This window comes from Ambystoma mexicanum, chromosome 13 (genome assembly GCF_040938575.1).
Source record: "Ambystoma mexicanum isolate Mex_15411 chromosome 13, UKY_AmexF1_1, whole genome shotgun sequence".
Classification (NCBI taxonomy): domain Eukaryota; kingdom Metazoa; phylum Chordata; class Amphibia; order Caudata; family Ambystomatidae; genus Ambystoma; species Ambystoma mexicanum.
Genome location: NC_090938.1, coordinates 624596497 through 624740675, shown reverse-complemented (window position 1 = coordinate 624740675; position 144179 = coordinate 624596497).

Below are 144179 nucleotides of genomic sequence, written 5' to 3'. Positions count from 1 at the left end.
TTGCATACAAGAGGGTCATCAGCGAGCACAATGCCTGATCCTCCAGAAAAGGTTGAATAACACATATGGTGTGATGGGTAAACGATCCAGATGCTGCCCTGGGGTAGGGAGTCCTGGTAGAAGCCAGTTCACACAAACTTCTCAGTCTTTCTCGCAAGATAATCAGCAACCTAGTTTAGATAGCAGAAATATTTTTGACAATTCTTCAACTGCCTATCTTTCTGAAGATCTTGTCTTTGACGATATATTGTTTCAATAGGACAGCCCAAAGCAGGGTCTGGAACCATCACCTATTCCCGTTAATCAGAAAGGTCCCTACGTTAAGATGATGGTGGGGAATAGGAAGCTTCTATTTTTGATAGATACAGGAGCACAGAAGTGTTCCATTGATCATTCACGGGTTCCAGACATTCCACTGTCAGGGCAGAATAACGTTTCTGTAGGGTTTTCTGGTACGCCAGTGGTTAGTCTGGTTCCTCTGCTGGTACTGATTTCACTGGGCCCATTCACGGATCACTATACATTTCTTCTGACAATGAACTTTGGAGAGAATTTGTTGGATTTGAATCTGTTGAAGGAATTAATTTTTCTTTGTATGGAGTGCGTTTGACGATTTCACCTCAGCAATCTTCTGCCTCACAGTTTCTGAGTAGACCTTTGCCACCAGAATTGAGTGAAGTTCCAACATGTTTATGGGCTGTTGACGACAATGATGTTGGTATTTTGCAAATCGGGCCTGTTAAAATTGTTCTGAAACCAGGAGTTAAGTTGCCACAAATTCCACAATATAAGATTTCAGTTGATGGTGAGCAAGCTTTGAAGTGTATAGTCTCTGATTTTGTACATTGTGGTCTAATTGAAGAAATTGCAGGAAGTTTGTGCAATAGCCCGATTTTACCGTTGTATAAGAAAGGAGATAATGCGATTCCATTCCGTTTCATTATCGATTTGCGCGCTATCAATAAGATTGTTGCTCCACAATTTCCAATTGTGCCTTATGTAACGATGATACTAACAATGATTCCAGCTTCTGCTACTCATTTCAGTGTGGTGGATCTTAAGAATGCCTTCTTTAGTAGTCCCATACATGTGGATAGTAGGTATTTGTTTGCGTTCACCCCCAGGGGGACGCTCGTTTACATTCACCCGTGCACCACAAGGGTACACAGAGAGTCTGAGCATTTATAGTATGACTTTGAAAGAGCAGCTTGATACACTGAAGTTGCCTTCTACTTGTACATTGCTACAGTATGTCGACGACCTTGTCTTAGCAGCAGACTCAGAAAGTGCTTGAAAGGAAGGCACTGTGTTATTGCTTATTCATCTAGCAAAACATGGGCATAAAGCTTCATTGAAAAAGTTCCTGTATTGTCGACAGGAGGTTGCCTATCTAGGCTACCACCTGTCAAAGGAGGGAAGAAGATTGACAACTGAACGAATTAAGAGCATTTCTGGCATGTATGTCCCAAATACACAGAAGGTAGACAGAGCCTTGATAGGAATGGCTTCTTACTGTAGACAGTGGATCCCTAACTTCTCACTAGTGATAAAATCAATGTTGGCATTAACAAAGAAGGTCATTTCTTTGCCACTACCGTGGAACTTGGAACACCAGAAAGCTTTTGATCTGCTCAAGACTGCACTGTGTTCAGCACCAGTTTTGGCCACACCAAATTATGATAAGGCCTTTGTGTTGTATGTGCATGAACGTGATGGATGTGCTTTGGCTGTGTTAACGCAGGAACATGGGGGGAAGAATAAGCTGTGCAGTTATTTTCCTCCACACATGGTCCTGTTGCACCCCTTTACCGAGATGTTTGAGAGCTGTTGCTGCTGCTGCTGTGTCTGTAAAACAAAGTGAGGGTATGGTCCTAGGCCATACTTTAACCGTGATGGTACCTCACTCTGTAGACGTTCTATTAAATAGAACGCAAACACAACACCTTACTTCCGCACAATTAACAAGATATGAACTGATTCTATTTGCACCGCATATCCAAATTAAAAGGTGTTGCATATTGAATCCGGCTGAATTATCACCTCTTCCGCAAGATATTGCTTGCAATGATGAAATGTCACATGACTGCCTTTATACTACAGAGCAAGAAACTAAAGGCAGGATTGATTTGAAAGATACACCTCTGAATGATCCACAAGGGGAGCTGCTTTGCGATGGCTCCTGCTTCAAACTTCCGGATGGTACATCCACTGCTGCTTATGCCATCACCACATTAAGCACAATCGTGGAAACCAAGAGAATTTCGCAATACTCTCCGCAGGCCGCAGAGATTATTGCACTAACTCGAGCTTGTGAACTTTCCGAAGGGCTACGGGTGAATATATTTACTGACAGCCATTATGCCTTTGGGGTGCTTCACTACTTCGGCAGATTATGGGCAGAACGAGGTTTCTTGACCTCAAACGAAATGAAAATCCAACATGGCACCTTGATAGTTCAGGTACTCTCAGCACTTGCACTTCCTACTCAACTAGCAATCATGAAGTGTGCAGCACATCAGAAAGTAGTAGATGATGTAGGGAAAGAGAACGCTTTTGATGACAGGATAGCTAAACAGACTGCTACTGATCTATACTCAGAAATGTATGTTACAAAGGAAGTTACAAACACTTGTACAGTAGATGAAAGGATTGACTTGATAAAGAAGATTAAACACTGGGCTGAGGGTTTAGCAAGGTTGGATGAGGAAGGGAGTTGGGTAGACAGTTCAAAGGGAAGATGGATGCTACCCGATGCATATGTTACCGCCATGATCACAATGGCTCATGGACCCACTCACATATGTGCTAGGAAAATCTGCAAAATGCTAAAATCTGTCTGGGTGAATTTTAGCATCTCAAAAACTGCTGAGCGTTTTGTCCAGAATTGTATGGTTTGCTTACAACATAATGTGGTGAAGGGTACAATGACATTGAGGGGTCGTTTTGGTCCCCCCGCTGTGCCTTTTGAAGTGATTCATTTCAACTTCATCGTGAACAACTACAAATATGTCTTGGTAGTCATTTGTGCCTTTAGCAAGTGGGTTGAAGCCTTCCCTGTGAAAGATGCTACAGCAATGACAACGGCGAAAACCATGCTTAAGGAATATTTTCCTAGTTTGGTTTGCCGACGGTCATCTGGTCGGATAATGGTCCACATTTTATCCCCGCTGTTATTCTGCAAGTATGCGCAGGATTACAGATCGATGAACGGTTCCATTCGGCTAGACACGCTCAAAGTGCTGGACTTGTAGAACGCCATAATGGTATCTTGAAGAACAAAATTGCCAAGGTTTGTGCCAGCAGTAATTTGAAATGGCCAGACGCTTTACGTATAGCGCTACTGTCCATGCGGACAACCCCACAGACTAGAACTGGACTCTACCCCTACTAAATCATTATGGGGAGGCCAGCTAACATTTGGAGCCTGCCATAGCCTAAGAAATTGAATGATGTAGAGCATTTGCTTCTTTCTGAATACTGTGACCAGTTAACTCAAAACGTGCATTTGATTTATCAACAGGTGCGAGAAGCTCTCCCAGTTAAATGTGAGGGGCCAGGTTCCAGAATTGGACCCTGTGACTGGGTGCTCACAAAGTCATATGAGAGAGCATCCAGCCTCGCACCGCGTTGGAGAGGACCATTTCAGGTCCTGTTAGCCACACAGAGTGCTGTACGAGTAGCTGGTCGATGACATTGGATACACGCTACACACAACAAGAGGATACTTTTCCCTTTGCCACACGACGGAGAAGAACAGAAGGAAACTACTTGCTCTGCTTCTGGTGAACAATCGGTCTTGAACAACATCAAGGGTATTTCAAGACTCTTCCTGAGCACATGGGGCCTGGAGAGACTGCTGCTTTGTCTCTGAATTCTTCTTCCGATTTTTCTGCACCCTTGAGCGACCTTGCCTCTGTTTCACCACTTCCATCATGAAGCAACGACACACTGTTCGCAGATCACGCAGTGCCTGGAGTCTTAAGGTACGATCTGTGCCCACAGCACTAGACTTACAGCACAGCAGGGCTGTGCCCACAGGAAACGACTGTTGAGCGTGTCCCTTGCCACTTTTGCGTTGAAACATAAGTAAGTGGCTGGGACCAGTAAAAGCTATCTTCAATCAAGATCACGTGGTCAGGAGATTACCAGCAAACAAACTACAGTGTTTATCACAGAAACTTTTCGGGAAAGAGATTTGAGGAACAATGCCTGTCACTATCTCTACTCATACGGAGCAACCGATCGGTTGCTTGGCTAACAAAGACATTGGACAGAAAAATACATGGTCCTTGAGGACGTATTGTTTCCTTGTAATTATGTTAACTGGTCTGGCAGTAGTAATTGCTCTTGGGTTTTGGTACATCGAGGGGGTGCGTCCACTTGAAACATTTATGTCCACTGAAAGTGTTCACACTATGCCTTCTCCTTTTGTGCATCTGCACACTCTATTTTCTTGGGATTCCCAACACAGACAGTGTTATCACAATAATACGCTTTTGTTCATTATGAATGCAACTCATGCGAGGTTAAACAGAACTAACTGCTGGATCTGTTCACATTTGCCACAACACGGGGAAAAAGGGTTGGGCTGGTATATTCACAGCCCCAAATCTGTCTCCTTCTGCATACAAAGGAAAGGTTCTCAGTCTCAGTCCATGGATACTTTTGAGGGTTGTACCAATATTGCAAACTTGACTAGTGAGGACAGACCTCTGTATGTATGTGATCCTGTTTATTTCATTTCTGGCAATGAAGCTTATCCTTGGTTACTTAGGGATTGTCAGAGTACTTGTTATTTGGGTATCTTGCTACCAGGGGTATATGTAGCTAGCACCTCTGAGGTCTCTAGGGCACGTCCAAGGCGGGATGAGAACGGTGATACTCCTTCACAAGTCATGGGTGATGTAGCAAAATCTTTTGTGCCATTTTGGGGACAGATCATGATTTCCGAGGATATTAGGAGACTAGCAAGAGTATTGGACAGAACCATCAACTGGACCACCGATGTACTCTACAACATGACATTAGAACAGAAAGCAATTAGATTAGTGGATCTACAGAACAGGATGGTGTTAGTGGTCATCCTGGCTGAGTGTGGTGGAGTATGTAAATTGGTGGGATCTGCGTTTTCATTCCTGTCTCCTCCCCGACCATATTCAAGGCAATACAAAATCTGAATGTCCTAAGTACAGAAGTACATGTTCCCGAAGGAAACTGGGATCTTAGTACTTGGTTCTGTTTTTTTTTACGGTCCTGGGAATGGAAACTCTTTTCAGTCTTAATGGTAGTCCTTGGTATTCTGTTTTTCTGTTGTTGTTGCATACAATGTCTTCCTGCCATATGTTCGATCTTAGGAGGATGTTGTACGCAAACTGTAGGAACATTAGGACCGAAAATACACGCACCTGAGAAGATGACTAATGTTTTTGTAATGAAGGATATTACTGCCAAAGAATCGATGGCAATTGATATATCTGATTAATGTGATTCAGAATGTATGGACATTGAAACGTGGAGTTACGAGTAAAGCGAATATTTTTAGTAATGCTCTTGGCTTAGGCCAAAAGGAGGGTTTCTTAAACGCTAATTATATAGTGCCTCCTTAGTATTTATATTGGCCTAAGCCTATTCATGCTACATGGAAAACCATGTTGCAAAGTTCCGATTTTAGGTTAACTTTGCCGCCATTTTGAGATTCATCCACCATTTTGATTTCTGGTTGTGTGTTTTGCATTCTAAAATGGTGGACTATGAGTTCTGTTAATGTTTAGGCTGTCCGAGAGCCGACTGTTTAGACTAAGCAATGAGACATTGTGCTTCATATGAACTGTTGTTTAAGTGTTGTCTGCGCTCACAAAACTCATCCTGTATAAACATTGGGACAATGAAGAACAAACCTCGAGCGTATGCGTTAGCTGAACTGCATTAAAAAAGGAACTTAGTATAAGGCTTACCGTGGGATCTGAGAACATACATCACTATTGTGTCTTCATGAAAAGGCAAACCTATGTTATCCTTTGCATAATATTGTATAATCTGTATGTGATCTAGGCACGAACTCTAGATCACAAATTATTAATTTGAAGAGAGGCTGGACAATATTACACGAATTGTATAAAAGCACAAATGTTTAGATGTTCAGATCTCTCTCACCTCTCCTTGTCGGCTGGTACACATTGGGAGGTGTTGGGAGCCAGATAGCTATCTGTTTTGCTTTGTAAACTGTACAGTAAGAAAAGATCTGTGAATCTTTTTAGCCCACGATTGGTGTATTTCCTTTGTGGTACTCAGCCTCGATATTTCTTTGTTCTTTCAGCTCATGCTTACCAACTGACTGTGCTGGCATGGTGTGAATCCTGCATCACCTTCACCGGGAACTGCCTCTCCAAATTAGGGACAGGAGGGCCAGTGCCTGTTGGAGAGCATGGGGAGCACTGACATCAAAGGGTGCAGGGTGTCACCCACCGGGCAGCAGTCTCCACCACATCACGGGTTACTGAAACAACATGAGAGAAGACATAAGAAAGGCATTGTAAAGTACCATTCGCACAGCACACATATGCGAGGAAACACAGAACCAATAGTTACCTGCACATGCCATCCTGTGCACCACCATGCAAACATGCAAGTTGACCTCACTATTCATGCCTGCATGTACACCACTGCAAATGTCATGGCCTTCAGAGGTTGACTGCACAATTCAAGGAAAACAAAAATGACAATAAAAATAAAACCTGGAAAGTGCAACTCAAAAAATAAAATGCCAACATCCGGGCCGAGGGTCAACAAAATTATCAAAAAATTAACAAACAAAAAAAAGGGGCCATCATGGACTGGGGGTGAGTCCACCCAGGAGGGGGGAGGGACGGGGTGCATGTCAACGTCCAAAAAATTAAAAAGATGTAGATAGAATACCCCTCCATGGGCTCACAGACTGCATGGCTACGGTGGACCAGTAGGCATGTCTCAGCTGGCACCTCCATCCTGCATTGAATCAGAAGGTGGAAGTGGTGCTGGAGGCTCACCATGCAGTGCCCTGGCCTTGTCCTCAGTGGCAGCCGCCATGCATGACACTGATGAATGCACCGGCAGACTGAGGGCTTGGAAGTCACTATGCACAATCTCACGGGTTGCACAGAGTTCCCCCGTGATTGTCTGCCTCAATGATAACTTCTCCTGGCGGAACAGTCTTCTGCTGGCTGCCTCTTCCTCACAGATTGCAGCTCTGTGGGCCAACAGCTCATGCCTCAGGGCTTCCCCGTGTGCCTGAGCCTCTTCAAGCAGGGAAGCGTGCAGACACTGCAGATCTGCCTGTTGGTCCCTGATATTGGCCTCTATGTGCAGCTTGTGAGAGTGGCATCTGAACCACATGACTTGCAGCTATTGCTCCACCTGTGTTGCTGGGGGGTTCATGGAAGTGGTCACCCTATCCATGCCCTCAGCCAAACTCTCAAAGGCAGCACCCTGTCGGTGTTCGGAATGCAACATCTGCGGCTTCCACTCGGACTACCGAGCATGCACATGTCCCCCACATGTGCGGGGCCCATGTATGCCTGATCCAAGAGAGCATAGCCCTTGCTGTGATGGCCTTGTCCCTGGCTGCAGGACTGCAACACTCCCTTGGACATCTGTCCCATGACCAGAAACCAATACATGGAAGCACGGCCTTGCAGCCTTAACCACCTCAGACTGGCGTTTAACCACTAACTGGCCTTGTGAAGGCACCCGACCACCTGCAGACTCACTGGCACCAACTGCTCCACCCATTGGTGCACTCACTTTCACCAGCATTGGGGATTGCACATCTGGTTCAGCATCAGAGCTACTAGAGTACAAAGAGTCAGAGGTGTCTGCACCACGACTCAGGATGTAGCACCAGTAGGTTTTCATGGCCTGCCACGCCACATCCTCCACTGGTGTTCTCAAGCACCTCAGACTCTTCTTCCTCCTCCTCTGCATCTGGTGCCTCCACACATGCACATGGACCGAAAAAGACATGTGGAGTAATGTGCAACACGTCTACAGTAAACATGTATATCATATTGCTGTCATGCAACTAAATGCGGGGCATGTCACCATAGGAAATACAGCACCCACACACTATGGAAAATAAGCTATCTGAGCTTGGCATATGCAGAATGCAACACAATTTCCTGCTCAGGGCCATGCTGCCAGTGGACACATTGCCAACCAACATTGTCATTAAGAAGCACATTATGGCCCATGGTACTGCAAACTGTTGACTAATACCAGCAAATGGGCATAGCCATGTGGCTCTGTGACATGCAATTACATAACATGGCAACAGGTATACACACATATCCACATCCAAGTCGTTATACATCACATGCCAAACCAGTGTTGTACTGGTACAGGGACTGTACACAATGGGAACACAATGGGAACATGCCGTAAGTCTGGGAAAAAGGAAACAGTCCCTGTTGATGTATGCCTGTAACAGTACCACCTAGGCAGGGTTCCTGAAGTGGAGAGAGGAAGTCAATGGAGTTGTAGATAGGAACAAGGTACAGTGACTCAAGAGGGAGAGGGGCGTGCACCCATGGAGTGTGGGCTGAGTGTGGGAGGATAACAGGGATCAGGCGTTACAACGATTTGGCTCAGGAGTCATTGCCATTGGGGCAACACAGATGTGAACAGTCTAAACATAGGCACACTCACTCAGGGCACACCATAAGGCATGCTGCTTGTCATCGTGGATGTGCTATGCAGCATGGAAGCACCTACGTGCATGTGTGAAAAGAGATTCTATACCCTGCAGGGCATGCAGAGTAACTCCTATTTCGGACCCAAGCACATGTCTCGCAGAGCAGAATCACTGACATCAAGGATGCAGCTAATAAGAGTGCCCATTGTGGTATCATGTTGCAGATGTTGTGGCGGTATGCTAGTTGGGGATAAGCACTGTCACAGAGACATGTTCAACTGATGTACAACACAGTGTTTGTATCCACTTGTGTGTACACTGGACAGGAGTCAGTACACCACATGAAATGGTTCAGCCAGGGTAGTCATTCAAATGCAGCCAGATGTGCACCACAATTATACATCTTGGTGATGCTTCACCTCATGTACTCAGGAAGCACAATATTGGTCACTCACCTGACGTGTTCTCATAATTGTCCAGGCCTCCCATGCCTTGCACCTGCTCCAGTATTATGAATTGTCTCATAGCCTCTTCATGCTCGGTCAGCTACTGCTCCTCTAGTGACCCACCTCCAGTTGCCAGACCAGAGGCGAGGTTGTCACCCAGCTTGAACTAAAACCGGTGAGATCATTCAAGCACTTTACTATCTGTGCAGCAGTGCGCTTCTCAAACCCTAAGGCGTTGATCTCATTTGTGACATCCTGCCCATGCACCATACTCTGAGCAGGTGTACCTGTGCTCCCCAGTTGTTGGCACATGTCACAGTTGTAGAGGAGGAAGTACGATTCACACTCCAACCGTGCATTTTGAAGTACCAGGAACATTCACGCCGAAATATGTGACGTATGATGTGCAATTAAACAAGCAGAGAGCCGCAGCTGGGCTGTGTCCAGTACCTATCAGAATAACACCACCTATTGAAGTACCGACGCCTAAGAAAACCTGGACAGTAAGGTACCCATTGAGAAAACCATATCGACAAGTGAGACAGAATGACGATTGTCAAAATGTAATACCTGAAGAAGCTAAGAAGATGCTGAAGGAAGACGAATGGTGATGTCATAAGAACGCGGACTGACTCACATATAGAAGATATGACGACCTGTGAATGATGAAAAGAGATGAAACACCATGGATAAGTGACATCCTGAGCCTAAAGTGAAATAATTGATGTCAAGATGTCAGAAATTAAGCCATATGCGTGATGAAGATATTCAGTTAGTTTAACCATGTACATATGCACAGTAACCACAAGAAGCACAGAAATCGTGAGGCTTGCTTATGCTTAGTAGTAAGATAGATTGCGGCAAGTGCCACCTATACATATCTACCTCAAAGAAGCACTTTATATAAGTATGCTTCCACTATGCACAAGAGCAGAATCAGCCAAAGGTTACTAAAGGTCTCAAGAGGAGAGCTTTGCAGACGGAGAGAAACTCAGACGAAGATAATCATGCCAAGAAGCCAAGGTTGTATCGGCTGAAATAGAGCAACAGTGGATACAATTAATGAGAAGAAGAACAGAGTATCCTGTTCAGAAAGGTCAAGATAAGCCACAGATATCAGGTGACTGGCAGAATTAAATCAAATACACAGAATTGCATGAAGAATAAAATGATTTCACGGTGTCGAAATCACGTGACCAGACGAGCAAGAAGGGATGAAACTTTCACACCGACGCATGGACCTTTGCCATGCCCAGACGCCTTAACTTTCCCAGACCAAGAAGCAGACTCGAGGCCAACCAAAAACAAATAATTGACACATCACCTCTGAAGTGATGATTTATTGTAGCAATAATTGGAGGGAAGCTGGAGGTGCAGACAAACACCCTGCACCTGGCCGGCTATTCTGCACGCTGCTAAGCAAGTAGAAAAGTATGAGTGGGGTTAATGCCAACCCAATCATAGTGGATCATGTAATCTAGGGTCATATAGTTAGTAGAACCAATGAGATGTCGTACTTTTAGTGACGTTTACAGTAGCCATTTTGAAGGAAGGGCTCAGATGCCCCACCTGACATTGTTTATCCAATCCCCTTTCCCCGTTACCATATACAGATATAATACCTATATTAAAGTTACCTTCCTAGAACTAATCAAGTTGCATGCTAAGTTTTAAGAGTTACACGTCAGTGTTGATGAGTTTTTGATACAAATTATATGTTTTTTCCTAAATTAATTGGAGTTGAAGTGAGAAGGAAGATGGAGCAATTGCTGATATTCATGAACTCCCCATTTTTTGTACTTGTCATTAAACGGTCTCCCTTTGCCAAACTATTGACTTGTCATTATTGATTTGATGCAAGAGTATTAATCTGCATCCCCATCCATCTCAAGGGTTCTGCTACTCATCTTAAAGTGCTGTTTGGAAACCCCCAGTCCTATGGGCCAGCTGGGCTCCCTACTGCACACTTGGTAGCAGAGAACTGTTCGATTAGAATTGATTAGATAAGACACCTGTTAGCCGTCGACATAAGTAACTCTAAGTCCTCGGCAATATCACAAGTCCTTTGCCATCTCTCTGAGTAGAACAAGGCTCCCGGTAAATAGTGGTTAGTCTAAGTAAAAACCCTGCAGGTTAAGGTCTGAAGGGGCCCTTGCTTTATCCCATAAACCCCTTCCCACTTCTATGAGCAACTAATCAGACGAACGGCAACGGGAGGCGGTAATGAAGGCGGTGATCCCAAGCATCCAGAGAGGAAAAAAATGCGACCGGTGAGTGAAAAAGACTAAATGCTTTGGCAAAAAAGATGCATGCCTTACAACAAGTAAGGGAAGGTAACGGAGGGAGGTGGGAAAAGGATAACATCAGAGTAAGAGTATAATGTATATTTAAGCGGAAAAAATATTGACTTGAGGGTGGCCGAGCAATAGAGAGATACCAGGAGGATACCCGAGCATAGAAAGAGATAGCAGGTGGATACCTGATCAATAGAGAGATACCGGGAGGATACCTGAGAATAGAGTATACACCCAGATACCTAGGTTTTAATATAGCGCTAGAAGAAGCCTGCATTTAAAGTCCTGAATTAATAGGATGACGTAGACGACCAGAATCGATTAAAAAGGCGATCTGAAAGAAATGGGCTTACATTCCATGTCGGAATAACTATAGAGGCAGAAATGCATCTGAGGAAGCAGATGGCATGAGATTTAGGTAGCCGGCCGGAGTCTGTCTAGTCTGTCGTGTAAGTCTTGTTTTATTTTATTTTTTCTGGCGTCATGAGGTAAGAACATTTTTGGGGGAAATAGCATGAAAATTGTGCGATTGAATAGAAAAATCATTGTATGACATGAATTCATGGTTGTTTTTTGAAAACGAACATTTTTGTGAGAAAAAAAACACGGATTGGAGCTTGCAACGATTGGTGCTCGCTCACATTGTTGATTTTGTTTGAGAAAAGTAAAGCATGACAAAGTGTTATATGAGGAGAAGATAAACAGATTTAAGCATGGAAGATGTTACACTGATAGTACACTTGTGCAAACAGTTGCCAAAACATGCACCTAAGCCGAAGAGGTACAGTGCAGAATGGGTTAAATGAACCCGCCAACAGGGCAGATCGCTATCTAAAACAGTCCTGCAACACATGACGACATATTTGCATGCCACATATACCGGCAAAAAGTTAGATAACCGCCTAGCTAGTTTAGAGCTTTGGTAGATGTACCAAGAGGAAAAAGAGGAGGAGCTGCCCTTAGATTGGATACTTAACACAGAGGGGGGTGAAACACCTTCTGCGCCACCCGCCCCATCTGAAACAAAAAGCAAAGCCAGTAAAGGCGAAGGATTATATCCATTGAGGGAGCTTAAAGCAGCCATGGGATATAGCAACCCGGCATATGAGTCACCTATGCAAAGTAGTGACGGAAACCCAGACAAGGACAGAGACAGAGATATTACCTCCAAAGTCCCGATGGACAAGGAGAGACGCGAGAAAAAAAAGGAGACCAAGCACAAGCAAGTATGTCTCTAGAGACGAGTAGAGAGGGAAAGAGATGGATAGGAGATGAGGACAGAACGGATGTGATGGCATTCACACAGAACAAATAGATGGGAGGTCAGATTTTATTAAAACTTGATGGTAAAGGTATTGAGGACGTGAGACAAAAGGGAGAGCCAGACGATTCAAAAAGGAAAGAGAAGGAAAATTAAAACAGATTGAGAGATGAAAGAATCAGAGAAAAGATAGACAGAGACCAGAGCAGTTGTATCGGGAAAAGAAAGAAAGGAAACGCAATCATAAGCCAAGAACAGCTAATGATCAGGACAGGGACGTCATTTAGGGGTCACCAAAGGTCTCAACCTCTAAAAGAAAATCGACTTCTGGGGTGGCTGGCATTTTTTTTCAGGCCCCTTAAAAAAAAGAAGAAAAATAATAACAGGAGTTCCTAAATAAAAAAGAATTGGAATACCAATAATGTGTCTTTCTGGAATTCTATATAATAATTGCTAGGCTCATTAAATGTGAATTTCAGGAACACTTCAGGGGGTGAGTCACTGATTTAGTCTGTTCTTAAACGCCTCACTCAGCTTTTCTTCCTTCTGAGGTCGATAAATGAGTACCAACACAGGTTGGGAGATATTGGATGTATATTTTTCTATATAAAGCGCTTAAGCGTAAGTGCTATATAATAACACATCATTATCATTTGGTCATGGACGTCTGCTTGCATATTCAGTAATTTGGTAATATGAGCCTATACACACTGATCTTAATAATACATATGGCGATCCATTCTTGAATGAAATGTGCATCACATAGTGATATCGTAACTATATTTTTCGTAGTGTACATTGCAATGTGATGCCACTTCCTGTTTTCTCAACGGGTGAAATGTTGTGTTCCTGCGATATCACTTCCGGGCGGGGTCAAATTACATCACTTCCTGTGATGTCATCAGGGGGTCAAGGGTCATGTGATGTCACTTCCACTACCCCTGGCATTTTGGTGAAATGACGTCCCTGGATCAGGACAGACAGGAACAAAAGAGAATAGAATAAGAAGAAAAACAAATACGGGAAAAGAGAATAAAAAGACAGAGGGATGAGGAAATACGAAGGGCAAATGAACGTAGAGATGCAAGGAAACAGGAAGAATATAGGGTCAGAGAGGATGCGAGGAAGCGCAGAGAGTTCGATGACACATAGAACACAAGTGAAGACAGAGAGCACAGGATATTGAATATCTGGAAAGAGAGGTTAAAAAACCTGATCCAGCAGTAGACTCTGAAGACATAGAAGAATTCTTTCCTGAGCATGATGCAGTACCAGGCACATCTATGGCAAATATAGAAGATGACTTTGACACCAGAAGCATCGGAGAGACGATCAATAGAATATATGATGAAATGGGGCTAGAACAGGTAACCCAAGGGAGGGGAGAGGACGAGCGTCTGGAGAGCACTCAGTTATACGACAGAGAGGATGCCTCCCAAGGTAGCAGAAATAGAGAGCTGTCCCTAGATAGGATGACAATAAACAGGAAGGAGGAAGATGAGAGGAGTTGCACAAGTTGGACAGACAATATCAGACGCAGAAAGAGAGGAATATGAGGAAAAATAAGATGAGAGAAGGTGTGAAAAATGCTTCTCTAGAGGAAAGGGAATAGGATGGTCATATTCGAGTGGATCTGCACCTAAGGCATCCGAGTCAATCACACAGTCAGACCGAAATGAATGAGTATCTTATGGTCAGAGGGGGGTGTCTTCACTACCCTATGTGAGCAGACTAAGGACATTGACAGGTAGATGGAGATGCAGGTATATTACTCCTGCAGTGGATAGAAAAATGATGAGGGAGGAAAAAGAGTGCCATGCGTTACAATTCCCCTTACTTGAAAAGGGAGGAACGTGGCCACAGTATATACCATGGCCACAGCACCGGTATGGAAAGCATTACGATTGCTATACCCGGACACTTCAGACATGGGAGCTATAATGACACGTAAAATGAAGGAGTCAGAGGATCCTTTGCTTTACATTCAGATTTTCCAAGACGCATGGGTGCTGGAAACTCGCGAATCTTGGGGGAAGTTCATACCTGTTTTCTACCATATATTATGCCAAGGGCTGCCAGATCAGGTACAGTAGCAGCTCAAGAAATTGGTAGGAATAGAGGCCAAACCGTGGTCTGTAATACAGTTGACCATAGCACATTATTGCAGGCTGCTGCAAGAGAAATTTCACAAAACAGAGGCTGCAAGAAAAGCTGAAGAGGCAAAATGAGTGCAGAAGAAGTTGTCAAAATATGCCATTGAAGGGGCAGTGATAACTAGCACAGACGGATCAAACATGCAGCAGGTCAATAATCAAGGGCAGGGAGATCAAAGCAATAACGGGTTTTACCCGAGGCAGAGAGGTTTTCGAGGAGGAGGATGGCAGAGTAATCAGCGAGGTTTCCAGAGTAATTAGGGAGGTTTTCAAAACATGCAAAATGGCAATCAGGATATGTCAAATGGGCAAATAAGCAGACCACCGCCAATATGTTGGACGTGTGGGATGACAGGGCATCTAGCACGCACATGCAGAAGTCAAGGCATGGTGCTAAACAACCAAGGAACAAGAGTAGAGATGGTGGATCCACCTGTGTTTTTACAGCAGGGTGGAAATGGAGTTGCACAAAATCGCACGGTGCAACAGCAAGTGCCAGGAGCACAGCAAAGCTTGCAACCTCAGAATCACAAGATTTGACGTCATTCACGTTCAGACAAATGCATCTGAAAAGCACCAGGTTACCTCAGGGGTACTGTGAGTCTCCTTCGATTTTCAATAAAGTCCTTCAGATGGACTTAAGCAATATTACATGAGAGAGTCTTGCCTTGCAATATGTGGACGACATCTTAATTTGCAGCATGACAGATCAAATGTGCAGACACGATTCTATTAAGCTAGTGGCTATATTGGCTGAGAAAGGATCTAAAGTTGACAAAGAGAAGTTACAGTACTATCAGCAAGAAGTGCTGTACATAGGCCAGCTAATCTCACATGAGGGGAAAAGGGTTACCCCTGAAAGGGCTAAAGCCATATTGAGCACAGCCAAGCCACACACGATAAAAAAGATGCAGAGTTTTCTAGGATTATACAATTATTTCAGGGCATGGGTCTTTGACTACAACTCTTATATCAAGCCCTTGTTACAAGCCCTAAAGAAAGCACAGACGATGAAAGAAAAAATTGAATGGACCGAGACCATGGACGAAGAGTTTGTCGAACTAAAAAAATCTATTTGCACGGCACCAGTTTTAGGGATTCCCAATTAAGCAGAGGAATTCTACCTGTTTTCACACACGAATGGCAGTGTTATGACAGCAGTACTCACACAGAGAACCACGTTGGGGTACAAGCCCCTAGCATACTACAGTGGGAATCTAGACCCAGTGATAAGGGGTCACTTCCCGAGTTTAGCTGCCGCAGCGTTCGCCATCGAGAAGGCTATAACCATTGTGATGGGATGCTCAATGACGTTATTCATCGAGCACACACTATTTGCCATTTTAGGGAAACCGAGAGGCACATTGACATCTCAGAGAGCTTCTGCTTATGAAGTGATCATATCAAATCCATCGATTAAGATAATTCGATGTAAGATAGTGAACAAGCTATGTTTATAGCAGAGCCAGTCACTGAAGCAGAGCCAATACATGACTGCGCAAACTGAAGAATTGTATGATGAGATTCCCAGAGTGAATGAAAATGCATTGGCAGAAGGAGAAATCGTCTTCGTTGACGGCTCTTCGAGAATCGATCAAAAAGATGGGCAGAGATATACAGGCATCGATGAATTTAGAGTACTCATGAGTGCACGATTACCATCTCACTATTGAGCACAAGCTGCAGAATTATTGGCGTTGATACTCGCACTCGAGAATCACGCAGACCAGGAAGTGATGGTGTGAAAGACCAAAGAAAAATCGAGGCTTAGTACCACAAAGGAAATGCGCCAATCACGGGTTGAAAAGATACAAGTATCTTTTATTTCTGTACAGTCAAAGCAAAACAGATAGCTATCTGGCTCCCAACACCTCGCAGTGTGTACCAGCAGACACAGTGAGGGGTGAGAGTGCTCGACATCTAAACACAGACATATTTATACAATTTTTTAAACATTGTCCAGCCTCTCTCCAAGCTAATAATTCACATGCTAGAGTTTGTGTCCCGTCACATGTCAAATATTACGATATTATACAAGGAATTAAACAAGTTTGCATGTCCATGAAGTTACAATGGTGCTGTTGGTTCTCTGATCCACGGTAAGCCTTATTCCAAGAATCGCTACAATGCAGTTCAGCCTGACCACATGATCTGAGTTTACTTTCCATTGTCTCATTGTTTACATAAGGATGAGGCTTGTGAGCGTAGACAACACTTGGATTGCAGTTCATATGAGTCACAAGGTTTCTTTGTATTGGTCAAACAGTCTGCTCTCGGTCAGCCTAAACATTAACAGAAATCAAAAGTCATTTAGCTTGGCTGCAAGTTGAAAACACAGTCCACCATTTTAGAACACAGAAACAAGAGTTGAAATCAAAATGGCAGACGATTCTTAAAATGGCAGCGACATCGATTGAAAAGCGGAACATTATGAACGCAGTTTTCTGTGTAATGCGAATGAGCTTAGGTCAATATTCATAACAAGGCGGTATTAAGTGATTATGTTTTAACAAACTCTCCTTTTGGCCTAAGCCAAGAACATTACTCAAACAATTGCCTTACTCAAAACCCCACGCCTCAATGTCCGTACATCCTGAATCACATTCATCAAAACTATCGATCGCCATGAGTTCCTTGACAGGGATATCCTTCATTACAAAAACGCTGGCAGTTTCCTTGGGCGCATGTACCTTTGGTCCTAATGTACCTATAGTTTGCGCACAACATCCTCCTAACATCGAACATATGGCAGGAAGACTAGGCACACAACAACAACAAAACAATAGAACACCAAGAACTACCACTAGGACTGCAAAGAGCTTCCAACCCCATGAACATAGAAAGTCCCAGAACCAAGCACTAAGATACCAGTTTCCCTCGGGGACATGTACTTCGGTACTCAAGGTATGCAGATTTTGCATTGCCTTGAATATAGTAGGGGAGGAGTCAGGTCGAAAACACAGCAAGCAGATCCCACCAATTTACATACCCCACCATGCTCGGCTAGGATGACGTCTAACACCATCCTATTCTGAAGGGCCACTAATCTGATTGCTTTTTGTTTCAGCGTCATGTTGTATAGTGTATCGTGGTTCTGTTGATGGTTTTCTCCAATACTCTCACTAGTCTCCTAATATCCTCAAAGTTCATTATCTGTCCCCAAAATGGTACAAAGGATTTTGCTACATCGCCCATACCTGTCAAGGAGTATCACCATTCTCGGACGAGCTCTAGAGACCTCAGAAGTGCTAGCTACACATACCACTGGTAACAAGATACCCAAGTAGCAAGTTCCCTGCCAATCTCTAGGTAGCCAAGGATATGCTTCATTGCCACAGACAAAATAAATGGGATCACCTACATACAAAGTCTGTCCTCACTAGTTAGGTTTGCAATGTTGGTACAACCCACACAAATACCCATTGGCTGAGAACCATCCCTTTGTATACAGAAGGAAACAGAGTTTGGGCTATGATTGATAGTGTAGGAAGGAGGCATGGCATCCTGGTTGCCTACGGGAGCCATCTTGAAAGAAATCAATGATTGAAAAGGTCTGGAAAATCTAATGGAAGGCCTAATAGATGCAATATTGAGTTTGCTCCTGTTCACAAAAAGGGAACATCCCAACGGTGTCAGGACTCATCTTTCAAATTCATTCAGACTAGTCCCATCGAAGTTCCCAGAAATACTGTCATTCCAATGACCAAAGAATAGTGCCCTTAGTGAGGCGCAGCATGCAGTAGTCAAAGAAAGAGGATGAATATTGTTCCCTGTGTTGTGGCAAATGTGAACACACCCAGCAATTTGTTCTGTTTAGAATTGCATGGGTGGCATTCATGATTAATAGAAGAGTGTTATTGTGGTAACTCTGTCTGTGTTGGGAATCCCTAGGAGGTAGAGTGTGCAGATGAACGAAAGGTGAAGACATAGTGGGAACAATTTCAGTTGGTAACAAAGTCTCAAGTGGATGCACCCCCTCTAAATACCACAACCCAAGCGAAAATACAACTGTCAGACCAATTAACATAAAAGCACGAAAATAACGAATCTTCAAGGACGATGATCTTTGATGAACGGATTCTTTGTCAGCCACACGACCAATAGCTTGCTCCATCTGAGTAGAGTTAAGAAAGAACATTGGTTGTTCCTCAGAGTCCATTTAGAAAGTCTATCCATCAGGCTCTTTCAGTTCATTCGCCGGTGGTCTCCTGACCATGTAGCTTACCTTGCTTGAAGGTAACTTTGCCTGTCCCTGCCTCTTATTTATGTTTCAGTGAGAGAGTGGCAAGTTACTAGCTCAAGGGACTAGCTCAATGGTGGTTTCTTATGGGCATAGCCGATGCTATGCTGTAAGTCTAGTGCCACGGATGCAGATTGTACCTCAAGACTTCAGGTATGGCGTGATCTGCGAACAAAGTGTCCTTGCTTCCTGATGGAAGTGGTGAAACAGATGCAAGATTGTTCGATGATGCAGAAAGATCCAAGGAAGAACTCAGAGGCAAAGCAAATGTCTCCCCAGGCCCCACGGGCTCAGGAAGAATCCCTGGGACAACCTTGTCATGCGGAACAGAGCAAACAGTCTCCTTCTCTTCTCCTTCGTCGTGTGGCTGAGGAAAAGGTATCCTTTGAATTGTGTCACGTGTATCTTATGTTTCTTGCCTTCTACTCGTACAGCGGTCTGTGTGGCCAACAAAACTTGAAACAGTCTTCTCCAATGCGGTGCGAGACAGGATGCTCTTTCAAATGCTTTAGTGAGCACCCAGTCGCCGGGTCGAAGTCGATGACCTGGCCCCTCATATTTTACTGGGAGGGCTTCTCGCACCTGTTGATAAATCAAATACAAGTTTTCAGTTAACTGGTCACAGTATTCAGAAAGGAGCAAATGCTCCATGTCTTTCATTCGCTTGGGCTTGGGCAAACTCCAAATATTAGCTGGCCTTCCCATAACTATTTCATAGCGGGAGAGCCTAGTTTTCGTTTGTGGGGTTGTCTGCATGGACAATAGAGCTATAGGTAAGGCATCCAGCCATTTCAAATTGCTATTGGCGCAGACCTTCACCATCCTATTCTTTAAGATACCATTATGGCGTTCTACAAGTCGGGCACTCTGAGCGTGTCTGGCCAAATGGAACCGTTTATCGATCTGTAATCCTGCGCATATTTGCAGGATAATAGCAGCGATAAAATGTGGACCGTTATCCGACCAAATGACCCTCTGCAACCCAAACCTAGGAAAATATTTCTTCAGCATGGTTTTTGCCGTCGCTATTGCTGTCACATCTTTTACAGGGAATGCTTTGACCCATTTGCTAAAGGCAGAAATGACTACCAGAATGTATTTGTAGTTTTGGCAGCGCTCCATTTCGATGAAGTCGAAATGTATTACCTCAAAGGGAACAGAGGGGGGACCAAAACTACCCCTCAGTGTTGATGTACCTTTCCTCACATTATGCTGTAAGCATACCATGCAATTTTGGACCAAACGCTCAGCAGTCTTTGAGATGTTTACATTTGCCAAGACAGCTTCTAGCAGTTTACACTTTTTTCTAGCACCTATATGAGTTGGACCATGAGCCACTGTAACCATAGCAGTGACAAACGCTTCGGATAGCATCCATCTTTTCTTGGCATTATCTATCCAGCAACCTTCATCGTCTAAACTTGCTAAACCCTCAGCCCATTGCTTAAGCTCTTCTGGAGCGGCATCATTTGGAATGTTTTCTATAGAATCAATTCCTTCATCTACTATACAAGTGTTGGTGACTTCTTTTGTTACATCCATTTCAGAATACAAATCGGTGGCAATCTGTTTGGCTATCCTGTCAGCAAAAGCTATTTCTCCCCCCACATCATCTGTTATTTTCTGGTGTGCGGCACACTTCATTATTGCTAGTTGAGTAGGAAGCTCAATTGCTGAGAACAGCCAAACTATCAACTTGCCATGTTGAATCTTAGTTCCATGTGAGGTCAAGAAACCTTTTTCTGCCCAAAATCTACCGAAGTTGTGAGCTACCTCAAAGGAATACTGGCTGTCTGTAAATATATTTAATCTAAGTCCTTTGGAAAGTTCACAAGCTCGAGTCAGTGCGATAATCTCTGCAGCCTGTGCGGAGCTATGTTAAATTCTCTTGGTTTCCACAATAGTGCTTAATGTAGTGATGGCATAAGCAGCAGTGGATGTACTATCTGGAATTTTGAAGCAGGAGCCATTGCCAAACTGTTCCCCTTGTGGATCTTTTAGTGGTGTATCATTTAAATCAATTCTGCCTTTGGTTTCTTGCTCTGTGGTATAGAGGCAGTCATGTGACATCTTGTTACTGCAAGCAATGTCTTGCGGAAGAGGCAATAGTTCGGCCGGATTTAATACGCAACATCTCTTAATTTGGATATTCGTGCAAATAAAATCAATTTGTTTCTTGTTAATCGATGTTGTGTTTGCATTCTATTCAATAGAACGTCTACGGAGTGGGGTACCATCACGGTTAAAGAGTGACCTAAAACCATACCCTCACTTTGTTTTTCGGATGCAGCAGCAGCAGCAGCGACAGCTCTCTAGCATCTCGGCAAAGCGCATGCAACAGGATCAAGCATGGAGGAAAAATAACTGCACAGTCTATTCTTCCCCCCATGTTCCTGCGTTAACACATCCAAAGCACATCCATCACATTCATACATTCATGCACATATAAAACAAAGGCCTTGTCATAATTTGGTGTGTCCAAAACTGGTGCTGAACACAACGCAGCCTTGAGCAGATCAAAAGCTTTCTGGCAATCCAAGTTCCACGGTAATGGCAAAGAAATGCCCTTCTTTGTCAATGCCAACATTGGTTTTATCATTAATGAGAAGTTAGGGATCCACTGTCTACAGTACAAAGCCATGCCTATCAATGCTCTGACCTCTTTCTGTGTATTTGGCGCTGACATGCTAGAGATGCTTTTTATCCATCAGGTGTCAGTCTTCTTCCCTCCTTCCACAGGAGTTAGCCCAAATAGGCAACCTCCTGTCGACAACACTGAAACTTTTTTAATGAAGCCTTATGCCCATGCTCTGCTAATTGGATAAGCAGCCACACGGTGCCCTCTTTGCAAGCAACTTCTGAGTCTGCAGCTAAAAGAAGATTGTCAACCTATTGCAATAATGTACAAGTGGGAGGCAACACAAGTGTATCGAGCTGCTCCTTCAAAGCTCTAATGTAAATACTCAGACTCTCAGTGTACCCTTGTGGCACACAAGTGAATGTAAACAAGTGTCCCCCTAGGGTGAACGCGAACAAGTATCTACTATCAACGTGTACAGGAATGCTAAAGAAACCATTCTTAAGATTCACAACACTGAAGTGCGTAGCAGATTCTGGAATCATCGTTAATATTGTAGTCACATCAGGCACAATTGGAAATTGTGGAGCAACAATCTTATTGATAGCACGTAAATCAATAATGAAACAGAAAGTAATCACATTATCCCCTTTCTTGTACACCGGTAAAATCGGGCTATTGCACAAACTTCCTGCAAGTTCCTCAATCACTCCTCGATGAACAAAATCAGAAACTATACTTTTTAAAGCTTGCTCACCATCAACTGAAATCTTATATTGTGGAATACGTGGCAACTTAACACATGGTTTCAAGACAATCTTAACAGGTTCAATTTGCAAAATGCCAACATCATTATCGTCAACTGCGCATAAACTTTACAGAACTTTGTCCAATTCAGTTAGTAAAGGTCTAGTCAGGAATTGTGAAGCAGAAAATTGCTGAGGTGAAATCGTCAAATGTACTCCATCTGAAGAACAATGAATTACCGCATTTAATTCCTTCAACAAATTCAACCCCAACACATTCTCGCCACAATTCGTCATTAGAAGAAATTTACATTGATCTGTGAATGGCCCCAGTGAAATCGGTACTGGATGAGAAACCGGACTAACCACTGGTGTGCCAGAAAACCCTACAGAAATGTTATTCTGCCCTGACAGTGTAATATCTGGAACCCACGAAGGATCAATGAAACACTTCTGTGCTCCCATATCTATCAAAAATAGATGCTTCCTATTCCCCACCTTCATTTCTACATAGGGCCCCTTCTGATCAACGGGAATAGGCACCGGTTCCAGATTCTGCTTCGGGGCTGTCCTAACGGAACAATATATCATCAAATACAAGATCCTCAGAAAGATAGGCAGTCAAAGGATTATCAAAAATATTCCTATTATCAAAACTATGTTGCTGACTATCTTGCGAGAATGTCTGTGGATTCTGGGCAAACTGACTTCTACCGGGACCCGCTACCCCACGGCGGCCTCTGGATCGTCTACCCATGGTACCATATGTGTTATTCGATCTCTGCTGAAGGATCGGGCATTGTGTTCGCCAATTACCTTCTTGTCACAATAAGCACATTGGTTCATGTGTACAGGACCCATCTGCGCATTACTCTGTGGAGCAAACTGACACCTAAAGTGTGTACTTCCACCTCTAGTCCCTCTTACTATTTGCTGCAACAATACTTTGTTTTTCAGGTCTTCCTTCTTCTTTTCTATTCTCTCCTTTTCAGTGTTGACTCTATTTTCGTAATACTGAGCCATATGCAATACTTCGGACTGCGATTTAGCTTGCCAGGCACTTTCGGAATTCATAATTTGTGATTGGATATCAGGCAACATTCCACGCACAAATGTGTCCACAAACAGCCTTTTTCCTGACTCAGTCCTTAAATCCTTACCGCTAAAATCTGAAAATATTTGTTTGAACCGATTTATAAATTTGGTAGCAGCTTCAGATTTCCCCTGGGTGTAAGCAGTAAGCTTGTCCCAAACTATTCTTCTCTCTGGAACTAGAGTCTACCGTTTTGCTACTATTCTGTCTGGCAGTGTCAGTATCACCTGTGGTGGTTTATCACCAGATTTCCTTTCTCTATTTATCCGTACCAAGTTAACCCATGTGTCACCCAACCGTGCCTGATCATCTGCAATTCTAATCTGTTTCCATAAATCAGCAGGTAGGATCACAGGGAACAACAAGTCTATATCACCCAGAGTGAAAACTGACAAATGCAAAACAGATTCTATTTCTTTGTAAAACACTGTTGGATTTTTCCTAATATCTTGAATCGACTGTCTAATGGTATTCACTTCCTATCTAGAAAATGGGACATGAACAAACTGTGAAACATAATGAGCTTAAATAGTAGCAGCTGCTGCGCCTGTCGCGACATTACCTGGAATCTCTACTTTAGGAACAAATGTCAGAGGAACCTCCCTCATTGGCAATTGATAAGTAGGCAATTCTGAAGGTTAATTAAGCAACAAGGCTAAATCAAGAGACAAAGCAGTCGAAGCAGTATCAGGTGAAAATGCTCTCTCATAAATGACCATCAAATCTGCGGGACAACAAACTTTTTTCTTCATACACTCATCCTGCAGGTACTCTACCATTACCTGTAACACTTTCCTTTGCATCGCCGGAGTATACGGACTAAACGTGTCATATACTTCCATGGGAGATATCGAAAAATCTGAAATCCATCTAAGCGCATCCCTGGTGCAAATACGCGTCTCTTCACTCATTGGTTTACAAGAGGGGAGAAATCGCTTCTGCACATACGAAGCGTCCAATCCATCGCCATCCATATCATCATTCTGTAACCGATCTAACTCCTTCTTAAACTCAAAAACCCTCTCAACATACTCATGTACTTTCTCTGCAGTGTCCTTTGAGTAAGCTAAGACATTCAAATCCCTCAACCCTTGTGGGACATCCATGTCCGTCAAATCATTCCAAATTTCAGCCAAGTACATTTTCATGCCCTCTATAAAAATATTCTGATCGGGAATACTTTCTTGGCTAGAAATTGTAGCTAAGGCAGCTGATTTTTCACCTTTTTCTATACATTTCTTAGCCCATGCATACAATTCTCTTTTTCTAGCTTTTGAAACTGTACTTCAAGGCACTACCATTGAATCGGCGCTCGCCCCTTCAATTATTTCAAGTGGAGCAGGACAACTTGTGAAAGAATATTCAGACAAATCTTGTACAACAGGCAGTGGAGACACTACCGCTGGCGGTAAAGACGGAGTTAAGGGAACAACAACTGGCAGTAAGGGCAGAGATGCAGAAGGAGGAACAACAACAGGAAGAGGAGCTACAACTGGAGGAAGAGCTACAACAGGAGGAACAGGAATAACAGCGGGAGGAGGTGCAACATCAGGAAGAGGCACATAGGGAGGAGGTGCAGTTGCTACAGTCCTACGCTCATTTAAATGCTTATCAATTAGTTTGTCTGAGGCACGGAAATCCTTAGACGGATATATTTTCTGTACACCAAGTTGGAAAGCCCTATCCATATTTCTAACAGACTCTGACTGTTTCTGTTGGTCATAAAATAATGCTTTCTATGAATTAGACATGTGACGACGTGCATGTTTCTCTTTACTGTTAAGTTTCTGTATAGCTTCCTTTTTCCAATTCTGAATTACATCAAATGCTTCAGGCCTAGCCTTTTTCTTTAACAATATAGACTCTAAATACTCTATGCGAGCAATCTCAAAACTACCATGAACTGGCCACTGAAAATCGGAAGCATGTCTAGTTTGTCTGTGCCAAATATCGTTGAATACTATACTACCAATACCGTACTTACAGTACATAGTACATGCCAGCGACCCCTCCTCTGGTGCCGGTCGGTCAAATTCTAAAGTTTGTCTGTCTCTGCAGAATAAACCCCTGAAACAGGCAGAAAATTTCCCAGGCATATCAGATCACTGGTGTTACCTGGCGTCGTTTGAACTTGCGAGTACAAATCTGCAACCAAATATCAGGATACTTAGGAATCTGGTCGCGACTCACCTGATTACAAAGGACTAAGGAGGTCCGATCGTATTACAAAGGACGACCCTCGTGGTTGGCGATTACAGCAAAACTGCCCACCTCAATATGGGGACCCGCGTCAAGATGCCCTCTCGAACAGCATGCTCGCCGTTCAGGGATCAGAAGGTGCAGTACTGTTGAGGTGTCACATCTCATACAAAGGGGCCCACTTTTTCTCACTCTCCGATCCTGGTCCGATAGCTGCGTCTTCTCTTCAGCGAGGTGAAATCATTCTTGAGGGTCCTTATTCGGGCGCCATCTGAAAGACCAAAGAAATATCGAGGCTTAGTACCACAAAGGAAACACACCAATCACGGGTTGAAATGATACAAGTATCTTTTATTTCTGTACAGTCAAAGCAGTCGCAGCGTGTACCAGCAGACAAAATGGCGGCAACATCGATCGAAAAGCGGAACATTATGAATGTGGAATTCTGTGTAATGCGAATGAGCTTAGGTCAATATTCATAACAAGCTGGTAATATGTGATTATGTTTTAACAGGTGGACAGTGACTCCACCTATGTGACATCAACAATTCATGCAGGCCTAGCGTGCTGGAAAAGGAGGGGCTACCTCCGAGCAGACGGCACGCCAGTGCAGCACGCAGTCTTATTGGACAGACTCATTAAGGCACTACAACTCCCAGTGGGCATAGCGGTCATGAAATGCGCTGCCCACACAAAAGGGACAGATTTGATCTCACGAGGAAATCAAGCAGCAGACACAGAAGCCAAGCATGTGTCCACCAAAGACGAAATAATAATGAATGTGGAAATATCTAAACATGCATTGCACTGGTATTGTGGAAGACTGTCAGGGTGCTGCCTGGGGGTGGGGGTGTTCAGTCTGGAGGGGGTGTAAAGTTTAGAGTAGGATGCCTGGGGGGGTGTCCAGTCTGGAAGGTGATTCCTGGGGTGTGTCCATTCTGGAGTGGAATGCCTGGGGGGCTGTCCAGTCTGGAGGGGTTGTCCAGTCTGGAGGGGTTGTCCAGTCTGGAGTAGGATGCCTGGTAGGTGTCCAGTGTGGAGTGGGATGCCAGGGGGGTGTCCAGTCCGGAGGGGGCTGTCTGGGTGGTGGCCATTCTGGAGGGAGTGTCCAGTCTGGAGGGGGTGTCCAGTCTGAAGTGGGCTGCCTGGGAGGGGTGTCCAGTCTGGAGTGGGATGCCTGGGGGTGTCCAGTATGGAGGGTGTAGCCTGTGCTTGCAAAGGAGGGCCTGCATTGTCACTGGGGTGCAGCCTGGGCTTGCGAGGTGAGGTGTGCGATTTCGCTGGGGGTGGCCTTGGCTTGCCCAGTTGGGCATGCAATTTTGATGGGGTGCAGCCTGGCCTTGTGAGGGAGGGCATGCATTTTTGCTAGGGTGCAGCCTGGGCTTGCGAGGTGAGAGATGCGATTTTGCATGGGTGCAGCCTGGGCTTGCGTGGTGAGATGCGCGATTTCACAGGGGTGCAGCCTTGGCTTGCGAGGTGAGGGTCACCTTATCACAAGGGTACTTGATGGTGGGTCAGGGGTGATGCTGAGGTTTGCGCTGTTGAGATGAGATTGTAGAGATATAGAAGCCACATCAAGAGCTAAGGAGTAGTTTTGAAGAGCACTTGGAGATGTGAGGAGATCTGTTGGATATCTGAGGATATCTGTGGATTGTGTTGAACTTGGCCAAGTGCAAAACGTTTTTCACATTGTTGTTTTCAGGGTGTTTTCAGGGTGCGGATAAGAGTTGTAATCCAGGGACGTGGAGGGGACAATTTAGGAGTAAATGTGGAAAGAGGGCAGCAAGAGGAGAAGGGAACACAGAGAGCATTGTTAAAGTTAGTGAAAGCTTCTTCGATGGATGGAAAGGTGCGGTCAGCATAGGAGGAGAGAGAATGGTGTAGGTCAGAGAGGTAGTCAGGGAGTTTGGACAAGGGAAACCTGTGCTTAGTACTAGGAGCATTGGATGGAGAGAGTGAGGACAAAGCGGGAGTGGATTATTGAGTGATTGTAGGGAGAAGGAGCGGTGGAGATGTTAGAGGGGGAGAGTTGAGAGGAGATGAAAATAAGGTTGAGGGAGTTTCCATTTGAATGGGGGGACATAGAGTGGACAGAAGAGAGTGAGCGGTTAAGTAGAAGATAGTTTAAGTCAGTGGACAGAGCAGCAGAGTGAGAGGGATGGTTCAAGTACCAACGAAAATGAGGCGGTGATCGGGAGATAGAGAGTTAATTATTTAGGAGAGGTGGTTCAAGAATTGACCTACTGGACCAGGTGGGCGATAGAGAGCGATAATTTGGATGCCACGGGGGGGGGGCGTGATTGTGGAGATAGTGTATTCAAATGAGGGAGAAGTAGCTGGAGATAGGGGAGTAGGCAAGATAATAAATTTGGAATATGAAAACAGTCCTACACCACCACCCCTCTCAGTGAGGCCGAGAGAGTGGCTCAAGGTGTAGGCAGGGTCATGAAGGGAAGCAAGGGTTGCAGAACCACTTTTGGTAAGGGTTACGAGGCTAAGAGAAGGAGAATGTGAAAGGAAGAAGTCAGAGGTAAAGGAGGTTTTATTGCAGATAGACTGTGCATTCCAAAGAGCAATGGAGAGTTGAATGTAGAAGCAAACTGAAGTTGAGTCTGAGATATAGAGAGGCGCTGGTGGTATATGCGAGAGGAAGAAGTGTAATGAAAGCTGTGGTTGGAGTACTTTTTGTGAATAGTGTGAGTAGGTGAGTGAGAAGAGGGGTGGCGTCGAGGAGAAGAGATGAAAGGGATGGGAAAAGAGTTGCGATGGTTCTGAATGGAGAAGAGTGCAGAGAGAAGTAGAAGGGAAAGGAAGAGATGTCATGAAAATTGCATGGCGAGGATGAGGCTGATAAGAAGCAATAATGGGTACTTCCGGGTGAGTAGCAGGACTCAGTAAAGCAAAGGCAAATAGTCAAAAGGCTGAGGGAAGAAGGCTGGGAGATTGCCCTTTACTTCAACGTCCTTAACTGCTGACGCCCAGGGGCTGGCACCCATATGGAGCTACTAAACTATGTGATGGGGCAAAGTCACCTTAAGATGGCCACCACTTTGAAAGGGTTGTCACCTATGGGAGGGAAGGCGGCATCATCTACTTGTCCTCAGATTAATTTCAGGGAGGGATAGATTAATTCAAATTGTGATTGGAAGAAAGCCAATTGGAAAAATTGTGTATGGTTTCATCATTTTAGAAAACTCCTCATGAAATGTACAGGTTTGAACCTGAGCCGCCTCATTGAAGTATGAAGAACATGAAACAAGATGCAGGAGACAGACTTCTTAGCAAGTTTGATTATTGTCAGACAGGAAGTTAATAATAAATACAAAATATAGGGATGTTTACTATCATGGTGGGTTGAATGATATCATCTCTTTCAGTCATTTCATAGGGCAGTAATTTCTCCACCCCCATCAAGAGTACCCCATTGTGAATGCTCACATTGATGTTATTTATGCACTGACGTTAACACCAATCAATACCAAATTTGTCAATGCCTCCTTCTGCTCTAATCTTGTTCCGGTCAGTATTAAAGAAGCGTGCGTCACCCCACGTCTCAAAAAACCATCACTAGACCCCACGTTATCCACTAACTACCACCCCATAACCACTGTTCCTTTCCTGCATAAAATAATCGATAAAATTGCCTACTCCCATATACAAAACCATCTTGAACAGAATCATTTCTAGTCACTAGACAATACGGGTTCCAACCAAGTCACAGTACCGAAACGGCATTGTTGGACCTCAAAATCCAAATGGACTCCATAAGAGATTCCGGTAACCTGTGTATCCTACTACTATGAGACATATCAGCCGCTTTCAATTGGGTGGATTGTGACAAACTATGTAATACGCAGTCAGATAACTTCAAATTCTCGCAGCAAGCTACCCTATGGGTCAAATCCTTCCTCTCAGAACACACCTCAAGAATCGCCATAAGCAAGGAAGCTGCAGATCCTATACTAGTCCCTTTAGGGGTTCCACAAGGTTCTTGCCTCTCGCCCACCCTGTTTAATGCTTATACAAAGCTATTATTTGCAGCCTTAGACGCAATGGGTGTTATCTATACTAACTTCGCGGATGACACTCAGATACTCATCCCCTTCACTGGTAACGACGCCAAGACACAATCATGGTAAATTAGATCTATGCCATCATCCAAAACTGGATGGCTAATAACAGTCTTTTTCTCAACAATGAAAAGACTGAGATTCTCATCATGGGTTCACCCGCCAAAATCAAATCTCTCCATTCAGACGACTCCACCATTACAATCGATGGCACACCCATTTCGATACTCAAACAGGTTAAAAAGCTAGGTGTCCTCCTAGATACCAACCTAACAATGACCAAACATGTCAATGCACTTGCTAGGCGCCTCAAACACAAACCTGGCCAAACTCCAACTCCTGCAAAATAAAGCACTGTGAACAGCCCTCAGCATTAAAACAATCAGACCATATCTCAAAGACTAGAAGGGAAGCTCACTGGCTCCCAGTTAAAGCAAGAATCATCTTTAAAACACTCTGCATTGCCCACAAATGCCTCTTCAAAACAGCTCCCATCTACCTCAACAACGCCATTGCCTGTAATAAGGCCACAAGATCTCTGAGATCTAACAACACCATTCAACTCTTTGTCCCACATTTCCAACTCACAAGGGCGGGAGGGGCAACAGCTTTCCTGTAATGGCCCCCAAAATATGGATCTCCCTCCCTTCGAATACTAGAAATGAACCCTCCCACCAGAAATTTAAGAAGATGTTAAAAACCTGGCGTTTTAACAAATACTAAATCCAGAGTAGGCCCTCTTTCTCCCAAACAAGTCCGGTATTGTAACTGTGTCTTATACTTATACAGTGAACAAAGCTGTACCAACTCTAATTACGACTCTGATTCTCCTCTGTAACGGGAGAATATTTTTTTTTAAGTAACATATGATATGCATTGCCTTTGCTTTCTATTGTATGATTTGTAACTACTTTCTCTTTGTAACCAAAGACTTAAGCATTCTGTAACCTACGCCATGATAGCCCCGGGTTTGGGCGTATAACCAATTAAATAAATAAATAAATAAAATATATAAATAAAATAAATCCTACAAGTAAGCAAAATACTAATGGGTATGTATAGTTATGATGTTTCCAGAGTTCGAATTGAAATCCTGTAGGATTGGCCAAATGGCATGGCGAAGAAGGTTGGAAAGGGCTGCTTAGAACAGAAGCAATGAGCAGTTCAGATCAGGATTGTCAGCCATGTTCATTCATTTAGAACTCATTTTAGTTTTAAGGTACGTCAGACAGGATTGATGACTAATGTGTTAAGAATCCATAGCAGACAATAGATGTGGTAAAGTGTTCACCCTAATGAGAGTGGAAGAGATGATATGACTACTGAAATGTCTGAGGACATATATCAGTGTTTTGCGTTAGTGTATGGAGAGGATATATTTCTATGCAGATGTCATAGCAATTGATTTACTCAACAAGTTGGAAATCAAAAGTGATGTCCAACATGTCCATGTAGGTATCACAGTATATCTTGTAATTATTGTAAAAAACTAAAATAAACAGTGAATGTGTATCTTATTTTGTGGTATTAATATATTGATATGATCACTGTCTATTAGACTTTTTTGTAAAGAATGTTAGATATCATGTGTGGGTGTCATATTTTTCTATGGTAAATATGACAGAATGATTAAACAATATTCAGAGTAATGACGCAATATGTACAATGTTTATCATACAATGTGTGGGACAATAATGCGATGAACAGAGAGATTATTTTCTAACAGTTTAAAGTGCAGCAAAGAATAGTCTTTGAATGAGTCTCCTTAATTCTTTCTCGCTTTCACAACAGAGCTGTAGACCCACTGAAAGCAGACCACTGCTTTATATGGAGCTGTGTAGTGACTGCAATGCAAGTGTCCCTTGCCTCACATGAGGAGTCTTCACACTCACTCTCTCTATAAACCATAAGGATGTCTGTGCAGTGGGGGGTGTGGCTACGAGGGTCATGTAGGAGGACGCGATCTGGAGGAGCTCCCGAGATCCTGAATTGATCCTGGCGAAATAGTGCATAACAACGTGCCTATGACTGCTGAAAACACACATGTCGGTGTGTGAACGGTCTGACTGCGCTTGGTGAACTTTTGGAAGGCGTGGGAGAAACGATGGTGGAGATTTGTGCGAAAAAGATAAGGAGCGCCAGAGACGGAAGACGAAACAAAATGGCCGATCAACGACCGGAACAAAGGAAGGAGCAGGCCACACAGTGGTCGGGGATAGAAGCAGACTGTGTGTGCATTTGTAACTTGTGTGGAATGCAGGTCCCCTGGGTCATGTCTAATAGAACAGTGAGACCGAAGGCGAAGCAGCCCACGTTGGACGATTTCGCCAAGACGTCCCCTGGTCCGGAAAGTTCCAAGAGCAAGGATAAGTCGCTTGCAGGCGGCATGCCTGTGACGGGTACTAACCAAGAGGTCCTGGCTGCGATTGCGGACTTGAAGGCGGCCTGGGAGGCTAAGCTTGAACTGGCTGTAACTGAGCTGAAAACGGCATTGGACCTTAAGGTCGGTGAGGTGCAGGAGGAGGTGAATTTAATCCGGCAGGACGTCAGGTCACTGGCGGAGCGCACTGAGACCCTCGAGAAAGAGGTGAGCCCAAACACCGCGGATTGTGCCTCCCATAAGGCCGAATTGCATGCCCTGGTGCAGAGAGTGGGCAACTTGGAGAACAGGGTGGAGGAGGCGGAATGACGCGCCCGACGGAATAACATTCGCATCGTGGGCCTGCCAGAAGGATCGGAGGGCCACGATCCCACAGAGTTCATTGAATCTATGCTGTTGCAGGAGATACTCGGAGGAGCCTTATCTCAAGGATTCGTGGTGGAACGTGCGCATTTAGCTCTAACAAGGAGGCCGCCGCCGGGAAACACACCTAGGTCAGTAATTGCCAAAATCCTTAATTACCGGGACCGGGAGAGGATACTAGAACACTTCCGCAAGGGAGGAACGATTACACGAGGAGCGGCAAACATAACGGCCTACCCGGACTATACCCTGACTGTGCAGCGTAGCCGTATGAACTTTGGGACGGTAAAGCGGAGATTGAAAGAGGCGGGCCATAAATACATGTTGCTGTACCTGGCGAAATTGAAAGTTTTTCACAAATACAAGACTTTGTTTTTTGAGACTCCGGAGGACGCCATCGGATGGCTCGACGCGCAGGGATGTCCCCATGAGCCTGACGTTCGGACGGGAAGAGGAGATGGAGGAGATAAGTAGTGCACGAGGAGGGCGCTACAAGATGGCGCGGAATAGGTCTCTGGGACTTGATTATAGTTATTTCAACGGCCTTAGGCAGAGAAGGTCAGACTGTTGCACAATATATTATGAGCACTGTGACTATTGTTGTATTTAGGAGAGCCTTGCAGAGCGGATCTCTTTACCCCACTTAGTAACCTTAGTTAAGTGGCCATTAGGGCGACTTCACCCTACTGAGCTCTGGGCATTGGTTGGTGCTTGCAGGGCTAGATGTGGGGGTGCCTGAGTTCCATGGATGGAGCTGGGCAGCAGTTGGGGAGTGTGGTGTTGGGGAAGGGATGGGTAGAGGGTGGGGAGGGAAGTGGGGAGTTTGGGGTGTACATAGTTATGGGGAGTTCGAGTTTGTACGTGAGGCTACAAGAAAAAGCCGGAGGGCTGTATCTGTATCGCGTGGGCAGGTGTGATTTGCTGCACGGAAGGGGGGAGGATACTTATGAGCTATGGGGGATCTTAAGATTGTAACGTGGAATGTCAGGGGACTCAATAGTTACTTAAAGAGGAACAAGGTCATGATGCATTTGAAAAGACAAAAGATTGATATTGCACTGTTGCGGGAGACGCATCTGACTCGGGAAAAGTTGGAACTGGTGGGGAAGAAGTGGAGAGGTATTGTAGTGGGTTCTCCGTATTCTGCCTATGCTAGGGGAATGTTGGTCTGGGTGGCACCGCACGTTCCGCTCCAACTTACACAAGAGGTGATGGATACAGAGGGGAGGATGGTCATACTGAAGGCACTGGTGGAGAATAAAGAGGTGTGCCTTGTAAATACGTATGCCCCCAATCAAAACACAGCGGCATATTTTAGGACTCTGTGTACCAACCTGGGTATGTGTGTGGGTGGGGCGGTTATTTGGGGAGGGGATTTTAATTGTGTGCTGAACCCTAGGGTAGACAGACCTGATGATAAGATTGATAGGCCCACCCCAGCGGCCAGGGCATTGCAGACACTGCTCGACAACTTCGGGCTGGCAGATGTTTGGAGGCTGAAACATCCTAATGAGGAAGAGTATTCACATTACTCAGACCCGCAACAACTGCATACAAGACTTGATTATTTTTTTGCCACGCCAGATGTGATGGTAGAGACCACCCAAATAGAATACAAAGCGAGGGTCCTGTCGGACCACTCGCCTCTGGTCCTGGGATGGCAGTACTACTGCCCCAGAGTGCGGATACCTACGTGGCGCCTCCGGGCTGAGGCGCTCAAGGATCCGGTCTTCAGAGAGGATATCAGGGATGAGATCATATATTATTTCGAAGAGAACGCTGGCAGTGTGGATTCGGCGGGCATGCTCTGGGAAGCCTTTAAGGTGGCATTGCAGGGTGCTGCCATTGCTAAATCAAAGGGCCTGCAGGGTGGGGTCCTAACGGAGTTAGGAGAAGCTGAGGATGAAATGGAACGGGAACTCAATAGGGGAGAGGGGGATGCAGAGCCAGTACTTAAACTACAGCAGCGGTGTGCGGAACTTTGGGAAAGGCTCTGCAACCTTAACTATAAGAAGAATGTTGAGAGGCAGCATGCAGGTGGGGATAAAACGGGCCGTCTCTTGGCGTGGCTATACAAGAGTGAAACCCCTAGGCCCCCGATTAGGACGATAACCAGAGAGGATGGAGAGGTAGCGAACACCCAAGAAGGAGTCAATGAGGCCTTCTTAGATTATTACAGGGCACTATATGAGGACAAAGGGGGGGGGCTGCCGAGAGGAGATAAGGGAAACTTTAAGAGATATGGGTTTACCTAAGATTAGTGCCGAAGAAAGAGAGGTGCTGGATGCACCGATTACTTTGGAGGAATTGTAGGAGGTGGTGAGGCAGCTGCCCACCAGTAAGACCCTGGGTGCGGACCGACTTCCTAGCAAATTTTATAAAGCATATAGAGAGGAGGTACTCCCCCCCCCATGCTAGAAATGCTTAATGAATCATTTGAGGTGGGCCGGTTGCTGGAATCGCTTAGAGAAGCGATAATAATACCGCTCCCTAAGCCCAACAAACCAGGGCATAGCTGCGGCTCCTATAGGCGCTTGTCAATGCTGAACCAGGAAGGCAAGATATTGATGGCAATCCTGGCTAATAGATTGTAGAGAGTTATTAGTAAATTGATACATCCGGACCAAACAGGTTATGTCCCCAACAGGAATATAACCCACAACCATAGGCAATTCCACCGGGTGATTGAATGGGGGAGCAAGAGCGATGGTGAAATGGTGGTTGTGTCCTTAGATGCAGTCAAAGCTTTCGACTCAGTCAGGTGGTCGTGGTTGCTGGAGGCCCTGAGGGAATACGGGCTGGGGCCGGGCTATGTTAGGTGGGCGAAGTTGCTGTACAATGAGCCACTAGCTAGGGTACGTACAGGAGCGGTGATATCCGAGAGGTGGCAATTTAGCAAAGGCACCAGACAAGGGTGCCCCTGGTCCCCGATGTTATATATTCTGGCCCTGGAGCCCCTGGCAGTGTACCTTCAGCAACAATATGACATGATAGGCATTGAGGTAGGGGGAGAGAAACACCTCATATCCCTGTATGCTGACGATTTGCTATTATATTTGAAATAGCCGGAGGAAAATCTTCAATATATTCTGGAGGAAATGGAAAGGTATGCAGAACTGTCTGGCATAGCGGTGAACCCCCAAAAATCGAGCATGTTCCCATTGGGTAGCTACAGAGGAACCCTTCCGGAGCGGTTGCCAGTGTTGCCGATACCATGGGCGGTTAGTTCCTTCCGCTACCTCGGAATAGATGTGTATCACACGGTAGAGGAGGAAAATTTGCATAACACTGAGGTGGCTGTGGGAAAAATCCGTATAAGCATGAAGTTTTGGGAGAAGTTGCCGTTGGCGATGATGGGACGGGAGCCGATGGTCAAAATGGTGGTCCTGCCTAGGCTCTTACATTTTTTCAGCAATATTCCGTATATGATACCTAAGAAGTTTTTTGCCAAGCTGAATAGTATGTGCAGAGACTTCCTATGGCATGGCACCCGAAATAGAGTGGCGCTATGGAAGTTGCAGAATTTCTATGAAAGGGGGGGTATTAGGCTACCTAATTTTGAGGCCTATTATGTAGCTGGTCAGTTGCAATATGTGGTCAAATGGCTCTCTGATGAGGTAACTCCCGAATTTAGGCTGTTTGGACAGGACTGCACTCCGTTCTCCCTGAAGGAAATTATTTGGTTGCCTAGGGCAGAAATGAAGGAGCGCCCCGGAATGATGTTGCTGGGGTGGAAGATGTGGCGTAGAGTATGTCGAATGATGGAGGACCCGTACCCGTGTTCCCCGCAGGTGCCGCTGGTTGCTTTGGCAGGGGAAGACAAACAACTAAGGATGATAATCAGGACCTTCTGCGAGTCGGTCGGACTGGTTATATTGGGGGATGTCTGGCAGGAGGGAGCCATTAGGGATTTTGAAGGACTAGGGGAAGAGGCGGGCTTGCTTAGAGGCCAGTATGTCACATACCTAAGGCTGGTGCAGAATATTCGTAAAATCTGGCCTGAGACTGTATTGGTGGAGGAACCAGATGCCACTATGGGGACAATATACGACATATCAGAAGGGGGAATGAGATCTCTAGATTGTATGAGATGGTTATGACCCGGGTTGGGAAGGAATTGACGCATTTGAGGTTGGATTGGGAAACAGAGGTGGGAGCACAGATGGAAGATGGGATGTGGGAGCGTGCTATGGGATACCACAAGAAGGTGTCAAGAAATGCTAGATTACAACAAATACAGTTGTATATAACGCACAGAGCTTACATGACCCCGATGAGAATATCGAAGTTTGTAAATGCGGGACGACAAGCGTGTCCAAAATGCGATAAGGAAAATGCTGATATGACACACATGTTTTGATCTTGCCCAGTGATTGAGAGTTTCTGGGGAGAAGTGGCGCAAAAACTAGCGGACAAAGGGGTCACGCTCAGTATAGATACGGCCTGGGCCTGCCTGTTGGGAGGGTTTCCCAGACCACGGAAACGTAAACATGTTGGGAAATTGAAGGGCTTGGCATATGTGCTCGCAAAACGAAGGATTGCCATGGGATGGAAGCAGTGCCATAAACCACGGGTGGAGGTATGGTGGCGGGAATTGCAGAAATGGGCGGAGGCTGAAACGGTGGTATGGCAGGAGGCATGTAGCATGTGTGGGGAGGAAGAAGTGAGTACCCTGCTGGCATGCAGAGTATTAATAGCAGGACTGTTGGAACAGTAACGGATTCTGCGTCTCAGAAGGAGGTGATACCCTGCCACACGCAGCAGATACGGAATGAGAAGGACACACAAGATCTTGAGGGGGGAGGGATTGGGGGAGCAGTGGTCTTGACTAATTGATGTTCACGTGTTTGTTGCAAAAAGCCCTGCCAGTTTGGTTTGTATTGTTTGTTTGTTTTAAAAAATAATAAAAAACGTTTTTTTTTTAAAAAAAAAAGGATGTCTGTGCAGTGGGAATGGGGCATGCATGTGAGAGAGAGAGCGAGAGAGGGAGGGAGGTAGAGAGAGAAAGAGACAGAGTGAGAGAGAGAGAGAGAGAGAGAGAGCGAGAGAGAGAGAGATTTTTCATCTAAAGGAAAGTCACAAGTGATCTTTATATGCCAACATTCCCCACACCGACTGTAAAAAAGGCAGAAAACACAGAAGCGGCTACTCATTCAGAGAATAGGTCTCCCCAAGAGAAATGAAAGAAACCTGGCATCTCTCCATTGTGAATCAAAGACACATCATCCGATGGGAATCCCAGATATAGAGAACGAATAAAATGAAAACTACAGGCTGCTAACCAGGAAATAGACCCTAGCAGACTATCTTGCGAGATTAAAAACAAAGGAAGCAGAGGCTGGTGATGACCAATAAAGGATCAATAACCATAAGCTTGACATTGAGAGATGCCAATGGGGCTTTTGGAAAAGGGGGCCCTCGTCCGCTTACACTGCCCCTCATTGAAGGAAACAAGGAAAGTGCATTATAAAGAATGTCGCAGAAAGATCAATGGCTTCAGCAAACATCCAAATCCTGCTTGAACAAAACGCAGAGCGTGGAGAAAAAGCAGCAGAATGTCTGGAAACTGCAACACAATCAGAGCTTCCACGTGTAAAGCCAGCCTGCAGGCGGTGGCAATACTTCTATCTCCCTGAGGAATGCCAAGGAAGCATTACTACAGCTTGAATGGGTGGGAGAGTGAGGAAGAGAGAGCCAGAGGTAGAGAGAGAGAGAGAGAGAGAGAGAGAGAGAGAGGAACTACTGATTGCACATACCTAGGAAAGAGCCTTCAGGCTACCACTTCGGCTATAGAGGGTGATGAAGCGAGAGGGGGCAAGATAAAAGAGAGAGAGAAGGAGGGTGGGAGAGAATAGAGGGAGAGATAGAGAGAGATGCAGGGTATACAGAGATAACCTTACAACAGTGCGCAAACCCCCGCGAGAGGAATATTGAGTGAAACACAAGACCTCCCGCACTTCTGGTAGTGCAGCTCATGCAAGGGAGAGTGTGAGAGGAAAACCATAGGAAACAGTGGAGTGGGGGAAAAAGTGTGAGAACGAAAGGGATAGGGAGAGTGGGAAGGTTCAGAGAGGGATGTTCAGAGGGACACAGAAAGAGATACAGGGACACAGAGTGACACATACAGAGACAGAGGTAAAAAGACAGAGAGAGAGAGAGAGAGGTACAGACAGACACACATAGACAAAATGACAGAGGGATTGGGAGAGCTATCTGGAGAGACGGAGACAGAGGGAGAGAGGGAGAACAGGAGAGAACGGGAGAGACATATAAAGAGAATGAGAATAAGAGATACAGAAAGACAAAAGGGAATGAGATGCAGAGAAAGTGTGACAGCGAGAGAGACAAATGGAGAGACATAGAGAAAGATGGGGAAAAAAACAGACAGGGACTAAGTTAAATAAAGGCAGAAAGAGAGACACAGAGAGAGAGAGAGAGAGAGAGAGAGAGAGAGAGAGAGAGAGAGAGAGAGAGAGAGAGAGAGATAGATTGGGGAGAGAACGACATCAATACAGTCACACTGCGAGAGACCGAAGAAAATCAAACTCAGAGAGAAACATGCACTTTTACAGAATACAAAAGTTTTGATTCCATTATTCGAGCATGTGACCAGTTGCTTTTGTTATTTATTTATTTTTTTTATTTATGGTTGGTTTATTTCAAACCTTTCATACAATGTCAAATATACTTTCATCACTTTAAAACCACATGCAATATTTGAGCATAATCATAATACAAACTTCATACAAAATCAAGTATTTTCTCCTCTCATTAAAACAAGACTATGTCCTTACACCTCTTCAATAATGACTGCACATCGAATACACTGAATAGAGATCCAATCCCAGTCAATTTGGAGTTTACAGTTTCTTCGTCTGCCTTTGCAAGATGTCAGCCATTTGCTTGTTATTAGGCAGCATCAACACTTCTTCCATGTATTTCATTACCCCTATAATGGCTTCTTTATTGTCACCAGTTAGAAAGATATTCCACCATTCCCTTTGTGTCAAAGAGTTACAGACCTTTACTATCTCATGGAAATATGTATTCCTCAATCAATTTAAGACTTCACAATCTATGACTAGATGTTAAAGAGATTCAATCATAAGGGTCTTTCTGCAAAACTGGCAATACGTGGGGAAACCACCCAACATCTTTCTCTGATTCAGTACTTCCCTAGTTGGTAAAATAATCAATCTTAGCCTAAGGAATAGATGTTGGTACCAAGGACAAGGGAATTTAGTCAGGTGCTATGGAAAATGATTCACCCCTCTACTTCCAGACTCAGGTTTAGGGCTAGTTCATATTTTGACCTTTGGGCGATTGTATCAATCCAGTCTTGGTAGAGGAGTTGTTTTTTTTACTTTACACGGGGTCCTCAGAAGAACCGCCTCTGTGAATCCTAGGTCGTCCAACCAAGACACACATTCTGCTTTCCAGTAATCTAGCAGGGCTTCCCTCCCCTGAGTAGATTAGATTTTTAGTATTTCAAAAGGCCTCTAAATTGAAACACTTCCCATAGAATGCCAGTATCTTTCATTTAATCCTAGATTGCATCGATTGACGCCCTAATTCGAATCTGATCAATACATTTGTGGTAGATTGAGGAAGGCAAAGTACTATGTTCCAAAAATAGCCCTCCATGATCTCCCAGAAGGCTTTAGGCCACCTGTGGATGGACTCTGCACCATATATCAAGATCAGGACCAACTTCTGATTAAAGACGGTCCATACAGGTATCAGAGAGAATTTTCCCAACCTTTTATGTAACATCAGCTCCTGCATCATAAGTCTTTTACATGTAAGTCTAATGTTTTCCATCCATTGTTTTGCAATGCTACTTCAATTCCGAGTCATACCTAGGCAAGTATCCACACAATCAAGGGAAATCCTGTCTACCCTCCATTTGAAACACAACTTTTTTTCCACCCTATTGGGATCCCAAATCATAATTTTCATCTTTTTATCATTAATCCTCAGATCATTCCACTCAATATATTTTATTAACTAATTGAATCTCTGCTGCAGGCCTATTTGCGTCTGATCTAGGATCACAATGTCGTCAGCATAGAGGACCCAGTGGATAGGCTGATTATAAAGCTTTGGGGGAAAAGCCTGAATGGGAGCCTGGCCTTCCTCAATATCAGCCAAGAAGAGATTGAACAAGGCGGGAGCCAAGCAGCAGCCGTTTTTCAGCGCCTGAAGGTCTGGATTTCCTTGGTGAGGTGGCCCTGAGTGGAAAGTCTGACCCTCATACTCATACTCTAATATAGGGACATGCGTGCCTAAACCAAATCTCTCTGACACCCCAACACAACAGCCTGCCCCACAACCTTTCCCTGCTGATGCTATCAAAGGTGTACTCAAGATCGATGAAGGCTACATATAATTTAGAATTTGTATGCATCTTTCTAGCCTTTAATATACTCAGCAGGAAAAGGTTGAGACTTGTCCCCACTCCCCTAACAAATCCAGTTTGTCTTGAGTGCAAACGTCCAGCATTTCCAGCCCAGCTGATTAAGTGTCAAGCAGGGCAATAGGGCGATGGTTCGCAGGATTTTCCTTGCTTCCCTTTTTAAACACCTGAACAATTAATGTTGACTTCCAAGATATTGGCATTTCCTTACAATCTAAAACTTGTCTAAGTAGCAAAAAGCAGAACTCGGCCCAGAGTTCCGGATTCTGCTTTAAGATGTTATTGTTAAGGCCATCAGGGTTGGCAACCCTAGATGTATTTAGTTTTTTTATTACCCAAATGATGTCTTCCCTGTCAAAATTCGATATCCCATTTTGAATCAGAAGTATTCATGTTAGACAAATGATTTTTGGCCTCCAGCACCAGGGTCACATCCAAGTATTTTAGCTCTGATGAATCAGCATCCCTACAGGGCCCCTTGGTGAAAAGAGATGAGAAATGCTCAATCCATCTGAACCTAGGCACTACCGAACGAAGCGTTGCCAGTTGGTAGATAGCACTGCTCAATCCATCTGAACTTAGGCACTACCGAACAAAGCGTTGCCAGTTGGTAGATAGCACTGTTAATTAGCACGGCCCTGAGGTGTCTGTTTTTTTGCCACCATTATTTTCAGTATTGACTAGGCATCATGCTGCATGCGCGTACCCTTGGATGATAGCAGCCTATTGTGGTACTGTTGCTTCCTTTTCCTTATCAGTTCATTTCTATCAGGCATGTTTATCTTAATCAATGGTCTCCTTGACAGTTGGGCATTCAAGTCACTTATTTTCATACTTATTTTCATACTATTCAGCGACTAACCCCCTTACTGAGTGCAGCAGAGGAAGGCTCAGTTGGTGGCAACATGATATTTGTAGACTGTGTACTTGATTCTGCCAGAGATGCACTTCAAAGTGTACTAGAGCTCCAAGTGGCATATACATTTTAGAGTGCTAAAACAGGGATTGTCTCAATAAGGGTTGGTTCAGTGGGGACTAATTTCTACTTTTGATTACAGAACAGTACAATGGGTATTCACATGGATGGCCAGGCCAGCCTAGTGTCTGTGCTTCAGGTTCTCTTCAATCACTGGGGACCGTCTCATCTGAAGCCCATGAGATTAATGTCCGTAGCCACCCCATTGCTCCCTGCACCCATCTGGCCTGCCCCACCACTCAGAGCACTTTACTGATGCCTCCACAGCTAATGCTTCAACAACTAACAGTATGTCATGCCTGTCAAATAGAGCAGGTGGATTGGCTAGCCTTCCTGCCCAGTTCTGGCTCAGGGTACACTGCCATTGATGTCTCATCCCTGAATGTCCTTCTTCTTAGCCTCCAGACAATGGGGGTCATTCTGAGTACGGCGGTAAGGGGTTAAAGGCACCGGTAAGGATGCCGGTGCCGTTAACCCCCTACTGCCGCACTCCGAGGTCCCTTAGCGGGTCCCTCTAAGGGCGGCTGTTTTTACCAGCCGCCCTTAGCGGGAGCCGTTAACCGACCATGGAGCTAATAATGGGCTCGCTATTTGCGGGCCCGTTATTAGCTCCTTCCCCATTCCCATTGAGCCCTATGGGGGCTCAAATGGGAATTGGTAATGGTTTTCTGAATGGGGAATTACTGGGTCCTCCAAGGTTGGAATAACCCGGTAAGTCCCCATTCAGAGAACCTGGGCCGGGCACGGGTTTGGAGGCAGCCATGGTGCCAATAGCACCATGGCTGCCTCCAAACTCGTAATGACCCCCAATGACCCAGAGCAACTGGCGAGCGACATTTTAGGGTCAGGAGAGCACCATGTTCCCCGTGAGCTACACTTTGGGGATCACTGCTTACGGCATTCACCTCGTTTAGCATTAGACTATCTTTGCAGGGCAAAGGTCTTTCTGTTGTGACCACACGAGCCAGGTTTCCATTGGATAGCCCTACTTTTGCTGATTTGTCTTTTGGTTTTATTCTTTGAGGCATATGTGGAAGTGCACTTCCAAACCATTCCTTTGTTATCTTTGAGTGGATAGCTGCCCTGTTTCTTCTTTCTTCTAAAGTATAGAATTCTTTTGGAGATGGGTCAATGTCAGCTTTAATCCTAGGCTGAATGGTCAAGCACTCAATGGGGGGACAGCTGATTCACCATTAGGGGAAAGTAGTGGGTCAAGCCCAGGTTCACCTCAGTGAGTGACCTCTGCTACTTTGACCTCATTTCTTACCCCATCTGAGTAGGTCGATAAGTCAAGGCAACGTAACATTTCCTCATCCTTCACCACATCTTCTTTCTCTGGCTCGGCATATGGCATTTGATTTAGAGCCGTTCTCGGCGCAGGCATCTTAGTATTATTTTTGTGATGTCTTATCCTGCTTTGTAGATATTAGTGGGGTGTTGTTAATTTACATAGAAACGCCCTCGAACCGTTTGATTTTGGTTTATTGTTATTCAGCAGATTTTTTGTCTTTTTCTGCATTATGTCATTACCTTTGGTCACCTGAGCTTTGGACTTTGTTTTGTCAAAGATCACAAATTACTTTGCGTCTGTCATCGTGGTGTTAGCCTCGATGGATGGTTCATTTGTCAGAGATTTTCTCCTTGTCGTCGTTCTCGGTTCTTGCTGAGGCGTCTTTTCTGTGCTTCGCGCCTCATTGGGTTCTTCCTCGTGCCCCATTTGGGTATTAGCTCCAGATTGCAAACCGTCATGCAACATTCTACTAAGTTCTTTGACCTCCCTTCCCTGATAGTATCTCTTTGTACTTGTATTTCTCTTCTCTCCTTAGGGAACTCCACAGATCTAAATATTGGGCACTGAGGTCCAGGATCATCAGTTTGAGCTGAGGAAGATTTAGCACCAACATTTCTTAGATGATAACTTTCCTGGGTCTTTGTTGCACAATTCAGGGTCTCGAGAATGGCGGACATCAAAGTATTTCTTTTATTGGCCTCCCCTCTAGCAACGTCAGTCAGCCTTTCCTGCCATTTCTGTGATGCTTTTGCCTCTTTATCCAGCCAGCTTTTCAAAGCCTCCTCTAGAGATTCCAACACCAATAGCTTGGTATGTGTTTTTGTTAAAAAATAGCTTGCTCTTTGAATGAGTCATTCAGTGACTCATATAATGTGATGAAGGGATTAAGGGAGACAGTCAGAGATGACATTAGGATGGCCTGAATATTTTCGGTCTCCAGCCTCCTCTCGGTCTGTATCCTCGATGATCCATATTGATAATGCAGAGGTCTCTCCAACAGTTCAGACTCCAGAGAGGTTAAGGGGGAATAATTCAATATGCTTCTCTCCCTCACTGCCACTGGTTCAGTAAATTTAGGCAGGGTTGAGTGCACCTCTAATAACCGATCTGTACTCACAGTATTTGCCACTGGAGCAGAAATTAGATTAATTCTTGCTAAGAACTTCGATTCAATAAGGTCTCTTCCCGTTCTTTTAATCAAACTGTCAGTGTTCGAGGTGTACATTGCTTAAAGACCTTGCTTAGCCATCCATGGCTTTCCATTGTCATTTTGAATTCGGCAATATCTCTCAATAGCCTTGCTGCAGTGGCTGCATGTTGCGTCTCCAGACAATCTATTGATGAATTGGGCCATCTATCCATTTCAATTTGTTCATTATAAATGTTTTGTATGATTTCAGGGGAGTCAGGGCGTGTAAAAACATCCTCTAATACCACATACTCCTCTGCATAGCCTGAACAGTCCAACCATAGAGTAAAGGTGTGGGTATTTTTTATTTTCTCCACCATTTATAAGGTATTGTGATAGAATTATTCTTCCCCTCCGACCCATCAAACCTCATGGGGTCCTTAGTTTGTCTTGTCGTTATGGAGGATGCTGTATTAGTCAATTGTGCCATAAACTCAATAGGAGGGGGTATAATATGGGTCTTTCTCATAGATGAGGTCTCTGTGCGGAGTGTAAGGAGTATATAAAGACGAGAACATCTGTCCCAGATATCCTTGGGTTGCATTTGCTCCATCCCCGCTGTCAATTCCACTGACTCCTCATTAAGGTTGTTAGGCAAAGGTGGCAAAACTGATTACAGGTTGTCAGGCACACCCGGGGCAGGATCAATATCACAATCAATTGGTAGCGCGAGATCAGACGTCACCTCAATTACGTCATGCTCATGGATCTCGCCCAAAACACTGATAGTATTGTCTGAATCAAAACCTGCAGGCTGTTCTTCATGCCATCTCCCCTTTCTACGGGTGCAAGGTCCCTTCAATGATATCAGACTTTTCTTGATTCGTCCCAACAATCGGAAGAAGGAGGGCGAGTTCAAATGTTGTAAAGCACGGAGGGCTAAATTGCTTCTGGAGGGGAGATCACGTTGAATGGAAAAGAACAGAAGAAAGGCCTAAACTCAGCAAGAAGGCTGCGAGTAGGGGATACGAGATGAACACAGGTTACTCACCAGGTCTCCTGCTTACTTGCTGGGCTGCTAATAGCTGTGAATACTTGAAAGCAATTGAAGGCTCTTCCGGGGCTGCTGCAGAATTGTATGAAGTCCACGGCAGCTCAGCAGCCCAGCCTCCCAGACTGCCAGATTGCACCACTCAGCACATCTCTGTGCTCGCTCTTTAAGGTTTAGGGTCTTTTAGTAATGAAGCTCCTTTACAGTAAACATTAGCAACAGACTGATCGACTGCAAGACTGAACCACTCAGTACCACTCCACGCATGCTCCACGAGGTGTAGGCTCTTTTAGTAATGAAGGTCTGCCTTCACAGTAAACAGTAGCAACAGACTGACCGACCGCCAGACTGCACCACTCAGCACCACTCTGCTTTCCAGCATATAGCATGGCCAGTGCAGCTGGTGAGCTTTTAAATCTGGGTGAGAGTATTGTGCAGTCCAAGATGAAGGCAACTTTATCTTGCTGAGAAGAATAGGAAGAAGGCTTGGAGTTCCTTACTGGTGCCCCCTACTGCTAGAACTGCCTCTGAGCTCCATGTACGTACACTACTGAGTCAATTTCAGAAATCCTCCATGTACTTGAATTTGGAGAAATTGGCCATGAAATTGCAAAGCTGGCAAAATCCAGACGAATTTCACTCCAATAGACCTGATTTTATGGTGCCTGCTTTGATGGAGAATTAGTGGCTGACAATTGCCCTAAAGTCCATCCTGTTAGGGGAAGATTTGATGCGACTGAATAGTCCTTCTCCTACAGTCAGGGCACAGTCTACTGCTTTTTCAACCATCCTCCAGAGTTCCGTCTCCAGTGTTAAATTTCATGGGGCCCTTGCCTCAAACTGCCACTCATGTGCCCTCCAGAGACCCGGTCATTTCTGCAACCCTGTCTATTTTATAACTCTGGCGCTATCCATCGATTTGGACCATCCTGTAACCTGGTCCCTCATGCTATTTATTGTATTCATTACTGTCATCTGCTCTCTCTTGTATGTGTAACCATCTGTAACCTATGTTGTTCTACAAGTATAATGCGCCCAGTTACCCCAGGGTTTGGCTGCGCTATACAAATAAACAAACGAAACTAAACTAAACTAGGAGAATTTGGTTAGCCATTTGTATTGGTCATAAGCAGCATTAAAACATGTGTTGATGTCAGTATCATCTCAGCCAGCATACAAGATAACAGGGATGCTGTAATATCTGAATTCAATCACAGGATGGTTTTTAGAAGATCTTCCAGGAGGAAATAAACACTTTATTGGAATGTTATTGAATGTGGACAGACTGCCCTGTGCCTTCTGACTGCAGATCTGGGACTCGCTGACACTGCTGCCAGAGGCAGATTGTCAGTGGTGTGGGCAGGACTGGGCGGCAGCGCTAAGTATGGAATTATGTGCATGCCCTGAATATAGGATGGTGACTGCTTTGCATAAAAACAAAGTTCATTTTGGGAACATAAGAATGGCCTAGTAATTCAAACGTTGGTAACTTCTGAGCATGCAACGCACAATTGGTATGGTGTTAATTTCCTCGGTCAAAACAGTCACCCTGACAGTACAATGTGTGCAGAGCATGAGACATATATACAGCTTTGGAGAGTATCTATTTTAAGTATTGACTGTGACCAAATGATCACTTTAAATTGTAGTCTGTGTAAATCTGTGCCATTCAACTGCATGAGACATGGGGCCCCGTTATAGGCCGGTAATTCCCCCTTTCTCCATGGCCCTTCCCCATTCCCATTTTTGTCCCATAGGGCTCAATGGGAATGGGGAAGGGGCTAATTACTGTACCGCAAATTGCAGTACCGTAATTAGCACCAAGGTCCCTTTGCGGGTCCCAACTTTAACGGCTGGTCTACACCAGCCGTAAAGGTCAGGTCCCACAAAGGGACCTCATAGTAAGGCGGTAAGGGTTTACCGGTACCGGTGCCCTTACCGGTACCGGAAAACCCTTACCGCTTACCGTGTAATGAGGCCTATGTTATTCAGGAGACTTAAGGCAAGTGGGGGCAGAGAGCTGCCTCAATTGGGGGATGGGCCTTTCTGTCTACATGGATGAGAGCTCCTCCAGCAATATGTTTTTGCCTGATCTTAGCTCTGTCTTTTTCCTACCAAATTCCTCCCCCGAGTAGATGTTAGAAAGCAAGCCTGAATGTATGCCCAGTCTGGCTCCACCTACAAGGACAGTTCAATCGCCTATGTCTACTCCGAGTAAGACATGCAAATTGCCTCCCATAATGTGTCTTCAATCAAGACTTCAGATCAAAAGAAGCTGGTCTGGCAATGGAATTGTGTCCTTTTACCGACAGTAATGACTTTGTGGTACTTTATCACAAAGTAATTACTTCGAATTTTCATTGAATTTATTTAGGGAATTGTGGGGTAAGGGATACAATGGGGTGGGGATGGGTTTGAGGTAGGGGCAGGAACGATGGGGCAGGTGGGCATGTGGGGGAAACCCCCAAATTGAAGAAAGAAACTGATGAAACATTTGAAGTAATTACTTCACGGTAAAGTAACCACATCTTTGATGTCCTGGGTGTGAGTCGTAGCAATGCACGTAGATGGTGCGAGTTATGGTTGATTAGAGTATCATAATGGGGGAATGTGCAGTGTTTTTTGGTTTCACTGTGAAGTATAGCATCCCATTAACAAAGTTTTTTTACTGAATGTACATATACCTATATGGCAGGGAATGAAAACAAGGGGCCTAAACATGTGATGTCGTCAGTGATGTCATCAGTGACATTTGAGATGGTATCTGTCATGTTCTGGGTGTTAGTGGTAGCAGTGCACAGTGGAGATGGCAAGTATGGGGTCTCAGTCTGCCATAATTGGCGAATTTCTGGGGTTTTTCGGTTTTACTGTGAACCATAATAGGGAGGGTGAACATTTTTTTTTTTTAGTGAAGTGCAGAGGGTTTTTGTAGGGCAACTTAAACGTAACGTCCCTTCAACAAAGTTTTTTTTGTAGTCAATTTTAAAGGTTTTTGGGAGGGCAACGTAACCATAACATCCTTGTAAGAAAGTTTTTTTAACTGAATGCCATAGGTTCTTAGTAGGGTACATGCATGATAACAGTATTTTAACAAAAATGTTCTACTACATTTATCAGGATTCTAATAGTAACAAATAAGCATAGTACGGTAAAGGAACATTTCAAGTAGCTGGCCACCTTTTCGAAGAATTCCACATTATCATATGCTGGCGCACAGCATGGGGTGTGTTTGAAAACTCATACACACTTTACAATGACATGTGTAACGGGTTCATAGTGCTAAAGTACACTGTGTATTCTTGTAGCAACTTGTAACTGCAAAAATTGTGGCACTGAACTCCACAATGCAACTGTGCAACACAATATAAGCAAGAGTTCATACCGACGTATCTGGATCATTAACCCCCATTCCTCCCCAAAGAGTGAGGGATGAATGCCATTAGCAATCGAGAATTTACAGCAGTAATCTGTGGTACCCAGAATGAGGATTTTATGTCTTCAACTTGAACGCCTCCTGCGTTCCCGGCTGGAGTAAACAAATCCTTTTTCAAGATGGCCACCATAGAAAGGGAAGGGAGGTGTTGGATAGAAAGCCTTCCTCGCTTTCCATTGCAGGCTGTACAAAGTAAAAATGAAACTGTGTGAACGTAATGGCAGCACCACATTTGTGTTCCTTGAGAAATGTGTGGTCATGAGCAAGACCTTTACCAGAAAGGCAGTCCCTGGTGGACATGGCAACCTCAATGTAATGTTTTATCCCTTCCAGTAAAGACCAGCAGCCAAATCCCCGACATTGTTGCCACTAACCATACATAGAGGCTACCCCTCAGAGACAGAAGTTGTACCTGTGATTTGTTATGTAGATGACGACACTTATTCAACATCAAAACACTGTGACAGATACAGCGCGAAGCTTTCCGGTCATTGTCAATTACCTTTACATACATGTGTTGTACATGTGCTAATTTATTTCAGTAAAAATGTGCGTAAAAAACGCAAAGGAGTAATGTACGCACGATGACATAAAATCCCAATCAAACTCTGTGATGGGAAGCGCAATGACGTTAGAAATGCTGGAAGCAACACCATTAGCAATCACTTTTTGACACATAATTTCGTAAGCGGCACAGGTCGAAAAGTGTGAAGACATGTGCATTGGGAGGAGGTAACCATGTATTAATTTACAAACATATCTGCGCATAGGGCGAGTGGGTGACAGAAATTGGGCTGATGTTGACAGCAATTGGGCTGACAGTAGTAAAGCATATGAGATGGGCCTGACCCTTCCGTAGCCAATGCAAGTGGTATGCAGTACCTTTCTCCATAAAGTGCCGTTGCAGCTTAAACAAATGCGTCCATATGGACGTACGTGCCATGATGCAGCACCTACAAAAGAACACATTACGACCTGCAACGTAGCATGCCACATTGTGAAAACAGAAAGTAAATTTGTAAAGGAAACACTACCATTTAAGAATTAGTACATTACTTTTATTTCACAATAAACTGAGCAAAATCATTGCCCCATCCAATTAGTAAAATAGTTTTGTTTCACAATGAACTGTGCAAAATGATTGCCCTATGCACATTTCCATAGAAGTTTGTCTCTTTGGTCGACAATGAAAATGTCAAAGGTCAAGTTATTTTTTCCACACACAGAAAGTAAGCGTTGGCATCACAGTAGTCGTTTTCCTTCCACATTGATGTGCAAGATGACTTTAACCGCTGTAATCTACACCACCAGAAAAGATGGAATATTACTTCTTATGGCGACAGCAACGTAGGACACAGAGGGCCAACACGATCATCCCAGTGAGTTATGATGCTCATGCAACCGGTGATGAACAGTTGCATTTGACGGTTAAAAAATCCATCACTCAGAAGCTGTAATCCGTGACAATCACAATAGGGAAGAAAGTATCTGAGGGGGAAATGCGGAAATAAAATATGTATGAATATGTACCCTTTGGATAAATCAAAGATGTATAGCAGAACATTTTCAGTTAAAATTTAATTCAATAGGAGGAAATGTAGTGGGACCCTATAGACGACGACAATGTGCAATGTCCATAAAGGGGGGGAGGGGGAACGGCACAGAAAGCTGGAACGTCGTTATTAATAATAACATTTTTGTTTGGAAGAAGCTGAGCGGTGGAAGGGGAAATAAAACCTGTGTCACTATGCAACCTGGGCAAAAAACAAAATTGTAACATATACTTTTTTTAATGAAATTTTACATTAAATTGGGGGAAATGTAGTGGCACCTTACAAAGGGCGACAATGTGCAATGTCCATAATGTGGGAAAAATGGCAATGGCACATAAAACTTGTAATTCATTAGGAAAAATATTTGTTTTTCTTCCAAAGTGAAAAAATAACGTCAATGTGGTATATAGGTGAAAAAAATAGACTTACATGATGTGGACCAGCTCCATTGCGGACGCTGCAGTCAGAATGTAGTGTACGTGGAAGAGGGCCACTTCGGGAACTAATTTTTCATGGTCGGAGTAAACTTTTTTGAAGCATAACCTTATCAAACGATATGTTTTTGCAAACTGTCACTCCCTACATTCTTTCTACTCTTTCCCTGTACCTCAAGGTTAAAAAACAAGGGTTGCTTATGGGTGTCGACAAATATGTGGCCGTACTGAGCCCGTAATGAAATGAGAAAATAAAGTGGCCTTCACTCCGAATGCAAATAAATTCTCATTTTGCAACAACATATCAGCCGCTGTTCATGAGAACTGCCACTCCCCTACACAAGCAGAAGGGCTGTGTGTACGACATATTGCAGGTGGCTGGCTCAGATTTCAAACAGTAGGACGGCAGCCTGCCTGCAGTAATGTTGTTTATGGATTGTAAAATGTACGCAGTGCGGTCTTTTCGTTCAATGAGTAGCATGTCCCACTGTACCGTATGACAGTGCTAACTATAACACTTCAATGTTTGACTTTCTACTACCACGTCTCATAAACGCTCACCTTTCGAAACAGTGTTCCATAAGTGTACCAATTGCATTGGTGTCTTCTTCATTTGGGTGTGTTAGTGCCGATGTTTGCGTTCAACAGAAAACGAAGTAAACATGTTGGAAGTATCGAAAGATTGCGACGCACTTCACGCTGTGCCACAACCAATCGGTGAAAGCGCAACATGGTTGCAGGCAGCACGCCACGGAATAGCCGATCGCAATCTTCTCCACGGACCGAACAGGGAAGTGTAACCGCTGAGCGGACATAGATATCACTCATTTTAAGAGACATACTTTTTGATCGTCTTTAAGGGAATTACTGGATGGATTGTCACAAAATTTACAAAAGCACGCTTTTGCAACCAAGCCCCTCCCACTGCCGCAAATTTGGTGCAAATCCATCCAGCGGTTTGGCCTGTAGCCGTGCACAAAGTTTTCCCCCACTCAGTCTATAGGAAAAAAGACGTTTTGGGACCCCCCCTTTAACTTTGCCCCCCCCTGGTATCAGACTTAGCAGTGACAGGAGGGCTGTCAGTGATTTCAGCGTCCGCCTCCCCTTCCTCACTACCTGAATCCTCTGGAGATGTCTCCTGCCGGGTAAACTTCTTCTTTGTTTTCTTTCTTCTGGAGAAGAGGTACGGTCGCCCGCGGTAAGAAGCCACCCTGATTCCCTGCCAAGCAGGGAAGCAGTGGGCCCCCTTCCCGCAGGAACCAGGAAAGAGGGAAAAAAGCAACGGCTCAAATGGTAACAACTGAAGACTGCAGAAATGCCTCGGCCGGTCCGGGTTAAAAGTCGATTGGAAAAAACAGCAGCGTAACTGCACAGAGTCTGAATGAGTGTGGTAGAGAGGACTGGTCAGCTCAGGACCGGAAGGGAGAAAGTCTGAAGAAAACACACAGGAAGGGAATAGCACAAGAAGATGGAGCAGCTGGTCCGGCACTGGAAGGTCAGAGAGTTCCGTAGCAGGAGAGGAGGGAAATCCAAGCACGGTGAGTCCTGTCTCGCCGGAGCAGCAAAGGCGAGTGGGAGGCCAGGGGAAAAAAGTAAAGCAAAGGCGGCAGCGGGGCGCTGAGGGGAGAAGGAGAAGGGACAGGAGGGAAGGGAAGAGAACGGAATACAAGAGGAAAATAGCACAGGCTTGGAGCAAAGCGAAAGCACGGGAGCAAGCAACAAAGCGTACTGACAAAGTTGCAACACGCCGGGCCCCGATAGGGGGCGGGGCTTACATAGGAAAACAGAGAGACAGAAGAAAAAGTCTAGAACGGCAACCAGGAAGTAAAGAGCAAAACCCGGGACATCCTAATGGTGCCGCCATCGCCAAGTGTTCCATAGTCTCCAGCGGCTCCCCTGAGCCTGTGGCATGACACCTGGACAAAACATCACCAAACTTTGCAAAAGAATTCGAGTGGGCCATATACTTTTTTTGCAAAGTTTGGTGAGGACTCGTCCAAGTGGAACGGAGTTACAAGCCACCCAAAAAGTGTTCTTCCTATGGAAACAGCAACTTAACCATAACTACACAGCCACTACTAATATATATATATATATATATTCAGTAAAAAAAAACTTTGTCAAAAGGACGTTATGTGACATCAGTGATGTCATCAATGACTTTAGTGATGTCATCTTTGAGGTCCTGGGTGTTAGTCTTAGCAGTGCACGGTGGTGTCGCAAGTTATGGTTGCTGAGCTTACCCTAACTGTCGCATTAGAGGGGTTTTTCGGTTTTACTTGGAACCACAACGTCCCTTTAACAAAGTTCTTTTTACTGAATTTCATAGGTTTTTAGTAGCTCAACTTAATCATAACGTCCCTTTAACAAAGTTTTTTTACTGAATGTCATAGGTTTTTATTATTCCAACTTAACCATAATGTCCCCTTAACAAAGTTTTTTCATTGAATTTCATAGGTTTTTATTAGTGTGACTTAACCATAATGTCTACGAACATCTGACTTCATTTCAGACCTTCCAGAGAGTGCCACATGACCATATGCTGGCGCGCAGCATGATGACGTGTCCGAGAAACCGTACACACTTCACAATTAGATCTGTGCTTCACCGTCAGTTTGGAACTGCATTTTCTACTGATCTAGGAACTTTCAACTTCAAAATTTCCCTTGCACAGCTCCAACACCTATTCCTACTCATCCATTAATAATCTAGTACACAGTACATACTTTTAGCAAAACTGCTATTTATATTATAATGGCATCAGCTAAGGCCATCCCTCCTCCCCAAGAGACACCACCACTGCTGTAATCAAGGAGCATGAGAAACACTGCCCCCTACCTTAGAAATAACACACGCAACATTTTCCCCTGTCCACCTGCCCCTCCATATTAGTGTTTTGTGCCTCTTCCCTCATTTGTTCTAAGCTCTCCTGCCAAAGAAAATCCATCCAAAAACTAAATAAATGTTCCTTTAGGAAATACCTTTGACAGTTAAAAAATAGAACTAAAAAAAACAGCATAGACTCCATCTACTTTATATTTATCAGTAAAGTACATAGACTCAATAAGATTTTCCAACATTTCCATTTGCATTTTGTGTTATACTAGTGGAAATATTGGGGCGCTCATCCTCCGTTCTAGGGACTGGAACGTTGGATACCGGCCCAGCAGCCCAAGTTATCAGCCCAAGCGAAGCAAGGGTGGTTAACGAGGTCTCTGGACCATTATCTCCCCATTCCAGCCCCTGAAACGGGGGATGAAGGCCATTAGCAGTCTAAGTTCCCAAAGCGGGAACCCGGGGTACTAAAAAAGAGGATTTTTTGTCCTACACCGGGACCCCTGTGGCGTCCCGGTTTAGGAACAAAACTCATTTTCCAAGATGGCCAGATGGAAAGGGAAGGCAGGTGTTCCATACAGGGCCCCTCTTCGCTTTCCATGGCAACCTGCAGAAGGCAAAAAGAGATCCCTATGACCATATTACTACGAGCACATTTTTATTCCCTTTCAAATCTATCCTAATTTCGAATAACTTTACCACAAAGCCAGTCCCAGGTGGACATGGCCACTTTAATCCTATGTTTTGTCCCTTCTGGTCATGGCCAGTAGCCAGATTGTCCGGATCATGACTTTATTTCATGACCCGGACAATATGGCCACTGCCCATGGCCAAAGGCTACCCCTCAGTCACTAAACCTATACCACTATTTTTTTTAACTACATTATGACACTTGTCAAATAAGAAAACACTGCCACATTTGCAAAACCATGCTTTTAGATCCGTGTCAATGCGCCACACGCAAATCCACCCACGTTTTATTTTTTCAAAACTGTCAAATGAATGCACATACAATCATCATATAAGCTCTGCACAAAATCCCACCAAACTTTCTAAACTCATTCAAAATCACGTCAGAAGTATCCCACCCATCGTCATCACCCCTCACCTCCCCAGACATTATTTCATGAGTTTCACAAGTGCAATGCTCAGAAAATATTATTGTCCCAAAGGTTCGGCCATGTATTTTTATACATACGTTGATCTATCGCAAACATTTCCAATTCACCTTACCTCACTTTTCCTCTTTTAAAAACATACAAAATCTGGCAGCAGGGTGCGTCCATCTTTTGCTATTCTTATCCATTGCTGCATCTGCCTAAAGTAAATTGCCCTGACGTCACTAAATCATATGCCCCACACCTGACCCTCACATCAACAACCCTAGTGATATTCTACACCTTTCTTGGTGACATTCCTCTTCAGGGTAGCCAAACGCACCCATAATCACCTACGTCACTTGACGCAGAACCCGAAAATCAACACACATCGACTAACAACACAGCACGTCACAATTCGGAATATTAAACCGTACTTTAAAAGAAAACAATAACACTGTACAATTTGTAAAGTACTTTTATTTCACAATAAACGCTCCGAGAACATCCGACTATTGCCATATTCAATCAAACTGCAAATTTGTTTCTTCGCTCGTGACCCAAAAAGTTTATCGTGAGGCACACGTTCTTCTTTTTGCAGACACAAGGTGTTTGTTTACGATAAAAGAACCGCTTGGGTCGCACAGTGAATTCCAGGGCTTCTGCATCAACTTGGGCCTAGACCACCATAAAGGATGTTATGTTACTCCTAATTGCAAGTACAGCGTATGGGCACATGGGCCCTGGGCGATCGTCCCAAAAAACAGTCACTGTGATCCAGGTGTTGACAACTATGTGCAGCTGCCAATTAAAGAAGCCGTCAGTTGGCATCTGGAATCTATGACAATCGCAGAAAGGCAGAATGTATCTGTTTCGAAAACATAACAGAAAATGTGTCTCAATACCCAAACTTTATTACAATGTATCTATTGACTTTTTAATTCGGCATAGAGTTTAAACTGACAATTAGCACACACATCAATCAATCTCAACAAAGAGAAAACACATGGAAACTGATACACAATTTGATATGGTCATACATGACATTTTAATGACATTTTAGCGTTGAACCTGGGTGAACCTAGTGATGGTCTACATGCACCTCGATGCTGCACTCCCCATAACCACGTAAAAAAAGACAACTACACACAAAGATAGTACTTGGGTTACATTGCAATAAGCAACACAGAACAAACAAATAGAATATAACCCAAAATTAATCTTCAGATAATAATAAGTTAATGCTCGTTCCGGTATTCAATCATCAAAATCAAACTTACATTATATTCACCCTTTCCATTCTCTTGGCGTAAGTCAGACCGTAACGCTCACTGCGATCCCACCAAAGATTCTTCATGAACTGAATTTACATGTGTGTCCCATGCGTGGGCTTCCTTAGCTCATAAACAAAAATTCAAAGCTGGTGACCTTCACTCAGAATTTAAATACATTCTCACTTTGCAAAAACTTTCCTCACCGGCGCCATAAGAACTGTTATTCTAATACACGTGCAGGGCCGCTCTTTGCATCAGATGGTGCAGCTGGCTGCCTCAAATGCCAGACTCTACGGGGCAGCAGTCTGACTCCATTATTATTTTAAATACATTTTAACACAGACACATTAGTTATTCGACTGTACTTTACGCACATTATATTGTGGAACACCTCCAAATGTACTGTATGACTTTCGTGACAAAAAACACCAGTTTTTTGCTTCTTGCTGCCATATCCCATCCCATTCTCATCAACCCTCACCTCCGCAGACAGTATTTGATAAGTTTAACAAGTGCAATGTTGTGTTTTTTAATATGTTTTTCAGCGATGTCCGCGGACACCAAAACATGGATCCAAGATGGCGGGCGCATCGGAACAATCTGACGCACTTCACGCTCTTCACCATTCAATCAGCGAACGTGTCACATGTCCGCGGACATGAGGCGACCGATTAGCCAATCGATATCTTGCCCGCGGAGCGAACAGGGAAGTGTGTCCGCGGAGCAGACATAGATATCACTAATTCTTTTAGACCTACTTTTTTTTCATTTGAAAATAAACTACTGGACAGATTTTCACCAAATTTACAAAAGCACGCTTTCGGGACCAAGCCGCTGCTCCTGCTGCAAATTTGGTGAAAATCCATCCAGCGGTTTGGGCTGTAGGCGTGTGAAAAGTTTTTCCCCCATTCAGTCTGTGTGGAAAAAAAGGAATGTTGGGACCCCTCCTATAACCCCTCCTATAACTTTCCCCCCCCCCTGGACCAAACATCAGCAAACTTTGCAAAAAAATCAGAGTGGGACATATACTTCTTTTGCAGAGTTTGGTGAGGATTCGTCCAGGGAGAGCGAGTTTATAAGCTGCCCAAAAAGTGCTCTTCTTATGGGATTAGCAACTTAACCATAACTACACGGCCGCTACTGTGGCCGTGTAATGCAAAGGTATATATGTTATAATGATATATATATATATATATATATATATCATAGGATGAAATGTGTAGATCATATAATGAAACACTGATATTGCATGATGAAATAATGAAATCAGGGGCTGAAAATTCCAACAAACTACCAGGGCTGGACTGGCCTATAGGGAACTCTGGAGATTTCCCGGTGGGCCTCTGCACCCTGGGCCACTTTTGTGCGGTATTTCCACATTTTCTCCAAGGAAAAGCATTGGGCTTGCTGAACATGTGTCATGTGGGGCCACTTTGAACTTTATTTCCAGGGCCTCTTTTGGTCCCCAGTACTTATTTCCAGGGCCTCTTTTGGTCCCCAGTACTTATTTCCAGGGCCTCTTTTAGTTCCCAGTCCACCCCTGCAAACTACGTTTTGAAAATAAATATATATAAGCGTGGACATTGATGTTTATTATGCTCATTCCTGACAAAAATGATCTATGTTAAAAATGACATCTAAGATGGTGAAACATGTGTGCTAATATAGACATTTCTACATCTGATTATGCAATTTGCATATATCCTGTACTGAAACAACTCTTTCTGAGAACAAAAGGTGTAACACGTGCTTTAATAATTCAATTATATCTAGCATAGAATGAAACCACATACATGCATATGCTGGCTGAATTGTGTATAGCATAGAATGAAACCACATACATGCATGTGCTGGCTGGATTGTGTATAGCATAGAATGAAACCACATACATGCATTTCCCCCGGCCAGCAGCACCGGAAGGCGAGAGCCGGCCCGCCCACCTCAAGGCCCGCCACGACAAGGCTGGAGCCTGTCTCTGCCTGCACTCCCCCCACTCTCAGCGACGACACAGGGAGGGCTGGAGCCCTGCCCCTCATCATCCGCTCCCATTGGAGCTAAGGAGCACATTGCCTCGACGACGACGAAGGTACCAGGGCCGTGCAACTGCACCCCCTGCCTTGCCCTGCCTCTGTCTCCCCCTCTGAGGGCCAAGCAGCTCATCATCCATTTTTCATAAAAAAGCCCCGTATTGTTTATTGAAGCAGCAAGCGTGCGAGCGCCTCCTAAAATGGCCGCCGCGCCATCTGGCGTCTTCGGTTGCTAAGCAACCTCACCAGCTGATCCGTGTGCGGAGCACCTCGGATTGGCTCCGATTGCCCATTTCCCCCGGCCAGCAGCACCGGAAGGCGAGAGCCGGCCCGCCCACCTCAAGGCCCGCCACGACAAGGCTGGAGCCTGTCTCTGCCTGCACTCCCCCCACTCTCAGCGACGACACAGGGAGGCCTGGAGCCCTGCCCCTCATCATCCGCTCCCATTGGAGCTAAGGAGCACATCGCTTCGACGACGACGAAGGTACCAGGGCCGTGCAACTGCACCCCCTGCCTTGCCCTGCCTCTGTCTCCCCCTCTGAGGGCCAAGCAGCTCATCATCCATTTTTCATAAAAAAGCCCTGTATTGTTTATTGAAGCAGCAAGCGTGCGAGCGCCTCCTAAAATGGCCACCGCGCCATCTGGCGTCTTCGGTTGCTAAGCAACCTCGCCAGCTGATCCGTGTGCGGAGCGCCTCGGATTGGCTCTGATTGCCCATTTCCCCCAGCCAGCAGCACCGGAAGGCGAGAGCCGGCCCGCCACGACAAGGCTGGAGCCTGTCTCTGCCTGTCTCGCCGCACAAGCTGCAAGGCGCAAACCCCTGCCCGTCACTACTACCCTCGGGGAGATCTCCCACTACCCCACGGGACGCTGAGCAGCACACACCTGGTGCACCACAAGGACACTCACACCGCCGTATCCGAACCAAACATGGAATGAGACCCATGCCAAGCAAAGACTTGCCCGCCGTTCTGGGCCATCAGTAAGCATACTATGCAATGTCTATTACAATGTTGCCTACTGAACACTTGCATTGTCCTCTGTTACTTCCCCCCGTCGTGCCTCCTACTCTACACCATGCCCTCACCCTACATCTATAACTGCTCATCCAACTGAGAGCCTACCATATTTTAGCCAGGCATCTCATTCTTGCGCACACTCCCCACCACCCACACGCATTGCCCTCCCATGCCTCACGACTGTGCATGTACACCTAGCGTGAAGTCTAACGTGCATATTCTTATGTCCTGAGCCCAAAGCTGAATCTGCATACTTTCATGTCTTCAGCTTAAAGTCGCATCTACATACTTTTATGTCTTGAGCCCAAAGTTTAATCTGCATACTTTTATGTCTTGAGCTTAAAGTCGCATCTACATACTTTTATGTCTTGAGCCCGAAGTTGAATCTGCATACTTTTATGTCTTGAGCTTGAAGTCGCATCTACATACTTTTATGTCTTGAGCCCAAAGTTGAATCTGCATACATTTATGTCTTGAGCTTAAAGTCGCATCTACATACTTTTATGTCTTGAGCCCAAAGTTGAATCTGCATACATTTATGTCTTGAGCTTAAAGTCGCATCTACATACTTTTATGTCTTGAGCCCAAAGCTGAATCTGCATATTTTTATGCCTTGAGCCCAAAGTTGAATCTGCATATTTCTATGTCCTGAGTTTAGAGTCACATCTGCAGCATCCCATATTCTTAGCCTAAAGTTGACTCTGCCCTAGGCTACACCCACTATGCCCAACATGGCCCCCACCCACCCTGCTAAGCTCCCATGCTCGGACTCCATCCGCCCTACTCCGTTCCTACCTGCTCTACGCACACTAGAGCGTCTTAGCCACCAGTACCCATCCACTAACACTATCGCAAACCCCATACCCACAGCTATAAGCACAGCCCACACGATACCAGTGCACACAAGAAACGCCAGATTAGGAGCCCGCACCACCACAGCTCACACTAATAACCACCACAAACTCACACCGCAACCACACACCAAACCCTCAATCTCTTATCCCACCTCACCCCAACACCCTTCCAACAATCTCCAAACCAACACCACCAAACACAATCACAACCTTGCCAAGCCAAGCACAGACAACCCCCCCCCCAATTCAGCTAGCCCTCATCAACGCCAGATCCCTACAAGCGCACGCCACAGAAATACACGACCTAATCTCTGACCTCGAGCTAGACGCCCTAGCCATTACAGAAACTTGGTAACATGAAGCCTCTGGTCCCGCGATATGCCAGGCCCTCCCCCCTGGATACACCATCCTCCAGCAAGATAGACCAAAACACAAAGGCGGAGGAGTGGCACTAATAATCAAAGAAACACTAAAGGCTAGACAAACCAAATCTATCTCACCCGAGAACGACTTTGATGCCCTATCAGTAAAAATCTCCCTCTCCCCTAATGACACCATTACAATGCACATTATCTACCGACCCCCAGGCCCACTCCTGAACTTCCAAGCCGACATCCTACACCTACTAGGGAACAATCTCAAACCCAACACTAAAGTCTTACTCTTAGGAGACCTGAACCTCGGCTTTAATGACACAAAAGACAAACACAGCAAAACCCTTGCGAAAGCCCTTCTAGACCTACAATTCATCCAGAGAGTCGACTCGGCCACTCACACCAAAGGCCGCATACTAGACTGGCTAGTCGACCATAACTGCAGGGTAGACATCAGTACTAACACACCACAACCATGGACCGATCACCACCTTATCCATGTTTACATCCCAACGAAGACAGCCATTAGTCAAATCCTTCCTATGCCAGCAGCTCTAGCCAGATCTAAAAAGCTACTCTCCAAAGAAAGGATGTGCCCACTCTTAGAAGTCTCAGCACTAGCATCACCCACCTCCAACGACCCCAAAGAACTAGTAGCACTCTACGACACCACCATTAAAGAGATCATTGACACCATTGCCCCACTAGAAACAAAAAAAGCAAAAAAACTCTTCCACGCTAACTCATGGGTCAACCAAGAAATACGTGACCTAAAAACACTCAAAAGACAAGCACTCAAAAAATGGCAATCACACCCCTCCACCCCCCTACGCGACTCATACTCAACTATTACCAAGCAATACAAAAATTCCATAGCCAAAGCCAAAGCTGACGCATACAACACTAGAATCGACAATGCCCAATCACACTCAAAAGAATTATTCGCGATTTTCAATGAACTAGTCACACCGCCAGCCTCCAAACACCAAACAATCAAAGATGAGAACTGGTGTAATGACATTCAAAAAGCTATGCTAGACAAAATTGACTTACTCCAAAAGAAAATCAAAGCCAACCTCGACAATCTACCAAAGTCTCCACACAAAACACATACTGCCCCCAGCCCCAAGCACTCCCCCAAAACAAACACAACAACAATTTTCCACCACCTTTCACTTTCAGAAATGTATCTACCTTTGAGGTCCTACGCATCATGAAACAAATCAAACCTTCACTCTGCAAAGGGGACATCTGCCCAGCAAACCTAATCAAAGACTGCTCTGAACCCCTAGCCCACTTCATTGCTACCTTCATTAATGCCTCTTTCGCCACCGGCACAGTACCCTCTTCCCTCAAAGAAGCTTGGGTTCGCCCACTAGTAAAAAAACCTACGCTAGACCCGAACTCACCCAACAACTACAGACCCATCACAACAGTGCCATTCCTGCTGAAAATCCTTGATAAGGCCGCATACATACAGATACAAGTTTACCTTGAATCTCACAACATCCTAGGTAAGAGACAGTCTGGTTTCCGCCCACGCCATGGCACAGAGTCAGCACTACTCGACCTTAAGAACCAACTCCTAAAAAACATGGATAAAGGCAAATGCGCCATCCTCCTACTCCTTGACCTGTCAGCCGCGTTTGACTTAGTCGACCACAAAACACTAAGTACACATCTCACCAACACGGCCCACTTCTCATCCAATGCCACAGCTTGGATCTCATCCTTCCTGGAAGGCAGAGCTATGAGAGTTTACTCAGACCAAGCGTCAGCCACCCCCTTGCCAATCAACTGTGGAGTTCCACAAGGGTCTTGCACCTCCTCGACTCTCTACAACCTATTCACACTCCCACTATTCAACGACTTGGAAGAATTGGGCATAACGTTCACCAACTATGCCGACGACACTCAAATCCTTCTCCCACTAACTGGTGACTATGAGCAAGACCTGAAAACCCTACAAAATACTTATGCCATTATCCAGGCATGGATGGCAGCCAATGGAAACCCTCAACTAGCTAGACAAGAAATACAGTTCTTTCCTCATCGAGAACTCAGTAATCTCTGTATCCCCAGCTGTAAAAACTCTGGGGGTATACCTAGACTCCACCCTGTCCATGGACAGACATGTCAGCTACATCTCCTCCTCAGCAGCCCTTACAACCAAGATAATCAATGCAGTAAAGCCCCACCTGTCCACCACAAACCGCCTCAACATCGCCAGAGCGACTATAGGCGTGAAACTAGACTACTGCAACGTCCTCCTGCTAGGTACCTCGGCCAAAAACATTAACAGACTCCAGATTGCACAAAACAATGCCCTGAGAGCAGCCCTCAATATACCAAAGAGAGAACACATCTCCCTAGCAAGACAAAATGCCCATTGGCTCCCAGTTAAAGAGCGCATTCAATTCAAGACTCTCACAATCACACATAGATGCATAGCCCAAACCGCCCCTAGCTACCTCAATGAACGGATACAACCTGTCCAATCACTCAGACCCAAAAGGGACCTATATGCCAACCAACTTACAATCCCTAACTTCACCAGAGTCAAAGCTGGCGGCTCGAGCTTCGAAGTCCTAGCGCCAAAAGCTTGGAACTCCCTTCTGCCCAAGCTAAGAGCGGAAACATCCCACACAGCCTTCAGAAAAGCCTTGAAAACCACTCTATTTAAGTGAAACCCAGTTTCCAATTGTATCGCATGCAATATTGTCTGTAAATTACTACTGAATCATGGCTATGATTCCTATGTATCCCTGGAACCACAGCCATTCCTGTAACCGATTCAACATGCCAAGTAAACCTTCTTGTAACAGCGCCACGATGCCCCAGGGCAGCTGCTGCGCTTTAAAAATGCAAATAAATAAATAAATAAATAAATAAATAAATATGCTGGCTGAATTGTCTATAGCATAGAATGAAACCACATACATGCATATGCTGACTGAAATGTGTATAGCATAGAATGAAACCACATACATGCATGTGCTGGCTGGATTGTGTATAGCATAGAATGAAACCACATACATGGATGTGCTGGCTGAATTGTGTATAGCATAGAATGAAACCGCATACATGCATGTGCTGGCTGAATTGTGTATAGCATAGAATGAGTGTGGCTGAGTGAGATTAGTCATCGGTCACATGGCCCTGTTCCTTGTGTGGCCCCAGCCCCTTCACTCTGCTTCCTGCTAATCATTGGCTCCTTGGCCTGACATGTGGCAACACGAGAGCTCTGCACATTTGACAGAAGAGTACATAGATGGTGACTCTGATCTGGTACAGCATGGCCACCCTTCCCAGTGAAACATCAATCACCAGGGCAGTGTGCGCTAAGCATTCCCTGCTGTCATCAATACTGGTCAGAGGTTAGCTGAATGCCCTATCCACCAATAACAGACGCCTCCCATTGTTCTAAGCATCCCTTCTGTTCACTTGCTTTAGTTTCTCTTTCACTTCTAATGTCACCCATGGTCACTCACAGCTGCCTCTGATCGTGATCACTCTACACCTCACCTGCTAACTTGGCAAACTTAGAATCCAGAAATGGGATTGAAAAAGAAATTCTTTGAGAAGTGGAAGTCAATGTGGCCCGTTTTAACAACGTCACTGATGACCTTGGCGCTTATAGTTTTCGAGGAGCTGATGGAGTTGGAATTTCAATGCCCGATCGAGAAACGGTTGATGCGACTATACAGCCTGTCCTTCTTCATTTTCCCAGCTTGCTTCTTCTTTCTGCTCAGCTTTCTTTTCCAGCGAGAGTCCTATGACGTGTGCCGCTGCAAAGGAGACTGCAAGTGGCGTTTGTGCTGTTCCGTGTGCATAAAAGCTCTCTATCCATTCTATCTATGGGTCGCAATTCTGCTAATCGATGGCCGATACGCCGATTGCTTCGTAAAATCCTTTTCTGAAAATGGACCCAGCATTATGTCAATGGCAGAGGCTCCTTCAGCCGCGTATTTGATTTCACAGGTAAGTGGCTGTGAAGTTTCAACGCAATAAAGAGAAATTACAGAATCCTTCCGGCTTCAGCAAAAAAAGTAGTGCCATGAATTACATAGAGTGTAAGACCAAGTTGGGAGTGTACCAGAACCAGTGGTGGGCAGGCCACGGGGCTGCAATTTATTTCTCAGCCAGGTTTCTGAGGGTGGGGTGCTCACATGGACCCTGGGAAGAATCACCCCATAAACATCAAGCTATACATTGTCGTTTAAACATGCCTTTTTGTGTTTTCACAGTGTGGGTTCAAAGGAGGGGTTATGTGTTGCTGCGTTGTGGTTCAGGAGGTGTGTCACTATTGGTCACCATGGCAATTACTTGGATGGGGCATGTGCTCTGCAATTTCAGAGCACTTAGGTATTGAACAACTTTTATTCAGATCAAACATCAAAGAAGCACATGTTGGCCTTCCTTGCTTGCTTTGCCAGTTTTGTGGTGTGCCTCAGACCTACCATGCGCCATATTACATAAACTTTGCACTGATGCAAGTTCCATTTTCCATGGTATTAGCACCAGGGCATAGTTTTCCCTAGTTAAAAAAAAACACATGCTTTCAATGCATTTTTGCACACGGTAAAGTGTTCTCTAGTTACAATACCAATATGTATTAGCACTGGAACAAACGTTGCCTTGGTGCAAAAGTGCATAGAAACAAACGTTGCCCTTGTGCTAATAACATGCAAAATAGTGCTTGCGCCAGTGTAAAGTTTCTGTAATCTGGCCCCAGATTGGCAGGTTCTAGCGTCCGTAGTAACGGCCCCCAGTACTCACCCTGTCACTAAAACAACACGAGTCATATATTGTTCTGCTGAACAGGACAATGCATGCCTACCACGTCAAACCACATTCCCATTCACTATCAACCATTTAGCGGCACCTTACAAAAGCGTGTTCTTTCATTGAAAACAGGATCTAGTTTTCTGGACAGATGGGTGACTCTTACTGTAGCCCAGAGTGTCAGCTTTGCAATCTGCCCCTGAGACAGAAGGACTTCCACTCTACAGACATGTAGGGAGAAGTAGTGGCTAAACTGCCTGCTCAGCCCGCACATATCTACAAACCAAATGTGATCGCTATCATCATACAGGTAAAACATGCACAACCAAGAGACAAACCTCTTTTACCTTTTATGGTAAAGTGGGCAAGGGTGTGTGAATGTGATCCAGTAGTGACCAAAACAGCATAGTAGAACTGTCCAAAATAAAGGAATGCCCAACCAAAATACTTATATACAGATCTGACAGTGATATTGTCCAATTTCTTCACCAAACAAACAGGGAGAAGTAGAAAGCAGGCATTAGCTAATAAGGGATGGTTTGATAGCGATTGCCAAGAGGCAAATGAACTTCTATTAACCTACCTCAAGAAAACTACTCTGTTAGACAAACCATATTTGAAGAAGTTAAGGGAATCCTATAAGAAATTGGTTGCCACAAAAAAGGCAGAATTTAATTAGATGGCCTCCCTATTGATTGATTCCAAGATGAAATAACTGTCTCGGCCCCTCTGTTAAAACGTCTGTTTGATTATGTGGCAAAAACAGGGGTTGTTCCAATCTCTTGGCATAGTGCAACTATTGTGCCCATTTTTTTAAAGGGGGACTTCAAAAAGCCTAGTCATTTAAGGCCCATCTCGTTATTGGATGCTCCCGGAAAACATTTAGCAACAATGTTAAACTCACCTTTACAACAATGGGTTATTGAGAAAAAAATTCGGAACTTTCTTCAGGTGGGGTTCTGCCCTGGTATTAGCACTGTGGACCAATGTCTGAGATTAAATGCAATCTTGGCTAAATACGTCACAATCCAGCCCTCTAGGATTTGTGCGTTCTTTGTGGACCTTTGCACGGTCTTTGATAGTGTTTCCTGTGATATGCTCTGGGCAATACTGAGAGACAAGGGCGTTCCAGAATGACTTCTGTTTAATATTCAATCCTTATATTGTAACAATAGTGCTTCTGTGAGGGCGGGGGATCTGGGGGGCTGGATGGGGAGACCACAGAGTACTTTTTAGTTGAAAAGGGTTGCGGCAGTGGTGCGTGCTAGGCCCCCCTTTTCTTCTGCTTGTATATAAATCCAATAATAGAGGAGTTAATGGTTGCCAGTGGTGATGCTCCAACGTTGGGGCCAGACAGGTTCCTAGCACTCCTTTAGGCCGATGACGCTGTATTGCTATCTACCACACCGATGGGACTAAGACATAGGGCCTCATTCTAAGCTCAACGGCACCCGTGTTTCCAGACTGGCAAACTCAGAGACTGCCTGCCGTGGTTGCTGTGCCCGAAAGGTCTGACCCTGCCAGGAACGGTGCCGGTGCTTCCATTACCCCACTCCCATAGAGTACTATGCGACTCTATGGGAATGGTGACTTACATTTTACAGGCACCTGACTTCCAGGGCCGCCAGACTAGTAATCTCCTGGCACTGCGACGTCAGGAGCTGGAAAAATGTTATGAGTCTGGTGGCGGTAGCACCGGCAAGGTAATCGCCATACTCTTAATGAGGAACATAGTTTGAAAATGTTTAAAGGAAAATGCCAGGACATCTCAAGGCCCCTAAATCTTGAAAAGACAGAGGTGATGGTATTTAGCAGAAAGAGTCAGAAGAAGATCAAGTTGAAGGTGATGCTTGACAATGACAAGTTAGAATAGGTGCCCTATTATGACTATTTGGGCATAAAATTCTCGGAGGATCTCCCAATGGCGTCCCATCTTGTCAAAGCTACAACAATAGAGAAATACAGGGGGGAGTTAATGCTTTTTTAACAGACTGGGAAGGGGTGCTATCTCCCCAGCTATCAAATTGTATCTAGAACAAGGTAGGGTAGCAGCAAGATACAGGGCAAAATTGTGCGGTCACTGCGCGCTAGCCGAGCTATGTTTAGCAGATAATTTTTTACAGTGTTTACTTATGCAGCCTAAGGGATCCCCAATAGCAAGCCTGCGATGGAAAAGCGGCCTCAAACCGATAAACAAAGTAAATGCCGCTAAGCCACTGCTGTATTGGATTAGGCTCTAGAGTGTTCCTGAATTGGCAAAGTATAGGGAGTCACTGAGTAGCTTGTTATTGATTTCTCGGGCTAGGTCGTTAACCTGGCCCAAATTTGTTAAAAAGGGTTTTGAAGACTCAGGCTTGGTTGACCACTGGGTAACCCCAGAAGGTATAACACAGAGAGCTAAAGCCAGTGTTAAATCCATTTGTCAAGAGATAAATCAGGGTAAAATGAAAAAGGCCTATACTGTGTTGAAAACTGAAGCCCCCTTTATAGTTCTAAAACCAGTTGCAGGATTTGAAACATATCTGGACTGTGTAACAGCAGCCTATGCCTGAATGCTGTTTGTGGGGTCACGCACCAACACTTTGCGGGTAGCCGGGTTTACATAAAGCTGGACAGCGGCGCGGGAAAAGCACTGCAGGGTTTGTGGCAATTCAGTGGAAAGATTAAAGCATTTTCTTCTGTTTTGCCTAGGGTATGATAGGCTGAGGAGGTATTACTTATTGCCAATATTTTGATTAAAGGAGATCAGGATGACAAAATTGGGAGTTGCTATTTGTAAAAGTACAATAGATGTGACCCTGATTTATTTGATTGAAAAATATATAGAAAGGGCTTATATTTTATAGGGCTAATTGAATGGGAAACGTATGAATTTTAAAGGTATTTTAATGTGTACTATTAATATGCATTTATAACTGTTGTGGTTGATTGTCTCATGTTATGTGAAGATACCTTTATAGTTTCTATTCTATGTGTACAATATATAAATATACTTCAATCAAACACACAAATGTACAAATAACTATTAAATACACTGTAAACCCCATCCCTTGTTAGAGAGAACACAGAATATGTAATGATAGAAAGATGCAGCACTCTTGTGAATGCAAACAGGGGTGCAAAGGCAATAGGCACAAAAGGCATTCAAAATTATGTTGTCAGTGGGAAACGTTGCAAATGTTTCCAATGTTCTTAGATGGTTCGACAGCGTTGAGCTGTGTTTTGAGCTGTGCTGCGATGCGGGTCGAATGAGGTTCAGGTGTGGTGAGGCATGCTGAGTCAAGAGGATAGCAGGCGTATATTCAGTTCGTATTGGGAACTTGATGCAGTTTGAATGTGGCGTTCGGGTGGTGCAGTTCAGATGGCTCACCAGGGTCTAATCGGGAGCCGATGCAGCTCGAGATGCTGATAACTGCTGGTTAGCATCAGCGTGTGATGCTCTAGATGTTTGAATCAAGGTCCATTAATTCAATGAGGTAACCTTGGTGCTCCGATGTAGTTTTCTAAGAGGCAGTGGTTGGAGTTTGGTCTACAGCCACAAGCCGGTATTTCTAGATAAACAGGTGTCATGCTCCTCTTGGCACAAAGCAGTGGCAATTCAGATCGACTGTTCGATGCAGTCCCCGAAGCAGCACTGGTGAGCCCCTTTGGTTCGATTGGAGAGAACAAGATTCAAATGCAGCTCAAGCAATTCAATGCAGCACAACATGGAGCTTTGGCTGATCTCACTGCCCAGATGACATAAGACTCATTTCAGAGCCTGTAGGATATGATGAGTCCTTTCAGGAACTGCTCTCCTAGCCTAGGGAGTGTTGGTGCAGAGTGTCACCCCCAATGAGCCCTGGGGTGTGTAGGGAGCAATGATTGCCTCTGCCTTGGACTACTCCTTCTTCACTTCAGTGGTTGAGGGTTTTGGAAAGATCAACTTCCAAACAAATTCTTCCTGAGGAGTTTGTCCAATAGATACCTTCTTTTAAATGACAAATACCAGAGGTGATTAGACTAAGCAAGACTGCTTTAAGTGGGTCAATCTCTGTTCTCGAGGCAAGTGGTCTTTGCCTTCTGACATTGTATCTAAAGTGTTTTGTGCTAAGAGAAAGTGGAGGGGGCAGGAAGCAAAGAGAGGTGCAAACAAAAACACAATGGTGGAATCCTCTTCCACCTATGCTGACCAACCTCTATCTACACTAACACTACTGTTCACTTGTGAAAAGCATCAAAAACCTTTTTGCTATGCAGCACCCTAATGTCTGGCTAGTCCTTTTGGAATTGGTGTGCTCTTTGATTCCTGTTTCCCTGTGACAGTTCCTGCTGGGAGGCTGTCTTGCTGAACAGGTCCGTTACCCAACCTCACAAATGATCAAAGGAGAGGCATAGCCACCCAGTCTCCTGCTCTGTCAGTTGTCAGGGCCAGGCCGACTGACCACAATACACATAGCGCTTACAGAACTGAGCTTGGCTCAAAGAGCTGACAGATGTATCACATCAAATAAGGTGACTGTAAGAAGTGTGAGAGAATACTACTTTCCCAATTTTATTTATTTTACTTCTTTGTTGTATTGTATTGCTACCAATTGCAAACAATTTGATTCACAGTCCTTTGAGGAAGGATGGTTGGCAATATGAGAATATAAGGGAGCGGTAAGGGAGAGAGCTGTAGACCAAAGGCTTATAACTGAGCATCCACAAAGTGGACAATCAAATATGTTAACCACTGCAAGGAAACAAATACATTACAATGTTTATTCATAGTGCATCTCCTTCAAAGAGGGGAGGTCTAAGAGCAAGTCATCTTTGCTCATGGTAGGGAGGTACCACATGGGACTGAGATGTATGTCAGGGAGACGATAGTATGATTTTGCACTGCAGGCGCAGTGCTGATACATGCAAGTCATAACTCGATTGCCTAGTGCAAGGCTTAATAAGTCTCAGGGAAGTATTTTTTAAAAATGTATCCATCGACAGGATATTTAAATCTAGAGTAGTTGGTTTGAGCCGTCAGACTTTGGGGAGCCTGTTCCCGATTCGGGCAGCATTAAAAGTGAAGGATTTACCGCTAGCCATCTTTTGTTGATTTTGGGTAGCATATGGTGGTTTTCTTTCTGGGATTTCGGGGATCTGCTGCGGAGATGGGGGTCAGCAGTCAAGAAATGTACAGTGGTCCTTTCTTTGAGAGACCGTGATGTGTAAGAATGTGTTCTTCAATTGGTAGGAATCCTAGCATTTTCTTTACTTTTTCTTTACTTTATAACACCTATATAGCGAAAACATGGGCCCTTAGGCATTAGGGCACTTGACAAGAACATAAAGCAAGAATACGCCTTAAAGGAAATCAGGAGGAAAGCAGAGGGCTGTCAGTAGAAGGAACCAGTAAAGTAAACAACCATGTTTTCAAGTTCTTTCAGTACAGCCGAGACATTATCAGATGGTCTGGTGCCAAGGGTCAGTTATGCAGTCCCCTTTTGGATCAGCCAAGGATGGGTAATTTGGGAGTTTTTAAGGCCAGTATGGACGACATTACAGTAGACAAATTTGTAAAGGATCAGCATTTTTACTAGGTCAAGCAAACCATAACCCCCTTCTATGTCCCCCAATCCACACCCAACCATTAAAAATAACATATTCCCTAACTCTGCACTCCATAAAATGCATCAAAAGGGCCATGAAAAAACACAGGGGCATGACCGCGGTGAATCGTCCGTTCCGATTGTCTTCAGCAGGTGGATCATGCAGTGAATGGAAAGGAATTGTCAAGACCACACCTAGATTACTGAAAGGCTTAAGACTTATTTGGACATGATCTGAGGGCTTCAGCCCACCGGTGAGATGGACCGCTGGGGATTGGTGGATTGAAATGCAGAACTTCTGCCTTATTTGTGCAGGCATAGGTATTTCAAGGTCATCCATTTGTTATTGTTCTTGGTGAGAATGAATGTGATTTGGGTATCGTCAGGCTGAATCTGTACAGGTGAACTGGAGGCTTCCAGCCAGTTAAGATGAGAAGCAATACCCTGGAGACAGATGGGGATGCAGATTTTAATCAAACATCAATAATCCAGATGGCACAAATAGCTTGGCAAAAGTGTGTCTGTTTTAATGCAAGTATTTAGAACAGGGAGCATAACGAAGATCAGCAATCACTCGATACTCTGACTCTCAATCATTTCATTAAAAAGCTGGTTCGTATACCCATAATTGGTCAAAGCTGACATGTTGACCTGAGTCATTATTAATGTCATCCTATGTGGCAAACTAGAGAAACTTATTGAGAAGCGGGTTTGGTTCTAAGTGAAAAACTAAGTATAGGTGTTATATCTATATGAGTAACGGAGACGGGTTAATAGGACAGTTAAAATCAGGTGGTGCAACTAAGCCCTACCTTAAAAATGGCTACAATGAAGGTCACTAAATGTACGATGTCCCATTGGCTTCACAGCAATAGGACCCCCAACTACGTGGTCCCCTATAATTGGTTGGCTACTAACCCTCGTCAGTACTTTTCCACCTATGTGAGCAACATAAAGACTGAACAACCAGGTGCGGATGAGTTTCGTTTTACACCAGTTTCCCACCAATTAGCATATCGTCCATCATCATCTCAAAAGTCAAGTGTCAATTAGCGCTTTTAAGTTGGCCTTGAGTGTGTACGGTTCTCTGGGACTTTTTAAGGAGTATGGGCACTAGCCGGCTTCCGTGCGTAGGTGTGATCTTCTCCTCGTCCAATTTCCTTCTAACACATGACTGGACACCAGAAATTGAGCCTTTTCGTGTATTTGATTTTATTCTACAATAGTCCTCTGACATCTTTTGCTCTTGATGACCTCTCCGAACAGGAGCTAGTGTTCTTTCACGTTAATTGAATCCAATATCAGCCAATTCCAGTTCTAAGTAGACCTTGGCTCTCTTGGCTCAGCCAACTCCTTAGCTGAAATATATACAGTTTAATTCAATTGCTTTTACCAACTGCAACACTGAAATGGCCTTCCTTGTGTTGTTCAGTACTGCTTTATACATAGTAGAAACATCCATTCTTTCTTTAATCCATATGTAGCTATGAGGTAGATATGTATATGTTGGTTCTTTGCCGCTGTCTAACTATTGAAAAGCATGTGGCTAGCTTCATGATTGCTTTTCTGCTTGTGTTTCATTGCGTCTGTACATGTTTATACTAACTAAGTATCTTCATCAGGTTTCTGGCATAAGTCTCTTTATCTTGATCCCAAGATGTTACTTATCCTTGGTACTTCATTCCTCCTAAATCGTCTGCCTCTCTGATCTGGTTATCTTTACATGGAGTCGATTCAGCTTGTATGACGTCACCATTCATCCTGGTCATTCAGTTTCCTATTTTCATCATGAATCTTATTCAAATGACCGTCATATTGTCTTGGATGTAGGTATAGTTCCCTCAATGGGTACTTCACTTCTGATATTCTCTTAGGTATACAGATTCTTATGGGTACTTCACAGAGCCCTAGCTCTTCTCTTTGCTGGTTTATCGGTTCAGTATACGTCACATACTTTGATTCATACGTTTCAGGTAAAGTAGGCGGGGCTGGTGGAGTGGAGCTACTTGGCTCCTCCTCTACACTCCCCCCTCTAGGCGATTTATCGACCTCTCTTACATCTTCTGTGACATCCTGTTCTGAAGAAATATTTCGTGGGTATCCATATTTGTATGATTCCCTTCAAACATCGTGCTGTTTTCACATGCTTATCCTTGTTCCATGTCATAAGCATGCACTGTCCACTTGGACTGCAGTAGATCCATTTTCCCACATATCTCTTATGGTCCTTTGGATACAGGAACTTTGTTCCTTCGGGTGCATGGATACTAGCCTTCACAAAGTCTCTGATTTTGTAAATCAGTCAGGTTTTTAGGCTTCCATCCTTGTTCAACATCGATCATGATCTTCAACCCTATGGCTTTCTTTGCTGTCTTCTTGCATTGTGTGATAAGTATCTTGATCACACAGAATCCAAGCATCAGTAATAATAACAAGGCTCCAAGAAATTTGACATATCTGCCATCCATTCTGGAACCCATGAAAAGAGTAATCCAATCCAGCTGTCATCAGGAATATCTTCTACCTCTTCTATCATCTGGCCATGGAGTTTCATCAGAATGTCTATGGCCTCTGTCAAGTTTCCATTCTCATCATCATGAGAAGGTACAAATGTGCAACATGATTGTCCAATTTTGGCACAAACACCTCCATGGCTGTGATCATGTCCATGACATATCTGTTCTTGAGAGCGATTAGTCTTACATCTCTCAGTTCTTTTCTTATTGCATTGAATCCTTTTATAGTTGTGTTAATCATCTGCAGTAATTCCCATCTGGCTATCTGAAGCCAATTGGTATTTGCTCCAACATGGATTCTTGGCATAAAGATCACCTTGAACACTGATGAGGTCTGGCTGAACAGCCTGTGTTCATATGGAATAGCATTGAAGGCGTCTATTGATTCAGCAGAGAAGTAGTTCTCTCTTTTTGTTCGATTAATCAGCTCTACAGATCTTTTCTTTCTTAGATGAACGTCTGCTTTCAGGAAACTCTCAATGTTCAGGTCACCTTTAGTAATCACCAATGCAGGAACATGGACATTCACCAAAGTGAAAATTCCTCCCCAATCTCTAGGCAGTCTGATGTAGGCTTTTGATCCACAAACCTAATAGTGATCCATGATTACTGCTGTTCCAATTTTCATTCCTGGTGCATCAAAGATCCGTCCACAGTTCTGATTTGCTACCATTTTTCTTGTACCATTGTTCCTGAAGCATAGTGTAGAGCTCTCCAAAGGCACTATTTGTAGGGGTCTTCGACCCATGTCAGTAGTTTAGCAAGCTTTGGACATAATGGCTTGCACAACATTTGTGCATTCTCGATTGTTGGTTGGTAATGACCCATTATCACCCAGTCTCTGCAGATCACCACTCCTTTTTCCCATCTGTCTGGTAACAATACTGTTCCCCAGATCTGCATTTGCCCTCTGTCCTTCCATCTGCAAGTGTCTTCTGAAGATTTTCCTGTGATATCAAGTTTTTTGTTCACTTCCCATCATATGCCAGCTCCTTTTACTCCAGGTTTCTCATATCTGATCACATGATTCTTAGTGTGAGCTCTGTTTCTTGTCTTTATATCTTGGACATAGTCATCTTCATCTGGATCTGTCTTTTCAGTTGCCCATTTAAGGGAAGCATTTTGACCCATACACTGGCATCTGGTTTTGCAAAGTGCTATGTGTGAAAAGCAATGAGCTGTCTGGACATCAGTTTAAATTGCTATGAAGATTTTTGACTTCCCCATGCTGTATGGTAAGAGTGCACATACGAAGCATTCTACATCTGATGTCCTTCTTCCAACTTCTTTGATGTGTTGGTACCATATGTTGTTTCACAAATGTGCTGTGCTGTCTAGATAATCATTCAGTTCATAATTGTCTTCTTTTGGTGCTTCTTTTGATTCTCAAACTCTTCATGTAGTTTTTTTATTACTGCATCTTTGAAAGCATTGGTAAAGCTTTTTTTGGCTGGTTTTTCTGCAGGAACATTCATCCGGTTCCCTGTTTAGGTGAAAGTTCAGTAAATCTTTCTTAGTCCATCCGTCTTCTTTTAGTAGTAATTAATGGTGGCCATAAAAATTCTGCTATAATCCTTATTCATGCCTTTTCTGTAGGACTTGTGCTTAGGTCTCTTGTCACTGGATCAGGTGTGTCTGTGTGCATAATTTCTGTTGTCCCAACCTTTATCATCCCTTTGTTTTGTCTGCACCGCCGACCCTGTCTCCGGCGTTCAACAACAGTGTGGGAAGCAAGTGCTGTGTGTGATGTATCATCAATAACATCAATTTAAAGCTCAGGCATCTGCCCATTTTTTCTAGGGACAGGAATGACTGTGTGGCCTAGGGTGCCTTGTAGTTGCCACGCTTACCTTTTCCTCCTGTTCAGAAACATATACAGGAGTCCTTGCATCCTCTGCTCCTATATAAAAAGCAGTTCTTACTGTCAGAGAAAGCAATATGAGTATGAATATAATACATGTGTAGACTATGCAATGATAAGTAAGGCAACAGTATCTGTTTCTGGGACAGTATTTACGTCAGTCGTCTCGGGGCAACATGATATTGCTGTTTCAGTTTCCCATCTCGATCATTTGATGCTAAGGAAAACCTCTTCTTAATGACAACTGTATTTTTTAGATTGCTTCTGGAAGCTTTTGTGTTCTTCAGCATTCGTCCTCGATCAACTAGCTATTTTCTGGAACCGGTTCCTTCACCTGTCGCAATGCAAATGTTCCTTTATTGTGAAAAAATATGATTTCTGCGAGCTTCTACAAATTCTGCTTCATTGACCAGTTCCCAATCGATGCCTCAAATCTGCTTCAGTCCAGATGACATTGTAGCATGAACACAAGTTTTAGGTTTTATCATTTCCTCGATCTGTCCCTCGGAGGAAAGATTCTACACAGCTTCTGTGATTTCTTTCAGAATAGATTTCCACTTGGATGATTATGGCCTCCAGAATCACATTCAAATTTGCAGTATTTCTTGGATCCCTGAGGAATGTTACAATGTCTGTGTGTCTTCCAACAAGATGCGGGTATTCTTCAATTAGGCAAAAGAACACCACACTGACCAGTCTATGTGCTGCGTCGGTTGATAGGGGCATTTGTGTTTTCCTCACTGAACTCAGGCAATTTCAAAAACTCTTCAGTGATGATTATAAGCAATCTTCTTACAAGCTTTCATTGTCAGGATTCCCAATAAAATCTGGAATACGACAAGTTCTCCCCACCAGTGATGGATAAGAATGTAATGCCAACTCAAAATACGTAAGCACAAACCTAGAAAGGTCATCACTGAGTAACACCACGAGTAACACTGAACAAGAGCTCTGCATGAAAGGAATCAGGATACTGTATCCTTTTCCAATTGCTGTGTCCACAATCAAAATTTGGCATATCCTTATTCTTATCAAGGCGTAAGCGTGCCTCAGTCTAAAGTCAATAACTACTGCGTTTTTTTTAAGCATGCAGATCTTCTTTTACTCTGCAACTAGGATATACAGAGTGTTCGAATGTGTCCTTTTCCCATTTATTTAGAGCTCAAAAGGGAGAATGTCCAATTAAAACCATAGTCCAATTAAAGAGTTCTTCATGCTTTCCGCTTGTCAGGTTACACGTCCTTCTTCCACGTCATGGATCTCATCTGTCCATGCTGTTGTTCCTCCCTGATGTTTGTTGCACATGCTGTGGATCTTCCCCGATGTTTGTAGCTTCTTTGTGCTTGGGTGTAAGCAGAGGAGTCTCTCCGGCATAGATTTTAATATCTCCCAGGACTATCCAAGCTCACTTACCCGGCAATTTGACAGCAGATGGCTTCCTTTCCTCAACGATAAATGGACCGTTGAAACGGGGCTCGTCCCACTTTTTCCTTGTGTGATCAAGAATCAGAACTTTATCTCCTGGGTAGATTCTTGGACGTAGAAATTCAGGAGTTTGATTTGTTGAAGCATCTCCTTCTGTGTTCTGTACTGCCTTATACCCTCGTCTCTGCACCTGTCCTGAAATTGCAGAAAAACTAGATGTTAAACAGTTCAAATAGTTTTGCAATTCAAGCCCTAAGATTTCTGACGTTTGCTGAGCATCACCTCTAACTCGAGATGGAGGCATTAAAGGAGTTCTCATTTGCCTGCCTGTCACAATTTTGTGCAGCGTAAGATGGTGGTCAGAACCTGGTTTATACCTTAATGCATACAATGCCAGTGGTAGGCAGTGCAACCACCCTTTTTTCAAACTATGCTTCAACTTAGCTATTCTCTCTTTTAACAGGCCGTTGATCTTTTCACAGATCCTGTTTCCTTGCAGATGATAAGCCGAAGAAAACTTGTGTTTTATACCATGTAGCAAAGTGTTCTGCTCGAAAACTGTATTGACAAAATGAAGTCCATTATCTGATCTCATTACTTTGCACACTCCCATCTTGGGAAGACTTTGCATACCAAGAACATGGCTGCACAGGTAGAGTCTGGGTGCGTACTTGGACACACCTCTATCCATCTGGAGAAAGGACACACTACAACTAATAGGTATCTATATCCATTACAAACTTGTATCATGTTGACATAGTTGATATGCAAGTGCTGAAAAGGGCCTTTGGGTCTTGGGATGACCCCCTCACTATATGCAGTGTATGCCCAGCTATGAATTATTGGCAAATAATGCAATTTACCATAAAAAATGCAACATGCTCCATTAGGTTTGGTACAAACCAATCCTTAGCAATGATTACAGCAAGATTCTCCCTAGTTGTGTGCGCAGGGTAGTGTAGCTGTTCTAGCACTACCCTTAATAAGGCTATAGGCATTACAAGTTTACCAGTGCTGTCTTGTCACCACAATGCTTCAGAGGGGTTTAAAGAACACCATCTTCGCTTCATCAAATTCTTTTCCTCTGGCAGTGCCTCTCCTTGAAGATCCACTATCTGTGTTTTAGGCATATGATTATAACCCTCGTCCACAACCATCACAGTCATTCTTTCATTCACATCACTGGTTTGGACATTCATCATTCCTAGATTTGTATTTGCTATGCGCTTGGCTTCAACATCTGCTGCTTGATTTCTGCACAAGATAAAATCTGTCCATTTCGTATGAGCTGCGCTTTTAATGACTTCTATGCCTATTTGGAGTTGTAATGCCTTAATGAGACTTTCCAATAAGGTTGCGTGCTGCACTGGCATGCTGTCTGCTCAGAGGTAGCCTCTCCTTTTCCAGTGCGCTAATCCCGCATGTACTGTTGGTGTCACATAGGCGGAGTCACTGTACGCTGTTACTTCCTGGTCTGCATGATACTCGATAGCGAGTGTCAACACCAATAATTCTGCAGCTTGCACTGAATAATGTGATACTAACAAGCACTTGAAATAATCAATTTGCCAAATGTTTCACTACCACACCACCTGTATATCTTTGGGCAATATTTTGATCGATTCTTGAAGATCCGTCAATGAAGACAATCTCTCCCCCTGCAAGCACATTTTCCTTTACTCTAGCAAGCTCATCACAGAACTCTTCATAGTTCACACAATTGTGTACAGGCTCTCCTTCAGTAATAGGCTCAGCTATAAACATAGCTGGATTCACTATTTTACATTGAACTATTTTAATCGCTGGAGTTAATATGATTACCTCATAGGCAGAATCCCTTTGAGTAGTTAAAGTGCCTTTCGTTTTTTCTAAAATTGCAAATAATACATGTTCAACAAATAACATCAGGGAGCATGCCATCACTATGTGTGTGGCCTTTTCTATGGCGAACGCGGCGGCTGCCAAACTTTTTTCACATGGAAATTGACCTCTCATTACTGGGTCTAAAATTCCACTGTAATATGGAAGGGGTTTGTACCTTAATGTAGTTCTCTGTATGAGTACTGCTGTCATATAAATCCCACCTGTGTGCGAGAATAAAAAGAATTTCTCTGCATAATTGGGGATCACTAAAACTGGGGCTGTGCATATTGATTTTTTCAGTTCATCAAACCCTTCTCACATTGCCTCAGTCCACACAATTTTTTCTTGTGTTGCCTGTGCTTTCTTCAAGGCCTGTAAGAGCAGCCTGGTATACAAGCTGTAGTCAAAGACCCATGCGCTGACATAATTACATGATCCTAGAAAACTCTGTATCTGTTTTATCGTGGTTGGCTTAGCTGTTTTTAAAATGGCCTCAGCTCTTTCTGGGGTGACCTTCTTTCCCACATGTGAAATCAATTGGCCTATGTGTGTTGACAATATTGTAACTTTTCCTTGTCAACTTTATATCCTTTGTCAGCAAGTATAATCATCAGCTGAACAGTATTGCGTCTGCACTCTTCCTCTGTGGTGCTGCAAACTAAAATATCATCTACGTGTTGCGAAACAACGCTCTCTAATGCGATATTGCTCAAGTCCATCTGAAGGACTCTGTTGAAAATTGACGGGGTCTCACAGTACCCCTGAGGCACTCTTGTGCTTTTTAATCTCACTTGTCTAAAAGTAAACAATGTCAAACCTTGTGAGTCTTTGTGCAAGGGGATTGAGAAAAATGCATTTTCAAGTCAATCACCGTGAAATATCATGCATCAACAGGTATATTACATAGAATTGTAGACATGTTTGGGTCTAAAGGGAACTCAGCCTCTACAATCCTGTTTATTACTCTTAGATCTTGTCCTAAATGCCACAAACCCCTTTCCCTTTTTTCACTTGGTAAATCACAGTATTACATGGTGACTCTGACGTCACTTAGATGCCTTGGTGAATCATGGCGGAAATCGTCTTGAAAATTCCTTCATCTACCTCTCTAGACATGGAATATTGCTGTGCTCGAGGCAAAATTGCTCCTGGTTTCAATTTAATCTTCACTTCCCCAACTCCTTTCAGTAAGCCTATGTCGTAGGGGCCAGTGGTCCATAATGAACTTGGCACTTTTGCCATATCTTCATCGAAATATTCAGGACTCTTCCTTGCTAACATCATTCTCTGTGGAACTTCTCTCTTAATCGCCTTGACCCAATAAGAAATGCACATTTCAAATATCACAAAAGAATCAGATATGTCATCTCCAAACAAATCCTCATCAGTGATGTCAGTCACTCTGCAGCCTTCCTCAATGGCAGCTATTGTGCTCCATCATCTACCTTTATCATCAGTTGCATCAAGCAAAGCCATATTTCCTCTAACTATAGCTGCTTCTATGTCTCAAGAAAAATGTGCCCCTCTTCTTCATCCATAGGAATCTATGGCCTAAATAGAAACTTGTATTCTCATGGTTCTGCCTACTAGGCCTGGCAGCCATGTTAACAGGATGCGTATTCCATAATGGAACGCTTCGGGTTCAATCAGTATTGTTCTAGGTGCTACTTGCCATGAGAATGCCCACATCATTTCACACTCGTTTACGTAATGCATTCCTGGTGTTGAGCATACTATGCCTTTAAATGAAATGGTCATATTCATAATTGTCATTAAATCTCGTCCTAATATATTGACAGGTGTTTGCCTCGAATAAAGCAGTGGCACCTTCATAACACATTCTCCTATGGAGACTGATAATTCTTCTGTAAAAGGAACTCGGCTTGTTGCTTCTGTAAAGCCCTGAGTATTCATCGCCAGACATGGAAAATTTGCCCTCACATATACATGAGCATGTTGCACCCGTGTCCACTAAGAACAAAAAAGCTTTGCCGCCTATAACTACGTCCATCCTAGGTTCCTCATGAGGATTCAGTGTAATCAATATGACTGAACACATCAGGTCTCCGAGTGAGCTGTCCTATTTCGGGTACAGTCTCGTGAATGGATTTCCTCCATCAACAGTGACACCTTCTATCATACGCGTCATCGGTTGTTCTGTGTTGGTGTTCTGCTGAAGTTGCATAGGAGATTGCTGCAATTGTCCTTGCGGTTGATTACCTGTCACTTTCTGTGGTTGCAAGCCTTGCTGCGCTCTCGGTGCTTGCTGCTGCATTGTTTGATCTTACACAAATCAATTTCCGCTCTGCTGCGAATATGCAGGTGGATTTGGCATTCCCTGTCTTGAAACTGAGCATTCTGCACCATCCCTTGGCTTCTACACATACGAGCTATGTGCCCTGTCATTCCACATGCCCAACATAAAGGAGGTTGTCTTCCCATCTGCCCATTTTGCAAGTTTTGATTATCTTTTTGCATATTCTGAAACCCTTGCTGCCCATTCTGAAAACGGAACTGATTATTCTGCTAATACGCTTGATTATTTGCCAACCTCACCCTCGATATCCTCTTCCTTGTGGAGTATATCCATTATTTATCTGATCAAACTGTCTTTGGTTATTTACTTGCGGCATGTGTACTGCCTGCTGCGAATTTGATCCACCCACATTAGCTAACATTGCCCCTTCAATGGCATACTTGGATAGCTTTTTCTGAACTAATTTTGCTTTTTCACCTTTGTGTGCATCGCCTTTTTGCGAATCATTTACTGCAGGAGTCTGCAATAATGTGCAATAGTTAACTGGCTTTCCGACCATGGTTTTGTTTCCACCCCCACTAATTTTTTTGAGCTGGTAGCCGTTGGCATAATATATGATAACATACAGGTATAGACTTCCCCCAAGCCTCACGTGTTTCAAGCGCCAACGGGTCCTCTCATGCCTTCATTTTTCTTGTCAGTATAGCTCCCATATCGGAAGTGTCTGGATATAGTACTCAAAGCGCTTTCCAAATTGCTGCTCTACAAATGTTAAACGGTGCTGAATTATGCGCAGTGTTGACTGTGGTCACACCAGGGTAACCTGCCCTTGACCATACGTCATCAGCTCTTTCACCAAGTATGGCGATTAGGATACCTTTAATATCCCCTATAGCTAAGGTATTCCCTCCCGTAAGTTTTTCTAACTTATGTATCCATTTTCCAGCGCCAGAAGTTAAATGGAGTTTATATTTTAAGTTTTCCCTGTCCATCTGGGGCCACGGTATATACTGTGGCCTGGCCTCTCCCTTTTCCAACAAGGGGAACTGTGACGCTCCAAACTCATTCTCATCTCTCATCATTTGTCTATCTGCCGCTGGAGTAATATTCCCACATCACCGTCTACCTGGCAATGACCTTAGCCTGCTTACATAAGGTGGGGGCTCTGATGCCTTATAAATAGGTATCTTTAAATCTGACCATCTTACCTCTTTATCCAAAGGCGACTGTTCTTCTGGATCACATATATCACTCCTAACCTCCCTCAGGAAGGATTCCCTTTCTTCGTCTGATACTCCTTGTGCCCAACTGTGCAACTTCTCTCATCATCATCTCTATTTAATTTTAGTATGTCTAAAGACAGCTCCTTATGTCTCACATGACAGGAGACTTCCTCCATATCATACAACTGAGTACTGTCGAGGTGATCAATAGTTTCCCCAATGCTTTGCGAGTCAAATTCATCTTCTAGATTCATTCTAGATGTGCCTGGCAATGACTCAGACTCAGGAAAGTATTCCTCTATGTCTTCCCATGCTACCTGTGGATTGCAATTTCTTACTTCCCTTTCCAAATACTCAAGATTGCGTGCTCTCTGTCTCCTTTTGCATTCCATGTCGTCATTGACTTCTCTGCGCTTTCTCATCTCTTCTCTCACTCGGCCTTCCTCTTTCTTTTTCATATCCCTTAGTTCATATGCCGTTCGTATTTCCTCATCTCTTCGTCTCTGTATCCTTTTCTCCCTTATCCTTTCCTGTTCATCAGCTTCTTTTTTTTCACTCTCAGCTTTTCTTTTTCGTCGGCTGCTCTTCTTTTATTATCACACTTTCTTTGCTCTTCTGCTCTCTCTTGTCCTTTAACTTGCTCATCTTCATATAACTGTTCTTGTCTTTGTCTATCTTTTCTTTTTGCTCCTTCATCTCTCAATTGCTCCTCCCTCTCTTTGTCTTTTCTGTCTTGTTCGTCTTGATCTCCCCTTTGTCCTACATCTTCAATGCCTTTACCATTGAGTTTAGGTAAAATCTGACCTCCCAACCATTCGTTCTGTATGAGCACTATCTCATCAGTTTTATCCTTATCTCCTTACCATCTCTTTATTTCTCCCCTCATGTCTAGAGATGTACTTGCTTGAGCACTTCTCTCCTTATCGTGTCTCTCCTTGTCTCTTGAGACTTAGTAGGTTACATATCTTTCTCTGGGCCCTCATCACTACTTTGCGTAGGTGACTCATATGACGGATTGCTATATCCTGTCGCTGCTTTAAGTTCCCTTAATGAGTATAACCCTTCGTCTTTCTTAATTTCATCTTTCATTTCAAATGGGGTGGGCGAACAGAAGGCTTTTCACCGACCCGCTTTGCATATATTGAGTATCCAATCTAAAGGAGGCTCCTCCTACTTCTCATGTTCATACATTTCCAAAAGTTCTAGACTCAGTAGGCATTTTTCTAACTTTTTTCCTGTGTACGCAGTATGCAAATATGTTGTCATATGCTTTAGAACTGCTCTCGATAATGACCCTCCTTGTGGCCATGGCATGAACATATTGTCTGCGGTCCCTTTAACCCATTCTGCACTGTATTGTTTAAGTTTCTAACTTTTACCTTTCTTTTTTGTTATCACTATGCTTATGCTTTAATTAGTTTTCAGTTTTATGTTTCAATCAACATACACTTAGCACTCATCGTCGCAAGCTCCAATCCCATCACAATGCCAACATTTTTGGCTTTAATCTTGCTAAAAAACAATCATCAAAGTTTAATCTCAAAATAATCCCTTTTCGCGTCTCAACTTCACGTTTCTTCTATTACTTAAAACATTTATTTTTTCAACTCTGACGTCATCACACCTCAAAACCACATAAAACAAAACAGACAGTCTTGACCGGTCACATGTATGTACGTACTCCTCATGATCTTCTCATAAGACTCGTCTTACCCTCTAAAATCTGCTCCGATTGGAACGTAAGCTAATTCCCTTAAGAAAGTCTTTAAACAATCTCGTCTTCTATATGTCCCACGTAAGGGGTTCTGAAGTAAAGCTTCTGCTAGCGCTCTTTAAATCCTAGGAACAGGGCGTATCCTCATAGCGTGGCCAGACTCAGGACTATTTTCCTCATATATTGCTTGACCTCACTCAAGTCAATACCTTTTTCCCTATATACATATATATATTACACTCTTTCTCTTGCATTATATTTTATCCCGCCTCCTTCCGTCACTCTCCAATATTTACTACGCTTATATCCTTTTGCCACACTTTTTGACTTATTTACTCACTGTGCACATGTTTTTCATCTTCGGACCCTCGGGATCACCACCTTCGTTACTGCGTCTTCGAGCAGCTGTCCGATCCGCTTCTCGTAGATGTAGGAGGGGTTCCTATAGAAACTAGGGGTCCTGTCAAACCCTTTCCTTGCAAGGCTTTGAAATGTATTCTATCCACTGTCCACGGGGAGCTTCACGTCCTGTCAGCCGAATGGCAAAGGTTGTGCGATATTGCTGAGACTCTAAAGTTACTTATGTCGACGGCCGATATTTTCTTATCTAACCATCAATCTCTGCTACTAAGTGAACTGGAGTCTTCCAGCCCTTTAAGATGAGTAGCAATACCCTGGAGATAGATAGAGATGCAGATTTTAATCAAACATCAATAATCCAGATGGCACAAATAGGTTGGCAAAAGTTTGTCTGTTTTAATGCAAGTATTTAAAACAGGGAGCATAATGAACGGTTTATAGTCATAATGTAGAAAAAAACATGTCGACTTACAAAAATGTAGAAAAAAAAATGTAGAAAACAATAATGTCGAAAACCTATACATATAATGAAAAGAGTCCATTTTTAGAAAAAAAAATGTCAAAAAAAAATGTCAATTAGCACTATCAATAAATAAATAAACAAGAAGAGTATCATTTACTAGGGGGGTCCCCCGTCAACCCCCCTCACCCAACACCCCCCAGCCACCCCCCACCCCTCCACCACCCTCTCACCCCTCATACTCAACTCATTTTAATTATATATATATATTTATTTATTTTTTGGGAAAAATTCAAAAAAATTAGAAAAAATTTGACATTATTGTTTTTCGACATTATTGTTTTCTAAAAAAAGATTTCGACATTTTGACTTTCTACATTATTGCTTTCTACATTATGACTGACCACCATAATGAACATCAGCAATCGCTCGATACTCTGACTCTCAATCATTTCATAAAAAAAGATGGTTTCTTATACCCATAATTGGTCATAGCGGACGTGTTGACCTGCATCATTACCAACGTCATCCTACATGGCAAACAACAGAAATTTATCGAGAAGCGGCTTTGGTTCTAAGTGAATAACTAAATATAGGTGTTACAGCTGTATAGAGTAATGGAGAGGGATAATAGTACAGTTAAAATCAGGTGGGGCAACCAAGCCCTCCCTTAAAAATTCCTACTATGAATGTCACTAAATGTACAACATCCCATTGGCTACACAACCATAGGACCTCCAACTACTTGGTCCCCTATAATTGGTTGGCTACTAACCCCCATCAGTACTTTTCCACCTATGTGAGCAGCATACAGACTGAACAACCAGGTGTGGATGAGTTTTGTTTAACTCCAGTTTCCGAACAATTAGCATATCGTCCATCATCACCTCAAGCGTCAAGTGTCAAGTAGTGCTTTGAAGTTGGCCTTGAGTTTGTACTGTTTTCTGGGACTTTTTAAGGAGTATGGGCACTAGCCGCATTCCGTGCGTAGGTGTAATCTTCTCCTCGTCCAATTTCCTTCTAACATGTGACTGGACACCACGAATTGAGCCTTTTTGTGTATTTGATTTTATTCTACAATAGTCCTCTGACGTCTTTAGCTCTGCTTGACCTCTCCGAACAGGAGCATCTGTTCTTTCATGTTAATTGTATCCAATGTCAGCCAATTCTAGTTCTGATAAGACCTTGGCTCTCTTCTCCTCAGCTGAAATATATTCAGTTTAAATCAATTGCTTTTACTAACTGCGACACTGAAATGGCCTTCCTTGCATTGTTCAGTACTGCTTTATACAAAGTGGAAACATCCATTCTTTCTTTACTCCACATGTATCTATGAGGTAGATATGTATATGTTGGCCCTTGCCGCAGTCTAACTATTTAAAAGCATGTGGCTAGATTCATGAATGTTTTGATGATTGTGTTTCAATGCGTATGTACATTTTTAAACTAACTAAGTATCTTCATCAGGTTTGTGGCATAAGTCTCTTCATCTTGATCCCAAGATTTTACTTATCCTTGGTACATCTTCGTTCCTTATAAATCGTCTCACTCTCTGGTCTGGTTATCTTCTATATGGAGTCGATTCAGCTTGTATGACATCAACATTCATCGTGGTCGTTCAGTTTCCTTGTTTCATCAGGAATCTTATTCAAATGACCATCATATTGTCTTGGATGTAGGTATGGTTTCCTCAATGGGTACTTCACTTCTGATATTCTCTTAGGTATAGGTATTCTTATGGGTACTTCACAGAGCCCTAGCTCTTCTCTTAGCTGGTTTATCGGTTCAGTATACGTCACATACTTTGGTTCATATGTTTCACGTAAAGTAGGTGAGGCTGGTGAAGTGGGGATACTTGGCTCCTCCTCTACACAGGAATGTAATATTTGTGAATACAAATTGATGATGATCAAGCTGAAAATATTTGTGAGTCAGGGAGGCTAATAATTGGATATGGCAGTTAAATAGCTATGCTTTGTAGATAGATTCTTGTGTGAGCCCAATTTCTCGGAGGAAATAAACTCATCGATTTTGTCTAATGTGTTACAATCCTTGAGGAAGTCAGGCAGGTGTTCCAGGGCAGCTCCCTGGATGCCCAAGTTATGGTGGAGTCTGTCTACTAAGATAACATGTTCTACAGTGGCGTAGGCTGCAGAAAGACCCAGTACAATCAGTATAGTTGTTGACAAGGGCCTTTAATATCTCTAATCTGAAGTTGGGTGGTTCGTTTCTGTTCTCCTGAATGGTATATAACCTGACTTGATAATCTTCAAAAATAAAAAAGGGTTCCAACTATTCACGTAGCTGTTTAGTCACCAACTTCTCTAAAATTGTAGACATAAGTGGGCAGCGACGTATCTGATTTCTCAGGTCTGTGCACGCTCTAACATTTAAATAGAAGAAACCATAGAAGCATTACATAAAAGGTAGTCATATTGATTTCTTCTCCACCCCTCTTCCTCTCTCCTCTTCTCCCACCTACTCTATGGTGCTCTCTGTTTTGCCTATCTTTTCAAACTGCTTTTCTATCGACTATCCTGCTCTCCTCACTAAGTCTGGTAGGAAGAAGTTCAAAAAGGATATCCTGGTCTCCAAGCCAGGCCTCCCTATAGCTGACACCTATACCAGTGCTTCCTCCAGACAGACCCTCACCGACATCCTCTTTGTTGTTCCTTCGCCTGACCTATGGACTCTTCATATGGTCTCTATGCTCTCTCCTTTCTCTTCTTCTCCCATTAATGGTGGCACCCGGTGGGAGGCCTTCCTGGCCCCCCTCCACTCCTCTAGGGTCATCATTAATGTTTACCTAAATGGCACCGTCTTGGTCCAAGACCCTCAGGCCAACCTTCTCCTCTTTGATAGACGCTTCCCGTGCATCATCAATGTCCTTTCTTATCGTGCTGTCCCTTCTCTCCCTTTTTGGCTTCCTAACTTCTCCTGTCTGCCTCCTCCTTGGCTACCTTACCCTCTCCTCCTTTCTCTTCTGCCCCACTCAGGTTTCTTCTACACCACTGCAGGGCATACCTCAAATGTGTGCCCATCCTCAGAAGTCTTTCAAGGTTGGCAACCTTCTCCATATTTCCACTCTAAACTCTCGCTCAGCTGTCAAACACTCATCTGACGGGCAAGAGTTGCTCAGTGGAACATCCACTGAGCATGGAAACGCCTATTTTGTAGTGAGTACTATTTCCAATTTTTGGTTATTTATGATTCAGGTTTTAATGTTTGTTATACAGTCAAACACAGAAAGGGGATTGACTCGAATTCTTCAATCAAATTTTATTCAATTTTTTATTTTTTCAGATTGTCTTTATTTATTCTTAAAATAATAGAGGCCCTTGCCTATGCATTTCGGACTGTGTCCTTCCTCAGGGCAGGCTCTAGAAAAACATTAACAGTATGGGGTTAAGGTGAGCCTGGTTCATTGAAATTCAGACAAACATAGTGCATCTGAACATTCACATTGCAGAAATCATTATCCATTACAACATTAAGTGACGCATATCTGCCATTGAATTGTATGCTATACTCCTTGAAATTCAAACAAACATAGTGCAACTGAAAATTCACATTGCAGAAATCGTTATTCATTACAAAATAAAGTGATGCATACCTGCCATTGAGTTGTGTTCTATATTCCTTGGCCAATCTTTCTATTCCCAGTTATATGCATCAATCTGAGTTGCTGCCAAACCAACCTGTCTAGCACTGAATGTGGTGCTTCTGGTGCACCACATCGGTTTTTTGTTTAGGCTGTCATGCCACTAAATACGGGGGTGATATCCTACAAAAAATCAATCAAAATGGCCATGCTTTAAATCATGTCATATGCCTCTTTGTTTAACTGCTTGCACGGCGCTGTACCCAGTGAATTCAGTATACTAGCTTACCTATACTGGAAGAGCGTTGGCAGCACTAGTTCTTGTTTCTATGAATGGAAACACGTTGCCATTCATGTTAAATCCCTGTTCCCTTTGAAAAAACGGAAGGGACCGTAATTCAGTAATGAGCAATCTGACTAGAGCAATCTACAGTGAATCTATAGATTCGGCATGCAGTATTCACTTACTTTGTGCTGGCGTATAGACCTGCTCTGAGGGACCGCAGCGTTGTAGTTTCCAGGGTAACCGCAGTTCCCCCTGGCAACAGAGCACCGGGACCTGCGAGCAAACATTAAATTTAAGACGTCATCATGTGTCAACGTGATGTCGCGGACACGCAGTGGCCTATGGTGCTGGTAATTGTAGTTCTGTGGTCTGTCTGTACCACAGATTGTACTCGTGCTTGAGCCGTTAATAAGTGAATTACTGGTGTAAGATTATTGGTATATGAATACCTATACGTGCTGAATGTATATATTACCGATGTGGTATATAACAAGGATGGTATCTTTACGATGTGCCATATGGTGCTCGCAATACGTAATGTGGGAATCACTGTTCTGGGGTTACTTACTCGTTTTCATGAAGACCTGGCAACATGACATATCATATAAATATATATATATATATATATATATATATATATATATATATATATATATATATATATATATATGCCACGGTAGTGGCTGTGTAGTTGTTGCTGTTTCCATAGGAAGATTCTTTTTGGGTGGCTTATAACTTCTCTCCCCCGGACGAATCATTACCAAACTTTGAAAAAAAAGTATATGGGCCACTCTGATTTTTTTTGCAAACTTTGGTGAGGATTCATCTAGGGAGGGCAAAGTTATAGGGGGGGTCCCAAAATGTTTTTTTTTCCCATAGACTGAATGAGGGAAAAACTTTGACCACACCTACAGCACAAACTGCTGGGCGGATTTTCACAAAATGTGTGGCAGGAGCAGCGGCTTGGTCCCGAAAGCATGCTTTTGTAAATTTGGTGAAAATGTGTGCAGTAGTTTTTTTTTAAACGATCAAAAAGTAGGTCACAAAAAATAAGTGATATCTTTGTCCGCTCCGCGGTCACACTTCCCTGTTCGCCATGGACGCGGACACGCGATGTGTCTGCCGATTGGCTGCAATGAGACGTGTTCTGCGTCAGATTGTTTGGATGCGCCCGACATCTTGGATCCGCCGACAACGCAGCAGCCACCAGCGGCAACATGCTATTTTGAAAACAATTTTGCTGTGTCATAGTGCTTGGGGAGGTTCACAGTCTAAGAGATGGGTGAAAAACTGTAGGTTCTACGTTGTTTCATCATGGGACTTTTCATCACTGGATTTTTTACCATGGTTTTTTTTCGAAAAAAACTAATTGATTTTTTTTACATTTTTTTGGGGGGGGTTACACCCTCAAACTCCCCCCTTTTCTTTTATTTATTTTTATTAACCTAAACCCATATCCATTCATATAATGTTAACCCCCCCCAAAAAAAGGATGAGTTTTTCAATAAAAAAACCACAGTAAAAAATCCCGCGATGAACAGTCCCACGATGAAAGGACTGTATACCAAACTGTATTTGTTTAGGCAGTAGGTGTTACTGATGTATTTTCTATGCCCGCCTTGTTCGAAATGTTTGCACCTACAGAAAATGAGGGGTTTAATAAGGGTCGTATTTCACACACAGTGCTGTGGAAAGGCACCTTGAAACTGTTCTAAGGACACGCGTGATGTTAGCGAACATTGAAATTGAGTATATATCGTTATTACATTATTTTTTCCTATGGGTGTGATGTTAATTAGTACGCCGCCATGGGTGCAGCCAGTGCTGTGCAAAAGCACCTTGAAACTGTTCTAAAGACACGCTTTGTGTTAGCGAACATTGAAATTGAGTACATATCGTTATTACATTATTTTTTCCTATGAGTGTCCTGTTGAATAGTACGCCGACATGCGTCCAGTTAGTGCTGTGTAAAGGCACCTTGAAACTGTTCTAAGGACACGCGCAGTGTTATCGAACATTGAAATTGACTACACATCTCTATTACATTACCTTTCCCAATGGGTGTGCTGTTTATTAATACGCCGCCTTGGGTGTGACATGCTGTGGTGGTTGTGGCCAGTGCCTAGATTCTTGGATGCATGGCCGTAGGCCATAGGCCGAAGGCCATACTTCCAAGACGGTAGGCCCTGGCCACAGTGGTGTTAGTGAACATTGAAATTGACTACTTATCACTATTACATCACCTTTCCCAATGGGTGTGCTGTTTATTAGTACGCCGCCTTGGGTGTGACATGCTGCAGTCGTTGTGGCCAGGGCCTAGAGTCTTGGATGGATGGCCGTAGGCCGTAGGCCGAAGGCCGAAGGCCATACTTCTAAGACTGTAGGCCCTGGCCACAACCACCGCAGCATGTCACACCTAAGAGATACACCTGTTGTATTGATGACCAATTAGATGGTTATGGGGAGTGTGTACAGTCTTGGGTGCATGGCCGAAGGCCATGCAACCGAGAACAACCTTGTCAACTCTAAAGTTAGAAGCCAACACAGATCTCACATAGTGCGGTGGTTGTGGCCAGGCCGTACAGTTTTGGGTGCATGGTTGCAGGCTGTAGGCCACACACCAATGACTGTAGAACTTGGCCACAAGCAGTGCAGGATATCACATTCATACATCACGCTCATACATTGTATTACCTATCTGGTAGATGTGGGCAGGGCCTTGAGGCCTGGGTACAAAATGAGTACATGCTACAGCTATAATGTTTCATTGTATGGGTGTGTTACTCATGTATAAGCAAGCATGGGTGTAATATGCTGTGGTGGTTGTGGCCAGGGCCTAGAGTCCACATCCACTGCTGCATACACACCTATAGACACACCCGTAGTATTGCACCTCACTCAGGTGGTTGTGGGGAGGCCGTGCAATCTCGGCCATGCACCCAACAGAAAAGTTATAACCTCTTAACTTATCAGCCAACATGAGGTTTACATACTACGGTGGTTGTGGGCAAGACATAGACTTTTGGCTGTATGGCTGCAGGCTGTATGCCTTACACCTAATTATGTAGACTCTGCCCAAAACCACTGCAGCATAATATATTCATACATGACATCCATACAATCGAAAATGTATGTGGTCGGTGTGGGCAGGCCGTAGACTCTTGGGTGCATGGGTGTAGGCTGTAGGCCGTAGGCCATACTTCCAAAGCTTTAGGCCCTGCGCACAACCACCGCAGCATGTGACGACAATGGGTACACCTGTAGTATTCGCTATCGCTCATTTTGTTGTGAGGATTGTGTAGAGTCTTGGCTGCATGGCCAAAGGCCATGCACCCAAGAACAAAGTTGTAAACACTGCAGCTATAAGCCACTTCATACCCACACATTGAAATATGTATGGATATACACCTAAGACTTTAGGCCCTGGCCACAGCTACTGCAGCATATCACAGCTATAGATACACCCGTAGTATTGACCATCAGTCAGGTGGCTGTGGGGAGGGCCTCCAGTCATGATTGCATGGCCAAAGGCCATGCACCCAACAGCACATTGATAGATAGTGTTGTTAAAAGCACAATGGGTATGCTATGGTGTGGTAGTTGTGGCCCGGATGTATAGTCTTTGGTGCATGACCTAAGGGCATGCAGCCAAGAACAAAGTTATAAGCACTGCAGATGTAACCCGCTATGGATTTTATATGCTGCATACCCATACATTGAGAAATCTATGGATTTACAGCCAAGTCTGTAACCTGTGGTCACAACTACTGCAGCCTATCACAGGTATAGGTACACTCGTACTATGAAACATTACTCAGGTGGTTGTGGGGAGGGTGTACCATTTTGGGAGCATGGCCGAAGGCCCTGCTCCCTAAACCAAGTTTATGTGTACTGAAAGTATATGCCACAATGGTTGCAATATGCTTTGGTGGTTCTGAGCAGCACCCAGAGGCTTGTGTGCATGGCCAAAGGGCATGCACCCAACACTGAAGTCATAAGTAGTGAGGTTATACGTGCACATGGACGTGGTGTGGTGCGGTGGTTGTGTGCATGTTGTAGTGTCTTGGCTGCATGTCTGCAGACCATGCACCGAAAACTAAATTTAGAAGTACTGAAAATAGAAGCAACATGGCTTTAATATGGAGTGATGGTTGTGGGTGGGACCTATAGTCTTGCTTGCTTGGCTGTAGGGTGTAGGTGGTAGGTTGTTCATCAACAATGGTAGGCCTGCCTGCAGGCAATGCACCATGTTACTGCTGTTGCATCACCGTGTACATTTGTATAAGTAAGAATTGACTGTTATCATACTTACTCTTTAATTTGTTCTGAATCTATACATGTGTTACATGATTGCAGTACCTGTCGAAAGAATCCTTTTTAAATTTCTGTGATACAAGAAAAAAACATGTTAGTGTTTGCATTTCATAAAGATTTTTTACAAAGTACAATAGACAGTTCCGTTTTTTTTGGACCCTCATATTTAGTTCACAAACCAGTGTACTGTGCATTGTGCTCAGTTTCTGTGTTTGTTTTTTTTTCTAATCCTTGGGTCTGGGGGAGAGAAAAAAAATCTTTGTTGGATAAAAAAAAAACTATTTTGCTATGCTACAAACGATTTCTTTGTTTTCTTTGAGTGTGTACTTGTTCTTTCTGCTTAATGTTATTTTTTTTTGCTTTGTTGCCGATTTTTAACAACAGCTAGATACCTGTTGGCGTATTCTAACTGTGCATTTATTGTTACGGTTCTGTGGTATTCATTTATCTGTGTACATGTTATACAGTCTTGGTCAGTTAGATACCTGATGGTGTATTCTAACTGTTTGCAGTTTTTCACTTTGTTTTTTGGTAATGTAGAAGTAGTGATTAGTTATTAAACTTTGGCTTCAAGAAAAATAAATATGCATTTGTAAGATTAGCTGGCAATCTCTGCTTTACAGTAATGGTGGTATCATTACATTCCACCCATCCCCATTTCTTTTTAATGTATGCAGTGTAGTGACCTGCATTGGTTGTGGTTCCTGCATGGTAGATTATACCTACTGTTGTAAAGGTTTTCTTTTCAAGTGACACTTAACTGTGTGTGAATCCAGACAGCTTGCAGTTGTTTTTGGTACCATCTGCTTTATAACATAGCAGCATAAGTATTAAGTAATTACTATGTGTTTGAATTAGTAAGGTGGAGCGATTGTCTGAATTACACATAGTACATAATCCGCCATGGTTTGCTTTCTGTACAAGATGCAGAAATGGAATGGAATCACAATTAGGTATGGATACATACACAAATCGCTCATTAGGGATTTGTTCCTGTATGACATTGCTACAGAGAGTGCATGTATTGTTCCACATGTATGAAATCTGGAAGATTTCATTCATAGGTATGCTTTTGTTTTCCAGTACTTGTAGTAAGTACATTAGAAATTCTTGTGGATCTTTTTGTGAGTTTATAGTGAATTTCACTATTCCAGCACAGTAGTCCAATTCTTGTCTTATTCCGTGAACACTGTACGTGTTGTCAGGATTATTTGTTGCGTTTCTATGAAGGAATAACATCTGTAAACACAATTGGTCTGTACTGTGTAAGTAAATGTTGTTTACAATTCGTGGCAATTGCAATAGAATATTTATTGCTACACTTGAATAGCAACTTACACCAGTTTCATTTGCAAATCTCAATGGACCATCTGGTTCTGTGTCTGAGTGCCTTTTTCGGAGTTTGTCTTCCTTCTTTGAATTAGTACCTTGTTTACTTTCCCTAAAAGGTTGTTCTTTGCTTGTGGTACTTGAGGAACCTTTACCTTCCTTTGTTTTCTTTGAAGGATTTGCTGTGAGATTCTGTTGAATTTCTGTTCGAATTAGATTTCTTTTAGCACATTTTACTTTTTCTGGAACAGGATATTGTTTGAGATGGAGGCTGTACATTGAACGTAGTCTGTTGTATTCTACAGTGCAAGGAATATCAGCGTTCACTTTACTTGCATCAAAGTTGATTAGAAATAGACAGCCAAGTGTACGTAAGCGTGATAGTGCTACGTAGCTCATGCCTCCTTTAAAGACTGGGTTTCCTACATCTATCAATGCTTTGTCTAGGGTAAGACCTTGGGATTTATGAATGGTGACTGCATATGCAAGAGTTAAGAGAAAATTGTTCTCTACGTACATACATGTCTTTGAATAGCAGGAATCGAGCAGTTGAGCGCCCTATTCTTTTCACTTCTGAAAGTTTGTTGAAGCGAATATTGACAAACTGAATGTTGGTGTCACGTGGGTATGATTCAACGCCAACAACTGTACCCAGTGCTCCATTAACTAGCCCTTGCTATACGTCAAGGTTACGTTTAAGCATTACTCTACAATTTAAGGATCATTTTAATATTTTTGTCCAACCGAGCTGTGTTGGAGATTGAATTTTCTAACCTATTTATTGAATTTTCTAACCTATTTAGTCTTGTTGTGGCTTGCTCACACATGGGTAGTGTCATGCCATGTACGTCTCGTTTGTCTGTGGCGGAAATTTCCATTATTGGTTGCATTTCTTTATTTAAATTTGTTTCATTGAATTTGAAACAGCTTGAAAGAGTTGGCATTAAGGCCATACAATTGACATTTCTGTGCGCTAATTGTTTCATAACATCAGTAGCACATACATAATCACCATAAAGTGCATGAATGTGCTGGTTTCTCAATATTGCTTGTGCTTCTTGAGATTTGTTGTTTGTCAATTTCTGAAGGAACTTGATGATGATTTTGATTAAAAATGTTTTTCCTGACCCAGCTTCACCACTGATGTACAGTAGTATTGGTTTGTAATTTTGGCAGGTACATTCTTTATGTTCGTGCTGTGCAACATGTACTATTTGTTTTGTTACGTCTTCAAAAATGGTGCGCTAATCTTTGTTAAGTTTTGCTTGTTGTACAGTTAAGTCTTCTATATTTTCTTGATAGTGACACATGTGTTTTCCACTTCTTTCATAGCTAATTCTGCCTCATTTGTTATTAGCGGCTGTCCTAGTGGTTCTTGGCTTCCTATTCCAGAAGGTTGACTACTGTCGGAAGACTCCTTATCTAGCTGGGCTTGAAGTTCTTCTTCGTGTTGCTGTTCATTTTGCAACATTGTTTTGTACTGCGTAAAGTTCACTTTGGTGATAGCATTTTCATTTGCTTTGAAATAATCTTCATAGCAGTCATAGTTATCTAGTAAGTCCTCCTCTTTTCTCCATGGTTTAAAAAGTTGTAGCAGAGACATGTAATATAGTTCTTTCTGTTGAGGAGTTTTTAATGACAATTTAACATGATTTATTAAGCTTTGTTTGGTAAGTTTCACTAAGCTGCCTTCACAGTCTGTGACTCTATATCTGCCTTTGTTTTCATCGGGTTTTATATTATTTTTGTATGCAAAGTTTTGAGCTATGTGGTATAGACACATGGTTTCCAAAGTCCTACTCCTGTTTGGATAGTATGTGTCCAGTAAAATGTTTTTTAATATGTCCCTGTTGGGATCATTTCTGGCAATTGTTTCTATGTCCTCATATGATTTCAGAACTCTTTTTCTACATTTAGCAGGACCAAGACTTACCCATACTATGTTGTCTGATTTTCCATACAAAGCAGTACTGGTTAAATGATCTGCCACTTCATAAGTGCCACATTCTCTTTGAGAGAGCATTTTTATGCCTAGCATGTACAAATTCTGAGATAGTGTTTTGTCTGATGATAGGTCATCCCAGAGGTCTTGAAGCTCTGTTTTTTTCTGCTTTTGTCAAGTAGGCTGTAACATATCATGCAACAGCAGTGGAATTGTCTGAAATGTACTGCACATCTATGTTTGCATTCCATAAGAGGGCAATGGTTGCATTGTAATCATTGATGTATTTTGATTCTTTTCTTTGTATGTAATACGTGTTCTTAGGTGATTTACGTTTAACACTATGTCGAACTGAAGACATGAAGTTGTTGACTTCACCTGTTTCTGTAACTGGTCTAGGGAAACCAAAGTGGCATTTGGTGTAGTATTTCCCTTTGTTTTTGTATTTGCGATGACAATATTTGCCACATTTGTGTCTTTGAAAGTGTAAAATCTGTCCATGCAGGTCACTATGTGTCGGTTGTGAATGGGATTTCACAAGTGACATATTTTTGGATGAACTGCAAAACAGTGGCATCAGTGTCATGACCAAATTTAGGTGCGCCTTTGATCCATAGGAGCATGTGAATATGTGGTGCTGCTCTCGCTTGGTATCCTTTTTTCCAAAAGAAGTGGTGTACTTCCCTGAGGGGAGGAACAGTTTTATTGCAAATAAAGTGTAGCATAGCAATGAAACGATGATGGAAATATCTTGACACATTAACTGGATCTAGAGAGCAAAGTTCTCCAGGTGTTAATAAATGTATGTCGGTTTTGTTGTTGTTTGATATGCATAGGAACTCATGCAAATCTTCCCATGCATATTCTGCACAACTTAGTGTAACAAACCAAGTCGGTGGTCCAACGTTTCTGATAATACAACGTACGTCTCCGTGCCATCGGAACCAGTATTCTTTTGTACCATGCATGTTTGTAAACAAATTTGTTATATTTGATTGTAAAAACTCATCTTTTTCTTGTACTTTTTGCATTAATTGTGAAGCTGACATATTTCGAAAGTGGGTTCCAGATTTCAAAATGTGTGCAACTCCGTAACAGAGGGTTGCTAGTTCACTTTCAAAGAGTAGGTGGAATATGTATTCTATTTTTTGTCTAAACCTAGGGTCTTGCGAATACATTCGTAATGAGCAGTATTCTGATGCTGCAATTTGAGTGGGTCTATCATCGTATCTTCCACATTTGCCAGTAGGTAATAGCAGTGGAAAAGCACATGCTTCTATATATGCTCATTGGTGCACCTTTGGTTTGTCACATTTGGTAAGTTTCTAGTGCATCATCTATGCTTTCATTGGAATGCAATGGATGAATTGTGTTTGTGGTCCTAAAGAGTGGATGCTGCAGCAGGATCCAGAAGTTCGAATTGTCCAGTTTCTGTTGCCTCTTCAATTATTTCAGTTGTTTCCCTTAAGCTTTCTTCAATATTTATTTCCTTGTAGTATGTGTTATTGTCTTTTAGATATTGCAAGGCTTCTCTAACTTTATATAGGTCCACCAGTTGTTGCAACATTTTTTTGTCTTTTGTTGGTACACCATTTACCAAGACAATTAAAGAATGCTCTATTGAACCTTCCACTCCTAGAGTGTATACATTTTCTGTTAGATCTAATGGCAAGTAAACTACTTTGCCACAAATGCCTTTCACCAATTCAGAGAGAGGTATTTTTGCTGTTTTTGGACGAAGGCGTATAATTGCTTGAAATGGGTGAACTGTTTGAATTATGATGCTCTCATACAAATTGAGTTGTTGCAGGGTTTTTGGTAGTGGGAACAATTCCAAATTATTTGTGGTAGCACGTGAAGGAGTTTGGTTGTTGTCTAGTTTTGTAGTGCAGTAACTGCAACATATTAGTGGTTCATTTATTTGATATTTGTTTTTGGCTAAAAGGTAGAGAGCTATTTCAAACCATTTGGAATCTTCATTGTCTTGTAATTTGAATGCTACGTCTATATTTTTTGTGTTCCATTTGTAAAACATTCTGCGGCAAAACACACACACATGGTTTGGTATTTCAGCTGATGCACTTTTAAATTTTAGTATTTCTTTTTTGTATGTGTGTAATAGCTGGTTGCTATGTGCAGAATTGTTGGTACTCTGTTCTACAACTATTGCATTCTGTAAGTGGGTTTCACATCCAAAATATTTTCTCTGAATACGGTCCATTTCTTCTTGCAGATATTTGGGTTATTTAAATTAGCTAATTCTGAAGCTGGAGTTTTAGCATAGTATATTTCATACACTAGATTTCTTACATTTGCATATCCTTTTGATATCATGGAAGGTGCTTTTGCAAATAGGTCCAGAAATGCAGGCTAATGAATGTCCTTGTAGTGCTGTGTATTTGCACACTGGACAGATATCTATATTTTGCAGCACTTTCATTTTAATTGTGTCTTTACCTTTCACATACTGATTGAGGAACTGACGTAAACATTTGAATAGTTTGTTAGGAATGGCACACATTGATGTGCACGGCCGTTTGTACACTGGACGGTCTGGTTCAGTCGAAGCGAGAGGTAATTCTGAGTTTTCAGGGGATACTTTTCTAAGCAGTGTTTCTTGTTCCATGATGCTATGGTTGATTTTTTCATACCTTTGTCCACTGCTATGGATGGCAATTGTGTTTGTTTGTATGCTTCTTCATTAAAATATGGTTGTGTGGTTGTTGTGTGACTCCATTCACCTCCACAAATATGTAAGAAGTTATTTTTGTTCACATTCTATTTATTGATAAGTTTCTTTTGTAGTTTGGTACTTAGTTTTGTTAGTGGTTTCATCCTTTTTAACACTAATATAAAGTGCTTCCTTTTCAGAAGGATTGCATTGTCTGCAAGAGCTTGTAAGATTAATTTCCTACGGTAGGTTTTAAGGGTTGAGGATGATTTTGTTCCTCTTCTTATTAGATTCTGAAGGACTCTATGGTGAAACATTTTGGCTAAAATACTTTTTTACTATAGGTTCTTGTCACTATATCAGGGTTAATAGTAGCATTGTTAGGAGTACTGGTAGCCAATTTTTTGTGAAGAATGTTGTCTTTCGTGCCACATTTAGTTGAAGGAGGTAAAGTTTTGGTAGTTGAAGCTTCCTTTGTTTTGCTAATGACTGTGCTTGCTGTATTGTACCAACGTTCTCTACAAACTCTGCTACAGATGGATGGTTAGGTTGGACACTTTTATTTTTATTTGGCTCTACTTCTGTTTTCCTTTCTATAGACTTGCTTTTTGGTAGGCATTCTTTGGGGTCTTTAGAAAAAAAGAAGGTATGGTTTGGTGTGTTGTACAATGTATGTGTGCTGTGTGCATGCTTGCATGAGTTTGATGGGGAAGGTCTTTGTGGTGGTGTCTGAATGTGCATTGGTCTCTTACAATGATTTGGGGAGGATAGTTTTCGGTTTGTATACTACTAAAATGTGCTTCAGATGAGAATACAAAGAGGCCTAGTGGTGAGGAGACGCATTAATAGTAAACGTAATGGCATTAAATTGAAACAGCTATTTATTTTCTAGTACTAACATTGTAAGGCATTTGTATGTTATTTGGGTTCCAAACAGACAGGGATTTGTGAGCCATTCTGCCTGTTAATCTGTGTTTAATAAATGGGAATTTGTGGGTAGAATGGTTCAAAAATCACTGCTTGCTTTAGTGCGCAAAATAAATACATAACCCACACACTCTGTTTTAGGAATAGGTAGAATATAAAGGTCGTCCTGTACTTACTTTTTTTTGCAGAATGACCAGGTTTCTTCGGATTTGTCGTTTGCAATGTAGATGCTGTTGATTTTCAGGACTGTAGTCTTAGTGCGATTGTAAAAAAGAAGAATTTAGTAACTTTGTGTGTTTAAAGCAGTGATGTTACTGTACACGTTAATTTTGCATCTGTCGTCGGAGTATTCTTCTTTGATATTTAACACAGTGCATGTGTGCATTTCACTTCACTATGTGCTGCCTTTGTATGTTACTTGCAGTATGTTAGTTGCAAGTTCTTTAGAAATGAGTACAATTTTTAGATTATGAAAATGCCTTCTTATAAGCTGTGTTATGTATAGCAGAGAGGTTTGTGAGCGATGGCTCATTTTAGTGGCTAGGAAAAATGTTGGTAGTTTCTTATTATAAGTGTGATTTGGAAAAATCGGAAGACTCTCAGAGGGCCATGTCACCACAGCAACCGGGAGCGTTTATTTTTCTCATACGATCGTATTGGAAGTAGCATTGATGTAGGCGGTATACAGTAAAAAATGGTGCCACTTTCTAATGGAAAATACAGTTTAGCACTACATAGGGAAGTTTGTAACGTGTGTACAGGGTATACGAGAGACAGTAAGAAGTAGTGCGGTTTGTTAATGAACAATCGGACATCTTGCAATTAAAGGGGGAGCATTGGTATGTATTGGGTATGTAGATTTAGTGACATTCATTTGTTTAAATGAAATCCCAGGGGTTTTATATGTTTTCTAATTAAAATATGCATATCTGTACTTTATACTCTTGCATGTGCGCATCAATGGAGCTGTACGTAGAAATCCGCAACACTTGTACAGTACTTTGCGAAGTAGCAGCTTTGCAATGATGTGTGACTTGTACTTAGAGTGATCAATTGTAGATTTGAAGTGCGAAATTTTAATGACAGAGTTAGATGTTGTGATGTTCAATCTGATTGGTGGATGGTTGTGTGACTGCTTAGCTGTGTCCAATGAGGGAATGGATTCGTGAGTGATGTGGAAAGGGTTGAAGAACTAGTTAAGAGTTAAGTGCTGAACATAACATACACAACGCTTGTGCGCGGGTAGGGTGTGTCACATACGGGTTTCTACAGCAAATCTAGCATGGAAAGGGAACTGTAGCCATCAGCCAATCAGATGTTCCCATTGCTCTTTTGTGTCGAAAGACGGTGGGATACTGAAGATGGCAGAGGTGCAGAGGGTGAAGGTTTTGGTCGTTGGAGATATTTTTGTGCATGGTTTACAGCACTATGCCGAAAGTAGGAATGTAGTGCACCATTTTGACGTCAGAGGAGTAGAGGTGGTGTGGAGCGCTGAGACTGATCGCAATGTTGCAGCAATTCTACGAGTTTGCACCGAGATGTGTGCAATGACCACTCCTCATGTGATGGTTTTGCACTACAGTGCTTGTCATTTGGGCTACGTGAGTGCACGTACTTTGTTGGACGATTTGGAGCAGTTGGTGCAAGCAGTCATGAACATATTTCCAACTGCGAAATTCATTTTTTCTGGGTTACTCCCTAGAGGAAAATGGAACAACAGTTCTGTTTTCTGTCCTGATCAAGGAATTGGGAGGTGTATCATCATTGGCGGCATGCATGGTTTTATATTACGTGCTGGTATGTATTTCTGCAGCCACGAGTACATTGATCCCAGTAATGCGGCTTATTTTGAAGCAGATGGTGTTGCTTTATCTTCTTTGGGAAATGCCATGTTCTTTTGGAATGTGAGGTTTGCTTAGGAGAAGGTTCTGTAATGTTTGTACGAGTATAGTAAGAAGAAAAAATATTTAAAAAGATACAAAATAACAGATGTCTGTAAGGCATCTGCCCAAAAAAAATAAAAATAAACGGCCCTTTTCAGAGACCACCTTAAAGGGGAAAAGGGGAATAATATTTAAATGTACAGTCATCACGCTCTGATCCTATACGTGTCCGCGAACATGACGGTAGTTTGCAGGCGGTGCCCATTCTGGGGTGGAGACGCATGCAAATGAGAATATGCGAAGTTAGGTATTGGTCAGTAAAGTTCAGTGGGTGTGTTTTGTACTGAGACATTTAGTGAGAACGTGTTTTCCCTGACAGGAGACCTGACAGCCATGGTTCTGCGTGCTCGAAAACAGATTATCTGGATTTTGGGAGACTCATGGATACATTGGTTGAAGGTGCATGCTGAAAGTTGCGGTCTATGTGCAGATCTTGGATTTCCTAATGTAAAAGTGCACTGCCATGGCGTGCATGGAATGAAGTGGCTGGACTTGGTTCCTCTCTGTGCAACTTTACAGACAGAGTGTCATCCAGACATACTTATTATTCATTGTGGAGGAAACAGTTTAGGCCATGTGTCTGGAATTTCTTTGCAATTTGCAATGAAGGAAGGACTTGCGAAGGTCCACCCTGGATCAGCATTTTTCGACCTCCAGCGAGAGGACCATACAGAGACCAGCCCATGCGGCTAGCAGATCTCAAATTTAGCGCCTGTGAAATCTATTAACCCATAGCACAGACGTCAATCTACACAGAACTCCGTCCTGATGAAGGCCATGTTAAAGATGAGGCACACCTAGCCCACCTAGAAACGGCTGAAACACCTGGTGTAGAGGCACTACTCCCCCCAAAACTACAGCACATTAATGCTGTTTACGCAAGAAAAATAATTTTGTGTACCCACCATTGTTCTATGTGTTTTCCACAAATGTTGACTTGAATATGTACACTGCAATATGTGAATTTCTTGGCAAATCCTAATAGGAGTCGGGTTTGTTACACACACACAATTTGGAGATTGTCCCAAAAAATGTTTTTTTGGCACTGTGTGTTGTAAATATCTTTCTGTTTTTTGTCTGATTGTTCTGTTTTAGCAAACCATTTTGATGTCTTAATTTCTCTAAATGTTGGATTTATGTCTTTTTGCACACAACTTTAATATAAAAAAATGAGATTTATCTCTACAACACACTATTGAAGAGTGATTCCTTCCTTAGCAATGCAGAGTTTGATAATACATGTGGAGGTGTTGTTCTGAGCCTAGCATCCTTGGACCTATTCATTTGTATCTTTTGTTTTCCAAGTTAACCCTCCTGGGTAGAATAGGTTCCACACCAGGAACCCTATTTTTTGATTCTACACTTTCACTCTTGGCCTGACGGCAACCAAATTCTCCACCCATTTCAATCTGGCTTCCGGCCCGGATGTTCTTCTTGACGCTATTATGACTAAGGCTAAACTTAAATCCATTTTGTCAATATATGTAACCTATGCTGATTTTAGTAGTGCCTTTGACCGGGTCAACTGCAATAAATTATGGGAAATATTGCACCACTTTCAATGCCCTCAATGGTTGTTGGAAATTATAGTCAAATTTCAGCAAAATAATACGGTTTGCGTCAGCCTTGATAACGAGGGCAGACTAACTAAACCCATCAAAATAAATAGAGGAGTTAAACAGGGTTGTTTGTTAGTGGCTCTGCTCTTTAACATTTACACTGAAGCATTAATAAGACGACTTGAGAGGTTTGCCAAGATTAAGATTACTGCATTATTGTATGCAGACGACCTTGTGGGGGTTGATCACACAATAGCCGGTATGAAAGCCATATTAGAGGAGTTTGAAGTGTTTGCAATTGAACATGACATGACAATCAATTTGAAAAAAAAAAAACATGTGCATTTCTTCCAAGAATGTGAATAGACCCATTATGAATATCAACTGGGGTGTGATTGATTACACCGAGGTCTACAAATATCTTGGAGTGGCAATGGACTCTAAACAAGGATACCTCTCCTTAATCGAGTCTAGGATTAAGAGAGCAAGACTAATTAGACGTATGACTCACAAACATGTAACACAATATGCTGGCTTTTCTCTTAAGGGTATCCTAATGTTATATCAACAATGGTTTGTTCCTGCTGTGACATATGGCTTAGAGGCTCTTACAATTGAAAACCTTTTTATGCTTGGACAAAATTGAAAGTTATTTTTGGCGTTCCATATTGGGTCTTCCCTCGTCATGCCCTATGTAATATATAAGAGCTTTTGGTTTAACATCTCTCAAAGCCTTGGTGATTTATCTGAGAGATCTCTTGCCCCTCAGGGCTTTGTGTCATCCCTCCAGTGAGTTTCTCTGCGATATTGGCAAAATGTTATAACTGTTAGACCGGGAACTGTCTCTATAAATTCTTACAATGCCATGTGCAGAAAGTCTTATTTAAGTAAGAACTGGTCAATTGAGCCATCAATCTGTGGCAGATACAAGGGAATAAAAAATTAATTTAAGACGAAATCATATATGAAAGACTGGGAAGCCACTATCAATCACCTAAGTGGCCGTAAAAAATATTATTTCCTTGAAGGTATTGTGTTTAGCTACTGTACCTTGCAGCTGTATTTGTTAAAGTGTCCTAGTCCTGATGTGCGGAGATTGACTTTTGATGCGTACTAACCAATTACCTGTAAGAGCCACTCATGGTTCACAATGGAAACTTGCTCATGACCAACGGATGTGTTGTATCTTTAAAGTGGCAGGCACATCAGAGACAGTGCAACATGTGCTTTCATTATGTCCAAAATTGGAGGCCCTTTACAGGGCTCGTTACTGTCGTTATTATCACCACTTTGAATGGGTAGCGACTACCCATTTCTGGAACATGTGTCTCAATTCTTCCTCTGAAGTTTTGATTATCGCATTATACAATGTTTGGACTGTGCAACGGCGTTTGTTTGAGTCCTTTATTGGCAAATGATATGTAAACAAATGGTGAATGGGTGATAATGTTTGGAACAATTTATTCGAACTACAATGAAGTGATTCATTGAAAAACAACCAAAATGTCTTAACATGAAAATCAGAGGAATTTTCATTTTATATTAATTAGAAGTCTGGTATATTAATACTGACATGTATATATATATATATATATATATATATATATATATATATATATATATATATATATATATGATGGATTTTATCATTTTTATCTTCTGCTGTTAATGATTGTAGTGTTGTAAACGTTCTTTATGGACCAAAATACAACAATAAATAAATAAATGAACACTTTGTGAAATTAAATATTTCCCAGCATAGCATCAAATATATTGTAGACAGTTAACGTTGTGTACCTGTAAGATCTTCAAGGCTAAACTAATGGGGATTTTTGTCTGTCTTTTACTTATTTTTCAGATGGGTGGAATGCTGCTGTTCTTCATTTTGCTTCTGCTACATCTTGGGTGTAAATATTTCCCAGTTTGGTATTGTGCATGTTGCTCAAAAGTATGCAAGGAAGGGCGCTCTTATGATGAGATTGAATATGAGCAGCTCGTGGTGGAAGAAGCCAAACAGCACGTTTTAAAAAAGTGCGAAGAACAGAGAAATCAAGCTATTGAAACTCTACTGGGGAAAGAGGAGTTCACCAACAAACTGAACAGGGACGTCACGTGGAGCAATTCTGCCCTAACAGACCATATTAAGCCTTTGCTGAAGATGGCATGGAAATGGGCGATGAAAAAGTTTTCAGATACAAAAAGCAAGAAAGGAAAAGTGTGACAACTGTGCTGTATCTCAATGAGTGAGGGGGGGGCTAGGATTGTGGAAGTGTGGTAGCCAAATAGTGGTCACACATAGTTATAGCCTAGTCGGGAATGACACAGACTAATAATCAAGACACAGACTTAGAGCCTAACTTATATAATAAAAATAGAAATGAATCTTACTATAAACAGTAACAATGAATTGTACAACGAAATGAATCATATACTATCCAAACATGTTTGGGATATGTATCTTAAAACAACATACACATATTTATTCAGGGTATACGTGCTCTCTTTACACCCATCACAAACTACTCTGCACTGTCATATATGTATTATGCAGTGCTTCCCTGCTATACAGTGCTTCCCTGCTTGCTAGCCAAACCTAGCTAGCAAGCAGGGAAGCACTGTACAGAAAATGAACGTATACAGAGAAAGAAGGGCAGGTGGAAAGAGGGTGCAGAGTTGGCATGAGAAGGTTTATTGGGGCAAAGTGTGTCTTGAAGTACAGGGTGTTCATCTCCTTCTTAAAGTGTCGGAGAAATTGAGGCACTCTGAGGCGTTTTGGAAGTTTGTTTTCTGAATCTTTCCTTTTTGCTTCTCGTGGATTGTAGTATGGGGCTTTTTGTGCTGCAGAAGCCTCCAGAGATGGCAATTCCTTTCAGTGAGGTCGGATTGAACCTTTATCTTGGCCTTGTATGTGATGCAGGCAATTTGAAGGTGATGCAGACTTGACAGAGTAACCAGTGCCGGCCTCTGAGGGTTGGTCCAGGTCAACATGTTCCTTCAGTCCTTGGATGACACAGACTGCTCAAGTGTGCTCAAGTCTGCCGGATAGTTTCTCTGGGGCCAGGAATGATGTTGGTACTGCCGTGTGGAGACCATTGCTCTAGTTTCAATAATGGGGAAAGGACCAAAGCTTAGACAAAAGGGCAATAGTTATGAAGGATGTGGCATGGTGTGATGAAGGTATTGATATTCTGACCGAAAGAGAGCTGGTACCAGGCTGTGTGGATATTCTTCAAGCTGGGGATATTGAAGGAAAGGATTTCCTGATGCCCCTTTGCACAATCATGTCTCCGTTCATGAGGTGGGAGTCGAATCATCATTGAACTTTGTCCTCGAAGCCCAGGCACTATAAGGAGAAGGAATGGCAAGTATGATGAGAAGCACATTGTGGTTGACCATGGAAAAAGTGTTGGACAGGTCTAGCAGAACCAGTAGGCAAAGTTCACTTTTATAGATTGTGAAGAGGACATCGTTGATGACCATGACTGTGGCTTCCTTCGCTATGTTTACTGGCTGCCATCTGAATGGATAGCTCTGTAGAATGCCATGTTCAGTAATGTGTGTGTTTAGTCAAGGTGTGTGATGTGCAAATAGTTTACCAATTGGTCCGGTTGATGTAGAGGCTTCTTTAGCACCAATGGATCGGGTAAGAGGCCATGAGTGGGAGCGGAATTGATGATATGAAACAGTGGGTACATTGCTTTCCTTAGATTGGCTTGAAGATGGAGGGCAGATGGATGCCTTTATTATATGGTTTAGAATTAAGATTTGGGAGTATGCTAATGAGTTCTGATTGTCCAGAGGTTGCAGTGCTTCCAGTGGTGAGTTGGGTGGGTTGTCTGTGCCGAGCTTGCTGATGTCGATGCATTGTCTAATTTTCTCCATTTGATCCAAAAAGAAGTCATTGATTGTTTTGCGTTGTTCCGTGGGGTGGGATGTTGTTGGTTTCAGTAGGGGTCAATGCAATATGCGATTGCTTTGAAGAATGCTCTGATCTTGTTGGAGGCGTCCCTTATTCTTGAAGGGTAGCGATTTTTCCAGGTGATGACGTGGAATTCTCAACGTTCAGATTTTCTCCAGCCTGTCTCTTTTCTGAGATGGAGCATTTGCTGTCGGCGAGTTGTTACGTGCACCATGGTGCCGAGGGATTTGCTCGGTTGGTTGCCATCTTTAGTGGGGTGCATGTGCACATGGCAGTATCCATCGGTGTGCAACTGTGATCATCCACTGAGGTACTGGCGTTAGCTGATGCTTTGGATGTAGGGCTAGGGAGATGAAGCTTTCTGTTAACGCACTCATCCATAAGTATGGCAACATACAGATGACTTGACATGCTAAGGAAGAACATGGGAGACGGGAGGGGTGTGGCAGAGTTATTCTGATGTTGTCAATGCAGGTGGTAAGAATGTCTGTAAAACAAACATCGGGCAAACCTGCATTTGCAACCTGTATTGTTTTTCTTATTGGTTATTGATATAGGTTTGATTCCCAATGCTTCCAAATAATTGCTCACATAATGTTTGGTGTACATCATTATTTGTGTTTTAATTTCTAGGACTAGCACCTACCTTGCATTCTCAAAAATCAGACATGCCCATGATTTACTGTTGTTTGTATCAGACAAGGCTGTTTTATGCCTGGAAATCACGTTGCAGTTTCAAATAGCATCAGCTAAAAAGGGTTCAGTGTGTGGAGGGGGGGATTCGGTGGATGGATAGGGCAAGAGACTAAATACAGGCATCCTAAGAAAGTGTGCCAATTTTTTGTTCGGTCGAAAAATGTTTTGAACACAATGCAGAGACCAGATGTTTTTTCAAGGTCTCCTAAGAAACGTGATGCACACATAACCCTCAGCACCTCACCATCAGCTTTAGGGAAACAATTCCACCAGACATGCACAGATAGGTTTTTTTGGAATTCCTTCTGTTGTGGGCCAGATCAGATCAGTGGGTCTTTTGCTCTGAAAACATGTTTTAAGTAGAAACAAAACGAATTTAAAGATATACCTGTTAGCATGCTCCAATTTTAACTTTAAAATTTCTATTATGAAAATGTAACATTTTTGGGGGAAAAATATGAAGCAACATGCATAATGAAACATCACATAATGTATGTTGGAAAGAGTAACTGAGGCCTATGGGCAACAGAAATGAATGCTTCAGCATTGACCCCAAGCCTAGCATTTACAAATGACATCTAGCTTCTGCAAGTTTCAAACCTGCTGATTGCAGGTACGGCTGAAGGGTACTGTAGGCGATTTTAAGTAACAGATTAAGGAGAGCATGGACAGGAAACGTGCCTGCAACCTTCCCCTTTGCAATGGTGTTTGAGATTGAGGAGGAACATCCACACAGGAAGAAAGCCTCCGGCAAGTGTGTGTCTCTGTTTTATGACTATGCATACAATCTCAGAATATATTGTTTGCCCAAATGGAAAATGGCTGCCCTAGAAAAAGACATTGAATTAACATGGGGATTGATTTTATTCCATTCGTTAGTTGTAACTAAAAGGGTGTTGGGTATAATGTTTGCCAAAGATCACAAGGCTGCAGTGTAATGTGCCCATCCAAGCGCCTGATTACTGTACTGACAACTTTCTTCCCTGAGACTGGAACATAAGAGCTCAGAATACAGTGTTCCCTAAAGATTTCAAGGCAGATCTTCTTTACAACCATGTATGCAGAACCTATTTATTTCCCAAAGAACACAAGCCCCCACAACATATTGCTTGAACATGATTTCAAGGATGTTCTGCAAAAAATACTTGCATATCCAAATGCTGACTACTTTACTCTTCTCATGTAACACAAGATCACACAATATAATCCTTATCAATGATCACAAGCAAACACTGTAATCAGTCCATCTATTCCCCAATAATGAGTTGTTCCTCTCATTCTGATGGCACACGGGAATTAAATGTCTGTGTTGTTTGTTCAGGTACAAAAGGCTGCACTGCAGTGGACCCCACCATTCCCTACTCTTGAATACAAGAGTTCTGCACATACAACTTCCCCATGATTACAAGGTACTATTTGCTATAGACAAGGGCAGCCAACCATGTGTGACACTATCTGACAGCAATGCCTGTTATACTAAGCGTTTAATGCAATTCCAAATGGCATTTATTGCTGCATTAACTAGTCTTGAAATCTAAGGAGCACTATTATCACGGCTAATTCAACTTTTACTACAAGTGACTACGTTGTTGGGAGAAGCATTAATTATTACTAACTGCAATTTAATTGTAGCGAGATAAATGATAAGGAGTCTTTAGTGTTCATGTCTTAATATGATTGTGCTTTAACATGTTGTGGCCTTTATTCGTAGCAATTATTCACAAAGTGATGTTATTGCATGATTGAATTATCTTTCTAATCAATCCATTTATGCATTTTACATAGTTATTGCTTTCTTTTTATTAGTGCAACCATGTGTTTTCTTAAACATTTTTGAGAAGTTATATGTTATAATACATGTTTAACCAAAACTACTCAAATAAATTAAACATATAAAACAAATAGTATGTTTCATATCACTCTTGTGTTATGCACTTTCTGCATGTACTGCAGCAAAAGTAATCTCAATTTTCTTGAATAATATGTGTATATAAAGCAGTGGTTATGTACTTTTTGAATACATATTAGCATACAAGGCAGGGCAGGAACCAATCTGGTGGCTCGGAATGCGGGCTGAAACTACTGATCTAAGTCTGCATTCTGACCAACATGCTGGCTGCTTCCCACGTCCCGCACCGCCATCCTCCCCCCTCCCTTAAATAAATATCTTCACGTCCCTCCCACCACCAGCTGCACTTACCTACTTTCTGCTGCAGCGGTGATGCTGCCCACCGCAGCACTGTTGCTGTTCCTGCTTTCTGGCTGCCATGGAAATGGAAGAGTGGCTCTGTGAGGCGTCCCGTTCATTGAATGAAAATACAATACTCTCAGTATCCTGGGTTACCAGATTGGCAACCTGGGGTGCTAAAAGCATTAAGACCCTTTCTGCCATTCCGGATCAGGTCTTATCGGCCTGCGGACCCTCGTTAAAAGCCCTCACTATGCTCAGGCCTTTAACTCGGTCCCCAGTCCGATAACACCCGATCCAGCCCACCAGATCGGGTCTTAACGCTAAAAAAAGTACTGCACACTTTGTGCCTCTTTACAGTTTCGGTCAATTTCTTGGCCTGAATACCACCAGTGAGTATGATGATTGCCACAAGTGCAATTTTCGGGGATTCTCTCGGATTACTATAATCAGACATGTGCAGTGATGATGGATGCAGATGTTATGAAATACCTCCAGGAAATAGTCCGAACATCTGCCTTTTTGAAAAAATACTTTAACTATTTCCAGCCTTCATTTTGAGGATTGAAATGCATTATGTACTTCAAAACCTGCCTCCCTTTTGGAGAAAACAAAATCCTAAATAAGGTTGACCTGACAGATAATAACAATATTCACAGATTCTATATTGAGCTGATAGTGGCATTCAAAACATACTATGGCCGATTGTAAGATGAATTAGATTAAAGCAGATCAAATTTAAAATCTGTTTTTGAACAAAAAATCATGAACAGAATCAATTGCTTGTCATTATCAAAATATTTCTTTCATTGCTAGAGATTCGAACTTGTTTTTCACATTAAAGAAATCTGAATGCAAAATGTGTATCTAGGAATATTTGTGTGTGTTTATTGCATGCATATAGCCATATAAATGACCTAGGGCCTCATTCTGACCCTGCAGGTCCGGAAACACGGATGCCGGTATGCTTACCGGCAGTGTTGTTTCTGGACCGGCATATTACACGTCTGCCTGATGGAGCCGCCATACCCCGTCACGGAAGCACCGGCACTGTTAGCAACGGTGCCAGTGCTTCTGTGTCCCCATTCCCAGAGAGTCCTATAGGACTCTCTGGGAATGGAGAACAACATTTTGCTGGTGCCTGACTTTCCAGGCCGCCAGGGTTGTAATCTCCTGGTGGCACTGGGAAATTAGTCACCAGTAAATATATACGTGTCCGGCAGCAACACGCTGGTAGCACCTGCACAGTTACTGTCGGACCCATAATGAGCCCCCATATATTCATTTAAAACGTCAATATCCCAATGTCATCATAATATGACAAATTACTCAATCAATAACATCAAGGGAAATAAGAATATACAAAATGTTAATAACAATCCAATTTGTTAAGGTGCCTCTTACAAAGTCATACAACTTAACCTTATAAAATATTAGATTACAATCATTTCCAGCCATAAATCAGCATTTATTATTGGACCATTTTTTCAGATTACACCCCAATGATTCAAGTTTGAGTTGTAAACCCTTTGGGGTATAGTCTAAGATCAGCAGGTCATCTGGATATCTGAGCCTGGATACCGCCAATCTACCAACTTTTATGGTGTCTGTATCAGGTCCTGCCAGAGCCTCTTGCAAATCAGCCATATACAACTTAAACAATAAGAGGTACAAGGATGCAGCCCTGTTTAACAACCCTGGTTGTATTTATCCAATAAGTAGAGCTGCTACCAGTAGCATCAAGTCTGATTCTGACTAGAGTATCAGAATACAGCCTGATGGTCATGGATAAGAGACCTCGCGGAATAGCCCAAGCAATTCATTTTTCCCAAAGCCATTGTTATAAGATGGTATCAAATGCAGCCCTATAATCAATATAGGCAGCATAGACCGGCAGCGCTCTCACCATCCAGGATTATTCAATCAAGGTTACAAATGTGTCCAAATTGTCCATTGTACACAAACCTTTCCTGAAACTGGTTTGATTTTGGGGGATGACTCCATTAATGTCACTCCAGGCAGTGATTTCAAAAACAAAAACTTTGGCAAATATCTCGGCCGGAATATCCAGCATAGCCAGAAGACGATAATTGGAGGGTTCAGCCTTGCATCCTTTTTTATGTACTGGTATGATGTTGCTGTCCCTCCAAGATCCCGAAATTTGATTTATACGCCTGATACATGTACATATATCATGGGGGCTACTGTCCAAAGTAAAGTGTTCATTTTCATCAGGCCATTGCATCTGCCGTCTGGTCATGCAGCACTAGAGCTATGTAGGAATATAGTCACAATCAAACAATTAATGTCACTTGCGATCTCTGCCTGTATAATTGTATCATTATTAAGAAAGACCAAAGCTGTTATCATTTTATATGATTATAGTTTCTCATTTGGTCCTCAGTGCTTGGAAAGCCTTGTCTTATGGTGATGGGTTCTCAGCCTAATCACACTGCCTGGCCTTATGAACTATAAGGGATATGTGTTGTGTCTCCTCATTGTGTGCATACTGTTGGGGGCTGAATTACAACTTTTTCTGTCCAGTACCCTCGATGCAAACTTGGAATTTACAGGGAATTTCAAATAAGAGGTTTATTGGAAATGCAAAATTGGCAGTTTACTAGAAATGTCAATGGCCGAGTTTACTGGGAATGTCATACTGGCAGCTTACTGGAAATGTGAAATTTGCAGGGAATGTCAACCTGTGACCTTATTGGGAAATGTAAACTGTGGTCTTGCTGTGAATGTCAGGGTTACTGGGAATTACAAACTTGAAGTACACAAGAAATGTCAAACATGACCTGAATTTAAAATAATCTAAGAAGATGTACAGTAAACTTAAAGTACTTTGACAGGGTACCAGGTATTTGAAAAGTAATTTGATATAATCTACCATGACCTAAAATGAATCAAACAATATAAAAAAGTAAACAAAAACAATCTTGTATAAACTAAATATGAAAGGTAATCAAAGGCAATGTCTGGCAAATTAAATGTAATGTAAGGTAACTCAATGCACATTTAAAGTAATATAAGGCTATCTAGCAGTAATTTAAGGCATTCGGATACATTTTAAATGTAATCTGCAAGTGTTCCAAGGCATCCAATGTAATTCTAAGTAATTGAAGATAATTTTTGATTTTCTAAAAGCTATCTAAAGGAAATTAAGGTAATCCGATGTAACCTAAAGTTATACAGGGTAACCTAAAAGTTATGTAAATGTCATCCAATGCAAATTTAAATTCATCTAAACTAATTGAAGATAATAAAACATGATCTTAAAGTAGTCAAAGGTAGTTTTTAAAGTAATACAAGACAAACAAAATATAATATAAACTAATCTGAAAGTAATAATCTGTATTCAAGGCTAATTTAAATATGAAATGGGCATCAGTTACAAAGATGCTTAACCCTGTGAAAGCCACAAACATCTCTATATACACCCCAGAAACTTGTCTGGTTCTTTGACTAGTTGTGAATATGCATCCTAATTTGGAAAGGCATGTGCCGCCTACCCCTCAAGTTCTAGGGATGCCAGGGGAAGAAGTTGTGCTCAGCACTCAGAACTGTCCTGGCAGAGGGGCACTCAAAGGGTTAAACACATCCGTTTGTATGTTCATGTCTGCTCTAACTAGGTCCCCTGACTTTTTATTGGAACCAGTGGCGTGACGCAAGTGGTGGAGTACTTTAATGAGCTAATGGATGATGAGTCCGGGGATGGTATATGGTGGAACCACTGAGTCATTCTCCCCAGGCACCTTTTACTTTGCACCCCTCCTACGCTACCTATCCCGAAGCAGGGAAGCCTAAAAGACACAAATCACATGCGGCTCCCTGCTTTCAAGGAGCCAAACGCTCCCAAACCCCAAGAACTAGACTTGCAGCCAGTCACAGGGGTTTCAGAACCCATGCAGCTCCAAATATCAAGCAGGATGCAGGAACAGTCACTGTTAAGGATGGGAGGTAATATTTTCACGAGCATGTTTATCAATCATTCCTCAGAGTGGGTGGAAGTCATTTCACAATGGGAACATGTCAAAAGCCATCTTTGTAAAATCAGAGATGACTTCATAATCAATAAAGAAATGTAGCCCAACTGGCAGAGAAAGGACCACCTGATTAAACCTGTGTAATGTTTCCTGACACAACGAGTGGTATAACTTAAGTAGTCAGAATTCCCCCTTCATCTTGTCTACCCATGCAGAAGCTAACTGTTTCAATCCATTGTTTTCTGCTAATAAGAGTCCACTCGGTACAGAGAGACATGCAAAGGGATATTCAGCAGCGGAATTACGCCCTGCAGACAAAGGGAGAGTGTTGTTTGCACACACAGAGGGGGAAAAGGGTTCCAAAATGGGTACCAGATATATTTCAATTTGGGCCAGCCCCTAAAGCCCAGAGTAAGCGTGGAAGAGCCCTGGAGCAGCAACCAACCACAGTACCACCCCAATGACCAAACACAAGTAGAAACACTCAATGAGAGCCCACACCAGTGGGGGGAAATGGAGCACTATAAAGCAAAGAGTCCCAATGAAAGTTAGTGGGGATGGAGAAGAGGATGTTTGGAGAGAGAAGCAGCTGCTGAACATTTGTCATTTGGAGGTGGTTGGAGAGAAGAGAAGATTGAAGGAAGGAGAGGCTGGAATTCCAGGGAAAGCTGGAGACACCTATCAGTAGGGGGAGAGAAGGCTGGTAAGTGAAGATTTATATTGCAAATGTGTGGAGAGTGGAGATGGTACTGAGAGGAAGGAGGTGATGGCATCAGGAAGATACATGGGTTTGCAGTGTGGAGGTGGCATTGAGAGGAAGGAAGATGGCAATATCTGGGAAGTGCTGGCGCTTGAGAGTGAAGATGCTATTGAGAGGGAAAAGGTTCTATCAGGTGGTGAGAGTGTGACAGAAGAGGTGGTGGGAAGTTCAGAACAGAGCATACTATTGAGGAGAGGTACCACCATCAGTTGAAGATGCTGGTACAAATGAGGAAGTGGTGGCAAGACCACAAGTTGATATTAAGGTGATGAAGCTAGAAGCAGGTACTAATAGAGTGCTACTAAAACGGAGGTGGTGATAACAACTGGTAGTAAATGGGCTACTAAAGTGAACATGGTGATGACAGGTGTCAAAGAAGGTACTTTGGAGGTGATGGGAATACCAACAGGTGGCGAAGGAGGTAGCAGTGGTAACACGTTAAGGTGTAGGAGTTACTCAGAGAGAAAGGGAACAAAACAGGACATTGACGTGGTATTAAGGTGCTAGAGGTAACATCAGAGGTTGAACATGTTAGTGAAGAGAAAGAGACTAATCTACTTCTTAAAAGTCCCCAAATAAAATCACAAAGTGAAGATCGAGTAAGGAACTAGTTAGTCAGTTTAGTAAGTGGTGCACAGGTCAGTCCAGGCAGGCCCAGACAGCAGGTGAAGGCATGTGAGCAGGATAGGGGGAGCATTGTGAGAGTTGAGATGGATGGTAGGCAGATCAATAAGACGCCATGGGCAAATGTGGGAGACTGTGTTCTCTATCGCTCTCTCTCTCTTTCCTGGTGCCTCTCCCAGAAGGTTTGCTGCCGTACCCAATCTTTTGGGAAGCCTCTTCGACTCGTGTTAATTGTTGGGGTTCAGGATCTCTGGAAGCCTGCAACTAGCAAAAACATGTGAGCAGACATGGGATCCCTTTCTGCACAAAGAACCATTCAGGCCAAGGAGAAGAACTTGCAGGATTTTTAAAGTCCCGGGATGATGGAAGTAACTAACCCTAAAGCAGATTTGGGACATGAATGGCGTTTTTCTTCTTTTCATTTAAAGCTGTTTCTTCTGTTGGGAACAGGACCCAGTTGATTCATTCTGATCCTGTCACTATTTAAGTGACCACGCCAGAATCTGGGAGTGTGCAGATGTGACGAATCAACTTCCCGGGCATCAGTGGTCCCGGGATGAATATCGGGTTTTAAATCATCAATCAGCCTCACACCTCTAGCACACCAAAAGTAATTTGAACAGATTGGACAGATTGGAAAACAAGTGAATTATTAACCTCCTTGTCCAATTTTGGTAATGTGGACGGTACGGCGGGCTTAGCACTGCAAGGTTGTGGATCGTTGGTTAGTTGCAACACAGCAAAAATACAATTATTACCCAATGATAAAAGGGACTGTCCAGTCAAGGTTGTATAAACATATCGACTTTATTATTATTACAACAGACATTTCTAGGACACTACAAAATACAATCCACCCTGACACACTTGTGTATAGGCGTGTTATAAATGTCATATCATAAAGGAGCAAAGAGGACAGACAGTTTTACGAAGGAAAGCAATGCACTCAGGATACTGGCAGGAGTGTAGTGGGTAAAGCAATCAGTCTTAACTGTTCAAGGTTATTTGGTTTCAGCACCAAGGGAGCAAGGGGTCGTAAATGTCACTAGGAACCTTCGGAGAAGGACCAGGGTGACAGAACTACAGTGTACCTGGTGCTTGAGATGTTCTTGATGCTCGACAGCATCAGGTTGGTTCCAAGATGCTTTGCAGCTCCTGCGACAGAGTTCAAGACGGGAGACAACTGCAGTTATCAGCTGGCAGGCAGTTCCGCAAGTGAGACTGGACGGACAAGTGCAGGCTGGCCTACACAGCATCTCTGGGTCAAGGATCATTGTCTCTGGGATGGTTGGCAGATCTGGAACGCTGCTCGAGGCATCTCCGACAGCTTGAGTGACTGCAGTGTGACAAATAATTGGTGCAGCCAGTCATCGTTCAACGGCTCGACTGCCTCGAAAATATCCTTAAAAGATGGACGCGGATTGATGCTTGTGTGGCACTCCTCCTAGATTCTTCGCAGGGCTTGTGGCATCCTTTCAAGGCGGACAGTCCAAAGCTGAGCAGAGTGTTTTCAGGCAACGGCAATGTCCTTTGTTTAGACTCTCTGGCACTTCCCATCTAGGAAGCTTGCTGGCAGAACCTAGCAGGGCATGCTGGGTTGTGGCTGGGTACTGGTTCTGGAGCTGCTGGACAGGTCCTCTGAGTCTGGTATCTCCTTCTGTTCCCTGGGAGATGTTTAGGGGAGGGATCTTGCTTCCCTTTTGAACATCCTGGCCTTCCTTCACTGGCAGAGAATGTAAGGCATACTGTACCTGCAGCCAGGGTCCAAAAGAGTACTTCCTTTTACTCCTTTCAAATTTGTCAGATGATCTGCTAAGTGAGAGGTTCATCCCTCTTTTAACGCCAAATGGGCCCCAGTGATTGGTGCAGGCTATGTCTACCTTAATTAACCAATCCTGGGTCCCCACCAACAATCTTCTGTTATGTGTGAGGTCAGAACCAGAGTGCTCTGCAACTGGAAATGTAAAGGGTGACAACATATACTCCTAAGTCCCACCCATCTTCCTGTCTGTTGTAGATCAACGTTTCTCTCTGGTTAACCAAGCCTCTGTGACTCTTGATCAAAGTGTGGGTCTCCCTTGAAGTTTGTGATGAGAACAGACTTCCCGTCTCCCTCAAATCACATACTTATCTCTCTGAATTGCTGGGGTTGCCTATGGTAAATAGTGGATCCAGACAAGCCAGTAACTGCCTTTCATACAGAGGGGTGTAAACTAGCTTCAAGATGACACATTGCATACCAAAGAGGTGTTTGTTCTGCCTTCCTCTTGCCCGTCCTGTGACCAAGCCCCTTTGCAGGCTTGCCTTAATTATATCTCATTAGTATGCACTGCCACCAGCTGAACTAGACAATAGGGAGGCAGCTCAATGGGGCCTTTGATTGTTTAATTATGCTGCCCATTGCTGGAGGAGGGGCTTTCCTTCCCCCTTCTTAAGATGCTTTGATGTACCTGTGGCTGTCACATTCCAGCTTAACGTGACAGTAGAAGACAGCACCTGTAGGCTGGGTCCTCCCGGAGTACACATGACTATAAATTTCATGTTGTGAGCAGGGAAAATGTGTGCACCGTGGCCTCACACATTTTTGGAGGTTGATCTCCCATCATTCATTTTTATTTATTTTTAAAATCATAAAGGCCAGGCGAGTGCACACTCCCCGTGTCGATGGTTGAATTCCTCACAGTGGAGCTGGTAACAGTCTAACTCTAAGTGTGAGGGCTCAGGCTCATTACCAGCCATGTCCTCCCAGAAGAAGTGGCTGATCAATATTCCCACCCCTGGGCTCCTTCTGGGATGCACATTATTTTGAAATATTATTATTATTATTTTTTTTTATTGGAGTTGTGCAGCACGCATAGTGTGCATGCCCAATCTCCTGTAAAAAAGGTGGCTGCTGCTAAGAGAAATGGAAAAAAAGACTAAGTACCTTTTCTATTACTATTCCAGCAGCACAGATGACGAGGGAGTATGGCAGCAGGGATGAAGGGGCTTTGGGGCAAGCAATGGAGTAGGGAGGTTGGAAGTAAACAGTGTGGGAAGCAGAGGGGTCCAATCACAAAGTGGGAATAAAGGGAAATGGGTCACGGGTGTTGGGAGAAACATTTAGACACCCTGGGGAGGCACTCCAGTGTCCAGAAGAATGAGGACCATTACTGGAAGATTCCACCTGAGTTCCCGGCAACCTGAATAACCCAACACTCTTCGCTGGGTGTGAATTTGGATTAAAACCCTTTTTTAGTTAAATTTAGTACACATTTGTTTTTTGTATTGAAAAAACATTTTTTAAAACATACTTCTGTCTTCGGCATTCTTCTTGGACCCAGTATTAGGTTTTTGAAAACCCCATAATTTGAAACACAAGGCTACAGAGGAAAAGGAAGGCAAATATAATCTTAGACTAAAATAAAAAAGAATATTTTAAACAAATTCATCAACAAAAATTCTTTTTTTTCCTTGAAGCAGTTTCAAGATACATACGTATTAGATTCAAGCAAACTTACATGTAAAGCTAAGGGGTTGTAATTCCTTTATAAATGTAGATAGAACCTTGTTTCACCTTTCAAGAAATGATGCTTAAAAACAAGCACAGTTATAACATGTTAAGGAACAGCTTACACAACGTGGTCATCAGTGTACACCAATATGTTGCCTGCAGGGTTAATATGGAGACTAATGATTCCTGTGGGTGACCACAGACAGTGGGATATCTGATTAGAACACCATGAGCATATTAGGAGTGTGATGTATTTAGTGTTTCAATTAACAGGAATTAGGAACTGAATTGCAATGCCCACATTTTATCATGTGTTGTTTTTGTTGTTCCACTGTGAAAGGGAGGTGTAACGTCAAATGCAGTGTGTCAATTGGGAGGGCCTTGCGGGTATGCACCAGCGTTGATGATGAGGCACCCTCGCTCAAGATTTGATGGATGGCTGCTGGTGGCGGTATCCAATATGATCATAGACTGACCTGCACAAATATGAAACAGGTACACAGTCTCTTGAATTGGTGTGGCACAGCCGGTCAGAGTTTTTAATCGTACATGTTCAGACACAGTTCAGCAACGACCTGAGAATGTTCTTTTGTTTTGCTGCTCAGAGTTCGTCGGGTGTGTCCAGCATGGATGCAGTGAGGATGTGAGGGGGTGAGCTGCGGTCTGTGGACCTGAGAAATACTAAAAAATCCTACCACTAAATTATCCTGAAGGCAGTACCTGATGGAGTAAGACATGCAGACACTGCCTGCTGCATCTGGAAGGAAATATTAATTCGGAAACAAGGAAAGAAACGCTCCTTGTGCGACTCGACGAAGACGTACAAGATGGCTCTGGTGTTTCGGTAGAGAAACACAGACACGAGTTGCCACTTCCGGGGGCTCTGCTGCTCTGCCCTCCCAGCGCCAGCAGAGCCCCTTTTATTAAAGGAGCACGTGAGGGTCATGACACAGTCACGGCGCTCACGTTGCCCAAACAACTAGACCCCCACAGGCACTGAGCTCCTGGCGCCAGAGTTGATGTCAGCGGACGTGGGAGTCATCCTTTAGAGCAACGAGGATCGTGATGGGCTCGGTACGCTTGGCAGGCCTTGACGAGCGGTTGATCTGCCGCCTGTTACAGCGCAGGCACCAGGCACTGACAGGCAGCTGGTGCTCGGCAGGTGAGTGCAGTGCCCAACGTTTAATGTCCTCCTTCTCTTTACTGAGGTAATTATGCACCCACGCACGGTGGGGGGAGGGGGAGGGGGAATTTGACTGAGGAGGAAGATCCTGATAGTTCAGGAGGGGACAGGAGCGGGCTGGCTGAGTGCGGGTAACCCATGGGAAAGACTACACACCACACAACCCACTGGATATTGCCCATCCACCTCTCCCCTTGTTTCTTTTTCAGACCTGCTGCCCAGGGATTGAGAAGTGGCCTTTCTGTGACAGGTCAGAGGAGGATATACAGGAGACCTGGGAACATTGATTAAGACGCTCAAAGAGGGAGCCCCTGACACTTCCATGTTAAAGAAGATGTCACACTGCACGAAACAGGTGCGTTCCAAACAGGCCAAGGTAGAACCCTACACTCAATGCAAGCAGATGGGTATACCTGAGATCCTTGCAGAGGCGGGGGAACATAAGGAGAGCAACAAAAGACAACACAGAATACAGCTACAAAACTCAATGATATAGCAGATCACAGGTCCTCGTTTGAGCATATGATCAGTGCGGTGAAAGTCAAGGCTGCTGCAAGCACTAGAAAAACTAGGCAGTTTCCTAGGGTGGTGGCTAGCAGGGGGTGTTAAACAGCAGGAGCTTTCCCTCTGTTATAATGAATTCCCAAAAAGAATCTTATCTGAGTATATTGGCTGAACAATGCCCTCATTAAAAAAGGGATGCCCTGCTGCAACCCACAGTGCTCTCCTGTCTAGGAGTCATTTCCTTGGTATTGAAAGCAGAGCTATTGAGTGTGAGGCACTGACTGGCTCTTACTGGCTTAAGTTGTTTCTTCTGCTACAAGCCCCTGGTGGCACTACGGCGCTCCACTCCTTCTCGCTGTTTCTTGTTTTCAGCATCTCTGTGTCTCACGGCTCCTGCTCGCCTAATCCGTATCTTACCGGACTTACGTGAAGTGGAGGTTGCTTGCTGGTAATGGTGAATGCACAGAAGTCTTGCGTCTGCTTCTGGCATCTTCGCTGCATACTCTCCTCAGCAATGTGCTCCCTGCTTCTGTGTCGGTGAACCGGTTGGCTCCACAGACTCTGTATTGGGCCATGGTATCTCGGAAAGTACAGAGAGAAGCAACGTTCTCCAGCCAGTGTCTGCTTGTCAGCTGCTCGCTGGTTTAAATTTCCCAGCCTCAGGTTTGTTCCTCCAAACACTACAGCACAGCGTGTGCTCTTGACTTCTAGTGATCCTCATTACTCAGTTTATCTTTTTCACCCCAGTACTCTTGTAATTATTGTAATGGTAGTCTGTTTCTGATAACTTATTTTCAAAGTCTGGAAAAGTGCTCTCAATTATATTAAAATGCAAGTCAGTGCTTCATGAATATGTAGAATCTGAAAAAGTGTTCTCTGTGATTTTAAAAGGCAAGTCAGTACTTAATGACTTATATGTAGAGTTTGGTAAGGTGTATTCAGGGTCCTTCCTAGGTGGGTGAGGGGAGGTATGACAATATGTCATCAAAGCACGGGGAATGGTGGGAATATCCTCAAAAGAAAAAGGGAGATACCATGTGTCGTCCAATGATGTCATGACCCCCTCCTGAGAGCTGCCTCCACTCATGTGATCCTCCCTCAAATAGCCACCCCCAGGGTCAGGATCAAGCAGCAGCTAGCATCCACTGGACACATAGGGAGAGTTCACTGCTGTGAAAGAAGTGATGACATAATCGGATTCATCACACTATTGAAGCATGTTTTCAGGCTGAATAGCACTTGGTCTGTTTCAAACAAAAGAACAGAGTCCTGGAAGAAAAACATATTGATAAATCAACATGGCAAGATCGGGGCACTCACCCCCCGCAGGTCAGAGTCATAATAGATCCCTCCTGGAATATCTGGAGGTAGAGCATGGGTCACAAAGGAGAAGCAGGAGGGAGATAGGGTGCATAAAACAGCTTTGCGTTTGTTCAACAAGGAGTTGAATAGCATTTTCCACATCAACCCAGAAAATGACCATGTGATGTGCTTGACCATGATTTCTTAAACATTTTCATTTGCATTAACAATTTAATAGTTATGCGTTAAGCTGTACTGAAAGACCTGCCTCTGGGTACTAGCCCCACATTTGGTTTGTTACATAAAGTGGAAGTATCTTTATCAATTTCAGTGGCAGAAACACTTAACTTCTTATCCAACTGACTGATACTGGTTAAGGAAACGGTGTGGCCCATATTGTTTAAACACAACTAATGACTTTACACAACAAACTGTCATGGCCAAAGACTCCAGAACACAACAACCACACTATCTAGTGATGGGAGCAATGGTTCACTTGACTCGCTTATGTCCTTTTAGGACCCATAAACACAGGGGCCCTGGCTGGACTCAGTCCTGGCACTTTTGGCAACAGGCTCATATAGAGATGTGAGCAGGAACACTTTATTTCAGTGCAGGAGTGTTTTTACTTTATTTCAGTGCAGGAGTGCTTTTATTTTACAAGAACTTTCCAGGAGCTGAAAGCCTTTATTCCAGAGAACATCCTCATGTGCCGACTCATCGGGTGTGGCTCCTTAGGCCTGGTATTCATGTGCTGACTCATCTGGTGTAGCACGGTGTGGCAGGCAGGCTGAACCTGGTGGGTGTGCTTTAAGAATCTCAGCTATATAAGCTGCTCCATCCTTAAGGCTGGTGCTTCACTTTACTGTGCACTCACGTGCAACGTGACGCTCACCGCTGCTTGGACCAGTTTACTTACCTTTGAAACCAGGTGTTCTCCTGCATACTCACCTCCAGGAAACCAGTGCTTCATCGCTTGATCTGCAGACTCATCTCCTGACATCCAGTGATCTTGATCCCGACGCCGCAGCACCGCACTCCACATCCACAAACTCGGACCCTGTGAAGAAGAAGAAAGACAAGGTTAGAACATCCGTCCTAGGGCTGCGCCGCATTTGAACCCCACACACCCTCTAGTTAACAATTTACCAGCTTCTGTACCGCTGCAGTTTTGTTCCTCATTCCCTCCAGCTGCAGCCGTGAGCTCCACAGCTTCTGCCGGGCCGGTAACATCACCTGCAAGGGAAGAAAGCAAAAGAGTAAACATCAAAAGTGGAACGGACAACAATAAAAGTCAACAAACTTTACAATACAACAAAAACAGACGAGGAAAGACAAAGGCAAACAGGAACACTTACCTGAAGTATAGTGGCTTAGTTGCAGCAGGATTTGACTACCACGTGCAAGAGACCAGTGAAGGAACTCAGTCCAAATCAATAAGGCCCCCCTGCCAGAAACAGCAGGACGGAGTGCTCGCCAAAACTAATCAACAGGTGCACTTTCCAGGGACATCGGATCCCATGGGTACCACGGTTTAGGAGAAGGGGTCTGGAAGGGGATCAGGCACATAAGCTGGCATACTCACGCCCCCTATTCTCTATGCAGGAGCAGTCCTGAGCAGCATCACCTATTACCACCAGTCACCACATAAGCGCAGAGGACGAAGTTGGACCCGCGCGCTCTCACCCCCGGGAGGGCTGCAACAATGCCACAATGCTTCCACAGAGACCAGGTGAGCGTAACACAAACTAAGTAGTACCAGCAGGGGCTTTCTTTGGCAGTTTGTGGGAAAATCTTACATTTCAAAGAACGTTGGGGCCGTAAAATTGGTTAAACCTGCCTGCTGCAGAGTGCACTAAAACTCCTGTTTAGGAAATTTGGTGAAAGTAGAGCTTCCACCATATCTCCACTCCATCTACTGGTAGCCAGACCGGCAGGTAGAACCACAACCCTATTTTTGTATACGGCACTAACAGCAGCGATAGCAGAAACAGCGTCACTACTATTCTCCTAGGTCTCTGAGAAGTCAAAGGAATTCCCTCCCAACTCCCGTGAATGACAGCCAAGCAAAGAGTACTTCTTAGCCCTCTCAAATGCCTGGAAGGAGGGAAGGAGGATGGACAGTGCCTACTACCATCTTGAGCTAGAGGTGGCAGCAGTAAAGCTACTTGTAGCCACCTACACCATCTTACATTTTTTGATTCGAGCAGCAGTCTCTGCTATTCGCTTTATTGAAGGCGGCGTGGATGGCAAGAGAAGAGATACTGCATGCAAAGCCAACAGTAGCACCACCTCCAAACTGGTAGGTGCTTATTCAGATCCAGTGGAGTTGGAGGAAGGAAGTGATAGCCTCCCTCTGGCAAGCTTAAACTAGATTCCAAATTTATGTCATTACAGTGAGAAAAAGTGTGGGCTTGTGAGGTGGGAGGGCAGGGTTTTGGGAACGGGGACCCCCGATCATCAGTATTTCTAATAAAACCGATATAGATGTTTTGTAATCTGCCAGATATGTTTATTCCTAATCTTGCCTGATTTAATCATTGTTTCTAATCCTACTTGTGTGTTCTAGATTGTGTTGTAAATTATATTGATTTAATTTTAACTTGTTATGAAAAGAAGACCTAAAACAAGATGGCCAAATGGCAGCTAGTGAATGTGGTGGGCAGGACATGCTTGTGAAGTGATCACACCTCTGGTGCAGGCGAATGATATAGTCAGGATACATGGGGTTATATTGCAGGGTGGCAAAATTAACTTTTGCCTAAGGTGGCAAAAATCCTTGCCCTGACCCTGGTGAAGGTGAATGTTTCTTTGCTGCGCCAGGACCTACATACGCTGACTGAGAAGGTGAAAGTGTTGCAAGGGAAGATTAAGGAAACAGCGTAATTGACAGGCAAGCCGAAGGAACAAGTTGAGTGCTTGATGCACGAGACAGTGATGTTGGAAGATAGGGTTGCTGATGCGGAAGGGTACATAAGAAGGAATAACATAAGTATCTTGGGCTTGCAAGAAGGCAAGGAAGGAGGGGACCTAACAGATTGCATTGGAACTCTCCTGTTACAGGTGATTGACCCTGGGAAGCTCTCACAGGGGTTCACAGTGGAAACATCGCATAGAGAAGGAAAAGGAGACTTGACCTGGCACGCAGCCAATACCTTGTTTAAAATCTGTTTATTCACATTTTAAGTTGCATACAATCCTATCCCTGTAGTGGAACTGTCTTGTCGTGGCCGAGTTATTGTATTAACACGCATGAACAGCACACTTATCACCAGCTTGCTGTGCACAATTACAGTTATCAGTAACATTTCAAAACAACATGGGGTACGTCCACAGGTCTTACTCCCGTCCAATTTCAGTGGCCTCTCCTTTTGGCATCCTATCCGTACCGTTACGATCCTGAATCTTGCCCCAACAACTCTCAATATCCCAAGACCTCAACCAGATCCCCAGGGAGGCATATCATCTGAAGCAGTAAACACTGATTGCATGAGTCCTTTGTAACTCGATTTCGATATCAGCCCTAGATGCCCCTATAATTCTCCAATTTTGCAAATCTCTCAAAACATGGCTTTTTGAACAACACCTGATCAATGACTAATCCTAATTAATGTACAGACCGAAGCATAGACCGTAACTCACAGTACTGCACTTTCTGTTAAAAACTGCCAAGACCCTGTACAGCACTCTGTTCCTCTCAAGCTAGGTCCGTGCTTTAAATGTTAATGATGTGTTATTTATATAGCGCTTTTACCAAACCGCTTCACATAGAACATATTTACATATAATATCACCCAACCAAAGCTGGTACTCAATTTATCAACCTCATAAGGACTATAGGCTTAGACAACCTTGCCAGGATTCGAACCAGTGTCCTGCAGACCACACACAGATCACAGCAGCGAGTGCTCAACCCACTGAGCTATATTTCCAGCAACTAATACAAATAAAAAATAAAAAATATAAACTATCTCCAAGCTGTGAACAAAACTTTGATATACCATATGCCTCCTGTTCCTATTGTCGTGTTTTGACATCCTTGTCTCTATGTCTCGTAAGAGGACAACTGTTAAAGAATAATCCATGTGACTGACACCTGCCAGTGCCTTGTGGAATGGTGGAGCAAACCAAGGGATCACCCCATACCTCGTTTTGCACCCTTATATTGCTGTGTGTGATGGCACAATGCCGCTATACCTCCATGTTCCTCTTAAGGCAGAGGACTTTGTCACAGATGTAGGCCCACCCCCTGGAAGCAGGAACCCAGTGCAAGGAGATGCAAGAAATCCAGACCTGCGTGCCTATTAAAATGAACTAGCTGACTAATGGCAAAGTAGGAAAACTATTGCTATAACTGGCACAATTTTATCCAGGAGCATCATTCGAGTATAAGTACGTTTAAACCTAAATCTAGGAAGACTGTGTATATATGGTGTGATGAATCCTTGGATGTTGTCCCTTCTCCCATGGGGCAGGGGGCCTTCCATGGGGCCAAGGAGATGTGGCCACAGTCCAACAATCCCCCTGGGGGTGGTACACCATGGAAGGATCACATGGGGAGGGAAAACCACTAAGGAAAAAGGAAGACCATCCATGGAGAACGCAGATTTCCACAACCCCCTTTTACCAACCTCTCTCATCCTCTCACCCTGAGAATGGTACCAAGATTGCCAAAATTCAATGTACCTCTGTGAGATAGAATACCTGAAGACACTAACCCATACCAAGACAGAGAAGAGCAGGGAATATACATATAAATCCTATTGTCAAACTGGGACAAAGAAGATTCAGAACAACCTGCAAAAGTATAGCATTAGAAGTACTGCAACGAAGAAGAGGCGTGGAGGAATGAGTAGCACTGCACAGAAGCAGCAAGAGCAGTCTAGTCAACATGGACCTGATGTTTGCATAGAAGCTGAGGAAGGACTCAATCTATTGTTGAAGCCTGCCTGGAGGAATCTCGAGGTCGAGAAAAAAAGGATGCAGAGAGAAGGCAGACCCGGAAGCCATTTCAGAAACACACAACTGTAATGAGGATCCAGTGTTGAGAGGCAGCTCCAGGAAGACATAGAAGAAGCTCCTACACCACAAGGAAACGCTGACCCGCGAGGAAGCAGTGGGGCAGACTAAAGCGTCCTGATAGCCCTAAAACCACGCGGTGGACCATTGAGAAAGATACACGGGTGTGAGGGAGGTACTAGGACTCCAAGGCAGTACTGCAGAAGTTGGTAACAAAGAGGAGAGCAGGAATCAAAGGTCTGGTACTCCGATAAGGAAAATGGAATTAACGTTAAAAGCTTCCTGACCCATCATCATAGTCTCAGTACCCGGCAGGCTAGTAAACCAGATGGACTAAGCCAAGAAGGAAACAAGTATGAGTCTGAGACCCACACCCAAAAAGGCTATCCAGACCTCATCCCTCATCATCATAGTCTCAGTACCTGGCAGGCTAGTAACCATGTCGACTAAACCAAAAAGAAAACAAGTGTGAGTCTGGGACCCACAACCAACAAGACTACCCATGCCTTTTCCCTCATCCTCATAGTCACAGTACCTGGCAAGCTATTAAACCAGATGGAATAAGCCAAGAAGGAAACAAGTGTGAGGCTGGGACCCACACCCAAAAAGGGTATCCAAGTCTCATCCCTCATCATCCTAGACTCAGTACCTGGCAAGCTAGTAACCATGTGGATTAAACCAAGAAGAAAACAAGTGTCAGTCTGAGACTCACACCAAAAAGGCTTTCAAAGCCTCATGCCCCATCCCTCATCATCATAGTCTCAGTACCTGGCAGGCTAGTAAACCAGGTGCACTAAACCAAGTAGGAAACAAGTGTGAGTCTGGGACCCACATCCAAAAAGGCTATCCATGGCTTATCCCTCCTCCTCATGTTCACAGTACCTGGCAGGCTAGTGAACCAAGTCGACCAAACCAAGAAGGAAACAAGTGCAAGTCTGTGACCCACATCCAAAAAGGCTATCCAAGACTCATCAGTCCTCTTCATAGTCACAGTACTTGGCAGGCTAGTGAACCAGGGGGACTGAACCAAGAAGAGAACAAGTGTGAGTCTGGGACCCAAACCCATGAAGATGGTGAAACAAAACCTAGAAGGAGAGAGAGAGAACACAGCGAACCCATGAACATCAGGGAAGTATCATTCTTCTACTTTCACAAGATTGTGTGTTGAGCAGAAGTATGGGTCAGACCAGACAAGGTCTGGAATCCCCAAACAAAATTCCAAAATCTGAGATGCCCGAGTGTGCCAACAACTATGTACCTAAAGTAGAATATTACCAAAGTACATGTTCATTATAAGGCTTGATTATAAAGACCATTATTTGTTTTGCCATTTGGAGCAAAGGTTTACAACTGATTCAGGGAACCCACTCTAGAGCACGCAACAAATAACTTCTTCTTCTTAATTATCGAAAGCGTGGGCGGACCCACGCAGGCGCTTCCCCATCCTATAGGATGATGTGCACCGTACCCACTAATTATTATTTGGCTCCATTTAAGCTCACAACTCCTCCCACCTCCCTGTCTGCCTCACAAAATCCAACATCACACTATTCCTTCTCCTGCCTCCCTTCCCATCACCTCCCAGTAAAATCCTCTCATTCAGCTCAGCCACACCCAACGCAGTCAACCGAACCCTCATCAATTCTCTCTGCGTAACATGTCTTTCACATCTAATCAAAAAATGTCCCACCGTTTCAGGCACCCCACACACCATACAGTCCCTTGATTCACGCTTCCCTATTCGAAATAGACAGTCATTCAGCCCCACATGACCTATCCTCAGCCGATTCAGCATCACCTCCTCCCCCCTCCTCCATTCTGAACTCCCTGCATCCACCTTCACCGACACTTTCCCACGAACACCGAACATCCACCTGCCCTTCACTCCATTCACCCACCTCTCTTGCCACTCATCCAAAACCCGTCTCACCATCACAGCCTTCACCTCATCCACACTCAAAGGCAACCTCACATCAATCGCTCCCCTCCTCATACCCTCACCCGCCGCCAGATCCACCAACTCATTTCCCAAAATGCCACTGTGACTGGGAACCCACGCCAACTCCAGATCCATACCCTCGCGCACACACCGATCAATCTTCATCCTAATGTCCAAAATCACATCCTTCCTATCACCATCCCCTGCCACAATCGACAACAAATAACTGCCTATCAGAGAAACATCAAGATTCCAAATTGGTACCAGTGCACTTGTTTGCCTGACCCTGTGACTTGTTGACCGTGATACCGAATGCCACGCTGACCAGGAACTGTAGGTACTTGAAAATGAACAGCATGTCTGTCGGAATGAGAGAAATTCAGAGGACCAGTACATCTTCTCCTTTTCCTTTCATGGTCAACACTGTCATTTCAATTACGTTGCACAGCAATTTATTGATGCACACCCTTGTGCCATTACACAGTCTAGGTGGGTTGAGGTCGTGAAGCAGCCTCATGGGTTCAGATGAAGGTGATGAGGTGGCATTCCCTGGGGGTCGAGTGATTTGAGGAATTTTGTTGGATAGTTTACGGCTTTGTCGGTATCCACCACTTTATCGAATGAGTTGTACTCAGTAACTGTGCCCGTAAGCATACTTATGTATTTATATATTTATAGAGAGAGAGAGAGAGAGAGAGAGCGCGAGAGAGAGAGTTGTATTGTCTTTTGGGGTTGGGAGATCAATAGAATTATCCAGTTATTGAGACCTATTGGCACAGAACCCTCCTTGTCTTGTGCCTTGGGGTACCTTGGAGATGCATGAGAATGACCAGTGCCAGGCTGTAGCAATCACATTGAGGCTTACCAGTCTAATATTGGAATAATGTGCTCTTCTCAAGTAAAGAAAAACTACAATCAGGGAAGGAAGGGAGCATTCCCTCCAGGATCAGGTATACATGTATACACATACGGAACGGTCAGCAGAAGTGTGAGGCTACCGGCACACCGCATTCCGGTCACTAAACTCCCACTTCAGCCTTTGGCTACATTTTCACCCAATGGCATGCACTGTCGGCAATTTGAGGCGGATGGAAACATGATCTCTGTTTCGCACATTCCAGTGGTGTGAGGCACTCATAGAGAGTAGCATAATGAGATTGGATGCAAGCATAGAGCAATGAAGTGGCATCAGAATATGCTTGGTACTTTGTGTAGGGATATAATGTGAAATTCGGACAGCCAGTAGGGTACCGATAATCCCTATTTTTGGAGTCCATTGAACTGCATGATTATATTTGATGGAACGGCTGGTGATAATGCTAGCCATGGTAATTCCACGAACATTTGGCATACAAATAGAGGATGAACCTCCAATAACTTCCTGATTGATTTGTTATTTATTAAGCACCTATACACAAATCTGTCAAGGCTCAACAAGGCAAGGGAGAGGGAACAAAGGGAAAACAAAACATACAATCTTGACAGACCTTGTGTCATTTAGATCGTGCAAGTGCACAGCAAGAAGTGACGGGCATGAGGGTACAGGGGAAGTGCAACCAGAGCAGCAGGGCTCTGAGTTAAGTGCAGACGAAGGCTGGGATTACAAGGAGCAACCAAGCCAGTTAGTGCAAAGGGAAGCTAGGTGACAGTTTAGGTGGGCCAGGCGGCAAGTGCATGGAGATTGGTCAGAGGTGGTCCTGACACCCTATAAGACTTAGAGGACACTAAGCAGCCAGTTCACCAGCTGGAGGAAGGAGCAGGGTAGGTTAGCAGGGGAAAGGGAGCGAGAAAGAGGAGGAGAAAAAGATTGTCTTGCTTAGCTTCCGGAACTTAAGGAGAGCTGTGTCAAGGTGGAGAGAGGCAGGGAGGTGATTCCAGAGGGGGGCACCTGTAGAGGATAGAGCTCTAACCCACATTCTCTGCTTGGAGAAGCGACTGACCCACAGAGAATTAGAGGTAGATGAGTGGAGGGCTCGAGAAGGAAGGTATTAAGGAAAAGAGAGTTGAAGATAGGGAAGGCCATGGCAACAGAAAGTCTTGTGGGCGATGCAGAGGGTCTTGAACTTGATCCTTGCAGCCATCGGGAGCCAGTGTAGGGTTTTCAGTGACGAAGAGATGCCGTCCCTGGGATTGAGGCCAAGGATAAATCTTGTGGTCCTGTTCAGGATGAGCTTAAGTGGGCAAATAGTAGAGTTAGGCAGATTGAAAAAAGAGGCTGTTGCAATACTCAAGCCTAGAGAGAACCACAGCTATGGAGACAGTGAACTTCTGGGGGAAGGTGAGAACAGGGAGAATGCCTCTGATGAGGTGCATTTGGAAATCAGCCTTCTTGGCCAGGTTCATGATGTTGGAGAGAAGGAGAGAGTGGATAACCCCAAGTTTTTTTGTCTCACTGGAGGGTGAGGGGAGAGGGCCCAAGGAGGGATCCCAGAGTGAAAGAGGAAAAACGGGAGCACAATTCCCAATGAGGAGGTTCTCAGTCTTATTGGCATTAAGGCAGAGATCATTAGAGGTTCACCAAGCCTGAATAGCATATAGGAAGTCAGGAATGAGCAAAGAGGAGGAGGAGGAAGATGGTAGCCTAAAAGAGAGCTGTGTGTCATCCGCATAACACTGAAAGTTAGAGCAAAAGGCAGAGTTCATTTGGACAAAAGGGGCCGAATAGACATTAAAGGGACAGGGTGAGAGGATAGAGCCCTGGGAAATACCACATGTGGAGCGAGCGGTGGTGGAGAGAACTGACCCAAGTGGAACCTGGGCAGGTCGTTCAAAGAGGAATGAGGTCAGCCATGCCAGGTCATGATCCATGATGTCCAGGGTCTCGCATAGACGATTAATCAGGGTGGAGTGGTTGATGTTGTCAAATGCAGAGTAAAGGTCAAGGAGAATGAGAACAGAAGGAGAGCTGGAATCAAGGTTAGAGAACAAATCTTCACAGACGTTCAGGAGATCAGTTTGCGTGCCTCTGGCTGCTCCAAAGCCAGACTGATGGTCATGTAGACACCCACCAGATTCAGTATGGAGGGTTACCTGGGTAATAGCCAGCTTCTTCAGGAGTTTGTCCAGGAAAGGCGTGATAGAGATCAAGACGTGATAGAAAGCTGGCTCTGCACCAATGACGCCCACTAAACTGTTCCCCTGCATTAGGCCCTGTATCATTGCATGTAACTACCATGATATTCCTGAAACCTGTACTATAGACTATCTCACCACCTCCTGTGTGATGCGAAGTACCCACACTTTGTATACCTGTACTGTAAATACTGTAATAACATGTAATGTATCCACTGCATGTACCCATTGTATGTAACCAAGCTTAAGTATTCTTGTTACTGCTGCACCCGGCTACCCCAGGGTTTGGAGCGCATTATCAAATAATAAACTAAACTAAACTAAACTAAACTAAGTGATAGTTTTCCAGAAGGGAGGGGTTGGCAGAAGGCTTTTGTAGTAAAGTGTGCTCAAGGGAGTGCTTGAGGAGATAGGGGAAAGGACCAGTGGTGAAGGGGTGACTGCAGAAAACAGCCAAGACTGGGTGGAGAGAAACAATGTTGTCCTTAATGGTTCTGGAGGAACAGGGTGTCACCTGTTCGGATGAGACTTTCATAGGCCAGACTTGTCTAGAGACTTCATCAGGTGTTAGAGGAGAGAGGGAAGAGAGAAGGAGAAGTAGGGGTGGCCAAGGAGGGCCTAGGAGAGGTAGAGAGAGCGAGCAGAGAGGAGGGGGATAATGCAGACAGGATGTCCTGGGTTTTAGTGGTGAAATGAGAAGCCAGTGCCATGCAGAGGGCTTGGGTTGGTGTTGAAGGAGTAGATACTGCAGCAGGATTGGTCAGCTCCTTGCAGATTTTGAAAGGTTTGGCCATGTTATTAGAAGCCACAGAGATACAGGCTTAAATATGGACGCTCTTCTTAGAGAAGATGAAGAATATGTATTCCCTTTGGAGTATGTGGCAGGTTATATTGTCAGAGGGTGCACCTGATGCCCTCCACTTCCACCCAGCTACTCGGCACTTGTGTTTCAGAGCAGCCAAATTAGAGTTTTGCCAAGAGTTGCACTTGGTGGCAGGTTTCAGTGGGATCCTCATGAAAGGGGCAAGGCTATCCAGAGTGTTTGAGATTGCAAGGTGAAGGTTGGAAAGGGCTGTGCCAGAATGGGAGTCAGTGGCAGGAGTGGGTGGGGGAGGGAAAGTGGAGGCAAAGGCAACCACTGACATTCGCTTCATAGGTCGAATGACTGTGAAGGAAGGTGTCAGTGCTGAGTGGGGCTTTGCCAAAGGGACAGGAAACTTCAAGTGAGAAGAAAGAAGGAACTGGTCAGTCCAGGAGGGGCGATTGGCAAGCGGATTAGAGAAGGGGATGTCTGAGGAGATGAGAACAATGAGGGTGTGTCTGGCTAAGTGCGTCAGACCAGAGGGTAGCATGGAAAGGGAAAGAGAGTTGCATAGGTTGCGGAATGGCCCAGAGGAGTGGGCTGGGGAGTCTAGGTGGATGTTGAGATACCCAAGGAGGAGAAACTGAGAGTAAGAGGAAAGGAGAGTGGAAGCTAGAGGTTAGCCCATTCAGAGAGGGAGAGGGTGACCTGGCCAGGAGGCCTGTACAAGGTGGCCACGGTCAGAGAGAGGCTGGGAGAGATAGAGAGCCTGCAGACCTGACATTCAAACGAGGAATGGGTCTGAGCAGGGATGATGGAGGCAGCGATCCATCCAGGAAAGATCAGGGCCACTCCACCTCTGGGCCTGATATGATGGGTTCGGAGAGGATCTTGTAGCATCGGGGAGGGTTGTGTCAAAACTCGTGACAGAGCTGGCTTTAAACCATGTTGCGGTAAGTGCGAGAACATCCATGTCCATGATTTCAAGGAGGTGGGGGATGTCAGAGGAGTGTTTGACAGCAGAGCGAGTGTTGAGCGTAGCCACGTGGAGCAGGTTGCCACTTTTGAAAGAATTCTGTGGAGGGGTACAGGATAGAGGAGTACCCATCGGAAATGGCAAAGGAGCCTGGATGTAAATCCTCCACTTCAACGGCAAACTTTGATTTTGTGGTTTGGTAAAATTTTTGTTTATTTGTTACCGTCACAGGATTACCACAATTATTTTACTGCAGCACCAAACCCTATATGACCCCATATGACTTTCCTCTTCAAGACATTCTACATATATGAAACCTGAGGTTAAGGTCACAGGCATATTTATCTAGGTGGGCATGTTGACTGATATTTGGGTGCACATGAGAGACACCTCTGGTTTCCCAGTTGTCTCTTCTCCCTGGCCCCAGCGGTGGTGGCTGTCATGCAAAACTCCATTTGACTCCAGCCTTTCTGGTGCCATTTTCAGATAAAGGAAATAGCTGGCTATCTTGATTTTCCACAGGTGCCTTTTTCAGATGTAGGCTGTACAAGGGTTCCAGAAAGAGTTTTCAGATACTTGGCACAGCGATTAAGACTGGTTTCTGAATGTTGTCCAAAGATGAATTACCATGAGTAGAGACAGCCTAGCAGGAATCATAAGTGGCTGGGATTCTAGCATCCACTTTGTGTTTAATTACAAAATAACCTCTATCCTATCTGTTCAGAAGAATTTACCTCCACAAAAATATGTTTTGGAATGTGAGATTTAAAGACTTGCAAAATCCAGGAGAACAGATAGTAAAAGTTAGCATTTACATTTTGACAGAATCTGTTTAGATCTAATCTGGATATGTCTTTAAAGAGGGGTTTTGAGGTTTAAAAACCTATATTACATTTTGATGCACTACTCTAGCTATTTTGCCAAAATGCTCTCTCGCTTCTCCAATCTTCCTTATGCTCATCTGCCAGGACTAGTTATTGAAGGATTGGCATAAGCAAACCTCTAAAAGGGGCCAATAATTACTTTGGTGATACAGCAGCACCCATGGCTATGCAGGGGCAAATACCCCTGACATTGAATGCCAGCTTTCAGGGTCCAAATTTCACTACATTTCTGCATCGGAAACATCAATTTCTGATCGGTTCTTCAACGTTTTTGAGAACTGATGGAGCAAGAAATTCTCAGATCCCTCTTCTGCTACAGAGAACATGTTCAGGTAAGGTCATGAAAGGAAGTAAGGGCAAAATAGGGCTTCCCTGTGGAGGTATGGCAATTTGGGTACAAATAGGTACTTGTGAGGAATGCAAAGTGCTCTCTACTGATTCTATGGATACACTAGCAGTATTACTTGATCTATTGATGGATTTAAAAATCTTGGTAGTCAGTGTGTACAACTGACCAGGGTCTTCAATGAATATGCAAATTTTAGAGAAGTTGCAAGACCTCCCTGATGAGTGAGAATTGACTCATGGCAACAGCGGGAGACTAATTAAAATAATCACAGGGGAATTACATCTCCAATGTGCGCCCTTAGACTCTCTCACTGAAATATCAGAGGATTAGGATCACATTTGGGGAATTCCCCCAATACAAATCAATCCAAATAAAGAAAACTAATGGGCCCCAGAAGTAACCAAAATATGTCTGCTTAGGGGTTTTAGAGCCTGTAATACTAGGTTGAGGGGTCTCTGCCCAACCAGCGTACAACACGAGAGACTCTTGCAGCCACTTTGATAATATACTCTTAAATGTGAGTTGTTGGGGTGGGGCACACTCATTGGAAGTTGTTGATAGAACAGAAAGCAAGCACAATACCTTAAAACTCTTTAATCTACTAGGAGTAAACGTGAAAGTTACTAACACCATGAACAACCACCATATATCGATATAGTGTACAAAAGCAAGAAAGGCCCTAGAATTGGAAAAGTTCAAACTTGAACATGTCCTAACTGAGAGGAATGATGACTAAGAAAAAATGTGGAAAGCCCATCTGAACAGCATGGAGACTTTCAATTCATATGTCACAGTGGAAACGAAAGAGCCCAAGATGGGTAGGATGAGAAATTACTGGAATAAAAGTTGCCATGATAAAGAATGCAGACAAATGAAAACATTCTTAACAGAAGCTCTAGAAAGAGAATGGGGCAAATGAGCTAGACATTACTGATGGTCACCTTAGCTATAAAAACCTAATTGCTAAGAAAAATAGAGATTTTGAAGAGAAAAAAAGGGAGGAGCTGAGAGTAGCTGTAAAATCAAATAATACGAGAACCTTCTGGGGAATTGTGGCAGACAAAGTAAATAATACCAGTAATCTATTGGAGGCTTGTATCCTGCCTGGGGATTGGCGTACACAATATCAATCACTGTATTGTGACATTGAGGAATGTGACGGTGAAGCAGGTTACCAGGAGATACTCAGGTGGGATAATGACCAGGCATCCTACCTGTTAACCCTGACAATAGCAGAGCTCAAAAAAGCTATTAAGTTCAGTCAGCACGTAAGGCACCAGGACCAGATTGCATCCCAGTAGACCTCTACAAAAGCAAGCTTTTTACCATTAATCTTGCAACTGGAGCCATCCCTGCAGTAATAGTACCAACATTTAAGAAAGGTGAAAGAGGATGTTCTACTAATTACTGACCAATATCTCTGAAAGATACATCCTGTAAAACCATTGCAGGGCAATCCATGAACATCTGGAATAATGGTTATTGGCTAATAGACCTATTTCACATCTCTAAGCAGGTTTCCAGAAGGGCTAAACTACATCAATCAAGGAGTTAGACTTCATCTTTTATTTTGAAAGTTTGTTAATCTAAAACAAATGTCCTCTGAATGACTTTGAACAATCTAGGAATTTCACCACTATTATTAAAGCTGATAATCTCATTATATTCCAATAACACTGCATTAATTAGATGGGCATGGAAGGGGAGTGTACCTCTAGTTTTCAGTTAAGTAAAGGAGTTAAACTTTGTTTTGTCTTCGCACCAACCCTTTTCACACTGTATATAAATGATATAGTCGCAATTATTGAAAAGCTGAAGGCAGACTCTCCGGTGCTAGGGCAAGGCAAGATAGGAGTTCTTCTATTCATGGATAGCACTGTTCTAATTTCAAATACCCAAATCCAGCCTGCACAAACAACATTTTGCTTTAGGTACCTAATTAGGACATGGCAATTCTTTCAGTGTTATTGTTTCTGTCTCTCCTTTCTGTGAGACCATCAGTTATGCATTGTATATCCTGGTCTTGTTTCCAATAATCACCCATCATGTCAAGTTTTTTATATAACTATCTTCATAGGGTCATATTGCCTTGGTCATCCATTGCAATGTTGCAGTTCTCCCTTGGAATCTTCCTCGGGTTGTAAACATGGACAGGTACATAACGCATTGTGCTCCTGCTGCTGGTATTTCAGTTGCTACAAACGTACTGGAAGCACTCATGGCATAGGGGTGTAGAGGAGGTCCCAAATACAGGCCGCACTCCAACCGTCCATTTTGAAGTACCAGGAACGTTCCCACCGAGATATGTGACGTATAATGAGCAAATAAACCAGCAGAGGCCGAAGTGGTGCTCTGTCCAGTACCTATCAGAAGAACAGCACCTATTGCAGTACCAGTACCAAGGAAATCATGGACAGCAAGGTATCCATTGAGGAAGCCATATCAACCAATAAAACAAAATGAAGATCGTCTAAATACAGTCCCCAAAGAAACCAAAAGGTCTTGATGAAAGACGAATGGTGACATCACAACAACCTGGACTGACTCCCATATATAAGAAATGATGACCAGAGAATGACATAAAGAGATGAAAAATGCCATGAATAATGGATACCATGAACCTAAAGTGAAAGGACAAGGTCAAACATAGGAAGCTCAAGCCATAAGCATGGCGAAGATATTCAACCAAGTTTACAGATGTACTTATGCTTGGAACCGCAAGAAAGCTGAGAAAATTGTGCGGCTTGCTATCCTTAGTAGAAAGATAGTGCAGCAAGCGCCACTATCCATAATCTACCTGAAAGAAGTACGTTATATAAGTATACCTCCACTTTGCACAAGAAGCAGAATCAACCAAAATGTTACTAAAAGGCCACACAAGAAGAGTTTCATATTTGGCGAAAACAAGAATACAGAGGCAGAAATGAAACTCAGAAGAGGCAAATCGTGCCTGGAGAACCAAGGTCGAAACTGTCAAGATGGACGAAGACTGGCTACAATTCATTGAAGCAAAGAACAGAATACATTGCTCTGAAGGATCAAGATAAGAAGCCGGAGGCAGGAGGTGGGTGAAAGTCAAACACACAAATTGTACGAGGAAGAGGCAAATTTACGGTGTCCGAACCATGTGACCAGCCGAACAAGCAGAAGTAAGCCTTTCACACCTACACATGGACCCTTATCGTACCCATCCTCCTTAAACTTTCTCAGACCAAGAGGCAGACTCAAGGCCAACTACAAGGCAGTAATTGACACACGGCAACTAAGGTGATGAATGGCTGTAACATAAATTGAAGGAAAGCCGAGGGACAGGCTTACTCCCTGCAACTGGCCTCATTATTCTGTGTGCTGCTAAGTGAAGTGGAAAAGTACAGGTGGGGTTGGTGCCAACCCAATCACAAGGGACCAAGTAATCTAGGGTCCTATAGTTAGTAGAACCAATGAGACGTTGTACTTTTAGTGATGTCTAAAGTAGCCAGTTCCAAGGTAGGGCTTAGATGCCCCACCTGACAGTGTTTACCAAATCCCTTTACTCTGTTACCATATACAGATATAGTACCTATAGTAAAGTTACCTTTCCTGAACCAATAGAATTGTATGCCAACTTTTAAGCGTTACACGTCAATGATGACGATTTTTCAGTATAAATGTTATGATTTGTATGAAGTTCGTTGGAGTTGTGAAGCGAGATAGAAGATCACGCATCCGCTGATGTTCATGAGACTCCCCGTTTTTTGTACTTGTCATTAAACAGACTCCCTTTGCCAAACCGTCGAGTTGTCATTATTGAGTTGGTGTTAGATAATTAAATCTGCACCCCCATCCATCTCACGGGTGCTGATATCTTGTCTTAAAGTGCTTCTGGGCAAAACCCCGACTCTATGGGCTGGTTGGCGTTCTCAGAGCACACTTGGTAGCAGATATCGGATGGTTATCGATTATCGAATAACTAAGACACCCATTGACTGTCGACATGAAGTAACTCTAGGTCCTCGGCAATATCACAAGTCCTTTGCCATCCTGCTGAGTAGACCGTGAAGCTCCCCGTAGACAGTGGTAGACTAAACGTAGAATCTTCAGACAGAGGTCTGAAGGGACCTGTGCTTTCCCACATAACCCCTTCCCACTCCTAGGGGCAGCTAAGCGGGTGAACGGTCGGAGAAGGCGGTGATGAAGGCGGTGATCCCGAGCATCCAGAGAGGAAACATGTGAACGGTGAGTGAAAAAGACTAAGGGCCTCATTACACGGTAGGCAGTAAGGGTTTACCGGTAAATCCTTACCGCCTTACTACGAGGTCCCTTTGCGGGTTGGGGAATTTAATGCCTGCTTTTTGCAGGCGTTAAAAACCAACCCGCAAAGGGACCCAGGGAGCTAATTACGGTACCGCAATTTGCGGTACCGTAATTAGCGCCTTCCCCATTCCCATTATGCCCTATGGGGCAAAAATGGGAATGGGGAAGGGCAATGGTGGAAGGGGGAATTACCGCCCCGCCAACCTTGGAATGGGGCGGTAATTCCCCTTTCCACCAAGGCGGTACCGGTAAATTACCGGCATGAACCATGGCGCTAATAGCGCCATGGTTTACCGCCTACCGTGTAATGAGGCCCTAAATGTTTTGGCAAAAAGTATATACCTTAGAACAAGTAAGGGAAAAGGTAACAGATGGAGGCGGGAAAACAAAATATAGTCAGAAGTAGAGTAGGATGTATATATATATATGTATGGGGAAGGAAATAGTAACTCAAAGTGAAGTGGGAGAATGGAACAACAGGCTCCCGCCATTCCCCTCTCGCGCTTGGCCTAAAGGATCACGGCCTAGTCACCCGCCACGAGAAGAGTTTTCCCATCTACCAGACGACCAAACACCCTGGTACAAGAACATACGGATGTGCCCACCCACCTGCCCGGCAGCCCGCCCTGCCCATGCCGACACCTGCGACATGGATCAACTCGACCAAACCAACACATCGTTAGAGATGCCATGACGACCTAGTCAACAATCAGCGCACCTGTACAAACATGCACACTGGACACTCCCACACCAATCCACACGAATAACATACTCAGTGCTATAACATAGGTGACGAACACACCCACGGACGTGCATCTTTATTATTTTTTACATAGGCCTTTTCAAAACGCAGAAACGCAAGACGCACAATGAACTAATCTAAAGAGCTTGTTTACGCTTCTCCTAAAACCAGGTGCCATAAATGAGAAATATAACGAAGACACGATACTGGGGATAAGGCAATATGATACCATAACCTAAAGCGCCTGTGCACCAAACGGTTCCACCTATACACCAGGCCCAAGTAGGCCGCAAGCAAGAGCTTCCATGGACGTTAAAAGAACAAGAGTCAGGTTGCTGATCCTGCAGAATGAGCCCGGCGAAAGCAGACAGCCAAGGTCGCAATGTTGCAAACCCACATTCCGAAAGCAGACAATCAAGGGCACGATGTTGCAACCTCGCAGGCCGCAAACCAACGTCAAAATCACACCTGCAAATTAAACCAGGCACACAGTGGAAAAACAATATTAATTGTGCAGAATTCTGTCTCAAACACGGTCCCACCTCACGTGACCAAGCCGAAACTGACAGGATGCCAAGGCAAGGGGGAAGGAGGCGCCTGAAGCCCCTGTTACAAGACACAGGCTGATACAATTCAATGGACATCTGCGACAGTGGGAGTAGTCGGCCTACCAACATGTGAATGAATCCTCACATTGTCTACTCACAACCTTAGTGAAACATTGTTGCGAATGACAGGTGCACCGCGAGCTGGGAACAGCGATGGTCCCAGATTGGGAGGCTCACGAGCGCACCAATCAGAACATGGGGCTCTTATCACTGACGCTATTAACATTGACCAATCCTCAGGGGTCTTCATGTAACAATTTTCATGTATCAAATTGAAGGGACAACCCAAGTATATCACCTGACTAACCCTTGACCACTAACACTGTTCTCTATACGTATGTTATACTAACCCTACCACTCGAGCAACCAATTAAGAGTGGCGATAGGTTTTTTGCTAACTTTCCAAGGTGACGCAAGTAGCGCGTCATACTAAGGTAGAAAGGGCCTGTGAGCCCCACGATTGTGTGTGTGTCAGGACGGACGCGTACGCTCCTCGACCCATCCCTGCCGTTTGTATAATAAACAGCAGAACCACCTTGCTTCTTGCGTGTGTCTCGTACTCTGTGGTTTTTGGGATATACGGGAGGAGTTGGGGCCTCCCTGCCCGGAGGTCCGCGGAACGGCTCAGCCGACCCCGGCAGAATTTCCCCCCGACAAGTTGGAGGCACTGCTGAGATCTGTTTAAGATCTGCTTTTATTTTTATTTTTCCGAGTACTCTCGTTGCGAGGAGGCCCGGCGGCGCGGCCCCCTCTGCCGCTGCCCCCTTCTGAGGACTACAGGACCATCGCGGAACTGCGAGAAGACCGGACAGCGCAATCCGGATATTGGCCTTCGGGAGCCGGTTGAGAAGTATCCCGCCCGGGGTTGGCGAGTGTCCAGACGTGGTCCAGACGAGGGGAGGTGGCGAGCCGCTTGGAGGGGTGCACGCAGTCGAGCGGACGCACATAAGGAGAACTTGGTGAGTATGCCACGCCCAACAAGCAACGTGAAATTGTGAGGGTGGGGGGAGGAATTAAATAAGGGAGGTGGGAGGTGTTGCACAGGTGCGCGGCGAAGGTTTGACAGTTTAGTGTTGGCAATGAAATGAATGGTAGCCGAACGAGTACGAGAGGAGTCGGCTACGTTACGCGAGAGAGGGGGGCGGAGCACGAAAACATCACGTGCGACCGCTCGTAGACACTGATTGGCCTAAGTCGCGACTACGTGTAAGGGTGTGTGTGTGTGGTTTCCTACGATTTGGTACTTATCAATCAATGAGTAGATGAGGATCCCCATTGTTCGAGCAAGAAACTCGATGGTAGATGACGTTTCCCTGTAGGCGGTAGCTAGTTGGTTGCCTAATACGGAAGATAATTGGCTGGTTAAGCCCTCCTGTCGAGGGGCGTATCACACGCGAGGCGACGCAGTGTGCGCAGTCCGATTATATATATATATATTGTTGATTACCTTGTTCCAGGCGTGACAGGAAGACAGCTGTGGGGTTAACTAGGGTAGATTGCAAGTGTATTAAGAACATACCAGTAATTTGAAGAGATCGGTGACGTCACCAGTAGGGCACACATAGGATATCTCGAGCACAAGTATCTTTCGTTTTGAGCGCGGTGGGAAAGAGAGTTGTGGTAAGGGAGTGGAAACGGAGATAAACGGTAATGAGTTGATCGAGGGAAGGCGAAACGGGGGACGTGGCTGCGCACGGAGAACGCCGGCCACGGCCAGTGCCGAAGAGGGAGGAGGAGCAACTGAAAATAGGACGACTGTATAAGAACGTCACAAGGGGTATGCAGCCGCAGGGGGCTACGTGCGCCTCGGCCGCAGGGGGCCGTAAGGGTGTTCTGTAAAGGAAGAAAAGAAAGAAGAGAATATACAAATGTAAATACTATATTTTAATAATTTTTCTTAGTGGACTATCGTAAGTCCCCAAATTCACGGGGCCAGGTAAAGGTATAAGGCTGCGTACTGTAAGAGTTAGCAAGATAATAACTACCACATAGGGGGAGGATAACAAGTGGAGCGCTACTATGTCAGACGGGGCAGGATCGGGAGAGTGGGGGAACACCCTCACTACCCCACTACAACACATATGTAAAACACTATCACCCCATAGGGAGAAACTGATCAAGTATAGCATAGAATGGACACAGGGGACGGACAACAAAATGACAATACCATGGCAGCCTAATGGTAGCTTCGATCCATATACCCAACAGGCACTATTAAATCATTTGCATAGCACATACAAGGGGAAGAAGTTGACACACCACGTGGAGGCGTTTAACTTATGGAGAATGTTGCAAGGGTCCCGACCAGGACCAAATGGAATGTTCACTGTGGGGGAAACACCGGAAGAGAAAGAGATTAAGAAGGAAGGAGAGAATGGGGAAAAGGAGAGTGAAGGCCCAAAGAACACGGGGAACGGACGAGAGGGAGGAGAAAAGAGTAACCACTTAAAAGAAAATGAAATAAAAAAGGAACAGAGCGACGATATACCCCTAGCAAAGGTAGTGAAAACAGAGGGAGGGGGACTGTACCCTTTAAGAGAACTAGGAGAAATAGAAAGAGGACAGCTAAGGGCGGCTGAGGGGTACTCGAACCCAGCATACAGCCTGCCACCATATGCAGCCCATAGGAAGATGACAGCAGGGAAGGGGAGGACTGGAGAAGAGCAAACTGCGGAAATAGGACAGGATGAGTGGGTAGCTGCACAGATACTATTGAAATTACGAGGCTCATTAACAGGAGAAGAGAAGGAGGTAGTAAGGAAAACGGACGAGGATAATACCAGGGAGAGTGAAATGACAGGGGAAGAGCCGTTAAGAGAAAGGGAAGGGACTTTGGAGGAACGACTAGCGGAGTTAAGGGATGAGCAGAATGAACTGATCAAACGGCTCGAGAGGGAGGAAAGAGAGAGAGCAAGGGAAAGGAAAGAAGGTAAGAACGAGGTGGAGAGAACAAAGGAACGAACTGAGGAGCAAAGGAGAGAAGCCGAAAGGGTAAAAGCAGCGGCAGAAAGAGTATCAAGAGCAGTACTAAGAGAGAGGAAAAGGGAAGAAGAAGAGAAGGAAAAGGAAATGGCAATGTGGAAGAAGAGGTTACTATCAGAAACGACTAGGAAATATGAAGAAGGGAGAACGATAGAGAGTATATTAGAACGGGAGAGGGTGAGATGGGAAAGGAAGAAAGAGGATGAAAGGATATTGGAAAAGATGAGTAGTGAAGTAATGGAGGAGTTAAAAAGGAAAAGGGAGGAAATTGGTAGAGAGATGGAGGAGAGAAATGAAGGGGAAAGAGAAGATAGGAGAGGGGAGAGTGAAGGAAGGAGGTATGTATATAGAGACACAGAAGTAGCAACGACATCAGCGCAAAGGGGAGCGGTTAGTAAAGAAGAAAAGGGAGAACCGGATCAAATAGAGTTAAAAACAGTAACGATCAAGGGGCAAAAGACAGAGTGGGGACTGCCATTTATACATGACTTTTGTAGTGAGGAAGACGAAGGAATGGAGAAGGATGGAAGAAATAGTGAAAGGGAAAGTTTAGATAAACTATACGCCACCCGGACCAATGCAGACTCACCATGGATATGTAGGAGAAAGGATGAACTGGAGAGAAGTGAGGAGGAAGAGCAAGGAATAAAGGAAAGGCAGATACATGAAGCCACACCGTCACCATCCTACCCCACATGGTCAACCACCTCACGCTCACTACGTACACCCAAGCTAGCGCCATTCACAAACGAAGTGACACCCTATGCAGGTAGGCTTAGAGACCTCCCTAGACGTAGGCAGGAAGGACGAATACACACGCTCACATTAAATACAGGAAATGATGGAAGAAGGGGAAAAAATTGAGAAGAAAGAGTTATGGGCAGGGGAACTACGGACGAAATTGACAATATAAGAGAGACGGAAGAAGAAGAGGGGTGTGGGGACTCAATTTTATGGAACCCAAGGGATATAACAAGACACAACTTAATGCCACTTCTGGA